This window comes from Gorilla gorilla, chromosome 2, assembly GCF_029281585.2.
Source record: "Gorilla gorilla gorilla isolate KB3781 chromosome 2, NHGRI_mGorGor1-v2.1_pri, whole genome shotgun sequence".
NCBI lineage: Eukaryota > Metazoa > Chordata > Mammalia > Primates > Hominidae > Gorilla > Gorilla gorilla.
Window position 1 is genome coordinate 33,634,128 of NC_086017.1, and position 125,640 is coordinate 33,759,767.

At 41.3% G+C, this 125,640-nt stretch overlaps 3 protein-coding genes and 1 pseudogene across 15 annotated transcripts; 2 read left to right on the plus strand and 2 right to left on the minus strand.

Annotated features, from left to right (window-relative positions):
- The first annotated feature begins 1,205 nt into the window (after positions 1-1,205).
- Positions 1,206-85,077, plus strand: UBE2E1 (ubiquitin conjugating enzyme E2 E1). Of its 4 annotated transcripts, none has more exons than XM_031009557.3 (6): positions 1,206-1,417; positions 2,564-2,748; positions 6,830-6,880; positions 81,241-81,373; positions 82,786-82,933; positions 84,280-85,077. In XM_031009557.3, exons 2-6 carry the CDS (start codon positions 2,597-2,599, stop codon positions 84,375-84,377), a joined length of 582 nt encoding a protein of 193 aa, XP_030865417.1. In that variant the 5' UTR covers positions 1,206-1,417; positions 2,564-2,596; the 3' UTR covers positions 84,378-85,077. The 4 variants fall into 4 exon arrangements, with proteins under 4 accessions (XP_030865417.1, XP_055239305.1, XP_004033791.1 ...); XM_055383330.1 differs by lacking the exon at positions 1,206-1,417 and adding an exon at positions 1,877-1,921; XM_004033743.4 differs by lacking the exons at positions 1,206-1,417; positions 2,564-2,748 and adding an exon at positions 5,753-5,877.
- On the minus strand, positions 70,791-76,268 carry LOC109026057 (ADP-ribosylation factor-like protein 4A; annotated as a pseudogene).
- Positions 83,719-110,773, minus strand: NKIRAS1 (NFKB inhibitor interacting Ras like 1). Of its 9 annotated transcripts, none has more exons than XM_055383336.2 (5): positions 110,625-110,773; positions 105,068-105,189; positions 104,550-104,660; positions 94,543-94,788; positions 83,719-87,090 (listed from the first exon to the last, which is right to left on the minus strand). In XM_055383336.2, the coding sequence occupies exons 3-5, from the start codon at positions 104,641-104,643 to the stop codon at positions 86,852-86,854; spliced, it is 579 nt and encodes a 192-aa protein (XP_055239311.1). In that variant the 5' UTR covers positions 104,644-104,660; positions 105,068-105,189; positions 110,625-110,773; the 3' UTR covers positions 83,719-86,851. The 9 variants fall into 9 exon arrangements, with proteins under 9 accessions (XP_055239311.1, XP_055239312.1, XP_018878711.1 ...); XM_055383337.2 differs by having other exon boundaries at positions 110,591-110,744; XM_019023166.4 differs by having other exon boundaries at positions 83,719-87,094; positions 94,547-94,788; positions 110,625-110,721.
- On the plus strand, positions 110,737-114,575 carry RPL15 (ribosomal protein L15). Of its 2 annotated transcripts, none has more exons than XM_004033729.5 (4): positions 110,737-110,896; positions 111,573-111,754; positions 112,161-112,297; positions 112,924-114,575. In XM_004033729.5, the coding sequence occupies exons 2-4, from the start codon at positions 111,583-111,585 to the stop codon at positions 113,227-113,229; spliced, it is 615 nt and encodes a 204-aa protein (XP_004033777.1). In that variant the 5' UTR covers positions 110,737-110,896; positions 111,573-111,582; the 3' UTR covers positions 113,230-114,575. The 2 variants fall into 2 exon arrangements, with proteins under 2 accessions (XP_004033777.1, XP_004033783.1); XM_004033735.5 differs by having other exon boundaries at positions 110,850-111,018.
- The last annotated feature ends 11,065 nt before the right edge of the window (positions 114,576-125,640 follow it).

The window sequence follows — 125,640 nt, forward strand, 5'->3', positions numbered from 1 at the left end:
TGTCCTGTGGTAACTGAAGCCACTGTTGCCGTGGAAAATGATGGCAGTTCGAATGAGATAATTTAGAGTGACCTATGGAAATCTGAGGCTGTCTCCTTAATGTACAAGACCTTGTATGTGTGGCACTGTTGTATTTGAATGGCACACATCTCTTTAGTTCCCTTCAACTGAAATGACAAAAGGTGAGAAACTGAATCGTAATTTGATGGCTTAATATTTAAAAAAATTGGCAAAAATGCTAAATACGGAACAATTCAGAAGAATTGCTGATCATTTCAAAAATATTATTTGCATAGCATTTATAGGTAGCTAAAGAAAGAGAAAAATGGCTTAATATTTAAAAAAAATTTGGTCAATTTAGCGATCTGGGGATTCTGCGATCCCCAGAACTTCGCATCCAATTTCCAAAAACCAAACCTTACATCTAATGTAAAATGACACAAAAAATTCTAAATCCAGTCTAATTCAGTAGTATATAGCTTATTCCCAGTGGTGTCTCACATTCGCAAGCCCATTACACGTTGGTTTTACCTGTCACCAAAACCTTTGTATCACTCTTATAAAACCACATCACTTTCTATAAAAAGTGACTGGAAGAATCTAATATTGTAAAACTGCACGTGCCTCGCGTGACCTGAGCAGAAAATTCCCAGTTTGGGATTTTCTCACAGGCGTGCCTAAACTGACCTCTGCTCCTAGCAGGTAAATTGCTAGAAGGAGAAGCAAGTGTCAGTCCAAAGAAAACCCTTGTTGTGTGATTTTTTTTTTCTCTTTAATCGCTTTTTAGGTGGAGTTCCCGCTGCATTCTCTAGTCTTTGCCACCACCAGATTACCATCGTTTTCACCAATTTGCCACCTCCCTACTCCTCTCCTTTCCAAAAGCCTTCATTGGAAAGAACTTTCTCTCGTGACCCCCCTATTCCATCTAGTTCCAATCACTCCCAGCGCCCCCCATCTCCATCGGCTTCCCCTCTCCCGCCCAGAATCCAGGTTCCCAAACCACTTAAGAGAAAATTCACAACCCTCGCCCCCTTCCCGGGCGTCCGGAGGAGGCGCTGGGGTGGGGGTGTGTGTGGGGGACAGGGTTTCCTGGGGTCTCCTGGGTCTTCCTCGCGCAACCCCAGGAGGTGTTGCAGGGGGAGGGGAGCGCGGGTGGGTGGGACCGGGCCGGGTGGGGGAGGGGTGAGGGCGAGGAGGAGGAGGAGGAGGAGGAGGAGGAGGAGGAGGAGGAGGCGGCGGCGGAGGAGTGGTGTGTGTGCGAGCGTGTGTGGCTGGGGGAAGCCATTGCCTGTTTAATAGTTGCTGTTGCTGCACTTCCGCTTCTCTCCCAGCGAGAGAGAGACACGAGTGGCCAGGCCCAGCCGCAGCCGCAGCAGCAGCCGCCGCGGCGGCACGGAGGAGCCAGACACAAAGAGAGGTACGGGGATCCCCCCAGCGGCCCGCCGCCCCCCGGCCGCGCCGCCGGGCCTCGGGGACACCCCTCGCCGCCTCCCCCGACTCGCGCCGCCGGGGCCGCCGGGCCGCAGGGCATGGGGCCGGCGGGGGGGGAGCGGAGAGGGGCTGGGGAGCCCCAGGGGTCCGGGGCCCGCCCGCGGGGGATGGGCAGGGACCCCGGGCCGCGTGGGGTGCGGGGGCCGCCCGCATCGGGGACGGGGGTCATTGTGGCTCGAACTGTCAGCGCTGCCCCAAGAGCCCCCCACTGGCCACCGAGGGGCCCGGGAGCGGGGGTGGGAGGGAGTTGGGGGAGCCCCATTTTCCCCAGGGGCGGGGGTTCGCGGGGATTAACCCCTCCGGGGCGGAAGGGCTCATTGTTATGTCTTCGCTGCGGAGGCCGACCCCCCCATTCCCCGCCGCAGCCCCTCTCCCCCTATAGGAGTGGCGATCGGGCGTGTGCTCCGGACCCCCGCCCGGCCGCGTAGCTGTGAGCAGGGCGGCCCAGAGGCAGGCAGGCCGGGAGGGGCGTCGGGGCGCGGCGCGGGGGGGCCTCGGGCCTCGTCGCCCCTGCCCCCCGCCGGCCTCTCCCTTCCCCCACCCGGGCACCCGCTCCCCGCCTCCGTCCCCCTGTTTCGGCTTCCTCTCTTACTCCTTCCCGCCCCTCCTCTCTTCCCGACCTCGCCAAACTCCGCTCGTGGCCCCACAGTCTCACCCGGGCCACCGGCCCCTCACGACCCCCGGAAAGCGGACAAAAACAGCCCCGAGGCCGGCCGGCCGCCGGGACCTTCCCTCCCTGCCCCTCCGTGGCGCCCCGCGCCCCCGCCCTGCCCTCCTTCGCCTCCCGGGCTACTCCCTCCCTGCCCAGCGGAGAGCCCCGGGGGGCGAGGGAGGGGCCGCTCTCCTAGCTCCAGACCGTTTTCCCACAGCGTTCCCCACTTGGGGCCAAAAATAAACAAGCCGCGTCCGATTTGCAAAAGCCTTAATGGGCCTGCAGACTTTGAAAAGCGAGTGGAGGGCGGTGGGCGGCCGCGTGCGCCCCTGGTCAATGCCCTCCTGACAGCACCCGAGTTCCTTATTTACACTGGCTGCATGGTTTGTGTGTTTCTGTTTTGTTTCCCTCCCCCTGCAGGGGCTGTTTGCGGGGTGGGGTGGGGGGTTCGCTATGTCGGATGACGATTCGAGGGCCAGCACCAGCTCCTCCTCATCTTCGTCTTCCAACCAGCAAACCGAGAAAGAAACAAACACCCCCAAGAAGAAGGAGAGTAAAGTCAGCATGAGCAAAAACTCCAAACTCCTCTCCACCAGCGCCAAGAGGTACTGTGCTCTTTTTTTTTTTTTCCACAGGCTTCCTATTTTCCGAACTGCCTCTTGCTGCATTTGGTCTGCCTCCCAATGAGGATAGCTTAAACGCTCCTCATGGTTTATGTGTTCTTAAAAATGAAAGAAGGGCCTTGGAAGCCCTAATTATTTTCTCTATTGCTGCTTCTGTTTTTTTTTTAATCATTGCTCACTTGCAGCTGTTGCGGCTTGCCTCTCGCATTTCTTGCTGAAGTTTGTAAGATTCCTCGTTACTTTTATTAGTGACCCCCAAATCTGATTTCAGATTTCTTGTCCTACTAATGGTTAATCTGTGACCTTCCCCAAGGCCATGATCCCATTTCTTAATTACTAATACCAGCCCAGAGAACTGCATCAAAATGAATTCTGTGACCATTTTACCTTCTCCTCACCTGTTGCATGGATGATCTTTTCTAAATAGAGCTTTCTTCACAAATTGCATAAGGAATAAGAAACTCGTATTAGCAGATTAGCAGGTACAAAATTTAGTAGGTGAAGACAGATGTTTTCTGGTGGAATTTAAAGAGATTTTTCTGAGAGTTGAGGCAAATGAATGAATCAGTAAGTGATTATAAAATGGTTATTCTAGGTTATTTTTGTGGTTCTCTTTAAAAACTTCAGTTTACCAATTTCAGGGAGACTTGTCTTTTTTTCATGCTATTTGCTGTCCTCATGCTGTGAAAATGTTACTTTGCCTTATTTTTTCAATTTAAGTGGTCTCCCTTTTACTTTATTCTTTTCCTCTTAAGGCCCTGAAGGTAGCTACTTTTTATCCCTGCCATCCTAAGCGGTCTCCCTTTTTCTTTATTCTTTTCCTCTTAAGCCTCTGGAGGTAGCTACTTTTTACCCCTGCCATCCTTCAGTAATATCCTCTGATCGCCATGACCCTCAAAATCATCTTTAGTGGATTCCTAGGAGCTCTGAGACACCCTTTCATAAATCCTTCTGCTCTCAGAGTTAGGCAGTTGTTAAAAAGGTGGCAAACCAGGAAGACAGTAAGAACTCCAAATGATGGGATAGGGATACCCTTCTTAAAAATTTTTAAAATAAAGTAGAACATGAGACTTTAGATCTCTCCACTGAGTAGTGAGCCTGGAAGTCAGGGTTTGAGAGTTTGTTCTGTCATTCTGCCTGACTTGTAATTTGAAAACTTGGCAGTGTTTTGGTGACCTAACCATGGGCTGATGAAGGAGTGACTTTTAAAAAATAGTGTGGAGGTCTTAAGTGGCAAGGTGCCTCTGCAAGATTGTTCTCATTTTTATAGGTTTGGTTTGATTGTACAGCTTCTCAGGAGGCCTGACTGACCCTCACTGATTAGCCCTGTGCGGTTTTCCTGGAACCTGACATCTACTCTGCCCACTTGGAACGGGCCCTTCCTTAATACTGCGCCCCACCTCAATCCTCTAGGCTCTCTGATCCTCATTCACGTTTTGGCCTCACGTGCTCAAGCCAGGATACTTGCTTTTGGTAATTTGCATTTTTATATTTTGCTAGATATCCCTGGTGTACATGAATATATTTGGGGGTAAAGAGACAGGTATCAAATAGAAAATACTCTGCTTTTGTTGTGAGTGAATTACAGAGAGGGGGATTTTTTTCACTATACTTTGTCTGTTTATTTTAAACAAGTTAAGAATTTATTTGGAAGTTCTGGAAAAGAGATGATGGGTGTAGAAAAATGAAAGGTGGGAAGCTACAAATAGTAATTTTACCTATAAATTAACATCAGGGCTTTTGTTTTGTTTTTGCAATGAATTTAGCTCCCTGATAATCTTGCTGAAAGAGTAGCTATTAGTGTTAAAGCAGACCTAAAGTTAATAGAAAAAGGTAAAAAAATGGAGAGGGACAGTGTATCCAGGAAAGAGAATGGGGAAAATTGATGTTAGTGGGACCCTATAGAGGCTGTTCTGTGACGTATATTGATTTGGAAGGTAGGTGTTGCCCATAGAATTGGAAGGGGCACATTCACCAGGAGTAGGAGTGGAAAAGAAGCCTGAATTGGCAGACTAACAGGCTGCTAACTGCATGTTGGAAAGTGGTTTCTAAACCGTGGGTAGAGGAAAGCCCCCATTGCAAGTGGTCTGAACAAGAATGACTCTCTGGAAATATAGGTATGAGTTACTCCTGCAAATCTCTTGCCAGTTTTTTGGAAATGCAAATGCTGTCTGTCAAGATGAAGTTGATAAAGCTTTTTGGTATTAACGCTTCTTAGGTATTAAAGAAACAACTACCTTTTTTGTGACTATTTTATAGTGGGAGTTGGGTTGGCAAGGAGGACTGAAGTCAATATGTATTTTTATATGCGTTGTGCTCCGGGGAGGAAATTTTTGCCTACGTGTGTAGTTCTTGAAATACAGTTATTTGAAAAGATGCAGGTAAAGAATCAGGAAACCAGTTTTCCAAACTTTGAGTCTAATGTACAATCATGAGTCAAACAGCGGGAGTATGAATGTCTCAGAAATGAAACGCTTTTTGGTAGCAGTAGAATTTAGCAGGACACAAATACGTGTCAACTGAGATTGTGAACAAACCCCTTTCTAAAGTTGACAGATACGTAGGGACAGGAAATGTCCTCCAGTAGGAAGGTTTATAGAACCTCCCCCAGTCGTCGTCCTTAAAACCTGTTCCTCATTACATATAGCTCGTCCGTCCTCCTACCCGCAGAAAACCTTTGGAAAGGAAAACGTATCCTTTGTGAATTAGATTGCTCTGTGTGTGTGTTTAAAATTTTTTTAACTACAGTGCTGCCTTGGTGAGATTTTTAAGTTGTAACATAGCCCCATTGGGCTTTATATGATAGGAGGAGGAAAGGTTATAAAATTAGGCACCGTTTAGAAGGTGGAAGAAGCTTAGAGGCCCTAAACTTTGTCGTATTAATTGATGCTCTAAGTGCCTAGGTAAGCAAAAGACAAAGGCCAGGGCTTGGTGTGAACTGCCTGGTGGCTTCGGCCTATGAGTGGGGGATGGGGCCCTTTGTGAAGTCGAGGGTTGGTGCGGAGGGAGAAAACTGCAGGTCTCCAGTCTATGCCCAGTGTGAGCTAGAGAGCGGACCATGAAGGAAGTGGGCAGACCCCGGGAAGTTAGAGGACGCCCGGGGAAAAGCAGGTCCGGGGAGGTGGGCCGAGAGTCCCGGCCAGCGTGCGGGGCGGAGGCAGCGTGCCGGGAGGAGGCAGGGTCCGGTGCACCTGTGCGGCCGCGGGCCGGCCACTTGGGGTCTGTGGTGCCCGAGTGGCGGGCGGGGGTGTTCGCGCCCTGCTTTCGCCCGCGGTCTCGGGCCAAGGTTCTGGGCGCCGGGAGAGGAGAGCTGGGGCGGCGCGGAGCAGCCCCCGTGCGGGCACCCTGTTCCCCTCCCCCGCCCGCAACTTCACGGGCGCGGCGCGAGCCGTCGGGGGCGCGCGCGGGGTGGGGGCGGCGTGGCCGGGCGGTGGCAGCCCACCGCTGGGGAGCGACCTGCGGTCTGGGCCTCCCGGGCACCCCGCCACGGCTGGCAGGTCACTCGGGCCCGAGGGGCCTCGTGGGGAGCGGCCATGTTGGCTTCGTCACTGAGGAGTCCGGGCGGGTCGGGTGTTGGGCGAGGCCTCGGACCTTCGGCCTGTCGGGGGCGCCCTGCCGGGGTGGGCATGGGGGCATCTGAGGGGTGAAAGGGGCAAGGGAGGCTGGAGGCTGTCGTCCTTCCCACGCACCGATGGCTGTGATCTCTCCGTCCTGGGGAGAGGAGGTGCAGGGGAGGGACTGAGGAAACCGGTCCGCAAGTGAGAAACTTTAAAATTAGGTCCTACATGGAAAACACCGAGGAATAGAACTGCCCTGGTGTGCGAGGCAAGGTTGGAAGCCAAACTTTGCAGATGAGAACAGGAGATTCCAGGCTGCCTCACTTCCTCCGTGAAAAGTTTTTTTCCTAAACTAGGGACCTGAAGTTCTTGATGTGTAGTTCCTCTTTGCCCAGTAGAATCCAGTGATCGCGCTTAGGTTTATCTGCGGACCTGCACGTTACAGGTGGGAGGCTTCCACGCCTTAATGCTTCTTGTGTTTGTCTTTCCCATTTCTCCCACTCCAGAATTCAGAAGGAGCTGGCGGACATCACTTTAGACCCTCCACCTAATTGCAGGTGAGTTGCTTTTCGGATTTTTTTCATTTTAAAAATTCTTCTAACCTTTGTCTTGGGTTTTTCTTTTTATTATATACTTTTTCTTTGATTCTTTGGCTAATGCTTGTTATGGCGCTAACATCACGTAACAGCTGAAATTTATTAACCTGAGTATAATGTTTTGATGAGCCTCTGACAAGCTCAGTACTGTTGAGGAGAAGTAATGGATTTATTTGGAGTGGATTTTTACATATATGAAACAAAACTAAAGTAAATTTAAAGGTGTCTCCTTGCCTAATCATGGGTCTTTGATATGCCATTAAAGATGATGTAAAACCTTTCAGATGCGAAGGACATTTTGGTTTGGAAAACTGCTTTGCTACAGTAATCTCTTATTCAATCTCTGCTAAGCTAAGAGAACATAGAGTTAAACACTGGATCTTCAAACTTACTCCATAGCATATAGATTTTTTATTAGACTTTTGGCAGAGCAATTCAGGAAACAATTTCTGGCTTTGATAAAGGCTTTCTTTTAAATTGTAGAGTTAAACTTTCATGGGGTGTTTTTTTCACTTGCTTTATTCAGACTGTATACATATGTGTGTTTCAGTTTCAAAACAAATTGAAACCAGCTTTCTAAGGGTTTGTTGATCACAACTTTATTTAGAGAAGCCATTTTGCTACTGTTGAGTCAAGGTGGAAGACTTGATGACTTTACTAGATCAACAATGAAGTGAGGGGTAACTTACAACTATGTATTAGAATAGAGCCGTTTATTTAAGGGAGGTCCTGTAACTCCCATACTTTAAAAATTAAGTATAACATTTAACCTAGTTCTCAAGATCGGCGTTGGAAAGGGATGTGAGATTTCAGAAATACTCTAAACTTATTGGTAGGAGTAGAAGTTACTGACAACAAAGTATTCAGTGGCTATACACAATTTTTAAGATGAGTGTGTGGGAATAGTCAGGTTGAAAAGCTAAATGAAGTATTTTGTTTATTAACAGTGAACTTTGGAAACTAATTAGTGGATTAAATACAAAACTATTGCCGTTTTGGTTACATTCATTCTTAATGTTGATTAGGTGTGGGATGCTCTTCCGTGAAACTTTGTACTGTTTTGTAAGGAAAGTCATTTTGAGTTTGAAATGCTCTTAAACTATAGTTTATAATTGGAGCACTTAATCATTCTGGGGAATTCTTTCCTGGCTAATAATCTCTCAAGATGGTTGAGAAGTGGAAAAACCATAAGACTTAGGCCTAACTCATTATTTTGATGGTGGTGGTTCACGTGGAAGCCTGTAGCTTCCTTTGGTTGTTTGTGTGGAATCCATGTACATTCCCCAAGGTGGTTCTGTGCTGTCTAGTTATTGCTTCTGCTTGGTATTGTGTGTCTCCTATGTGTGTGTTATTAATAACATTGATTAAAACATATAATGGCTTTCTTGTGAATAAGCACAGTCAAATCTAAAATTGTAAACCATTTGAAGATTTTCATGGGATTAAGCATTTAAAAAAAAAACAGCATAAGTACACTTCAGTTTCACATCATTTTAACTGAGTTTATGTGTGAAAGATTTATGCTCCTGAGGCATGTGGAACTTTTTTATCTTTGGGAAACCCTCCCAATTACCCCTTCAAGGTGAAACGTTTGGGAATTACCTGTGGTCAGGGGATGCTCCAAACTGGGTGGCTGTTGGGTGATTGGTGTTACGGAGTCAAAGCTCAAAATACTAAATTTTAACAAAAATCTCTGATTTGAGAGAAAATACGAGGCATCTTCATTTTGCAAGAGAATGTATGTTACATTGTCTTTTAACAATAAAGATGACTTTATTTTCTGAAGATATTTTCCAGTGGGGCCGTTTGAGTAATGTGAATTAAAATTTTTACTTTTGGTTGGCTAATGGTGCTTTCTTAATGTTATATAGTAGTCCCAATATTCAGCTCTCTTAAAAGAGTTTGGTTTTACGTTTTGTGCTGTTACCTTTTGGAATTTAATTATTTAGTATTTTAATGTACTTTATTGGAGATAAAGATGGATTATTTATTTATTTATTTATTTATTTTCTTTTTGAGACGGAGTCTTGCTCTGTAGCCCAGGCTGGAGTGCAGTGGCATGATCTCGGCTCATTGCAACCTCCACCTCCCGGGTCCTGGTTCAAGCAATTCTCCTGCCTCCTGAGTAGCTGGGATTATAGGCACGTGCCACCATGCCCAGCTAATTTTTGTATTTTGGGTAGAGATGGGGTTTCACCATGTTAGCCAGGCAGGTCTTGAACTCCTGACCTTGTGATCTGCCCGCCTTGGCCTCCCAAAGTGCTGGGATTACAGGCGTGAGCCACTGCACCTGGCCTTGGGGATACTTTTTGAAGTCAGCGTCCAATGAAAATCTATGAATTAAGTGATATATTAAGTGCGTACATGTTTAAAATTACCCTCAGCATGAAAGCATGAGATTTGAATGAGTTAAATAATTGGTTTTCAATTAGTCTGTCTTATATTTTTACCCTTTGCCATACTTCCTTTCTTCAGTCAGCATTCAGTGTGTAGTTTTAAACACGTTATTAAAATATGGCACTTGGCACATAGTTAACTTCTCAGTAAATACAAAAATTAGCCGGGCATGGTGATGCACTCCAGCCTGGGCGACAGAGTGAGACCCTGTCTCAAAAAAAAGAAGTTGATTATTGCAAATCAGTAGAATTGCTCCTCTTGAAGGAAGGTGCACTGTTTGTGTTCACTAATTTTGGCACTTGGCAAAAATATTTGAAGTTATTGAGCATCAAAACTTATGTGAAATGCAATTGCTCAATATGTTATAATGTATGAAAACATAAAATTAAATTCTTAATGTTGTATATTATGTTGGGTAGATATTTTTTAGAACACAGTACAGATTGTGTTCAATGACCTGGTCCAAAGTCATTTTAAGTAAGTATTTTCAAACTGCTTTATGTTGCCATAGAAATCAAATTCTTAATTTTAGTATCTCTGAATTATTTTTGTGTGTGTGTGTATATATACGCATACACACACACACACACAAAATAGTTTCCCAACTCACTCTTCATTTTGGTTAGGCTTTTATTCCCATATCATTTAGCTCTATTCTTTTAGGGGAAAAAATATGTTAACTTTGTAATGATTCCCTTAAGCGTGCCAGATCTTAGATTGTAAAATTATGCCTTTTAGATAGCTGATGAACTCTGGGCCACTAGAGTCAGTTTTGCAGCTGTTATTTATAGCCCAGGGCTCAAACTTTGCTAAATTGACGAGTTATAACTAGCCTGTAGACACGAATATCTGTAGACAGTATGTCTATACAGACTAAATGGCATATTTTGCCTAAGTCCTTTAAACTTCAGATTTTATTTAATGGATATATTTGTATCATGAGTAAATGTCTCAGTAGTGACTTAACCTAAAAATTCAGATGGGGTGCTATTTTAGGATAAAATGTCTGAAAAGTCATTAAACACTTCAAGCATGGGTGAGAATAATAAAAATACATTTCTTTCTTTCTCACTTTTTTTTTGAGACAGGGTCTCATTTTGTCACCCAGGCTGGAGTGCAGTGGTGCTCACTGCAGCCTTGACCTCCTGGGCTTAAGCTGTCCTCCTGCTTCAGGCCCCCAAGTAGCAGGAACTACAGGCGCTCGACACTACACTCGGTTAATTTTTTGTATTTTTTTGTAGAGACCAGGTTTTACCTATTGGCCAGGCTGATCTTAAACTCCTGGCCTCAAGCCGTCCACCCACTTTGCCCTTCCAAAGTGCTGGGATTACAGGCGTGAGCCGTGGTGCCTGGCCCTGATACTAGTTTTTCTGTATGTGACAGAATTTCCATTTAGCCTTCTTTTGATAGCTTTTTTTTTTTTCCTGACACTGCCTATATTTTAAATAGTTTTAAGCCATTATATTATACAAGAATGCATGTTTTTGAAAAATTCAAATGCAGAAGTTTGTGGAGTAAAAGGGAAAAGATAGTCTTGATGACCTCTTCTGATCCTGCTCCTTGCACACAGATGCTCCAAGTTAGCACTTTGTATACTTCCACATAGTTTCTATGAATTTACATTGTGTTTTTCTGGCATTCCAATGTCTCCTCGAATTGGTGGTAATGGTAATGAGATGTCAGTTCAGAAGTCCCAGGCTGCTCATCATGGTTCACAATGGAAAGAGATCCTTTGCTTGCAACAGTGGAGTGTTACATACCTCGTCCAGGTTCAGCATGTTTTAAATGGTTGCTTGGGTATAAGAAACAGGTTCAGCAGAAGTCATCCTTTATGAAACCCTGTATCTTATGTGCTGAAAAGTATTCTTTCCTTTTAGCATCTTTCATTTATCTGATGTTACTAAATGCGTTAAGGATAGAACTGTGACTTAAACATCTGAATGATGTTTAGTTTCACCATTGCAGTGTGTATACCTTTATGCATGTAAAGGCAGTGTTGAAAAATTGTGACAACCAGGAGACTGGGGTTTCAGCACGATCAAAACAGCACCCATACTAGGGTCAGGCTGTTGGGAATTAGATCATCACTGGGGCCTTTCCTATTAGAGAGGAAAGAAACCTATCTGGAGATGAATTGCCTTTCAGATGAGCAGGAAGTCTTGTGGCGGTTGTGTTTACCAAAAGACTATATCTGGATTGTAAAACTATACTATTGTTGTTCCTCAGAAAACTAAACAGAATTACCGTATGACCCAATAATTTTACTGCTAGCTATGTACCCTGAATAATTAAAAACAGAGGCTCAAACAGATAACCTGTATGTCAGTATTCATAGTATTATTCATAGTAGCCAAAAAGTGGAAAAAACCCAAGTGTCTGTCAACAGATGAGTAGATAAACAAAATTTGGTTAATCTATAAAATGGAATATTCATCTATAAAAAGGAATGAAGTTGTGATGCATGGATACAACATGGTTGAACCTTAATGTTATTACTAAGTGGGCCGGGCGCAGTGGCTTACGCTTGTAATCCCAGCACTTTGGGAGGCTGAGGCAGGTGGATCACGAGGTCAGGAGATCGACACCATCCTGGCGAACACAGTGAAACCCCGTCTCTACTAAAAATACAAAAAAATTAGCCGGGCATGGTGGCGGGCACCTGTAGTCCCAGCTACTCAGGAAGCTGAGGCAGGAGAATGGTGTGAACCCAGGAGGCGGAGCTTGCTGTGAGCAGAGATTGCGCCACTGCACTCCAGCCTGGGCGACAAAGCGAGGCTCCATCTCAAAAAAAAAGGTTATACTAAGTGAAATAAACTAGAACCAAAAAGACAAATAGCGTATGATTCCACTTACATGAAATACCTAGAATAGGCAAACTCATAAGGACAGACAGTAGATTAGAGGTTTTCAGGGACTGAGGGGAGGGGAGAATGGGGAGTTATTTCTTAATGAATACAGTTTCTTTTTGAGGTGGTGAAAATTTTGGAAATAATGGTGATGGTTGCGCAATATTGTGAATGTAATTAATGCCACTAAATTTTACACTTAAAATGGTTAAAATGGCAAATTTCATCTTATATATATTTTATCACAATAAACAGTTATACCACTGTTAAAATATTAATCAGTATTTTGAGAAAAATGCTTATAGCTTAGAAGGCAATACTCACAGTTTTTAGGGATTCTTGTTAAATTCCTGTCACAAACTTTGAGGGCCTGTTATAAATGAAAAGGCACAAGCTGGGCGTGGTGGCTCATGCCTGTAATCCCAGCACTTTGGGAGGCCAAGGCGGGTAGATCACCTGAGGTCAGCAGTTTGAGACCATACTGGCCAACTAAAAATACAAAAATTAGCCGGGCGTGGTGACGCGCTGCCGTAATCTCAGCTACTTGGGAGGCTGAGGCAGGAGAATCGCTTGATCCCTGGAGGCGGAGGTTGCAGTGAGCCAAGATTACGCCACTGCACTCCAGCCTGGGTGACAGAGTGAGACCCTGTCTCAAAAAAAAAAAGAAAAGAAAAGAAAAGAAAAGGCACTAGGAGTTCATAATCTAGTCAAGATGTTAAGACATGCACACACATATTTTGAATGGTACTTGGAAATATAAATATTATTTGGAAAATAATAAAATGCAGATATCGTGTTATAAAGTTTCAGAGGAGTGAGAGATTACTTTGACTTGGGTTTGAGAGATTGTGGCTGGAGTACTTAGTGATCTGGGAAGGCTTCATGGAAGAGGTGAGAAGTGGGGTGGGGAAGAATAAGGGATATTCCTGATGGAACAGTGTAAGCCAAGACAGCAGAGGGAAGACAGAAAAAGGGCACTATTGGGCAGAAGTGAGTAAAAGCTGTGTCTAGAGAGGAAGAAACATTAGTGGGAGAATAAATAGTAATAGATAAAGGTTGTGTTCTTCAGTGTCAGGCTAAGTCTTTAAATTTTATTATGTAGATGCTGGAGAGTCATTAAAAACCTTTTGAGTAGGGGCTGTCATTCAGATAGAGTTGGCTATCTGGATAGAGACAGAGTAAGGATTGAGTGGAGCTTGGTAGGAACCAGGAGACTTGGAGATTGCTACAGTAGTTAAGGGGGAAGGTCAAGAGGGTCTGGGGTGTAAGTGGTGGCCTTCCAAGTGGAGAGGAAAGAGAGGTAGAAGACAGTAGAATCCATAGAACTTAGCCACTGAATTCGGTATGGAGGACTTGAAAAGGAGTCAGGTTCTTCTGGGTGTTGGGGAAGTTGGTGGTGCATTAACAGAAATAAATAAGGCAGGAGGATGAACTGGCTTGAGGGAGGCAGAGATGTATAGACCCTGTCCCCAGGGTTAAAAAAAGGTTTTGTTACTTGCTTCGTTGATCACATGCAATGCTTAGCATGTTGCTGCCACTTAGTAGGTCCTCAGTAAATATTTGCAGTTTGACTATATATTTGAGTTTATTATTAAATCAGTCATTGAATTCCCAGATCTACATGGCCTACTTTTAGATTAGATTAGACAAATTAAATAGATTATAAACTTCCTAAAAGGGAAGGACAATGATTTCTGTCTTTGATTCTGACCCTACATGTTCTTCCCAACTGCTTTAGTTTGACGATTTTCACAGCTACAGGAGAAGTTAAAAGAATGATACAGCAAGCGCCCACCCTTCACCCTGATTCCTCAGCAAAATTACACCATGTTTGCTCTGTCTCTCTCTTATCTCTATATGTTAATTTTGTGGAGTCATTTGAAAGTGAGCATTTTGATGCTTCCGTGTGTTTAGCTTTGCATACATTGAATCTGAGGTGGCCTGACAGTGGAGCTGAGGCTGCAACTGGTTTTGGTAGTCCACATTAGATTTGAAAGTTTGGGTGATGGTAAAGTGCACAAGATTGCTGAGATTGGAGGAGGAAAGAATTGTGCTCTGAAGGATGTCTACGGATGGAGGATGGGAAATGAAGAGGACTTGGAGAAAGGAGCAGGAGGAAAGCCACAAGGTTGCAAAAGTCCCTAGAGGGAGATCAAGGCAATTTTCTCTTGGGGCTCTAAAGTATAAGAACTTAGGTGTATGTTTTGTAGGCTGAGAGGAAGAAGCAAATATAGAGAGAAAAAGAGTAAAAATTGCTAGAGAGTCCGGGCACGGTGGCTTACGCCTGTAGTCCCAGCACTTTGGGAGGAAGAGGCGGGCGGATCACGAGGTCAGGAGATTGAGACCATCCTGGCTAACATGGTGAAACCCCATCTCTATTAAAAATCCAAAAAATTAGCCAGGCGTGGTGGCACGCACCTGTAGTCCCAGCTACTCAGGAGGCTGAGGCAGGAGAATCGCTTGAACCCGGGAGGCAGGGGTTGCAGTGAACCAAGATTGCGCCACTGCACTCCAGCCTGGGTGACAGAGCGAGACGCCATCTCAAAATAAATAAATAAATAAATAAATAAATAAATAAATAAATAAATAAATAAATTGCTAGAGAGGCAGATGTAATGTTTTATAACATAATTGTAGAGAAAGTGATGGCCCTAGAGAACTTAGGCCCTAAGTGGGAGAATGTATGTTTAGAAAGGCTGGTAGCCTGGAATTTTCTAGAGGATTAGAAGCATTTTTGGTGCTTGAGTAGCAACTCTAGGTACTTGTATAGAACTGAAAAGAAGCAGCATCTTTCTGGTGTTATTTGGTTTGTGTTCTTTCCCAGCAGACTTTAAGTTCCTCGAGAGTAGGGATTATTATGTCTTTATATCCCTACAGTGTCCAAGAAAGGGTAGGTAAACAATACATATTTGTTAAAACACAAAACACAAAAACCTAATTTGGTCGGATGGTTTAATAGAACATCTTCATTACCCTCTTCAGAAAATAGTGGAAATTGCTGGGGAAATTGCTGTCACATTTTACAGCTGTCCATTGCTGGCAGTCTTTCTAAGTTGGCACCCAAGCAGTTTTAGCAATTTTGACCTTCCTGCAATCACAGAGAAGCTCTGGACGTCAGTGTGGCAAAAAAGATGTGATCTCTGCTGCAGGCTCGATTGAGAAAAGATGTATTGGAGAAAATATAACACCTTTGAAATGCTTGTTTTGACTTCATGTAAGGTTTATCATCTATGTAATGTGGCATGGACTCTTAGTCTACAGAGTTACAAATGGTAACCTTATTATAAAGTTACCTTATGTTAACAAGTGAGCAAGGGTCTAGGGGTGCTAAATACAGTGGGTTCCTAGAGATGGTCCCCCAAGTCCTAAAGCTATTCCAGATAGTTGGTTATGTTAGAGATGCTGGCACCCGCCTGAGACATCTGACACATCCCCTGTCACCAGTGAAGTGAAACTGGGTTTCATAATAAGCCCATTCTTATTCAGCCTCTTTTATGCAGCCATGCTCTAAAGTGAAACAAAAGACCTAGTAACTGGTGTCAGAATATGCTTCTAATCCTCTGGGAAACCTCCTCCTTTATAGGCTAAAAGCTCATCAAAGTCCCTGCTTGAGAACCGTAATCCAGGAACTCTGCTGTATGCTAATGGCTCTTTTCTTGAAACATATACGCAGTGATTATGGATTGCTTTGTAGAGTCCATGCCACATTACATAGATGATCAACCTTTGGAAGGCCAAGTTGATGTCCCATCCCACTCAGGAAATCTTACAAAGCCAAAGGTTTTCACATACAGAACATATTTAAGTTGTCACTGGGTTTTGCTACAGTGACAGCAAACCATTGGGGCAGTGTATTGTTCACTAATACTTTTAACAGAGTAGTTAAAAACTGAATTCTGTCTGCTCTCCAAAGTACATGCTGACCCAAATATGACAAAGTGAATGCAAAGCCCTCTTATATAGCATTCAAAGGCAGATTTGCCACAGGTGCCACGTCTGACTTGTCTGTAGTGATCTGAGTCATTATTAAATTTTAAACAGTAATACAACGGAGTAGTCTTAGTAGAGTCTACTGGCATTGAAATGATGATCATTATCCATACTGCCAGTACATTGGCCATTTGTATTTATTAAAATTGATCGATGGAAAATTGGTGTGGGATGGACCTGTAGTAAATTCTACAGAAAAAGGCATTGAAGCACATTTCCAAACAGATGAGAGTAAATAGAGTAACTTGGGATGATCTTACTTGGAGAAAAGTTTTAGATGTGATGCAGCTCAAAAAGTCAGCATTATTATGAAGCAATGTTGTACATGTGACAGCAGCATGAGTAGATCAGATCGTAATCATTTAAAACATTAGAGTGTCTGCTGTGTGCTAGGCATTGTTCTGTAGGTGACTAAAACAGACCTGGCCTCTGGCTTGTGAAACCTGAATTTTAGTAGACAGTACAAACAGCAGCTAAGCAAAAGGATTAGTACAAGTTGTAATGGCTAGTAGGAAAGAAATTGACAGAGTGCAGTGATGGAGAATAATTGGGGAGGGTGTGAGGGTTACCTAGAGAAGCCTTACAAAGACATTTAGTCAAAGACCTAAAAGATAGGAAAGGAAATGGCCTTGTGAAAAGTACCAGAAGACATCTGGGACAGAGGGAAGGTAAAAAGAGGCCCTGAGGCGGGGACAAGTCAGGTGATGCTGATTATGTAAACTGTGCTAAGCAGAGAGTTTGGATTTTTCTTAACAATGCTTTAAAAGTCTTTTCCCACCCTCCCTGCTGCATGGAAAATAGCTGGGAGGAAGATGCTAGTGGACGAAGGGAGACCAGAAGGGAGGGTATTGCTCTGTTTCAAGCTGGCTGGTGCAGGTGGCTAGGATTAAGGCAGTGGCAGTGGAGATATGGTAGAACACTGGGACCTGTTGTTGGATTGCATGTGAGAGATGAGGGACAGGAACAAAAATGACTCCAAGTTTCTGTGTTTTTTTGCAATTGGCTAGATGATAGTGATGTTTTACTGATAGGTAGACTCCTAGGCCTAGAATAGGGCCGTAGGGCACGTGTGTGGTGGGTGGCGGGGGAGATGAGGGCAGGGTGGAAATGACTCCTTTTTGGACTTGATAGATTTGAAATCTATTCCCATGAGGCATCCAAATGAAGGTGTCAAAAATAAGTTAGACATAGGTGATTGGAGCTCTGAGGAATATTGTGAGCTTGAGATAAATACACATTTGTAAAGGAGACCTTACCAAATAGAGGCTCTTGAGTGTCTTGGGAATGCCTTTCTCTCTCCTAGAAAGGAAAGGCATCATGAGAAGAGTGCCCAGGATGAAGACTCAGGCATCTGGCATTTAGAAGTGTACACTAGGAAAAGCCAGCAAAGGAGACAGAAGGAAAACCAAGAGAGTGTGGTATTAGAAAGCAGTGAGCGGAAAGCTTTGAGGTAGAGTGATCAAGTGGGAAATGGTGCTGTGCAGTAGAAAAAGATGAAGACCAGCAAGTAACCACTAGATTTTACCTCAGGTTTGTTGGTGACCTTCACGTGTCAAACCTGGTTTAGAGGAGAGACAATGGAAAAGGAGGAATGATTTTCAAGAATGAAAATGTGTTTGTATTACTCTTCCTAGTTAAAATATTTCATTGTATTTATCCAGAAAAGTGATCTGGTGTTATCTACTTTCTACACTTTAGGGCAGAATTTCTTAACACAGTATATATAATTTTGTGGGGAGGATGGGGAAAGGGCCCACCATTTTCAGTGGATTCTCAAAGGAGTTTTTTTTTCTGATCTCCCCTCTTTCCTCACCAAAAAAAGTTAACTTCTACTTTACGAGATTCAAGTCCTTTGTGATCTTTAGGTTAACGTTGTACCATGCATGTTACAAGTAAATAGTGTCAGGTTCGTGTATTACATCTTGATGAATCTCTTTTTCAAGACTTGGTTTGAAATTACTGGATAAATTGGAAAATCAGTAAATTGCTGCTGCCATCCTTAAAAATATTTTACATGCTTTGATTTGCATCGACCTTTTGTATTCTGTTCAAGCTGGAGAATGCACTAGAATGAGTTGGATATATGTATTTACTTTTAACACAGCATAAGTTACTCATCATATTTAATGTTTTTCATCCCCTCCCCCATCCCCCCACCCCCAACCCCCACCACCGCCCTTCCACAGACGGGGCCTTGCTCTGTCGCCCAGGCTGGAGTGCAGTGGTGCCTTCTTGGCTCACTGTTACCTGTGCCTCCCGGGTTCTAGCGATTCTCCTGTCTCAGTCTCCTGAGTAGCTGGGGTTACAGGCATGTGCCACCACGCCTAGCTAATTTTTGTATTTTTAGTGGAGATGGGGTTTCACCATGTTGGCCAGGCTGGTCGAAAACTCCTGACCTTGTGATCCACCTGCCTTGGCCTCCCAAAGTGCTGGGATTACAGGCATGAGCCTCTGCGCCCATCCTGTTTTTCATCCTTTTGATATGGGCTGTTATGTTAATACTTTACATTGGATATACTTAGAACTCTTAAAGCAATCATATAAGCATTATCTTTTTTAATTGTCCACTGATCATGTCTTAATAATTTGTTTCAGATTATGCCAGATACTCTTGGTCCTGCTTACCTTGATAATTGAGGGTAGAATTAAGAAAGTTTTAGGATTAGGAATCATTCTTCTAATTCAGAGTAATTAGTTGGAATCACAAAAGCATTAGGTGCTGTACTGCCAGAGAAAAGCAACAAATAATATGTGGAACCACAAATGTTTTGGCTACATAGGAATTTTGCTCCAGAAGTAATTTAAATTGTTCCTACTACCACTTACAACCTTTCCGCCTCTATGGGAGTACATCTCAATTTTTAAGTTAATATATTAGAATTGGTGTTATAAAAATTTATTTCTTAGCAGACTTTGCTACAACACATTTATCCTAAATAAAAGGAGATTGTTGACTTTGCAGAGAAAAAGACCCTGAAAGAAAACATTTGTTTTATTACAAGCACCCAGGAGGATTTTTTATAAACATGAAAGATAACTTTCCTCTAACCTAAGTAAATATTTCAGAACAAACGTATGTTAAGTGATTATAGTAATGTGTGTGCAGAGACTGGCAGTAAAGTTAGCGGCATCATATACTACTTGCTAGTATATCACACTGCTTTGGCCTTTTTCTGAGTAACCCTCTCTCTGGAAGTCTTCAGAATGCCTAACTTCATCCTTCAGGGAGATTGGTAGCCCCCGAAAAGACATTTATTTTTTGTAGCTTGGTATTCTGAGATGTTCTCACATCCAAAGTAAACACTGTCAAGTGATTTGGACCAGTCCTAAAGTAAATCATATATTGAGGACACAGTTTTTGTTAAAACTGAAATTTGAAGTTGTTGCCATTTTCTGCATTCACACTACTAGATTCTTTGTAGATGCAGGGATTTCTGCTTCTACATTTTACTGTAACTATTTACATTTACCTGTATTGGGAGGAAATTCTATATTGTAGCAAGTTAAAACACATGATTTTGGTAAAAAAGTAAAAACTGTTAAGATCTTGGAGCCCAAACTTATTTGTTATGGAGATTTGGAGCTAGGAGGGTCCCGATGCTCCCTTCTCTGTCTCTGTGTCCTGTTTATTGTGAGGTGTATATTGATAATGAATTTGTGAAGAAAGGCATTCTTTGATGACTTAGCAGAGAAAAAAGTGATAGTAATTTTATCCATTCTGTCTCCAGATGACTGGTACTATGTTTTACTTTCTCCTCTTTTCTGCAGAGCCACTCTTAAAATCTTTCTGCAGTTAATGGTTTGTTATAGTCCAATTTTCATTGCTTTCCAAGATTTGAACTTTCTATCTGAATGTAAGTCCCCCTCCAAAAGCAGTCATCTTTCAGTTCTGAAGCTCCTCTGATACTCTTCAAGCCCCTCAAGGAGCATTAGGTTTGAGGATGGTAACATTTACTCGTTGTCCTTTGACCTGAGGATGCACAGAAAGAAATGCTATGTTGGATCTCAGTATACCTAATAACAGTCTTGCAGGCTGAATTTGCATTTTCCTTTCTGGTTGAAATCTTGTCAGTTTACTCATGCATTTCTGACTTTCTCCCATTCTGGTGTGCTTCCTCCCCTTCCTGCTCCCTTAAGAAAAAAAAAAAAGTGGTTAGCCAGTTCGGTGAAGTTTTCTCAGAAATTTCTTGTGGACAGTGCTAACTTAAGCCGGAAAACAGTTTGTGACACTTGACTTTTCAAGGAGGAGATAAGATTTTGTGTACCCAGACTGTATATATCAATTATTATGGGGCTAAACTTTGAAAGTATGACTAATTCCCCAACAAGTATATACCAAACCTTGTAGGATTAGTAATTATATTTCTTGAATTAATTTTAAAAATATGTAACATACTACACACACATCATTTGCATCATGAGAATTGTCCATACTAATAAGAGATTTTTGTTTGTTCCAGTTAAATCTTACTCCTAGTTTTGCAAGTGTATTCAGGCCTGCATGGTTGTCAGTGACTCAGCTGGGGTGGGCAGGGCAGTCTCCAACCTGCCCCACCTGTGTTTCTCTGCCTGTTTACTTGTGACCTTGGCTGAGCGGTACAAATCATTGACAACACTGGCAGTGCTTTGGTCTGTGCCTGCCCTGGCTTATTCCATTTTTTGGCCCTTTGATTGAAGATGCAGTTACAACCAGTGGCTCCTGACTATATTCAGTCATTGGTTCTGATATTTATCGGGCATTTATTGTTGTGCCAGGTACTGAAGATACAGCAGCAAAAAAGACACTGTCTCTGCGCTCATGGAGGTTTTATTCATATAGAGGGAGGTACAATAAAAGAAACAAATGTACAAAAGTAATTTCAGAAAACAGTACCAAGAAATTATGGCTTGGTGAGTGACTGCGCAGGTTGGGACATTGGTTGGTGCCACACTGGGGAAATGACCCTGAATGATGACAAGGACCCAACCATGAGAACGGCATTTTAGGCTGAAGGACAGCAGATAGAGAGGTGCTGAGTGGGGTAGGCCAGTGTGGCTGGACATAGTGAATGAGGGTGAGAGTGGTAGGAAATGAGGTAGGCAGGGGTCAGATTTTATTTGAATTTCAGTAGAAAGCCGTGGGAGAGCTTTAAATGGAGGAGTGAAATACGAGGTATTTGGAGAATACCTCGCATAAAATTTCCTACTCATGAAAAGAGAGAAGGCAGGTGCAGTGGAGCATGCCTATATTCCTAGCTGTTAGGAGACTGAGGCCGGAGGATCACTCAAGGCTGGGAGTTTGAAGCTGTGGTGTCTACTATGATTGCACCTGTGAGTGGCCACTGTGCTCCAGCCTGGGCAGCATAGTGAGATCCTCATTTAAAAGATAGTATTCTGTTCAGTGTTTTGAAAAAATTGTATTAAAAAATAGAGGTTATGCAGATACTCTGTAAAACCTTTTTGGCATTATATGCAGTTTTACTGACCTTTATGTAACAGTTCTATTATATCTAGATAGCTGTGTATCTAACAAATTTAGACATTTTGCAAAAACTGAAGACATGTTACCAAAAATTGGTGTCTCAACCAGTGAAAGGAAGTATAGCGTTACTCAGCTTGTCTTGACGTAAAGGTTGGATGAAGTGTGAATGTTTGTAATGCATACATAATATTTAAAGCTAACAGAAACAACTTCTTAGTTGTCTTTGTAGTGTGCTTGCCTTGGTTCCTGGCTGTTCACCTGAAGTGAAGACAGCCTAAGTCTGGCAGTAGGGAAGCATCAAGAGTTTGGCTTCCTCCTCCTTCAGAGCAACAACAGCAAATGACACAGCAGGGAAACTAGGAGAGTTGGGCAGCTTGGAAACAGGGAACCTCAGCAGTCTGGGAGGCAGCTTGCCAGAACTCCTCCCAGCCCTCACTTGATTATCTGTGATATCTAAAAGATTTATCTCTACAGTGTGAAGCCCCAAATCTGTGATATGACTATGGAGGGAGAATGCTTCCCAATTTTCTTGATTTGGTAGATACTTTTGTGGAGTTGTCATTTTTTCATAGTTTTTTGTTACGATAGCTGAAATATTTGTTCTGAAGGGGAGGTCTAAACACATGTAATAAGGCTAATGAAGAGATTGGAGTAGCCGTGTAATCATTCCTACATGTGTATTTTAAACTTTAGGTACTAAATCCCTTTTTGATATATATGCTATAAAAATGACTTATAAAATGAAATGTAATTCTAGCATATCTTAAACTGTTGCCAGGAGGTTTTAGGGTTGCACTGATAAGAAATTACATGATTTCTTGCAGAAGGGTCATTTGTCTTGCTAAAGGACCAGTTTCTCATGACTCCTCCCTCTCCCCACTAATAAACAGCTAAGAAAAGGGCCCTTAGGACATTTTTTTTCACCTATCCATTGTAAAAATTCTTAAAGGGACAAAATTTCAATGCAGACATAACATGGCTATTTGCTCAAAGGGAAAAACCACCAAATAATAAAAAAAATCAAAATACAAAAAAAAAATCCTGTATTTTATATTTCGCTTTGGGGTGAATTTTGGTAATTCTAAAATGATATGAACGCATGAATATATCCAGTATTCTGGGTGTTCATTCACTTTATACAGAATAATGAAGGAACAGTATAGAAAGCCTGATTTATGATATTCTGGACAGCTTTTTAGATTTACTATACAAATTTTAGCTTAGTTTCTTTTTGCTTCACACTGTGTGCGGTGGAGATTTTAAAAATAGGATAAAGCTTTAATAATAACAGCTAACTTTATTAAGTATGTCAATATGATTGTTATTCTCATTTTATAAATGAGGAAAGAGAACCTTAAAATGCTTAAGTACCTTGCCCAAGGTCACTAGGCTCTTAAGTGGAGAAGCTGGTATTTAGGCCCTGGCCTTCAAAGCCTAACCATTATACTCTACTGCCTCTTATAGTGGCTTTATGAATTATAGACCTTCTTTTGAGTTGTTGATGTTAAATTTTACTCATATGCAGAGCTGTATTTAAATTTAAAAAGAGGCTTATTTTATAACATAGCCACTAATATTTTTCACTGGAATTGCCATCTACCTCTACTTGTTCTCCAGTGTAGATTTAATTATTATATTCTTTTGTTTAAAAATCTAAGGTCCTAACTGCCCTTAGAATTAAGTGCCCAAAATCTTTATGTAGTATTCAGATCCCCTACAACCTGATCCCAGCTTTTATATTTCCAGCTTATTTCCTCTCTCTGTAACTTGCTGTTTTCAGTATGCCCCCTAGGATGTTCTCTCTCCCAGCTTCTTTCCTTTTTATTTTTCAAAGCTCTGATAAAAATGACTCACTCCACACAGCTCTCATCTGTGTCCCAGGGCACTTTAAATACATACCTCTTTAAAACATTTATCACATTGAGTTACGGTCATTTGTGTTTGTCTCTCTGTCAAGACCGAGTTTTAAAAAAATATGATTATTTTTATTTCTTGTACCTAACACCAGAAGATGCCTAAAAAGTATGAATGATTACTGAAACAAATTAAAATACAGCATTTAGTAGTAGCTGTATAAATGTTACCAGTTACTTCATTTAGATGTTACCATCAATCACAGAAACATGTAGGCTGAAGCAATGAAATCATAAATACAGTGTTTTAATCTTCCATTGTGTAAAAAGATCAATTTCTATATTGTATGTAAATGTAATATAACATTTTAAATATAGGTTTAATTTTTGAGAAGATACACAGTATATTTAGTGATTAAAAAGTTAGGTATTTAAATCTATGAGAAAATGGCATCATTATTTGGATATTTACCAGTGCTAATCGAAGCAGTTGCTCGTAAAGGCGTTGGAGTTGATGCATATAGATAGAAGTTACTTTTGCAATAAAACATAAGAGTCACCATCAGAACAGAAGACTTGAAAAATTTTATTTGACTCAAATTATAAACTGAGCATTTATGGGTGTCTGTGTGTGCATAGCACTGAATTAGATCATCTGGAGATACCAAAGTGTGATAGATGCTTTCAATATAAAATAAACATTACATAGCTACTGAACAAGACATTATATAAAGGTTCGTTAATGACCTAAGATGTAAATTTGTTTATAATTTTTATCATAATTCAATTTCATCTAAACCTTATGTGATTTCAGTGTTTTCCTTAGATTTGTCTCACACTCTAGTCTGGTGATTTCCAGGCTTGTGCCTGTCCCAGCACACCTAAGGAGGAGGGAAAATGTCCATCAATAAGTAACAGGGGTTTACTTTCAGTGGACAGGGTGGATGGAAGGAGAGATTAGCAAATTTGGGGTGAAAAATAAAAGCCCTCCAGTGGTTCTGACAAGCTGTAGCTAGAGGGGGGTGGCAGTTGCAGAAGGGGCAGTTTCTCCGTCTTGTATTTTTTATTTTTTTCTTTGATTCTTGAAAATAAGTTCTTATTTTTGATAAGATGGAGGATTACTATTATTATTATTTTTTTTTTGAGACAGGGCCTCAAAAAAAAAAAAAAAGAGGGCCTCGCTTTGTTGCCTAGGCTGGAATGCAATGGTGTGATCATAGCTCCCTGCAGCCTTGAACTCCTGGGGTCAAGCGATCCTCCCACCTCAGCCTCCTAAGTAGCTGGGACAACAGGTGCACTCCACAAAGTCCAGCTTTTTTTTTTTTTTAATAGAGACAGGATCTCACTGTGTTGCCCAGGCTGGTCTGGAACTCCTAAGCTCAGATGATCCTCCTGCCTCAGCCTCTCAAAGTGCTGGGATTACAGGTGTGAATCACCACACCCAGCCCCAGCTGTTTTCTAAATTTTTTTGGAGAGGTGGGGTCTTGCTGTGTTGCCTGGGCTAGTCTCAAACTCCTGGTCTCAAGCAGTCCTTCTGCCTCAACCTCCCAAAGCACAGGGTTTACCAGTAGCCTGAGCCCCCATACCTGCCCCTCTCCCGGAAAAGTGCTGAAGTGGGAAAGTTTACAGATTTAGGGAGTCCAAGGAAAAGGTTGAGGTCGAGCTAATAAGAGAAGGAGAAAGGAAAGAGGAACTGAGAAAGGAAAGGGGTCTAGAAGAGCGGTTAGAAATGGGGACTTTGGTTTTCCCCTCAGGCTTAGCTCACTACTTTCTATAAATAAGAGATGTCTGAAAGAGAAGCAGATAAAAGGAGAAAGCCTTCAGCAAATTTGTGAGCTGATAAGCATGGATTGATTGGCTCTGTTGGCCTGGGTTCTTGAGGAGTTTGCTGCTATTTCAGAATTTCTGTAGAGAAATCCTGGCATTGTCAGGATATGGGTATGCCACATGTTTCCCTTCCTCCCCCTTCCCTCCACTCCTTCTTATTACCTAGCTAGCTACACCTGGAATTTTGGCTCTAGAATAATTTAAAAGATACTTTGTCAAGAAAATATCTTTGGAAAAATCATGCATATATTATTTTTCCTTTTTTCTTTTTAACTACTTCCTGGTTCTTTAGGATCCTCTAATTCTTACATGCATGTGCTTGATCTCTGGGCCATGCTTGCTTCTAGTTAAGTAGCCTTTCAGGATGGTGTTTCATTTATTCTGAGCCCTTTATAATATCCCCTGACAAGAGCATGGAGTGGATAGAGGGAGTCTTAGTCATTATGTATTATAAATAGATTTAGGGTTCACAAAGGTCAGCGGCCTTCATCTCTTGCCCTACCCCCATCACACACAAAAATAAAAATCACAAATAATAAAGGATTTTAAAAGTTATACCAGTCGGGAGTGGGTTCGTTTTTTTGTTTTTGTTTTTGTTTGTTTTTGGCAAGCTGAAGTCATCTGTTGGATCCAAAAATGCATAAAAATCTTCAGGCTTATAGAACCAACAGCATCAAAGGAAGAGCAGTGTGACTCAATATTGGGGTGGGGGCAGGTTTGGGGTTTTGGTTGTGTAGAAGCTCCTTATGAGAGAACAGTGTGATGCTTGGAGCTGTGGAGAATCCAGCCACTGCTTTTTCTCTCTTCCTTACCTTATTACTCTTCTTGATTCACCTGGATGTGGAACCTGTCCCTGTTTAAGAGTGGCCTTGTCAATGCTCTCTATGTATCATGTGTACAGTAGGGAATGTGTCAAGCCAGATGAGTGGTCTCATTGAAACATCAGCAAATCAGTATATCGTAGAATTTAGATCCCCCTTGGAGGTGGTGGTGATAGCTAACTTCTGTTGCGCTCTTAACTGTGGGTCAAGTTTTGTTCTAAGGACTTTGAACATTAGAAACTCATTTAAAACTTAAACCATTCCTGTTGGTGGTCATGTATTCCCATTTTACAGATTATGAAATCAACATTAAGGTTATGTGCAGCTTAGTAAGTGAAGAAGCCAGAAGAACCCACGTGATCTGGCTTCAGGGCCGATACTCAACCACTGTACTTTGGAGAGAATTAGTCATTCTGATACCACTTTTGTTATTAGCTAAGACTCTTTATGTTGCAGGTAACAGCAGTCTAATTAATTCATTTAAATAAAAAGATAATATTATAGGGATATTTGAGTGTGTGTCTGATAACCCAGGAACTGAAATGTTCTGGATATCAGAAACAACAGAAACCAGGAATTCCTTCCAACTCTCATCTATGCTCTCGCTCCAAGTGCGCTTTATTTTTTCTCACATTGCAGATTGCTGCTGGCTGCCCACAGCCCGCCTGAAGAACATGACCACAGGCACCCAGAGAGAAACTTACTTTTGGCCCGTTGTAAAACTCTTGGGTGAGGGACCAGTTAGTCTAACTTGATTGAGTTTTGGATCAGTCAGCTATTTTGGTAATTAAAGTGAAAGGGTCCAGATGACACTAATATTGGGAGCTAGTTTAACAAAATATTTAACAAAATGAATACTTTTTTTTTTTTTTTTTTTTGAGACATGGTCTCACTCTGTTGCCCAGGCTGGAGTGCAGTGGTGTGATCACAGCTCACTGCAGCCTTGATGTCCCAGGCTCAGGTGATCCCCTCCCACCTTAGCCTCCTAAGTAGCTAGGACTACAGGCGCGTGCTACCACACCCAGCTAAGTTTTGTATTTCTTTTTTTTTTTTTTTCTGTGAGACAGAGTCTCACTCTATTGCCCAGGCTGGAATGCAGTGGTGTGATCTCAGCTCAGTGCAACCTCTGCCTTCCAGCTTCAAGCCATTCTCCTGCCTCAGCCTCCCAAATGCTGGAATTACAGGTGCCCGCCACTATGCCTGGATAATTTTTGTGTTTTTTGTAGAGGCAGGGTTTCACCATGTTGGCCAGACTGGTCTTGAATGCCTGAGCTCAGGTGATTCGCCTGCCTCCGCCTCCGCCTCCCAAAGTGCTGAGGTTACAGACATGAGCTACCATGCGCAGCCAAATACTTTTTTCTAAAGGAAGAAAACTTAGTCATTTATTTAGCTTTAATAATTGGCTTTTTGAGTTTGTTCAATACTCTAAGCTCTGTGAGCATATGGATCATGTCAGCCACCTAGCACAGGGTTTAGAAAACAGTAACTGCTCAAACTTTTGCTGTGAATGAATGAAGGAGCAAATGAATGATTTTCCTGAAAGAGAAATAAAAGCAGAATTCAGTTTCTGATCATTGTCCAGGGAATGGCTTGGATACAAATAGTTGACCTGTTGGAAGAGAATATACATTTTTAATAAAGGAGAAGGGACTGTGTTTTTCATGGAGGGAAGAGACCTGTAAAGAAAAATATACAGGTGTGGGGGGCTGGGCGCAGTGGCTCACGCCTGTAATCCCAGCACTTTGGGAGGCCGAGGTGGGCAGATCACCTGAGCTCAGGAGTTCGAGACCAGCCTGGTCACCATGGCAAAACCCCATCTCTACTAGAAGTACAAAAATTAGCCAAGCGTGGTGGCAGGCACCTGTAATCCCAGCTACTCAGGAGGCTGAGGCAGGAGAATCGCTTGAACCCGGGAGGTGGAGGTTGCAGTCAGCCGAGAGAGAATCGCTTGAACTCAGTGGGTAGAGGTTGCAGTGAGCCGAGAGAGAATCGCTTGAAGCCAGGAGGCGAAGGTTACAGTGAGCCAAGATCTTGCCACTGCGCTCCAGCCTGGACGACAGAGCGAGACTTTGTCTCAAAAAAAGAAAAATATAGGGATGTGGTGACTCACACCTGTAATCTCAGCACTTTGGTTAGCTAAGGCGGGTGGATTGCTTGAGCCCAGGAGTTTGAGACCAGTCTGAGCAACATGGTGAAACCCCCATCTCTACAAAACAAATTTTAAAAAATAATCCAGGTGTGGTGGTGTGCCTATCATCCCATGTACTTGGGAGGCTGAGGCAGGAAGATTGCTTGAGCCCAGATTGATGCTGTAGTGAGCTGTGTTTGTGCCATTGTACTCCAGCCTGGGCGACAAAGTGAGACCCTGTCTCAAAAAGTGGGAGAAAAAGAAAAATATAAAGTATTCAAGTTAATTTTAACTATATAACACCATACCTTTTGGTCAATTTTTCAATTTTTGTCCCTTTTCTCCCATTTTTCCTCAGTCTCCATATATTTGTCTCTTAGCACCTCCTTTTATTTTCCATAACGTACCTCTCAGTAGAGTATAAAATGGAGATATTTTTTATTTTTTATTTTTAAAATATGAGTTTTGTGTTGCTTGTTCCTAACCTTAAAAAATGATTGGTATATGGTATGTGCCTTTCTTGACAGTGAACTATTTGATAGTCATATATTTAAAAGTAAGAATTTAATAGGCTTTCCCACTAGGGAAGCATTTGTTTCCTAGGCACCTTTGGAAGCTGCTACATTAATGAATTTGTTTTATTATTTTAGATAAATCGTTTTTCCCTGTTTTTAGAATATTAATAGAGTCAGGTTGGAAGATACAAATAAACACTGATTCAGAACGCCACATGAGAGTCTGAAAGCCATGTCATAGCAGTAGTTAAATAGAGTATTAAATGCAGATGAACAAGATGTCGGAAAGCAATGGTAATGTTAGCAAAGCTAGAGAGAAGATAATTTCTTATATTTTACAGCAAATGTTGTTGTCTATGTAAAGAAAATTATAGGCATGACTGTGAAGAAATCAGGTTTATTTAAATTGCCAAAAGTGTCTGGGCGTGATGGCTTATGCCTGTAATCCCAGCGCTTTGGGAGGCCAAGGCAGGAGGATTTCTTGGGGCTAGAAGTTCAAGACAAACCTGAGCAACACAGCGAGACCCTATCTCTACAGAAAATTTAGAAAATTAGCTGGGCGTGGTGGCATGTGCCTGTAGTCCCAGCTACTTGAGAGGCTGAGGTGGGAGGATCACTTGAGCCTGACAGGTTGACGCTGCAGTCAGCCGTGTTTGTACCACTGCACTCCAGCCCTGTCTCAAAAAAAAAAAATAAAAATAAAAAGATGCCAGAAGTTTTGTATCAGAAAATTTCAACAGTGCAAAAAAGCCTTATGGTAAAAAATAAATAAAAAGAAATAAAATAAAACTTCAAGAGGTTAACTCTTGGTCCATTATTTAAAACATTTTTTGAAGTGTCTTTAGACAAGGCCTTTTACAGCTCATTTGTGATAGTCATACAGTTTTCTTTGCTGTAATAAAAGCTTGGTTTTGAGTCTCACCAGTGAGTTCAAATCTTAACTCTGCCCCTTGATGGCACTATAATCTTGGGCAGATCATTTAACCTCTAGCAGCTTTATTTTCTCATCTATAAATCAGAGCTAATAACCCCCATCAAATTCTCCTTCAGAGGACAAATGTTTGTCACCATTTAGGGCGATTTTTCTAAAATATGTCTAATTGTTCTACTTGCCCACTTAAAATTCCCCCATCTTTCTCACATACCTCTGTAGCATGTCCCATTACTCTGTAGCTTTTCTGTGTTTGCCTCTAACCTCCCTTCCTCCTGTGCTTTTTCCAAGTTCTGTTCCCTGAACAGCACTGCTAGCTGCTCCTGGCAGCTTTTTATTTAAAAAATGAAAAAAAGGCCAGGTGCCATGGTTCAAGCCTGTAATCTTAGTGCTTTGGGGAGCTGAGATGGGAGGATTTCTTGACCCCAGGAGTTTGAGGCTGCAGTGGGCTGTGATTGCATCACTGCACTCCTTCCTGGATGACAGAGCGAGACCCCGTCTCTAAAAATAAAAAAGGAAAAAAAAACTTATACTGCTCTTTTTAATACTAGGAAAGCTCTTTGAGATTAGAAATTGGCTGATGTTTTTTCTTACAGTTTTGTTTTGTAAATTTTTTAACTTAAAATATTAATGTAATGAAAGAAATCACTTTGGAGGAAATTTAAAACTAAAATGAATTCATACTGAATTTTGTTTTAAGACTTGTGGTATTCCCTGTAATGCATAAAAAGCAATGTGAGGAATCACTGCTCAAATTGATAATGTTTACAATGGAGAATAAGAGCATAGAAAAAAAAATACGGGATTAATTGTACAATATTTTAACATTTTTAGGTTTTTACATATTGAGTTAACCTGATCACGTACTTGAAGCAGTCTAGCATTAACTGTTAAATGTTTAATGAAGTAGTTCTCAACCTTGGCTGCTATCTGAGTTACATGTAATGTTTTAAAAAAATGCAGGCCAGGTTGGGTAGCTCATGCTTGTAATCTCAGCACTTTGGGAGGTTGAGGCAGGAGGATTGCTTGAGCCCAGGAGTTTAAGAGCAGCCTGGGCAATATAGCAAGATCCTGTCTACAAAAAATTTAAAAATTAGCTAGATGTGCTGGTGCGCACCTGTGGTCCTAGCTACTCAGGAGGCTGAGGTGGGAAGATCACTTGAGCCCAGCAGGTCGAGGCTAAGTGAGCTAGGATCATGCCAGTACACTCCAGCCTGAGCCACAGAACAAGTCCTGCCTCAAAACAAAAACCAGAACAAAAAACAGTCACACCAGGGCCCCATCCTATTGGAATCATCTCTAGGGGGAGGTTCCCACGCCTGCATTAAAACAAAACTCAGAAGCCAAGGGTAAGAACCAAGGAAGTAATGTATACTTTTAAAGTAATGTATACGTTTTAAAATTTGCATACAGTGTACCTCTGGTAATTTCCAGGCTTTTATGACATATAATCATCAATTATTCAAAATAAAAAGTGAATCAATTTTAGAAACTCCCCTCCTCCCCCTTTTTTTTAGACATTAGAAGTTAAATCTCAGGGGTTACCTGTATCAATTTGCAGATTATTGTTTGAAAAATTCTGGTGAATTGAGACTGCATTAAATTTCTCTGGATAATCTACATAAATAATCCTCAAAATAAAAGGTTCATTTCAACACGTAATAGCTTTATATTTAAAGGCATTAGGAAAGGGGGAGGCAGGGAGGGAAAGTTAGCATCTGTTTCCTGTGAGTTTTAAGCTATTTCTAATAACTTCTTTTCAGCTGCTGCTTTTATGATCTAGTTTATGGCACAGATAAGATATATATTTCGGAAAAAATGTTTTGAGCTTTTGCTGTTGATGTTAAGATTACGATTTTTCTGTTAAATAGGACATTTGGAACAAGAACTGTTTAGGATATAGATGAAATACATTGAAACAGCAAGAAGTTAAAGCATTTTAAAAAGCCTTGTGAATAAATCTTTAGAAGAGAGTTTTTATAACTAAAGTTAATAGGAATATCTAAAATGAATATCCAGCTAGTAAAATTAGCCATCCATTCATGAATTTAGGAAATAACTGATTTAGAATGCTATATAAAAAAAGAGTTTCTCTTTTCACTTAGTCCTCACAAGTTTTCACCTATAATGTATTTACTCATTAAACATCAGATGTCTTCCACATGCCATGTGCTGTACTGGGGAAGACATAAACAGGAGAGACTAGGTCCAGACTCTCTTGGAGCCCTTAGTCTAGGGGAGTAAGGGATTTTAAGTAAGCAATAGAAGAGATGTGTGTGTTCCTCTGAAAACTGCAAGGTATTTCAGTGAGGCAGCTCTTTTGTTCTTTTTCCAAAAGAGGACATTGGCTTTTCTTGGAAGTTTTAGAGCTGAAAGGGAACTTAGATCTAGTTCAGTTCCTCATTTTACAAATGAACACACTCAGATCTAGGGAAGTGAGGTGACTTTCCTAAAATGGCTCAGCTGAGGACTGGTATGGTTAGGATAGAACATCGGTCTTCTGATTCTTAACCATTGTACACTCTCTACCGTGTCCCTTAGGGGCATGTGAAAGTAAATGACATATGACAGACAGAATCATGCCCAGGAATCTATTCATTCTGCACACTATGATTGATCTATTTTATGTTCTCTTTGTGCTAGATAGTGGCATCACTCGTGATGAAGAAGATAAAGCTCTTGTTAAGTAGTTTATGGTCTATCATGAAAAGATGGGCAATTTGGGAAATCTGTGGCTTGTTACTTGTTTGGCATATTGAGTAATATGGCAGGTTCTGGAGCCAGACTGAGTTAAAATCCTAGCTCTCACGTAATAGCTGTGTAATTTGGGGAAGGAACATAAATCTCTACTCTGTTTCCTTATCTGTAAGATAGGGATAATAATGCCTACCTCATAGAGTTTTTAGGATTTAGAAATGTATATAAAGCACTTGGAACAGTGCCTGGCTCACAGTAAGCACTAACACTAACAAAAAAGTTATACTATTATTTTCCCCTCAGTTATACAGGTGAGGAAGTTGAAACATAAAGAAGTTAAGTAACTTGCCTGTGATCATAAAGCTAGAAAGTTTGGGAGCCAGAATTAAAATACAGGAGTCTGAGTGCTCTGTTTAGATTTAGGACCTGAGCCAGGGAGTGTGTTCCAAACCCAGCACTAATACTTGAGAAGCTCTCAAAACTGTAAGTATCCCCAGGATACTGGTGTCTCAAAAAGATAGTAATGTGTTAACTGTAAGCTATTTAGTGATACATTTGCTTCCTTCTGCAGAGAGGAGGGACTGAATTTTGGGACTGTTGCCTGCACCATCCCAGTCCAACTTGCTATGTGTTTTTATTTTTAGCCATTGGCTGATTCCAATTTGAAATTCAGAGGATTTGTGATATATTATGTGATATGTTTTAAAAATTACTAGCTCCTTGCTGCATTTTATAAAGCATTGGAGATAGTTTTTCTTTAGTTGGCTGATTGGTTTTGGTGTTTTGTTTTTTAGAGGACTAGCCTACACCTGGTTTGAGTAAGAAACTTTTGTTTGAGAAGCAGCGTTTTTACCACCTTCAATCTTTTGAGGAACTTTTGGCATGTGGAAAATTAAATACTACAAACTTTCAATAGAAGGTAGACAGGTAATATGGAGAACTGAGAATTAGAAATCTTGACCATGCTGTTGGGAATTTCCCTTTCTTTCTGCTTGTCCACTAATCTGCGTTGCTTATTAAAACAAGTTGATACTTTTAAGGCTCTGCAAAGAAGTTCTTTTCATTGGTTAGTATCTAATAAGTGATAGCTGGTACAGGACTTTAAAAATATATAATATTGGTTTATTTTCTTTATTTTTATTATTTATTTTATTTTTTTTTTGAGACAAGGTCTTGTTCTGTTGCCCAGGCTATAGTGCAGTGGCACAATTACAGCCTACTGCAGTCTCAGCCTCCTGGGCTCAAGTAATCCTCCTACCTCAGCCTCCTAAGTAGCTGGGACTATAAACGTGAGCCACCACACCTGGTTAATTTTTGAACTTCTTGGTAGAAAATGTTTTGCCATGTTGCCCAAGCTAGTCTTGAACTCCTGGGCTCAAGTGATCCTCCCTCCTTGGCCTTCCAAAGTGCTGGGATTACAGGCATGAACCACCATGCTTGGACTAGCGGTTTCTTTTAAACAGCATATAATTGGGACTTGCTTGTTTTTCCCATCTGACAATCTTTGCTTTTAAATTGGAATGGTTAGACCATTAACATTTAATGTTATTGTTGATATGATTGGATTGATTTATTTATTTTTATTTTTTGAAATGCAGTCTTACCCTGTCACCCAGGCCGGAGTGCAGTGGCCTGATCTCAGCTCACTGCAACCTCCGCCCTCCAGGGTTCAGGAGATTCTCCTGCCTCAGCCTCCTAAGTAGCTGGGATTACAGGCATGCACCAGCACTCCTGGCTAAATTTTGTATTTTTAGGAGAAATGGAGTTTCGCCATGTTGGCCAGGCTGTTCTCAAACTCCTGAGCTCAAGGGATCTGCCCGCCTCGGCCTCCCAGAGTGCCGGGATTATAGGTGTGAGCCACTTCCATGCCAGGCCTGATATAAATAGATTTAAATTAATTTTCAATTTGTCCTATTTGTATTTCCTTTTTTCATGCTTGCTTTTGGGTTGAGTTTTTTTTTTTAATGATACTATATTAATTAATTTCTCTTCTGGATTACTAGCTATAACTTTTTGTTTGTTTTTTAGTTGTTGCTTTAGAATACATCTTTATAGAATACATCTTCAGCTTATCACAGACTACCTTCACGTGATAATTATACCCCTTCACCCACAGCGACCCCTCAACAATCCCTCTCCCAGCATTAGTGTTGTTATTGTCATATATTTTATTCTGCATGTTATAAACCCCAAAATGTATTGTTACTATTTTTGCTTTAAACATTATCTTTTAAGAGATTTAAAAAATAATTTAGCCGGGTGCGGTGGCTCATGCCTGTAATCCCAGCACTTTGGGAGGCTGAGGCGGGTGGATCACGAGGTCAGGAGATCGAGACCATCCTGGCTAACACGGTGAAACCCTGTCTCTACTAAAAATACAAAAAAATTAGCCGGGCATGGTGACACGCGCCTGTAGTCTCAGCTACTTGGGAGGCTGAGGCAGGAGAATCACTTGAACCCAAGAGGCAGAGGTTGCAGGGAGCCAAGATCGCGCCACTGTACTCCAGCCTTGGCAACAGAGAGAGAGTCTGTCTCAAAAAAAGAAAATATAATAATAATAATAATAATAATAATTTAAAATTTTATATTTTCCACGCATTTATTACCATTTCTGGTGTTCCTTTTTTCTTTGTATAGTTTCAGATATTCACTCACTGTCATCTCCTTCTGCCTGAGAGACTTCCTTTAACATTTCTTGCAGTCAGGTCTGCTGGTGACAAATTCTTTGTTTTATTATGTCTGAAAAAAATCCTTGTCTTTTTGGAAATGTTCCTGTTGGATATAGGATTTTAGGCTGACAGTTTTGTTTTTTACTTAAAGATGCTATGTAACTGTCTTCTGACTTGCATTGTTTCCAGTGAGAACTCTGTAATCCTTAGTTTGTTTCTCCATATAATGTGTCATCTTTTTGTCTGGCTACTTTTAAGAATTACTCTTTATCACTGGTTTTACACAGTTAGATTATGATATACCTTTTGTTGTAATTTTTTTATTTTTTGTATTTCTTGTGCTTGGTGTTTGTTCAGTTTCTTGGCTCTATGAGCTTATAGTTTCATCATATTTGGAAAGAAAGTTTGTTTTCTGTGTTTCATTTGAGTAATTTTTATGGCTGACTTCAAGTTTATTATTTTTCCTTTGCATAGTCTAACATGCTGTTAATTTCAGTGTATGTTTAATCTCAGTTGTTGTATTTCTTCATATCTGGAAGTTTGATTTGGATCTTTTTATAATTTCTATGAGTCCACTTACCATGGTCAGGTATTTATCATTTTAAATTTATGGATACGGTTATAACAAGCATTTACTGTCTTTTTGTCCACTAATTTCATTATCTGGGTCATTTCTGGATAAATTTCTATTGATTGGTTTTTTACCTTATATTTTCAAGCTCCTGCACATGTGTGATAATTTTTTGTTGGATACCAAACATTGTGAATTTTGCCTTTTTGAGTGCTGCCTTTTTGTATTCTTAAAAATATTCTTGAGCTTTGTCCTAAGGTGCAGTTAAGTTGGAACTTAGTCTGATCCTTTTGAGGCCTGCTTTTAAGCTTTTAAGGCCTCCTTTTGAAGCCTGCTTTTGAGAGTGACCAGAACAGCTATTAAGGCTAATTTTTACCATTCACTGAGGCATCACCATTCTGAGTATTCTGCTGGATGGCCCATAAGTTACCAGGGTCTTTTTCTTTCTGACTAATGGCAATGCAAACTATTCTCAGCCCTGTGCGAGCTCTGGGGAGTGTTCTCTCTGTTCTCTGGGTGATTCTTTCCCTGGCATTGCGTAGTGTCCTCTCATGCATGTGCTAATTCATGCTTAGGTAAATACTTGACGGGACCCTCTACAGATCTCCGGAGTTCTCTCTCTGTGCAACTCTGGTACTTGTGAACTCTGACCACTTAGGTTATTCCTTCCTGCACCACAGGCGATTGTAGGTCTCAATATATTTAGTTTTCCTTTGTCAGAGATCACTGCCTTGCACTACCTGATGTCTGGTGTATGGAAACTGCTGTTTTATATATTTTGTCAGTTTTTTTGTTGTTTAAGTGGTAGGGCAGATTTAGTATCTGATATACCATCTTGGTTAGAAGCCGAAGTGACTTTACGGCCCATGATACTTTTTGTAAATAAAGATTAGTCGTTAGAAAACAATACTTTCATGCTGTTTCAGCTTTTATACATCTATAATGATATTATTTACTTTTAGAGATGCGGGTGAACTGTTTGAAAAGATTGAAAAGATATAAAGAGTTATTGGATTCTTTCCATAATGAGCGAGGAAAAAAATTAAGCTCGTCTTAAATGGCTATGTTTCAATTTTATCTGCTATAAATGGGTAAGAGTTAGATTTTATTTAAAATTCATCTTGGCATTTAGAGACTGATACTGTTTCTGGCCATATCAGCTGAACTGTGTTATTAGAATTTTTAATTGTTTTAGGGTTTTTTTTTTTTAAGAATAGATGATTGATTTTTTTCTGTCTCTACTCTTACTCACTTAGAATTAGATGTGCTTTGAGCACGTATTAATTCTAATACGATTAAAGGTCAAGCCATACCACAAGAATATTATATGTGTTGATTAGAATTGGACTTGTAATGGCCGCATTGTTAGAGATTACATTTCTACTTTCCATGAATTCTGTTGGATTTGCAGATAAAATGTTTTCTGTCTAATAGGGAGAAAATATAAATATCATGCGTTCATCTCTCATACTTTTTCATGTATCATGCCATTCACAGTTCTAGGATTCTGGAGCCACATTTGTAGCCACCATTAACCAAAACAAAAACAATCCCACATGACTATTACCTTTGAATTCAGTATTGTACTGTATTATTCTGACACAGAAATTTGAAATCCTATGGGTTGGTGAGTGAAAAAGTCACATGCAGCTGAGAGTCACAGTTTTTATATGACTGTCCTAGATCTTTTTGTTTTGTGGACGTATGTTTGGGGGTAGATGGTTTAGAGTTCTATTAGGAGACTGATGAAGGTATTCTAGGTGGGTGTTGACTGGCTGACTGCTGTTAGAGGGCAAAATGGGATAATCTTTTACAAAAAACTTGAGGTACATGATTTAGTACTTTGATTATCCTAGTGATTGTTTCACTGGATCAGAAAATGCCTTTACCTTAAAACCTTTATTGTAACTAGGTGAAAGTAAATGTGGTGTAACTTTTGGTTTGACTATAATGGGCAGTGGAATCTCAGATGTTAGGATCAGGTAAGAAGAAAGATTGAACTATGTCATGACCCAGTAAGTGAAGGGGTGTGTGTGTGTGTGTGTGTGTATGTGTGTGTGTGTTGTTGGCGACAGGGTCTCAATTCGTCGCCTAGGCTGGGATGCAGTGGTGCAGTCACGACTCACTGCAGCCTCAACCTCATGGGCTCAGGCAGTCCTCCCACCTCGCCTCCTGAGTAGCTGGGATGACAGGCACATGCCACGATTCCCAGCTAATTTTTCTATTTTTTTGTGGACACGGAGTCATGCCATGTTGCCCGGCCTGTTGTTCATTTTTCTTTGAAGAATATACCTTTTTATTTTATTATCATTTGCTATAAATATCACTAAACTTTGTCATCTTAAGTGAGATAATAAGGCAAGATATTTCAAGGCCTCCTTTTGTTATGTAAGCTGAATTCATAGCTTGAGGAAATAAGTCGGAGTCTCATACCTCTGTGTCAACACTGAACAGCATTTTTTGTGACGTAAAATCTCATTATCACAAATTACAAGTGCGCTGTTAGGTTTTTTTAAATTTTAATTTTGGTTTTTGAAGTCACACATAAGTTTTTATACTTTTTGAGGGAATAAAGATTTCTAATTGTACAACAGTAAATGGAATAAACAATTATAAATTTGAGTCTTCTGGAATAGATGTTCAAAAGATCAAATTTTCCATATCTCTGTAATCTAACTATAACCTCTGAGGGCAAGGGCTTGTTTTATTTGAATAAAGAACCCTATAGTAGCATGATTATGGTAGTTATGGTATAACTTTATACCATAAAATATCCCATGTGCTATTATACTATGGCATAGCATATACACTATATATGTTACAGTTACATATAAAAATATATATTATAGCAGTATATAGTATGATTATTTGGCTTAAAGCTGTTTTTTTTTAGCAGGAGCATAGTTCAAGGACAATTTTTTTCAGATTAAAATGGACTTTCTTTGGGAAGCCATCTGTCCCCCCAGACTAAGTTTTGTTGAGAGTAGTGACAGGGACAGAGGCAAGACCATTAGGTTACCATAATACCTGGACTTAGTTTGTATAATTATGAGGTTAATGCCAGTCTTGTTGACTGCAGGACATACAGTTCCTAACATATTGCTTAGCATATAATATGTGTTAAATATTTGTTGACATTCGGAACTGTGCACAATGTTTTATGAGTCAGGACCATTGAGTTGCACAAGTGTGGCACACCATTCACATAATGATAATATAGATTTTCTCCGTTCTGAGTTTGCTTGCTGCATAAATGTCTTAAGTCTTTGGCACCTACTGCTGTTAGAATATCATGGCATTTGAACACAAAATTAAGTATTTAGCTTATATTACACATAATCAACTTTCAATAAATGAGATCTATAATAATTTGCCTACTCCACTCTCACCTTCCACAGTCATTTCTCCCCTGCTTCCTATTGGTTGTTTTGTTTTGAACCAGCACCCTTTCAACTCCCCCAGAGCATCCACATCATTAGCTTCACAAGCGTCTTCCATACCAGTGTCATCTTTAACAACTGTGTCGCAGTTTGGACAATTGACAATCCAAATGACCCTCAGATGTATTCTAGCTATTCTTGACTGCCTTCTGGAGTCAGTATTTTCAGCCAAACAGTGAAACTTAACAACAAACTGTGTCCAAAACTTAAAACTTAATTCTTCTTTCACCCAAATGCTTTTCCTGTGTTTTTATATTTTTATCTCTTTAATGTATTTTTTTCTGGTTGCCCGAGTTACAGATATTGCCATCTTTATCCTGCAGTTGTACTGACTTACGGTATCTTCTTGATATTCCTTTCACCATGTGTAATTTTTTATGCTCTTAGGGCTCCTTTAATGAAGGCAACTCATATGTAAAATGGGAGTATGTAAAAATAATTTGTGGGAGAGCCATGTGGGTGGGGTTTGTGAGTAGTCTCTAAGGCGCAGGCTACAGCTAGCTAGCCTAGTGTTTGTGAGCCCTCCCCTTCCCCCAGTAAAGGTTGATTCCTTTTTCTCCTCTTTCCTGCTTGTTTATTTTATTCTATTTTATCCTCATTTTCTACTTCTGCCCCAAAAGCACCCATTCTAATGCCTTTCACTATATTGTTTGTGTTCTTGTAAAATGTATTTAGTGTTTGTATTTTTAACTTACATAAATGATGCCTAATTCTCTTTCTTACATTTTTCTAAGCACAATGTTTTAAGCTCTCTCCCTGTTGCTATGCAAGCATCTAATTCATTGCGTTGAACAGCCACATAGTATTCCAAGGGGTATACTCATTTTATCTTATAGAAGACCAGATTGTTTCCAGCTCTCCATCCCCACTAACAGTGAACATTCTGGTCCGTAATCTTTTTTGGACCTCTGTAAGAATTAAGCAGAACTGCAAGGGGATCATAGGGCTTACTTAAATTTGATTTGATTTAAGTTATACCAGATTGTTCCCCAGAATGGCTGTACTCATCTCCATGCCCACCAGTAGCAGAGCATGAGAATTCCTGTGTCCTCTTAGGTGCGTTCTGATTTTCTAATTTTTGCCAATCATACTCTACACTTACATATGGAGAATATATTCATGAACATGTAGGTCAGTCTTAGGTGTTATGCGTGGGAGATGGGTTGTTGCTCTCCCAGATATGAAGACGTGCTCCAATAATACTACACTGTATTTATTACCGTAGCCCTGTGGTAAGGTAAACAGACCAATGAAGCTGACTTGGAGCACCCAGAGATGGACACGTGTATATGTAGGATTTTAATATATAATATATAATTTATGGCGGCACCAAACATTGAGGACAAGATGGGATTGTTCATAGATGGTATAGGGAAATTGACTCACCACAAGGAGGTAAATAAAACCGGATTCCTACTCAATACCATATATGAAGGTAGACTAGGTAGATTAAAAGCTCATATGTGAAATTTTAAAACTATACAATGAAAAAAGAAAATGTGACCCACAGGCCAGGAAGGGTTTCCTAAGTGTAGCTTCAAAATCACAAATCTTGACAATAAACTAAAGCAAATTTTATGTGAAATTAAAATTTTCTTCTTAATGGACAGGATATTTTCTTCTTTTTACCTCAAGATCTGAGTGTCTGGCAGAATGCATTGCACACTCTTCAGGAGTGGGGAGGCTGAATTGGCTATGCACATGTATACTCTCTTGATAGAAGGAAGAAAGCCTCTGTTTACCAAGTTGCCCCCATTTTATTTAGCAATGAAATTGTAAGCCACATGACAATTCCCTTTTTCTAAGCATATGTAGGAGTAGAGTGTAGATCAGTGTTTTCTGAATATATTGTCTATATCAGAATTACTTGAGGCAGTTGTTAAAAATGGAAATTCCTCTTTTGTCCATCTCCCCACTGTTTTGGTTTCTCTCTCTCTCTCTCTCTCTCTCTCTCTCTCTCTCTGTGTGTGTGTGTGTGTGTGTGTGTGTGTGTGTATGTATATATACATATAATTTTTCTTTTTAAACAAAACCTCTCTAGAGTGGAGTTTGGCAAAGTTATTTAGCAGAAGTCCAAGTAGTAAATATTCTAGGCGTCATAGGCCATTTGATCTCTGTTAGAACCGTTCAACTCTACCCATAGTACAAAAGCAGCCATATACAATTCATAAATGAAAAAATGTGGTTGTGTTCCAATACAGCTTTATTACGGACACCGATTTCAATTTAATAATTCAATATAAAATTTATTAATAGTTTTCACGTGTCATAAAATACTAGTTTTCTTTAGTTTTTTTAATCACTTAAAAATGTGAAAACCTTTCTTAGCTAGTAGACCAAACAGAAACAGGTTGAGGGCCTGATTTGGCCCATGTGAGTCATAGTTTGCCAACTCTTGCTCCTTAGGCAACTAAGGTTTTCAAACCAGTGCCCTAGCTTATCTGATAGTTAACTGTCATTCTCTGTATTATTTGGGGAAAATTCTTATGTCAGTAACATGAATTTTCAGTACCTGTGAGAGAAAGTAGTTCTTAATGGTCAGGAAGGGATAATTAAATAAATGTCTTACATAAATCTAGTTTAAGGTAAATGTAATGTTGAAACATTTGGTTTTTTAAATTCCTTTTAAGCCTATTCAAGAGTGGGTAATAGAGCTGAGTGCAGTGGCCCATTCCTGTAGTCCTAGCTACTTGGGAGGCTTGAGGTAGGAGGATTGCTTGAGGCTAGGAGTTTGAGTTCAGCCTGGGCAACATGGCAAGGCCACAGTCTCTTAAAAAAAAGAATGGGGCCAGGTGCAGTGGCTTGCACCTGTAATCCCAGCACTTTGGGAGGCCGAGGTGGGCAGATCACCTGAGGTCAGGAGTTTGAAACCAGCTGGCCAACATGGTGAAACCCCGTCTTTACTAAAAATACAAAATTTATCCGGGTATGATGGCGCATGCCTGTGGTCCCAGCTGCTCGGGAGGCTGAGGCCCGGCAATCACTTGAACCCAGGAGGCGGAGGCTGCAGTGAGCTGAGATCGTGCCACTGCACTCCAGCCTGGGCGACAGAGCGAGACTCCATCTCATCAAAAAAAAAAAAAAAAAAAAAAAAAGGGAGTGGGTAATAGAGATGGAAAATGGAATGTTTAAGCTGTATTTAGTAAGTCTTGGAGTATACCATTTGAGATGGAATTGTTAAAGATGGGACATAGAGAAACAGTCTTTTTAACTGCCTATAGTAAAAATAGCTAGGTGTTTAGCTACTTTTTTTTTTCTTTTTAAATCGATTTATCAAGATGAATAAATAGCTGCTATCTTGAAATATTCTAAGGGCAGGGGCCAGGTAGGCTGTGCGAGGTCAATATGTTAATCATGTTATTACACGTTTTAAGAAGATAAGCTAATTCTTGAAACTCACAAAAGAGGAATTCATTGTACCAAAGAATATAGTTTATCCCTAAATTTGATGGAATGGTCTTTGATTGATGTTATAAGAAGAATAGACTTATTTTCCCTTTGGTTCATCAGTAGGGCGATCATATAATTACTAATAATTACATCAGGGCAGTAGGCATAAACCAAGATTGTCTTGGGCAAACCAGGACATGTAGTGATCTTATACACCAGTCACATATAGTACTTTTAATATAAAGGGTAGATAAGTCTTTTAACTTCCTAGATGAAAAGAAGACATCCATTAATGTCATGACATCAGTAGTACGTAGTGAAAAGAGCATTTTCAAAGAAAAAAGGTGATAAACATTAGTATGATAACTGTGACTGAAATGAAGCTTATTTTTACACCCTTAAGGGTAGAAATACCCTGTGGTATTAATATTTTTAAAAATATATTTCATATCTGTGTGTGCACATGTACTTTAAAATTTTTTTTTTTTTTTTTTTTGAGATGGAGTCTCGCTCTGTCACCCAGGCTGGAGTGCAGTGGCGCGATCTCAGCTCACTGCAAGCTCCATCTCCCAGGTTCATGCCATTCTCTTGCCTCAGCCTCCCGAGTAGCTGGGGCTACAGGTGCCCACCACCACAACCGGCTAATTTTTTCTATTTTTTATTAGAGACGGGGTTTCACCGTGTTAGCCAGGATGGTCTCGATCTTCTGACCTCGTGATCTACCCACCTCGGCCTCCCAAAGTGCTGGGATTACAGGCGTGAGCCACCATGCTCAGCCTTAAAATTGTTATTTGAAAATAGTGCACGTGATAGACAACTCAAAACAGTAGAAAGGGATATATAGAAAAAGTAAGTTTTCCCATTTCCAGCCCCAAAGGCAGTAGCTGTTATCAGTTTCTTGTGCATCCTGTGTGAGTTACTTTAGATATACTTAATCTATAATAATAGATTATACACCCCTTTCCCCTACCTCCTTTTTTAAATAAACACAAGTGGTAACTTGCTGTAAACACTGTTCTGTACCTTGGTTTTTTAACTTTAGATATCTTGGACTTTCCCCAGTGTTTTCACAATAAACCTGTGCAGTAATTTCCTTATTTACAAATGAAGAAAGTCAGGCTCAGAGTTTATAGTAACTTGCTTTAAGGAAAAACGTATATTAAATATCTAGGCTGGGCATAATAGCTGATGCCTGTAATCCCAGCACTTTGGGAGGCCAAGGCGGATGGATCACTTGAGGTCAGGAGTTTGAGACCAGCCTGGCCAACATGATGAAACCTTGTCTCTATTAAAAATACAAAAATTAGCTGGGTGTGGTGGCCACATGCTTGTAATTCCACCTTCTTGGGATGCTGAGGCAGGAGAATCACCTGAACTCGGAAGATGGAGGCTGCAGTGAGCTGAGATCGTGCCCCTGCACTCCAGCCTGCGTAGCAGAGTGAGACTCTGTCTCAAAAAACAAAAAACAAAAAACTTTAGCTAAGCAGGTACTTAGTAAATGTTAGTTTCCATCACGTTCTCTTACCCAAATATGTCCTTATGCTTAATAAGCTTGGAGGAAGATAATCACAACTTTAGAAAAAAAAAATACAATATACTTAAATGCCCACATAATGTGATATACTCAGTAACTACCTTGACAGTTCAGATATGGGAGAAATCAAGTGGTTTGGTTGGGGAAAACTTCATAGAAGAATATAGAGAGATTAGGAAAGAATTTAAACAGAAGGCCAAAAGGGAGGGCATCTAAGAAAGGAAGAGGGAATAGCATTAGCAAGAAAGTCCTAACTGGAACCAAAGAGGGAGAGGTGTTGGTAAGCCAAGGGGGCCTAATAAGCAGTGAAGACCATGAGTTCATGTGGTCTTTAGTGAGTGGCTTCTTTCACTCAGTACAGTGTTCTCAAGGTTCATCCATGTTGTGTCATGTATCAGTACTTGATTTCTTTTTGTGGCTGAATAATACATATTTCATTGTAGGGATATACCATGTTTATCCAAATGGTGGACATTTGGTTGTTTCCACCTTCAGCTGTTAAAATAATGTTGCCATGAACATTCATGTGCAAGTTTTTGCATGGCTATATTTTATTTTTTTAGGAACCTGGGAGTGGTTTTGCTGGGTCAGATGTTAATGATTGTGTTTAACATTTTGAGGAGCTGCAAAACTGTTTTCCTAAGTGCATTGTTTTACATTCCCATCTAGCCAGTTCCCATCTTGCTGTTATCCATGTTTTTTTATTGTAGTTAGCCTAGTGAGTGTGAAGTGTTGTTTCATTGTGTCTTTGATTTTCTTTCTTTTTAAAAAAATTTTTAAATTTCTTTTTGAATTTTACTTTAAGTTTTGGGATACATGTGCAGAACGTGCAGGTTTGTTACATAGGTATACATGTGCCATGGTGGTTTGCTGCACCTATCAACCTGTCATCTAGGTTTTAAGCCCCTCATGCATTAGGTGTTTGTTCTAATGCTCTCCCTCCCCTTACCCCTCACCCTCTGACAGGCCCTAGTGTGTGATGTTTCCCTCCCTGTGTCCATGTGTTTTCATTGCTCATCTCCCACTTATTTGTGAGAACATGCAGTGTTTGGTTTTCTGTTCCTGTGTTAATTTGCAGAGGATGATGGTTTCCAGCTTCATCCATGTTGCTGCAAAGAACATGAACTGATTCTTTTTTATGGCTGCATAGTATTCCATGGTGTATATGTGCCACGTTTTCTTTATCCAGTCTATCATTGATGGGAATTTGGGTTGGTTCCAAGCCTTTGGTATTGTAAATAGTGCTGCAATAAACATATGTGTGCAGTGTCTTTATAGTAGAATTATTTATAATCCTTTGGTTATATACCCAGTAATGGAATTGCTGGGTCAAATGGTATTTCTGGCTCTAGATCCTTGAGGAATCGCCACACTGTCTCCAACAATGGTGTGTCTTTGATTTTCATTTTTAAAAAATGACATTCAGAATTGTATTTTTCTAATAGCAATGATGTTGAACATCTTTTTCATGTGATTATTGGGTATCTTCATTGGATCAAAATTGACATATTCTCATTGGAAAAATGTCTATTTTAGATATTTTGCCTGTTTTATTAATAAAATTCAGGCTTTTTAATGGCTGAATTTTAAAAGTTCTTATTTATCTATCTAATATATCAATCTATTAAGACAAGGTTTCACTATATTGCCCAGGCTGGTATTGAACTCCTGGCCTCAAGTGATTCTCCTGCCTCAGCCTCCCAAAGTGCTGGGATTACACGTGTGAGCCACTGTGCCTGGCCATTAAAAATTATTTTTATTCCAGATAAAAGTACTTTATTAGATACATGATTTACAAGTGTTTTCTACCCTGTCTGTGGGTTGTCTTTTTATTTTCTTGATGGTATTGCTTGCAGTACAAAAGTTTGTGGTTTCAATGAAGTCCAGTTTACCTATTTCTCTTGTTGCATGTGTTTTGGAATTGTATTTAAGAAACCATTATCTACTCCTCTTTTTATTATTATTATTTTTTTTTTTTTTTTGAGATAGGGTCTTGTTCAGTCACCAGAGCAGTGGTGCAATCCTAGCTCACTGCAGCCTCAAACTCCTGAGCTCAGGTGATGCTCCTGCCTCAGCCAAGTAGCTGGGACTACATGCATGCACCACTGCATCCGGCACACCTGATTTTTTTTTTTTTTTTGAGATAGGGTCTCTTTCTGTCACCCGTGCCAGAGCTGTGGCGTGATCATGGCTTTCTGCAGCCTCAGGCTCAAGCAGTCCTCCCACCTCAGCCTCTCCAGTAGCAGGGACTACAGATGTGCGCCACCACACCCAGCTTTTTTTTTTTTTTTTTTTTTTTTTAAGAGACAGGGTTTTGCCATGTTGCCCAGATTGGTGTTGAATTCCTGGGCCCAAGCAGTTTACCTGCCTCAGCCTCCCAAAGTGCTGGGATTACAGGCATGAGCCACCATGCCCAGCCTATTCCTATATTTTCTTCTAAGAGTTTCATACTTTTAGTTTTTCGATTTGGATCAGTAATCCATTTTGAGTTAATTTTTGTGTGTGGTGTGAGGAAGGGTTCAGTTTCATTTTTTTGTTTGTGGCTATTCTTTTGTTCCCAACACCATTTGATAAAAAAGACTATTCTGTCTCCATTGAGCTGATTTGGCACTCTTGTCAAAAATCAATTTACCCGTAAATGTAAGAGTTTATTTCTGGGCTCTTAATTAGGTTCCATTGATCTTTGTATCTATCCTTTTGCTGGTACTACAATGTCTTAATTTCTGTGGCTTCATAGTAAGTTTTGAAATTGAGAAGGAAGTCCCCTAGCTTCGTTCTTTTTAAAGATTGTTTGGCTATTCTATGTTCCTTGCATTTCCATATGAATTTTAGGATCCGCTTGTCAATTTCTGTTTTTCATTTTGTTTTTTTTTTTAAACAGTCCAGCTGGGGTTTTTACAGGGTTTATGTTGAATCTGTACACCAGTTTGAGAAGTATTCCCATATTAATTTTAGGCTGGGTACAGTGGCTCATGCCTACTATATTCCCAGCACTTTGAGAGGCCAAGGTGGAAAGATCACTTGAGGCCAGGAGTTTGAGATGAGCCTGATTAACAAAGTGAGACCCTCTTCTCTATAAAGAATAAAATACGCCAGCCATGGTGGTGCACATCTGTAGTACCAGCTAGTCAAGAGGGTGAGGTGGGAAGATCATTTGAGCCCAGGAGTTCAAGGCTGCAGTGATTGCACCACTGCACTTCAGCCTGGGTGACAGAGACCCTGTCTCTAAAAAATAAAAAAAAAATTAAAATTCAGACCTGTACAGTTTGGATGTTTGTCCCCTCCAAATCCTGTGTTGAAATGTGATCCCCAGCATTGGAGGTGGGGCCTGGTGGGAGGTGTTTGGGTCACAGGGACAGACCCTTCATGTATGGCTTGGTGCTGCTCTCACGGTAATGAGTGAGTTTTCACTTGCTTTGTTCATGCAAGATCTCATTGTTTAAACAATGTCTGGGACCTCCCCACTCTCTCATGCTCCCTTTCCTGTCATGTCACATGCCTGCTCTCCCTTCATCTTCTGCCATGAGTGGAAGCTTCCTGAGGCCTCACCAGAAGCAGATGTTGGCACTATGCTTCTTGTACAACCTGGAGAACCATAAGCTAAATAAACCTTTTTTCTTTATAAATTACCTAGCCTTAGATACTCCTTTATAGCAACACAAAATGGACTAACACATGATTCATGAACATTAAATGTCTTTTCAGTTATTTATATTTCCCTTAATTTATTTCAATGATGGTTTTTAGTCTGCAGTGTACATATTTTATGCTTATGTTAAATTTATTCTTATGTATTTTACTCAGATACTATTGTAAATTGAATTTTTAAAAATTACATTTTCTGATTACTCACCGGTAGTATATAGAGATGGTTGGTTTTTGTATATTAATTTTGTATCCTACAGCTTTGTTCAGCTTGTTTATTGGTCCTAAGAGCTTTCTAGTGGATTTGAGTTTTCTCTCTACAAGATCATTCATCTGCAAATACAGATCATGTTACTTCTTTTCCAATCTGAATACTTTTTATTTCTCTTTTTTCTTTTTTTGAGACAGGGTCTCACTTTGTCATCCAGACTGGAGTGCAGTGGTGCAATCTCAACTCAGTGCAGCCATGACCTTCTGGGCTCAAGCGATCCTCCCGCCTCAGCCTCCCGAGTAGCTGGGACTTACAGGCACGTGCCACTGCACCCAGCACACCCAGCTAGTTTTTTGTATTTTTGTAGAGCAGGGGTCTCACCATGTTGCCCAGGCTGGTCATGAACTCCTGGGTTCAAGTGATCCTCCCACCTTGGCGTCCCAGAGTGCTAGGATTATAGGCATGAGCCACCATGCCCAGCCTTATTTTGTTTTTTTTTTTTGTTTTGAGATGGAGTTTCACTCTTGTTACCCAGGCTGGAATGCAATGGCATGATCTCGGCTCACCACAACCTCCGCCTCCTGAGTTCAAGTGATTCTCCTGCCTCTGCCTCCCCAGTAGCTGGGATTACAGGCATGCGGCACCACACCCGGCTAATTTTATTTTTTGTTGGTCAGGCTGGTCTTGAACTCCCAACCTCAGGTGATCTGCCCACCTTGGCCTCCCAGAGTGCTGGGATTACAGGCGTGAGCCACCGCGCCCGGCTGCCTTATTTCTTTTTCTTGCTGTAATTCACCCGGCTACAACTTCCAGTAAAATATTGAATAGAAGTAGTAAGGGTATCAAGTTCTTTTGCTCTGAAAAAAATGAAAAATAAAATAAGTAGTAGTGAGGGTGGACATGTTTGTCTTGTTCCTCATCTTAGTCCTCAGAAATCATTTTGTTGTCACCATTAAGTATGGTGTTGGCTGTGGGTTTATCATTAGTGTCTGTTTAAGAGCCAAGCATTTTAATTTTGATGAAGCCCAGTTTGTCAGTTTTTTCTTGTGTGATTCATGCTTTTGTCTCCTCAGAAATCTGCCTACCCAAAGATTACAAAGATTTTTCTTCTGTTTTTTTTTAATATAAGTTTTATGGTTTCAGCTGTTAAATTTAGGTCTCTTCATTTCTGTTCACAATTCAGTCTTTAAATGCATATAGGAGAGTTGGAGGGGAGAGGAGACACTTGTCCCTCTTAACTTGTTTCTTGGTAATGAGTGAATTGGTGAAAATAACTACATGTACACCTGTAGTCTTGCTTTGTACCAGTTTTGCATTTGGCAGTCTGCCAGTGCTCAAAAATTCCTGGTGGTGGTTTTTCAGGGATACCACCCAGTGACCATCTGTGGTGGTCATATGTTATTTGTTCACCCAACATCCCCCTGGGGTACCAACACTCCCCATTTTATAATAATTCGTTTTATCCACATGGTTCAAGTGGGTCTTCTTTTACCTTCCAGTGGTGATGGGCTGACCCAAGCCCAGCCCATCAGAATGCTTTATCTTGGTCAGGCATGGTGGCTCATGCCTGTAATCCCAGCACTTTGGGAGGCCGAGGTGCATGGATCACCTGAGGTCAGGAGTTTGAGACCAGTCTGGCCAACATGGCGAAACCCCACGTCTACTAAAAATAGAAAAATTAACCGAGTGTGGTAGTGCATGCCTATAGTCCCAGCTACTCGGGAGGCTGAGGCAGGAGAATCACTTGAACCTGAGAGGCAGAGGTTGCAGTGAGCCAAAATTGCGCCTGGGCAACAGAGAGACTCAGTCTCAAAAAAAAAAAAAGCTTTATGCTTCTACTCACAGTGATTGGTTCAGAGAGGGTATTTAACTTAATCTGAACTGATGAGAGATATACCAGAGTATTTGGGAGGGATGTTTTTAAAGCTTACCTCTTTTCCTGAGGTATATTATCTTTTCCAAGCTATCCTATGTGGAGAGCCAGTCTCAAAACGAAGTCAACCCAAAATTGAGGGGTTAGTGAGAAACTCTTAATGACACTGTCTATCCCTTCGGGTCCATGCTTGGCCTGAAGCCCTCTCGTGGCCTTTTTGATGATGTGGGCCGGTTTATCTTTTGGCCCAGGCTCTTTTGAGTCAGGTATCTACACTTGTAACAGAAAAAGCCCTAACTAATAAGCTATTAGTCTTCTTGAATAAATTTTTAATATGTAGGAGTTACAAATACATTAGGCTCTGTCTTATTAATGGACAGTAAAAGGACAATAACTTTTGTGTGTGCTCTTGGAAATAGCAGCTCCTTGTGGCTTTAACGAAATTCTGTTAAATACGTAGGATTATGATACTGTTTTGTGGAAGGCTGAATTTAAGTCCTAAGGTTACATGAGAATTCACTGAGAAGCATATCTTTAAATGTCTGCTTTTAATGAAGATATAGATGAATTATTCACTTGACAAACTTGTTGGTATTTTATGGGAGAATTCAGTGCATATAGAGGCTTCAAAAGGCAGATTGTCCACTGACAGGTTAGGATTCTCAAGTGTAATTTTTTATTACTTTAGAGCCGTAATTATTTTATGAGAGACAGTATCTTTGAATTAAAATGAGAAATGTTTTTCAACTTAGAGATTCAACTCATTTCAGGGATGTGTTTAATCCAAAAATATAGAGTTCATTATGTAGTGGTGAAATTAAAACATTTATTGAAAGCAGTCTTTGGGTTTAAATAGGTAGATCTCAAAAGTGTCTTTTTCCTTCTTATTGGTTAACTAAGGGACACAAATACACAACCTTCTCTAGGAAACACTTCTACCATTCTTACTAGTTTATGTTTTAATTTTTCAATTTTATTAAATTAATACATCTTGATACGTTAATTTTCATATTGTTTCATTTCATTATAATACCTTCATTAGTTATATGGGATTTTACTATGTTAATTTTAACCTTTAAAGTGAAAAGACTAACTGTTGATTATTGGAAAGCAAAAATATAGCTTTAGATTTTTGTGACAGCCGTTATTAATACATAGTTAAGCAGTCCTTATTTCTTTGGAAGAATTAGCACTTGTTCCTTAAAAATAATTGTATGCATAGAAATAGTGCTTTAGGCCGGGCGCAGTGGCTCACACCTGTAATCCCAGCACTTTGGGAGGCCGAGGTGGGCGGATCACGAGGTCAGGAGATCGAGACCATCCTGGCTAACATGATGAAACCCCGTCTCTACTAAAAATACAAAAAAATTAGCCAGGTGTGGTGGCGGGCGCCTGTAGTCCCAGCTACTCAGGAGGCTGAGGCAGGAGAATGGCGTGAACCCGGGAGGCGGAGCTTGCAGTGAGCCAAGATCACGCCACTGCACTCCAGCCTGGGCGACAGAGCGAGACTCCGTCTCAAAAAAATAAAAATAAAAAATAAAAAAAGAAGTAGTGCTTTAGGGTTTAAAGGCACTTACATAGCTTATTTCCTTCAAGGTTCAGTTCCGTGAGGTGTGGTATGTGGAATAGCATTAGCTATGTTTTCCAGATGAGGAAACTGAGGACTGAACTGGAATTTGCATGCTGTTCAGATTTTTTAAGTTCCCTGTGTGGTTTTTCTTTTCTTTTTTTGAGACAGAGTCTCGCTCTGTAGCCCAGAGTGCAGTGGCATGATCTCGGCTCACTGCAACCTCCACCTCCTGGGTTCAAGCAATTCTCCTGCCTCAGCCTCCTGAGTAACTGGGATTACAGGCGGGTACCACCATACCTTGCTAATTTTTTTTGTATTTTTAGTAGAGACAGGGTTTCACCATATTGGCCAGGCTGGTCTCAAACTCCTGACCTTGTGATCCACCCACCTTGGCCTCCCAAAATGCTGGGATTACAGGCATGAGCCCAGCTGTGGTTTCTTGTATCATACTGTTAAGTGTACTTTTAAAGCTTTAAAAAGCAGTGTTAACCCTTTCTTAAAACAGATTTCAGGGAAGACAGACGTTTAAAACATTAGCCTTCTCTCCCCATCTGGAGTATGGTTTGGAAGTCATTGCTTTGTAGTAAGGCATTATTTTCCTGGTACATTGCCAAGGACCAACAACTGTTAAATCAACAAACTAAGATTTTCTTCTAGATTTGTGTCGGATTGTGACTTTGCTTTCTCCCTTTCATCACCCATTAATGCTTAGTAAAGCCACTATGGACCTCACGGATCTAAACCCTTCCCTGAAATGCATCTCTTTTTTCATACCACTCCAATGGGAACTCCTGTTGATTTGTTTCTGGGCCCTGACAGATTAGCAGGAAAAGAAAGCGCTTTAGAAAAGTGAGAGGGGAGTTCAGAGGTTGGAGGGGAATCAGAAAATTAATGTCATGATTATCAAGAATGTTTCCAGAAGGCAGGGCTTATCAGTCCTTGACAAAAAGGCTGATGAAAAAAACGGAGTTGAGTGCAGCCGATCACCTCAATAATCCTAGCAGTTTGGCAAGCTGAGGCAGGAGATCACTTAAGTCCCGGATTTTGAGGTTGCAGTGTGCTGTGATCACAACACTGCACTCGGCCTGGGTGACAGAGCTAGACTGTCTCTTAAAAAAAAAAAAAAAAAAAAAAAAGAGAGAGAGAATGAGAAATGCCATTTAATTTTGAGCTTGGCAGGTCTTTGGTGACTTTTGAGACTAGTTTACTGTGGAATGTTGAGGTAAAGTAGGACTGAATCGCATGTAGAGGGATTTGTGTGTATTTAGGAGAAGCATCAGGAAATTGGCACTGAAGGGCAGGAGAAAGCCGGCCCAGCAGCCTGAAGGGGTAGAGGTGTTCAGGAGTATGTTTTAGAGTCTGGTGGTTTTTTTTTCGTTCTGCATAGGAAAGTTTGAACTTTTTGTAACCAAGTGTTCTATTCACTGTTAAAGTAAAAGAGGAATTAGGTAAAGACCACATGTTTATCTTAGAAAGAAGCACACATTTTTGTGAAATGAAAGAAGAGAGGAGTGAAAATAGAAATTTTCATGTGGGAAGAATTGAAGTTGAGGTAGCAAGGAATACCAAGACAACTGAGAAGTCCTTATAAAGAACACATTCAGTACTTTTAAGATGTTATTTTCCAAAACATACACTTTTGGGTTGCCTGTCAGACTGGAGATGTATGCCTGTCGAGTCACGTTACACTGAATTTATTTAGGAAATAGTCTGACATACAGAAGTTTCACTTCTCCTGCCACTTGTGAAGGATTTATCTCATTGGTGTGGTGTCAGCCTGGTGAGATAGGACTTGCTTGTGGTTTGGAAGCTGTCTGTGGGCAACTCCAAGAGCTGTTGTGTTCTGCCTCTTTATGAACCTTCTGTGCTTATGGAAATGGTTCCCATCGTGTGCTCCTCAGGAATGAGTCTGAGTGACAGAGGTGCCAGTAGGCTATAAGATGGTAGCAATGACCTTAGCTAGTCTTTTTTGTTTGGTTTGTTTTGAGACAGAGTCTCGCTCCGTTGCCCAGGCTAGAGTGCAGTGGTGCGATCTCGGCTCACTGCAACCTCTGTCACCCAGGTTCAACCTCTGTCACCCAGGTTCATGCCACCGTGCCTGGCTAATTTTTGTATTTTTATTGGAGATGGGGTTTCACCATATTGGCCTGGCTGACCTTAGCTAGTTTTTCTTAAGAGGCTGGGAGCCTGAGGACAGTTGAGAGGGACTGAGCTAGTTAAACCTCAGGCGCTTTCCCTGCGAAGGCTCTATGGCAGATACCACTTGGGGCTATAGAAGCTGTTACCTACAGTATAAATTCTGGATTTCAATGCAGAGGGCAGACATAGGGCTACTAATTTTATTTTGTTTTGCAAGGACATTGAAAAAAAGTCATTGTTTACTGTCGTCAGCATTTTATAAAAGGGAGGATACTTTTTAATCACAAAATATGAAGAAGTTTATTATTTGTTTTTTGAGATGGAGTCTAGCTCTGTCATCCAGGCTGGAGTGCAATGGCATGATCTCGGCTCACTGCAACCTCTGCCTCCTGGGTTCAAGCAATTCTCCTGCCTCAGCCTCCCGAGTAGCTGGGATTACAGGCATGCACCACCACGCCCAGCTGATTTTTGTATTTTTTGTAGAGACAGGATTTCGCCATGTTGGTCAGGCTGGTCTTGAACTCCTCACCTCAGATGATCCACCCACCTTGGCCTCCCAAAGTGGTAGGATTACAGGAGTGACCCACTGCGCCCGGCCAGGAACTTTATGAGAATGAAAGACAAACCTTTATATTGAGTAAATTAAAATTTATGAAAAAAATGTAGTGCTTTCTCTTATTATTACCACTCGTGTGTAAGAACAACTGACCTGCAGCACTGAAGCTATTCATTTTTGAGAAACTTGTCGTAAATACTTGTCCTCCCTCCTCCCCACTTTCTCACGAGTAAAAGAAAGGGAGCTTGAAAGCTGGCATGCTATCTGCTTACATGTGAGGGAGAGGAGGGTTGCCCATGGGAAATTTTTATATTGGGCCCATTTCTAAGCCACCCTCACTTGAGCTCGTCTTTAACAATTTACCTCATATCAAATACCTCGTATTTTAATCATTTATTGTTGGACAGTCCCCCACCCCCCAATTTGGCTGGTAGTTTTATGAGAAAAGGCATTAATTTTGACCATTTTTGTGTATCTTACTAGAATTTTGCCATATTCATTAAATGGAACTGATTGCTAGTCTAAACTTACTACCAGTTACCTCACTAAACACTCCTGGCCAAACAATATCTAGTGCCAGCTCTAGTTCAGCCTGCCTTTGCCTGAGGCCAGATCCTTCTGCTCTGCCCATGGAAGCTGGTTGAGAGGAAGTGATGTTTAATCCTTGACCTACTTTTCATCTTCCCAGAGAATAATGTGCCTGCAGCTGTTCTTTCACTCTCTTGTTAAATTCTTGCTTTCTTTTACTCCTTAAGGGAGGTATGAGGCACGGAAATTTTCCTCCATCTCCAACACTGCTACCTCCTCACTTCACCTGAGCACATGCCCCATGACTCTCCATATTACCTGCTCCCACCCTTGTGACTTTGATATCCATGTGGATGACCCATATCTATCTGCTTACCAGTGTCTGCTTACCAGGTTCTTCATCCAGAAACATTAGCCCAAATGAGGCTTCACTCACCTGAGCAACAGTTGGCCATGCCATAGCAAATGGAGTGGCCTTTGTAATACAGAGATTTGAGTCCAGTCTTTGCCAGTTAGCAGCTGAATGACCTTAAGTTAAGGTTAATTACTTAAAGTCTCTGGGCCTCAGTTTCCTCTAATGCAAAACAGAGATATTCTCTCCCAAATGGTGTTGAAGAACTTGCTGTGGCTTTGCCTTACCCAGTTCATTGAGGGTAAACTGTCTTCCCTGGTTTTTAAAGCCCTTAATGATTTGGCCTCAACCTGCCCATCCAGCAGGCAAAATTCTCTGGTACCTAGCATAATATTGAACAAATACTAAGTATGAATATGTATTTTTATTGGTTTATTATATTATTATAAAGCATATAAGGATTTATTTCGTACTCTCATTGTTTCATGCCTAACAGTCCCGACTGCTGGAGCCACTGAAATTTTCATTTACTTTGTTTTGAAGAAGCAGTTCAGAACCACGTCCTGTGTGCAGGTTTTGCACACAGCAGATGTGTAAGGATGTCTTGAAATAAGGGATGGTTCTTCTGACATTGCTGAAGGAGAAAATCATTTTGCTCTACCAGACTGAAATTCAGAGCTCAGCCCTTTGCTGCCAGCTTGCTCTCACAGCTGTCTGTCCTTGGCTTCTGGGTGCTTTCACCTTGGCTAGATGAAGATGAACGTTCTGACCCACTCAGGTTTCTGTAGGGTTGAGACTCTGCTGCCACTACTGCTCCTTTGATGCTGGTGACTGCACCTCACTAAGTTAGCTGTTCGGCTAGACAAATCTTTAGCGCTCTGGTTTTACCTTTTTAGCAATGTTTTAGCTGGTATGCTTCCTTGTGGCTTTTTGTGGGGCTCATTGTTAATGGAAGCGCACATTAACACAACACTAAAATGGCCAAACCTCAACAATGACTTTAGTTAACAAAATTCTGGGAGAGGTACAATTAGTAGTCAGAAATGGACTGTATTAAAGTGGCTATCCTATGAGTTTATCTTGATACCATCTTACCTCATGCTTACGTGGTGTTGAATGTGCCTTGTGTCTAAACCTGTGGGTCCTGCTCTTAACAACAAGCACAACCCAACCAAGGTATCAAGTGAACTGACTAAAAGTATTCATTTTGCTTAAATGTGTTTCTTTCCCATACACTTACCCCTTTATTTGCTATAAGCCATAAACATTGAAATGGTGTTTTTTAAAGAATATGAAGCCTTATTTTTTAACTTCTTGAAATAAAACTAGGTAGTACCTAAAATAGCATGTACACTATATTTAAACTATTGCATATAATAGTAAATGAATTCATTAGGCATGTAACTAATGGTGAACATTCTTTGAACTAAAATGAAGGTACATGATTTGATTGTTTTTCGAAATGTTAATATGTAAACAGACAAGGAGATATATATATATGTAAAGTCACATTTTATTTATTTAGTAAGTGATGACTCCACCAAATGCTACACAGCCATGCTTGGAGTGATGCTTGGGATGTCTATTTAACAATACCGCGGGGAGACTGCACAGGCCAGAAAGAGACAGTTTGCATTCCCTTCTGCTCCTTAAAGGTAGAATGTAGACATCTTATTTGTATATGTGTTGATGCCTTCAGAGGATCTGTGGTTTATTGATAACTCTTTAGTATTGTTACAATGAAGTAGTTATGATTTCCCCAGAGACACTTTTGTTTCCATTGCCAGTGCTCTTGTCCAGGTTGTTAGACCTCCTATAGCCTCTTTAATTAGGCTCTCTGCTTCACTTATCGAAGGCTCTAAGTAGCTTCTTGTTTCTGAATTGTTTGATGTCTTCAGTGTTTGGAGTTACCTATTTCTGAAGACAGTGACTAGTTTTCTGTTACCTCACTCCTGATACTGAAGGGAGACAGGGAAGTGCTGGGAGGAGAAGGGTGGGTCCCTGGCGAGGGCTCCACCCCCGGGCCTGTGCCCACAGACCTAGGTGAAGACAGGCACTCCTGCCTTCATGTCCAAATGGTGCATTTCCCAAGACCACTTTGACCCGCCATGCCCCCATTCTGTGCCTATAAAAACCCCAAGACCCTAGCAGGAAGACACACAAGCTGGATGCCGAGAGAAACACATTGGCGAAGGAATACACAGGTGGATGGACGTCGAGAGGAATGCACTGGTGTAGGAGCACACCGGGACGCCAGCAGGCCATCGACTGGCGGAATGACACAAAGTTTGGCTGGGGCAGTTGGAGAAGAGTTGGGCCACCAAGCGGCCAGACTCCAGGGGAAAACCATTTCCCTTCTGGCTGCCCCATCTGCTGAGAGCTGCTTCCACTCAATAAAACCTCGCACTCATTCTCCAAGCCCACATGTGATCCTATTCTTCTGGTATGCCAAAGCAAGAACCCCAGGATACAGAAAGCCCTCTGTCCTTGCCATAAGGCAGGGGTCTAATTGAGCTGGTTAACAGAAGCTGCCTATGGACGGCTAAACTAAAAGAGCATCCTGTAACATATGCCCACTGGGGCTTCAGCTGTAAACATTTACCCCTAGACGCTGCCGTGGGGTCAGCGCCTCACAGCCCGCCTGTCTGTATGCTCCCCTAGAGGTTTGAGCAGCGGGACACTGAAGAAGTGAGCCACACCTCCATCACACACCCGCAAGTGGGACAAGGGAACCTTTCCCATTTCACTGCTGTGACAGTGCAAAGCTATTAAAATCTGAATTGCTTAGCAGGCATGTAAGGTCCTCTCTGCTCTGGTCTCATTTAGTCTTTCAGGTTCCATCTTCACCTTCATTTCTGCAGGAGAAACACATCTCTGTACCAAGAGTTCTTCGGTTTGGTCACCCTTTCCCCTGAAAAAAACCTATTAAGCTCTGTAAGCATAACTTAGATACCATTACACTGTGAAACTTTCTCAGTTTTCCATAGAATACATTTCTGTGTTCTGTCTGTTCCTTTGAAAACATTTTTTTAGTTTGTATTGTACTATATATGGTGCAGTGTGCAATGAACCATATGTCCCTGGCATATAGTTATCCCTGAACTATATGTGGTGAACTATAATATTAAGCTAATATGTTATGCTTGATTTCTGGGGACCAAGTAGATGATCATTTGGAAAAATATACCACCATTGTGCATGGCAGAGGAACTTCATTTGGTAAAGAATTGTGTCACATGGTTATAGGTTGTAAGATACTATCTTTTTCCTTTCCGTCTTATCTTTCTTATTATTTATTTTTTGAGACAGAGTCTTGCTCTGTCACCCAGGTTGGCATGTAGTGGTGCCATCACGGCTTACTGCAGCCTCAAACTCCTGGGCTCAGGCATTTCTCCCACCTCAGCCTTCCAAGTAGCTGGGGCTACAGGCATGCACCACCACACTCAGCTAATTTTTTAATTTTTTGTAGAGACAGGGTTTCCCTGTGTTGCCTAGGCTGGTCTTGAACTTGCGACCTCAAGCAATCCTCCCACCTTGGCCTCCCAATAGTTTTCATTTTTGTTGAAATTATACACTAACATAATTGAAAGACTTTAATATTTCTTTGTTTGTTAAAAAAAATATTCCCAGCATTTTGCTCTCTAGTGGCAACTACTTGTACCTCGTTGAGCCGAGTACTTTGTTGTTTATATACTGTTTTTAGGTATATACTCATATTACTTTATATTTCAGTTTTTACCAATAACTCTTGATTCATGACAATGGATGATGACAACTTAGTTCTTTCCTACCCAGTCACACTCTTCCTTTATCCTGTTTTGCTTAGATCAATGTTGATAAAATATTCACTGTTTATATTATGTGAGCATTATTCACATGTAGCAAACTGTGGTTACTTTTCCTTCCTTGCATACTTCCCTCCCCAAGTTAATTATTCTCTCACCTTTTCTCCTCTCCCTTTCTCCCTTCTGTGCCCTTCCCTACCCACTACATATATATACTTGTCACAAATTCAACCCCAGATGCCTTCACAATTATCTAAAAGTCCTCAAAAGACATTCAGATGCATAGGTTTTATATAAATTTTATTTTATTTTATTTTATTTTGAGACGGAGTTTTGCTCTTATTGCCCAGGCTGGAGTGCAGTGGCGCGATCTCAACTCACTGCAACCTCTGCCTTCCGGGTTCAAGTGATTCTCCTGCCTCAGCCTCCCAAGTAGCTGAGATTACAGGCATGCGCCACCACGCCTGGCTAATTTTCTATTTTTAGTAGAGATGGGGTTTCTCCATGTTGGTCAGGCTGGTCTCAAACTCCTGACCTCAGGTCATCCACCCACCTCAGCCTCCCAAAGTGCTGGGATTACAGGCGTGAACCACCGCGCCCAGCCTGAATTTTATCTTTTTTGAAGAAATCTCTCCCCAGAGCCATCTGACCTCTTCTGGTTTTAACAGGCTATTCTGTTTATAGCTGTCACACCGGATTCTCTTGTCACTGTCTTTTGGGGAATTCTCTTTACTATTCTACATAGAAGTTTTGTTTCCTTTATCTTTTTCTTGTTTATGCCCTTATTTTGCAGAGTACATCCCTCAGTAACTTCCTGAAAAAGGATTCTTGGGAGATAATTTTTTAGAGACCTCAAGTATCTGAAAAGATCTCTATTCTTCCCTAGCACTTGATTGATAGTTTGTCTGGTGTGGAATTTGTATTGGAAATCATTTTGAAGACATTGCTTCAGTGCCAGCTTACTCCCACTATTGCTTTTGAAATCTGAAGCCTGCTGATTTGGGGTTTCTTACACATTACTTTTTTTTTTCTCCCTGGAAACTTGATGTGCCACCTTGTTTAGGTCAGTTTTCCTCCAATGTACTGTGCCTTTTCAATGTGGAAACTCATGGCCTGGTAAATTTTAAGTTATTTTGGACCTCCTCTCTGTTTACCCTTTCTGGATCACTCTCACTATTCAAATCTTTGTCCTTCCTATGGTCCTTTAATTGTTGTATCTTTTCTCTCCTATTTGCAGCCTTTCTTCTACTTTCTTGGGAGATTTCAACTTTATCTTTTATTGAGTTTTTGAAATCTTTTGTTTGTTTGCTTGCTTTTGTTTTTAATTTTCAAAAGCTACTTTTTCTCCTCTGATGTTATTTTGTTTTGGCTTTATTCTTTTTTCATAAGTGCAATGCATTCTGTCTCTCTGGATATTAATAAGTTTATTTTGAAATTCTCCCTATAATTTCTGTTTTCTGTAGTTGGCTATCTTCTAGTTTGTTTTGATTTTTGATTTTTATATTAGAAAAGAACCATGTTCCTCAGTTATCTGTTCCTTAGTTAGAAAGGTCTTTCCTCTGAGTCGCACATATTCCCCAGAAGAGACTGCCTGGAGGGCGAAGGCCAGCCTGTGTTCTGGGAGCTGAGTGGAGAAAGAAAACTGGGGTCTTACTGTCCTGCATGCATAAGCTCTTTTTCAGTACAGCACCTCTGCCCTCATCCATGTTAATGACCACTGGTGCAGAGACCCTCTGTTTCAACTTCTTCTGAAAATAAATTTCAGACTGTCAGGATTTCTCTTTCTGTGTAACAAATTACTGCAAATTTAGCAGCCCAAAACAATACACACATTTAGTATCTCACAGTTACTGTGGGTCAGGAATCCAGGCATAGCTTAGCTGAGCCCTCTGCTCAGGGTCTCTCTTGGCTGTAGTCAAGGAGTCAGCTGGCCTGTGTCCTCATCTGTAGCTCTTACAAGGTCACATAGTTGTTGACAGAATTCAGTTCCTTGCAGCTATGGGACTGAGGCCCAGGCAACTCCTAGAGGCCACTCATAGTTCTCTAGCCCTTTTCTTAGGTAGTTTATGTCATAGGAGCTTGCTTCTTCAAGGCTAGCAGGAGACTCTTCAGTCAGTTAAGACTTAGTCCTTTTTTTGAGATGGAGTCTCACTCTGTCACTCACCTAGGCCGGAGTGCAGTGGTGCAATCTCGGCTCACTGCAGCCTCAACTTCCTAGGGCTCAGGTGATCCTCCCTCCCGCCTTAGCCTCCCGAGTAACTGCGATGACAGGTGCATGCCACCATGCCCGGCTGTGTTTTGTATTTTTTTAGAGATGAGGTCTCACAATGTTGCCCATGCTGGTCCCTAACTCCTGGGCTCAAGCAATCTGCCTGCCTCGGACTTCCAAAGTGCTGGCTCACACCTGTGAGCACTTGGCTGGAATAGGACATGTTTGTAAGTCAGCACCCTTCTCTGTTTGGGGATAATGCTTTGGACTTCTTGGTATTAAATGACTGTTTGAATCATTTTAGAAATGAACTGATACCAACATGAAGTAGCATATGACTCTGCCGTCTGTTAACTTACAAGCCAGTTTCGTGCCTGACCAGTGGCCACCAGTATTTGCTTACCAGTCATTCTAGGCTTGTTACGTTTAGGTAGCTGTGAAATGTCCCACATCAGCCCTCCATCTGTGGGCCTCTTCAGCTGCTGCTGCTGCAGCATCTAACTTTTTGAAAGCTATTGTCTACTGCTCAGCTAGAAGGGTGTGTGTAGACAGCAGGACCAAGGATTCGCCTGGGTGAAAGAGTTGGCAATGAGAAAGCAACCAGACCCTCCCCTCCAAGCCCAGCCCTGTATCTGACATGCAGGGCATAACCTCACTCATTCAGTCTCTCAGCCCTATGCAAATATAAACAGCCTTCCTCTTGTCTCTCCAGGCCAGCTGGGGCCAAGAAAGAAGCCGGTGATTCCCCCAAGTGCAGTAAATAGCTCTCCTCACCTCCTGACCCTGTTATTTCCTGGTAGTTCTGAGTTGTGGATCCTGCAGTGGAGAGGGAGGGAACAAAGAAGTTGCAGAGGCCTCAGCTTCACAGAGCATTGAGCAGTGGGTGATATTGTATCCTCAGGCAGGGGTTGACCTCACATTTCAGTGCAGGTCATTCTAATGACTGCTGGACCTCCCAGTGCCACTGTGAACTAGAATGGAATAGAGTGAAGTGGATCTGAATTCCTGGACTGTGGGACCAACCTAACTTCTGAGCTGGAGAAAGTAGGTCTCATGTTCTATACCTGCTTTTTTTTAGCTCTAGGGGGAAAAAAGAATTGTGCATCTTTCTTGTTCTCTTTGCAGCTTAGGGGCATAACATTTGGACTGTAATTGAACTGATGCTTGTTTCCCCAAAATGTCTTTGGTTTTCATTAAGGTGGGGGATTCTCTGCATTTTTGGAGTCGTCACATTATTATCGAAATTCCTCTCCACACTAAGTACTGTGTGTGGTATGCTTTTATTTTCACTTAATTCATTTCTGCAAATAAAGTGATTTAATTTTTGGTATTAAGAAATTTTAATAACACCTTTTGGCAGATCACAAGATTTTCTTGTTCTTATTTAATCCTGGCTTCCATCCAAATGTGAAACAGAAATGAAATAATAAGGTAGGAAAGGCAGACCAGTAAATGCGATTAAACAACTTTTGTGTTGAGTCCAAAGACAGGTAACTTTCTTTTAAGCTTCATGGGTGTAGTAAAAATATATCACCTTAAGAAAACCTGGATTGCCATCAGCCAGAACTGACTTCCAGGCTTTCTGACTTTGTACAAACAAATCACTTAATCCTGAATCCTTCTCATCTTTTTTTTTTCCTCTTTGTTTGTTTTTAAATGTATTTCTTTATTTTGTATTACTTTCTTCTTGTCTTTTTTATATTTTGTGTATTTTATTTTCCTCATCTTTAAAATGGATAAATGTTACCTTTCCTGATTCAAAGATTCTAGGCAAAGATCAAAAGAAGTCAAAGTTTATGAAGGAACTTTGAAAATTATATATTTCTCTGCAAATGTGTTAGGGTACTTTTCTGTCTTTGATTTATGTTGGTTATTGGAGTGATACTTTAGATGTACAAATAGTAGGTCAGAACAAACCTGTATGTAATAAATTCTGGAGAATTGAGTTCAAACTTTGGTTTTGCTTATATTTGGATAAATTATCATCAACTTCGTTGAGGTGTAATTTACACACAATTAAATTCACCCATTTCAAATCTTCCATGTGTTTTGACTGTTTAGATAAATTGACAAATAATTATCTTAGATAACAGTTGGTATTTCTACATTAAAGAAGGGAGAAAGAGCACCCTCTTTTGGCAAAAGTTTCTCCTGTGTGGGCTCTCCGGTCCCCCTGTCTCATTTCAAAAGCAGATTTGCATCCTGCTGTTGGAGTAAACTTGAGCCCTTTCATTTATACTGGTGCAGGTTTTGTAGTCTCTTAGAGATTCAGTTATGTCAGTCCCATGTCTGAGAGCAAAGGAGAAGGAAGAGGGTAGGTAGGAAAGAGCACCTGAATTGAATAGAGAGGAGGGAGCAGAGAAGGCAAAACAGTGAGATAGTGTCCATTTAGTCTGAGTATTTCCAAATTTTCCAATAAAATGTCAGTGGAAGCTTTTATCATAAGGCCAAAATCTGTCCTTCAGTGTGACCACAGAGCCACAGGAGACCCAAACCCCTTGTAGTCACTGATGATTTTCATTGGGCTATAGATGGGAATGGCAGCATTCATAAATATTTCCTATGAATGAGTGTTCTAGATATTTTTTACCCAAAGATGTAGCATATCAGTGGGTCACTATTGAAAACATGTTTGGAATGAAGCAGGAAAATAAGTCAAAAGATCTCCCCTCAGTTCCTAAGCAACTTTGTTGTAAAAATAACTGTGAAAACTGGGCTTAAATGAAACACACGTTCGAATGGCTGGAGTAAGAATATTGATAGCCCAGACTCAGTATCCCCCCCACCTTTCCAAGTCCTTAAAGCATTGGCTTTCTACTCAGAAACGCTGCTTACCCTAGGGTGACCATAGTTACTTTTATTTTTTATTTTTATTTATTTATTTTTAGATGGAGTCTCCCTCTGTTGCCTAGGCTGGAGTGCAGTGACACGATCTCGCTCACTGCAACCCCCACCTCCTGGGTTCAAGCTATTCTCCTGCCTCAGCCTCCCGAGTAGCTGGGACTACAGGCGCCCACTAACACACCCGGCTAATTTTTGAATTTTTATTAGAGATGGGGTTTCACCATATTGGCCAGGCTGGTCTCGATCTCCTGACCTTGTGATCCGCCTGCCTCAGCCTCCCAAAGTGCTGGGATTATAGCCATAAGTCACCATGCCTGGCCACTTTTACTTTCTCTTATTACTTTACTTTCTACATTAATAGGTAGATTAGATTCCATCTCTTCTACCTTTATTTTGTCCTTCAGAATAGAAATTGGGAAGTAAACACAGTGGTTTTTTTTTTTTTAATCTCAATAATTGGAATCTGTTTGAAGGAGAAAATCCCCTGCATCTCATCCTGCAAGTATAACCACTATTAAGTTCGGGTATATTTATATCTTACAAAAATGTTTGTTTTGCATACTGTTGTGGAACTTGTTTCTTTCAATCCTGCTGGATTTCTTTCCTTGCTTAGTATGTATACCTCATTCTTATTTAAGAGCTGTACAGTATACCGTCATACGGTTGTACTCCAGTGAACCTATCTCCTGTCAGTAAGTTAGCTCATTCCAAATTTTTTTCATCATATATAAATAAGAGTCTCCAAAATATCCTTATACTATAGTCACATGCACGTGTCCAGTTATTTCCTTAGGGTAAGTTCCAAGAAGCAGAATTTCTATATCAAAGTGTTTACTGGAAATTTTTGCCATTCTGATAGGTAAAAGTACCAGAGTGTTTAACTTGTATTTCTTTGAGTCTAAGTAAGATTGTGCATCTGTTTATTTGCCATATGTTTATTTTCCACTTTTGAGAACTGCCTATGTACTTTATCCATTATTATTATTTAAATTAGTCAAGATATTAGCCCTTAATCATGAACTGAAAATACCCCCCCCCCAATCTTTTTATAAACTTTATGGTATCCTTTTTTTTTTTTTTTTTTTTAAGGATTTTCAATTTTTATGTAGTCAGATCTGTTGGTCTTTTCCTTTGTGTGTGTGTGTGTGTGTGTGTGTGTTAACTTCAGTGATGTCTCAGTTTTGGTCATTCCCGCACTCCTGCCTGCCCCCTCACCCCAAGGTGACTCGTGAGATGAGAGTTCAAATACAAGTAGTTTATTTCCAGGTACAAAGAACAAAGGGAAGCTAAGGAAGAAAAGACAGGCAATAAAAGATGTCTCATCTGGGCTTAGTGGCTCATGCCTATAATCCCAGCACTTTGGGAGGCTGAGGCAGTCGGGGATTGCTTGAGCTCAGGAGTTCGAGACCAGCCCAGGCAATATAGTGAGACCCTGTCTCAAAAAAAAAAAAAAAAAAAAAAAAGATGTCTTCTTAAGCCAACCCCCACAGGGAAAATTGCCTATGCGGAAACTGGGAAATTGGGCAGAACACTTGCCTCAGAATGATCCCGCCCAAATTATCAGTTATTCATTGAGGGCTGCTCTTGGGGGGAGTGTTCCAGTTATTTATTGCTACATAACAAAATACTCTAAACAAAAACCACCATTTTTTATTATGATTATAATCTTTTATAGATACAGAGTTTGGGGCTGGGCTCAGCTGGTTGGTTCCTACTGAAGCTTTCTAATGCAGTTACAGGGGCTAGGACTGGAGTCATGTGAAGCCTTCCTCACTTACATGTCTGGTTTTCCACCTGGGCTGGGAAGGCCCACAGCTGAGGGCTGGAACACCTTGGGCTTCTTGGCTAATTCTCATTCTTGATGTGATCTCTTCACACGGTCTCTGCAGTACTCGGCTTCTTATGTGATGTTTAGAGTTTCCAAGGCACATAGAAAGGGAGAGACAGACAGCTGCAGGATGGGATGGGGGGCCGGGGGGACCATAGCTCCTTTTTTTAAAAAAAGGAGCCAGTTGTGAAGTCACACTTACATCACTTTAGACTTAAATATCACCAGCCCATATTCAGAGGGAGGGGAATTAGACTCTGCCTCTTTGAGCAGTTTCAAACAATCTGTGGACGGTGTTGTAAAACTGCCACAGGGAGTTAATTTACCTGTATTTCTGCCTATTGCTATGGGCAGAGCAGCTTTAAGCACAGAGGAGCAGATAGGGGTAGCTAGAACTTGGCCATAGCACACCAGAATCCTAAGGGATGTGTTGGTGAGGCACTGACAGCTTCTGCTATAGTTTATCAGTGAGCTCAGGAGTTCAAGTGGCTTCTCTTATTTCCAAAACTATAAAACTGTTCACTTATATTTTCTTTACGTTCCTATTTAAAATTCTTAGTTTAACTTTTGTTTTTTAATGTCTGGGAGTAAGAATCAAGCACTTATTTTAATGGTTAACCAATTACACCAAAATACTTTAAAAATAATCTGCCCAGTGGTTCTCAAACTCTTTGGTTTAAGGACCCCATTACACTCTTAAAATTTATTTCAGGCCCCAGCAGCTTTTGATTATATGGTTAACAGTTATGGATTTTTACCATATTCAAAATTAAAACAGAATTATTTAAAACATCTATGATTGATTTTAAAATAACAAAAATCATATTAATATAAATAACATTTTAAATGAAAACTGTTTTTCAAAATTAAACAGCCTAGGCTGGGCGCAGTGGCTCGTGCCTGTAATTCCAGCACTTTGGGAGGCCAAGGCAGGTGGATCACGAGGTCAGGAGATCGAGACCATCCTGGCTAACATGGTGACACCCCGTCTCTACTAAAAATACAAAAATTAGTCGGGCGTGGTGGCGCATGCCTGTAGTCCCAGCTACTCAGGACGCTGAGGCAGGAGAATTGCTTGAACCTGGGAGGCAGAAGTTGTAGTGAGCCTAGATCACGCCACTGCACTCCAGCCTGGGCAACAGAGCGAGACTCCATCTCAAAAAAAAAAAAAAAATTAACCTAGAAGACTGGTACTGTTTCACATATTTGCAGATGACTTTAATGTCTGACTTCCTAGCAGACAGGTAGATTTTCATACCTGCTTCTGCATTCAGGCTGTGGCCCTCTCACACCTGGTGTAGATTCAGGAAAATCTCACAGTACAAATGTGAGAAAATGGGAGTAAAAATGGTAAGTCATGTTTTAGATTTATGAAAATAGTTTTGACTTTATGGGGCTCCCTTGAAAGGGTCTTGGGAGAACTGCCTAGTTTTTCCCTGATGATGTAAATGCTACCTTCAGCTGAAGGCATCTTTATCCTCCAAATTCACATGAGCTCTGTACTGAGGGAAGGTACAGGGAGCTGGACCTAGGATGAGAGACCCCATAGCCCTGGGAGGGTGCAGGTGGAGGTTGAAGCAGCAGCAAAATTGTCAGAATTAGGCAGTCGGGCGCGGTGGCTCATGCCTGTAATCCCAGCACTTTGGGGAGGCTGAGGCAGGCAGATCATGAGATCAGGAGTTCGAGACCAGCCTGACCAACATGGTGACACCCCGTCTCTACTAAAAATACAAAAATTAGGCAGGCATGGTGGCGTGTGCCTGTAATCCCAGCTACTCGGGAGACTGAGGCAGGAGAATCGCTTGAACCCGGGAGGCGGAGGTTGCAGTGAGCCAAGATGGCACCACTGCACTCCAGCCTGGGCGACAGAGTGAGACTCCGTCTCAAAAAAAAAAAAGAGACCGGCAGGAGAGTTTCAGGCTGATTGACCAGTGCAGGGAGGTGTTCTGATTCCTTCATAAATAGGGTAACCATATAACATGCAAGTTGGAACACTTTTGAAAGCAAAAGTGGGCAACAAAAAACTGAAAATTATTATTACCAGATAAAGGCTTTGCCAAACAATAAAATAATAGATTCATATCACACAGTGACCAAAAAAATCACTGTGCAAGACTGTTCACACAACTCTGCTTTGTAGCAAGTTATTGAAGTCTGTTTCTTGAACTCTATACTTGTGTCACTTCCCATACTTCCCACTGACCTAGCAGCCCCCTGACTGCCCCACCTGGAGTTTGAGATTGGCAGCAGTTGCAGTGTGGAAGCTGCATAAGGAGCTGAGTGTAATGGGAAACCCTTAGCTAAAATTAATTTCATAATCAAAGATGTGTGCCAGAATCTTTTCTTAGAATTGAGTAAAACCTGATAAGCTCCTTTAAGAGAATCTTGGTATCCTTTTAAAACTTTCTTTGTGACACTGTTGCTTTTGGGGATCAGCACTAAATGTGTGGAGCGTAGAGGTGTTAACAATACGTTCTCCCCTCAAAAAGTCTGAACAAGATGCTCTGCTTTTCCCCCAGCTGACTCTCACTTATCCACAATATAGTTAATCATCCCAATAGAAGAGTCAGTTGTGCCCTGTGAACCAAAGACCCAGGACTAATAACCCATTGGTATTTACTCATTCAAATAGCAGTTTTGTATATGGTAGCATAAGCATTGCAACTGAAGAATCTGGACTCGACCATAAGGCAGATACCAGATACCCAAGCTCTGGATTCTTTAGTGGGAGTAGAGGAGTCATCACCACACACACACAGCATTGGATTCTGTCCTGACTCGTTTTTTCTAACTTCTTGGGCGAAAGTGCAGATTAGAATTGTTCCAACTCAGGCTTGTATAATTCCTGCAGAAAAGACCCATTGTTGGATCCACCTTTATCCTGACTTACCTACATGTTTAATCTTACAGAGGAAAATGGCTTTCAAGACACAAGGGATACTGATCTTACTTTAATTCTAATCACTGCCGTACCCCCAACCCCTGCTTCTTTCAGGCACTTGGCATTGAACTGGTTTTGTCATTTTACTTGCTTGCCACCTACCCCCACGACTACCCTGACAGGCCAGAAGGGAAAGTGCGGTTCCTTAGCTCACTGTACTAATAACTCCTCATTCAGCCATCCCTAGTTAAGAGTGACCCCCTAATGTCCACATTTATTTAGGTCTGCTCTTCTTTTGTCATCCCTACCAGAGTAACTTAACCCTTTACTTACAAGTTACTTGGAAGTAGTTTTCTTTTAAAAATAGTGTCCTTACTCTATGTGCATCTAATTTTTTTCAATATTGGAATGTAAATTTCCAGATGTGCTGGACTGTCCCTAGAGCAGCAGCATATACAGTAAAACCTACGATTGAATGACTAACTGGGCAAGATTGAGCTTTTGTGATGTTTTAATTATTTTACCTAATTTGGAAACACTGTTGTATAATCCCAAACAGTAGTACATATTTGATCATCTAATTAAATATTGGTAACTGTTAGTGTGCCAAGCCCTGTAGTATGTGTGGGAAATTACTACTCCCTAGAGACTTAAATTCTGATGTACAAAAGATTGTATCCAAATGATTATAGCAGTCTGTGTAAATACCCAGACAAATCTATTCTCTTCTTGGTTTGGAACAAATTTTAAAAATGAACTCTATAGCTTCCATAGGCCACAAATCATCCTTGTGCGTCACAAAAAGTTATGTCAAAAATTCCTTCGGAAGTTTATCTACTTTATGCTAGAGGAAGACAGTAGGCACCATTTCCTCAGTGTTGTTGTTATAAGACTTTTGGAGGGCTTTGTTAGAAGGCCATTAAATGGCCACACTGTTGGAGATCTTAAGTGCCTGGGATAGTCTCCTTCCTATAGTTAGGAAGATATACCCCCTATTTAGCCCCACCGTGTTCCAGTATAACTTCCTTGATACAGTGGATACCACTAATGTGAATTTTTTTTTTTTTTTTTTTTTGAGACGGAGTCTCGCTCTGTCGCCCAGGCTGGAGTGCAGTGGCGTGATCTCATCTCACTGCAGCCTCCGCCTCCCAGGTTCAAGCGATTCTCCTGCCTCACCCTTCTGAGTAGCTGGGATTACAGGCGCTCGCCACCACGCCCAGCTAATTTTTGTGTTTTTAGTAGAGACGGGGTTTCACTGTGTTGGCCAGGATGGTCTCTATCTCTAGACCTCGTGATCTGCCCGCCTCGGCCTCCCAAAGTGCTGGGATTACAGGCGTGAGCCACTGTGCCCAGCCAAATATGTGAATTCTTGTGTGTGGATACTAGTTTTTCTGGGGAGCCCTTTAGGTTGGCTCTAGGTCTGCAAGTTCTTTCCAAGGGATAGTTAACCTGAATGGTACATTCCTCACAGTACCAGAGCCTCTTCCTTTCCTCTTCCCCTCACCTTAGGTGAGGAGGCCTTCTAACTTAGTTATTAGGACTGTGGCAGTGGTCGCCCTGCTTTTTAATAGCACTTACGAAATCGTGTCACTACCCTGTTAGTTTCTTTAGTAAGGTTTTCTCATTTTTCAGGTTCCTTCTGCCACTCGCTTCTAGGTTACAAAAGGTTACTGTTTTATGAAGGGATGATGAAGGTAAGAATGTACCAAGTAGATCTCATGGAGAAGGCAGCTTTCACCCAGTATCTCTGGTAGATTGCTACCTTCATAGCTTATCTTCTCTATGAATTTCTTAGCAATAGAAGAGTAAATCAGGAGTGGATTTTTAGTAGTGTGTTTGTCATAGGGAATGTAGATGTAATTGGATTTTTTTTCATATAAGCATTTTGTAAATTCAGTTTTGGGTTTTTTGTTGTTTCTTGTTTTTGTTTTTTGTCTTAATAGAGCTAGGCATTACCAGGGTTGATGCATATTTGTTACTGCAAAGAGTTGTAGACAAGGGAGGACGGAGCTAAATAATATTAATGGTAACTTAAATCTAGAAAATCAGAACTGTGGCTCACTACTGTAATGTCAGTGCTTTCAGAGGCCAAGCAGAAGTATCGCTTGAGCCCAGGAGTTCAAGACCAGTCTGGGTAACCTAGCAAGACCCTGTCTCTAAAAAAAATTAAAAAATTAGCCAGGTGTGGTGATGCACGCCTGTAATCCTAGCAACTCAGGAGGCTGAGATGGAAGGATCACTTGAGCCAGCTGTGATTGAGCCACTGCACTCCAGCTTGAGCAACAGAGTGAGATACTGTCTCAAAAAAAGAAACAGTTGGCATTCATTGCTCTTAATAATCCTCTGTAGCTGGCTTCTTAAACTTTAATGTGCATAAGAATCATTTGTTAACATGCACATTGATTGGGTCTGAGGTGGAGTCTGATGTCTGCATTTCTAACAGACTCCCAGGGGATGGATGCCGATGTTGCTTGTCCAGAGGCGGCACTTTGAATATCAGTCTACAGAACATTCAGGGTATATGCAAATTAACTTTTAATAATAACAACAGCAACCATATATATTGATCCTTTTTTGGTGTACCAGGCACAGAAAAATATTAAGACTGGGCATTGGAGTCTAACAGCTGGGATTCAGATTGAAGCTCTTCCCTTTACTAGCTTAACCCTGAGCAAATTTTCTCTAAGGCAGGGTTTCTCAGCCTTGGCACTGTTGACATTTTAGGCTGAGATCATTCTTTGTGGGGGCTGTCTGGTGCATTGTAGGATGTTTAGCAGCATCCCTGGCCTCTATCCACCAGATGCCATTAGCACCTTCCTCCCATTTGTGACATTCAGAATGACTGCAAGCATTGCCAAACATCAGGGGGCGGGGTAGGAGGCAAAATTACTTCCAGTTGAGAACCACTGCTCTAAGACTATTGTTGAAATATGGGTGTTTGGGGGGGTTTGTGATATGAATGATGTACTTTATATAAGTGACATAGAAGCTTATCATGAAGCTTCCACAGACAAAAGGAGAATAGGCATGCAGTAGCTAATAAGCAGTCCGTGCCACATCTGGCTTTCTGAGGATGATGATAAAGCTTATTCCAAGTGTCAGTTCTTTATTTTTACGAAACATTAGTCATTGTACTAAGAGATAATATGAGGAATTACTTGAGATTTTTAAATAGGTAGAACTGAGTTTCTAATTCAGTTGATCCCAGGCCTCTGCCCTTTTTTGAAATACGCTGGCACTGTTGCTACCCTGCCCCTGCCTCTGCCCCTTTCTTCATTCTTACTTCCTGCTGCTGTCCGCATGTCTCTTTTTTCCCCCCTACTCTTTAAAGTTTTATTTCACTAACTTGAGGTCAAATGTCACAACTGTGTTCTGGTCAATTTACTATCCTTGCTTGGCTTCCCCAAATGGTAGTACCAAAAGATTTGTGGGGTAGGGAGAAGAGACCACTTTAAGAAGCACTACATTTACTCATCTTCCACAAGGCAACAGAGTTGGGCATCTGATTATTCAACAAAACAAAGCTTCAGTAGCACCCAGGAGGGCAGACAGGCAAACCAGGCTGCAGACACACTGCATTTGTCAAAATCAGACCAGAGAAAACCTACTCCCCACAGATTAAAAGGTAGCGATAGTCATCATTTCATTTTCTGTTGCCACAACGTTTTTCTTCTTTTAATTATTATCATGTAGTTGTCTCAAGTCCTTCCTTTAGTCCAGGGTTCCCCAACACCTGGGCCACAGACCCCGTACTGGTCCCTGGCCCATTAGGAACCACGCACATAACAGATGAGCAGTGGGTGGGCAGGCCAGCCAGCTGAGCAAAGCTCCATCTGTATTTACAGCCACTGCCCGTGGCTTGCATTACTGCCTGAGCTCTGCCTCCTGTCAGATCAGATCAGCAATGGCATTAGGTTCTCATAGGCACGCACAAACCCTATTGTGAACTGCTCATGTGAGGGATCTAGGTTGCGTGCTCCTTATGAGAATCTAATGCCTGATGATCTGCTACTGTCACCCATCACCGCCACATGGGACTGTCTAGTTGCAGGAAAACAAGCTCGGGGGCTCCCCACTGATTCTACATTATGGTGAGTTGTATAATTATTTCTTTCTATATCACAATGTAATACTAATAGAAATAGACTGCACAATAAATGCAATGCACTTGAATCGTCCCAAACCATCCCACCCCCCATCTGTGGAAAAATTGTCTTCCACAAAAGCAGCCCCTGGTGCAGAAAAGGTTGTGGACTGCTGCTTTAGTCCATCTCCTATGATTGCACAGGTAAGCTGCAAATGCCAAGGACTTGATGAGCTCGGTTCACCCCTTGCCAACAATGTATCAGTTCCTGAGAGAATGAGTTCCTGAAGTCTTGTTGTTAGCAACTATAAGTAGAGGGACTGCTTGGTTTTCTATATCCTAGTTATTTTATGAAGTTAAGTTTTAGTTTCTTCCATCCTTCCACATCTAGAGTCCACAACAAATACAATGCCATCTGTGCATCTGGCATATGACTTCCACAGTGGCCTTACTTTGTCCTAAACACCTACATCCCAGAAGTGAAAAGGGACTGTTTTAAAATTTGCCAAGATTACCTTAATTTTCTCTGTGTTAAATCTTTTGGTAGGTACAGTATTTACAAATTCATGAGCTGCAGCCTGTATAAGACAGTTGTCTTTCTAGCACAGTACAAACCCAGAAAAACAGTGTGGAAAGACTGAAATGAAGGCCGACTGGACAGGATAGAAGTGTGTTCTGATAGTCCATTTCCCAGTTTCCCACTGCAAATAAATGTCCCAAATTGAAATGCTTTCTTCTTGCTTTAGAACTTCTCTTCGTAGGTGATCCAGCTATAAGACTAACCATCCTTCCCTTCTCTTCACTCAGCGTCTGTCCTAGCATCTGGGGAGGTGCTCTGATACCTGTCCATGGGCACCAGGGAGGCCTGGGCCGCGGCAGAGGACAGGGCACCAGGTGGGTGCTGTGTGCCTGGCTGCTCTAATAGTGCTCACCCAGCAGTCCGCAAGTCTGTTTCTAGCATGCTTATCTTCCTATCTTCCCAGCCTCTCATCCTTTCACTTTTTTTCTAGGGTATGACAGCAGATAACTAAGCCTTCTAAAATTATGCCTAGAATAATATCTGAACTATGGTTTATGTGTTTGTAGGCAAGGGTCCTGTCTCCCAATAAAAAATGTAAAAATTCATTTGATAGAAAGATACTTTTAAAAAATTGATTCTGGCCAGGCACAGTGGCTCACGCCTGTGAATCTCAGCACTTTGGGAGGCCCAGGTGGGAGGATCACTTGAGCCTAAGAATTTGAGACCAGCCTATGCAACCTGGTGAGAGCCTGTCTCTATGAAAAATGTAAAAATTAGGCTGGGCGCGGTGGCTCACGCCTGTAATCCCAGCACTTTGGGAGGCTGAGGCGGGCGGATCACCTGAGGTCAGGATTTCGAGACCAGCCTGGCCAACATGGTGAAACCCCATCTCTACTAAAAATACAAAAATGGTGGCGGATGCCTGTAATCCCAGCTACTCAGGAGGTTGAGGCAGGAGAATTGCTTGAACCTGGGAGGCAGAGGTTGCAGTGAGCCAAGATGGCACCACTGCACTCTAGCCTGGATGACAGGAGCAAAGCTCTGTCTTAAAAATAATAATAATGGATAAAATTTTTTAAAAATTAGCTGGGCATGGTGCCATGTGCCTTTAGTCCCAGCTACTAGGGAGGCTGAGGTGGGAGAATCACTTGAGCCCAGGAAGTCAAGGCTACTGTGAGCTGAGATCACATTGTGCTCCAGCCTGGGTGACACAGTGAGACTGTGACTCAAAAAATATCCTAAATTTCACTTTGCTTCAGGATGTTCTTTAAAAGAAATTAATAATGTCATTTGAAAATTGAAATGCAGATTTGGTTTCTGACCATTGAAATGGAAGAGCAGCAGAGTAGTCTGTAATAAGTTTGTACTGAGAATGGGAATGGGGAAAGACTCAGAAAAACATGATTTTAAAACAAAAAGAAAACATGAATGTTACTTTGTGGAGTTACCCTGGAAGATTTTAAGTCAGTCCAGGGAACACAACAGATTCTAGTAAGACTGTGCTAATGACAGTCTTTGACAGTTGGTTTGTTAATACCTCAAATGATTTGTAGTACAGTTTATACTGTGCAGATGCTGTTTAAGACTGTATATGTGTAAAGCAAAAGTTACTACCAGTTGATAGTTTTTTACTTTGTATACTTATCAATATAATATTGAGGCATAAGATATGTAGCCACGCTGTCCAGTGGTCATTAGGGAGAAAATGTCTCCAGGATTGTAGGAAAAGCTGTCAGAAGTGAGTCCTTGTTAATTGCGTTTATTCAATGGAGAGTTTCCTATCAGTTAACAGACACAGCTTCCTGTATGACAGAAGTGTCGTGGCTCATGGCCATCCCCACTCCTATTGTTTACATACCTGTGTGAAGTCAGAATCCTTTATAGAAAGAAGAAAATATTGTGTTAAAGTAGAAATGACTCATTTTTCTTAAAATCTGTATCAGAGTAATATTTATTTTGATTAGAAGAAAAAACTATGTTATCTTTTTCTTTTTGCCTTGTATGTATTCTGCTTATATTTTGAAAATTGCTTTTAGTTACAAATAAACCTTAAACCTCTGTGTAGGAAAATGTGAAAGGTATAGGCATGGTCTCTTCACTTTCTCAGTTACATCCTCTCATGCGGAGGTTCTAATCACAGTTAAATTTCAATGTCTTCAAACAGGGATAAGTGGGTTTTTTTAAAAAGGCACAGTCTTATACTTGTTTCTGTAACCCCAATGATACTTTGGTTGGCTGGTTTTAAAAAATCATATTACACAAAACTGAGATGACCCAGTTTAGAGAATCCCAATTAAAATAAGTGCTCAGGTGAAGACAGGGTAGACTTAATGCAAAATTATGAAATGTACTTTTCTGCTCCCATTGTGTCCGGAATTGGTGGGTTCTTGGTCTCACTGACTTCAAGAATGAAGCCGCGGACCCTCACGGTGAGTGTTAACAGTTCTTAAAGATGGTGTATCCGGAGTTTGTTCCTTCTGATGTTCGGATGTGTTCAGAGTTTCTTCCTTCTGGTGGGTTCGTGGTCTCGCTGGCTTCAGGAGTGAAGCTGCAGACCTTCGCGGTGAGTGTTACAGCTTTTAAGGCAGCACGTTTGGAGCTGTTCGTTCCTCCCGTCCGGAGTTGTTCATTCCTCCTGGTAGGTTCGTGGTCTCGCTGGCCTCAGGAGTGAAGCTGCAGTGGGTGGGTGTTACAGCTCGTAAAGGCAGTGCGGACCCAAAGAGTGAGCAGCAGCAAGATATATTGCAAGGAGTGAAAGAACAAAGCTTCCACAGTGTCAAAGGGGACCTGAGCAGGTTGCCACTGCTGGCTCTGGCAGCCTGCTTTTTATTCCTTTATCTGGCCCCACCCACATCTTACTGATTGATCCATTTTACAGAGAGATTGGTTTGTTTTACAGAGAGCTGATTGGTCTGCTTTGACAGGGTGCTGATTGGTGCGTTTACAATCCCTGAGCTAGACACAAAAGTTCTCCAAGTCCCCACTAGATTAGCTAGACACACAGCACTGATTGGTGCATTTACAAACCTTTAGCTAGACACAGAATGCTGATTGGTACATTTACAATCCTCCAGCTAGAGGTAAAAGTTCTCCAAGTCCCCACTCGACTCAGGAGCCCAGTTGGCTTTGCCTAGTGGATACTGTGCCAGGGCTGCGGGCGGAGCTGCCCGCCAGTCCCGCACTGTGTGCCCACACTCCTCAACCCTTGGGCAGGCAATGGGACCGGGAGCCACGGAGCAGGGGGTGGTCCCCATCGGGGAGGCTCAGGCCAAGTGGGAGCCCACCGCAGGGGTGGAGGGGAGGCTTGGGCCTGGCAGGCTGCAGGTCTCAAGCCCTGCCCCACGGGGAGGCAGCTGAGGCCTGGCGAGAATTCGAGCCTGGTGCTGGCAGGCTGGCACTGCTGGGGGACCAGGCGCACCCTCTGCAGCTGCTGGCTGGGGTGCTAAGCCCCTCACTGCCTGGGGCCAGTGGCGCCAGCCGGCTGCTCCGAGTGCGGGGCTGCCAAGTCCGCGCCCACCCGGAACTCCCGCTGGCGCATGAGCACTGCGCGCAGCCCCAGTTCCCACCCACGCCTCTCCCTCCACACGTCCCTGCAAACAGAGGGAGCCAGCTCCAGCCTCAGCCAGCACAGAGAGGGGCTCCCACAGTGCAGCAGGGGGCTGAAGGGCTCCTCAGGCGCGGCCAGAGTGGGCACCAAGGCTGAGGAGGCACCAAGAGCGAGTGAGGGCTGCCAGCATGCTGTCACCTCTCCCCATCTTTCTTTAGTATCTTAATTTCAACCCCCCTTTTCCCAATTCAGGATTTTCCATACTCTAATTATTTGGATTAACAATTTAAATTACATACCATTCTATGGTACACTTCAACCAGTATTTAAAATTAAAGTTGTATTTCTTGTTGTGGAACCAAAAGTATCTTCCGGAGGAGACAGGAGATTATTAAAGGGTGTACTTAGGTGACCTGAGGGAAAACCTGGTCAGTCATTTTATCGAGAAATAGGTGGGATGCTTGAACAGCCTCAAGTAAAGCTTCTCTTACTCCCTGTTCTTCTGACACTGGCCTTCTGAGAGTTGTTAATATTTCCTCCACCCCTGGGGATGGGACTGCCTGCCCACTTTGTAGACCAACAGATCCTAACTTTTCCAATGAGAACTTAGGAAACAAAATTGTAGGCCCCTGCATCAGAATTTTTCTGTTTTATTCTCTAATTAAGAAAGTACACATGATAAAAAGCTACCTGAATTCATCCAATAGCAGCTTTAAGTGACTATCTAAAGCTTGATATTCAGGGCCGAGCATGGTGGCTCACACCTGTAATCCCAGCACTTTGGCAGGCTGAGGCGGTTGGATCACAAGGTCAGGAGTTTGAGACCGGTCTAGCCAATATGGTGAAACCCCAGCTCTACTAAAAATACAAAAGTTAGCTGGGCATGGTGGTGCACACCTGTAGTCCCAGCTGCTCCGGAGGCTGAGGCAGGAGAATCGCTTGAACCCACGAGGGGGAGGTTGCAGTGAGCTGAGATCACGCCACTGCACTCCAACCTGGGTGACAGATCTCAAAAAAAAAAAAAAAAAGTTTGATATTCAGGTAACAATGCTTGGTCTTTTCCAGTGGATTCTCAAGACCATTCACAGTAATTCCTGAGGGCCCACAGGTTAGGGATCCCTCACTATTGAATTTTCTTCAGGGTCAACTACATTTGATATTATTTCACTTAGCATTTAATTATTTTCATATTATATTGCACCTTTATTCTCCAGTTTTGAAGTTTAATACAAGTGTAATACGTTTTTTGTCATTATGTAATTGTTTGTACTTGATTCCTTAACTTTTCTGTTTTGTCTACTTCTTTCTGAACTTTCAAAAAAATTAACACCTAAATTGCAAACAGATTACAGAGAGATAGCAATCTTAATTGGATTTCTGGTTATATCACAGGTGATAAGCTATCACAGGTGACAAACTGTAAAATGTTCAAACTTATGCTCCTAACTGGTTGTCCCACTAGTAACCTGTAGCAGTGGTTCCCAACTGCAAACTACCTGCTTAAAGGTCATGGTCGTGGGTGGGGCACTTAAATATATAGATTCTTGGGTCCCCCTCTAGATATTCTAAATCATCGGGCCTGGGGTGGGGTCTAGAAATCTTTAGTCTTTAAAGTTCCATCGATTATTTTGATGCAGTGAAATTTGGGAACCACCCAATTTTCTGTACAATCCATGAATCTGCATGTAGTGACATATTGGTAAACCTTTATCTTTTTTTGTATACTAAAGGACCAGCAGAATTGGGCCCATGCCAACAAGTCACTTCTAGGGCCTAGACTGCCCTCACTTTTGTTTTTTTTCTAGGTTGGTTTCTTAGCACTACCAAGTTGAACATGAACAGTACAACTCCTGCCTCTAGGAGGCAGCTTGGAATATTGTCAGTACTGGATTTTAGAGAGCCTGGCTTCTGTGAATGAACTCTTGGCCTTGGTTCCTCATCTGTAAGAAGATATTACAGTAGCCTTTTGCCTTTAAGTGTTTACCATAAACTAGATAAAAGAGCATTCCTCTTTATCTGCAACCCCTATATTAGTGTTATTTTCATATATAGTCCACTTTTCATTAACTGCACTCCAGGTGTCATAGCTGTATCAGCCAGTGTCTCTAGACTTTCTTCAGTTTGCTATAACAAAGTACCATGAATTGGATGGCTTATAAACAACAGAAGTTTATTTCTCACAGTTCTGGAGGCTAGAAATATGAGATCAAGGTGCTGGCAGCTTCAGGTCTGGTGAGGATGCATTTCTTGGTTTCCAGACAACTGTCTTCTTGCTGTATCCTCATATGGTAGAGAAAAGTTAGAGAGCTTTTGAGGTTCTCTTTAAGAACACTAATCCTTTTCATAAGGATTTCTACCCCCTAACCCAATACCTTCAAAGGCTCCACCTCCTAATACCGTCACATTGAGGGTTAGGATTTCAACATAAAAGTTTCGAGGGCATGCAAACATGTAGGCAGGTAGGCAAACTTATGATGACCAAGAACCGGTTCTAACCTCAGGAAATGAAGCAATAATGGTAATATCATTTCACTGGAGAAGTTACTGCCTGTTTCCAAAGGGAGAGGGCTGATTAAGAGCTCTCCCTACATTCCACCTTGTGAAAATTGCCATCAGATATCGTGTAAAACTATGAAGTCATCTTTTTTAAACACAAAGTATGACTTCATGGTATAGACAATGTTTAAAAAATCTCTGGCCGGGTGCGATGGCTCACGCCTATAATCCCAGCACTCTGGGAGGCCGAGGCGGGCGGATCACCTGAGGTCAGGAGTTCAAGACCAGCCTGACCAACATGGTGAAACCCCATCTCTACTAAAAATACAAAATTAGCCAGGCATAATGGCGCATGCCTGTAGTCCCAGTTACTCAGGAGGCTGAGGCAGGAGAATCGCTTGAACCCGGGAGGCGGAGGTTGCATTGAGCCGAGATCGTGCCATTGCACTCCAGCCTGGGGAACAAGAGCAAAACTCCGCCTTAAACAAAAACAAAAAACAAAACAAACAAAAAAACTCTCTCTGTATCTAAAACAGACTTTTTGGTGGCTTACACTTATAATCCCAGCACTCTGGGAGGCTGAGGTAGGAGGATTGCTTGAGCCCAGGAGTTCAAGACCAGCCTGGGCAACATAGTGAGACCCCCATCTACACAAATTAAATAGAAAACATTAGCCAGGTATGGTGGTGCATGCCTGTAGTCTCAGCTACTCAGGTGGCTAAGGTGGGAGGATCACTTGAGCCTAGAAATCAAGGCTACAGTGACCCGAGATCATGCCACTCACTGCATTCCAGCCTGGGTAGCAGATCAAGACTCTGTTTCAAAAATAAAAAATAAAACAAGTTTTTAATAGTTTTTGGTAATACCCATCACAAAGAGATATTAAAGAATTAATAATAATGGTGATCACTGCCGTTTAATGAGAGATACCCATGGGTGTGTTGCTCTACCGTTTCCTTCTTTCTCTCACTTAATTCTGAAAACATTCCTGTGAGGTGGACAGTGTCCGAGCTCTTTCTGCCTCTTGGCCAGTTTGGGCCCTATTGTTCCCATTGACCGCTATTCGGTTGCCCATATTTTCTCCCTCCTTTTTTGCCATGTCATGTTTTTTTCCCCAACTTGTATTCTCCTCTGCTTTTCCTTTGTAATAAGCTCATTCCCCTAACCTGTTGCATCTCTCACACCAAATTTCAGACCAAAAGAAAAACCTGTGATGGGTTTGGGGGAAAGTATAGGCCCATGGGTAGGCTTTTTATTCCCTCCCTCTTCATCTCTTCTGTCTCTTCAATGAAGGCATCAGACTTTGTAACCAGTTAGCAGAGGGCATCTTGAAGGAGTTTGTCTTGTTCAGTATCAAAACCCCTGACATTTAACCCTCTGCCTAGTACGTGGGCATTCAGTAAGTAAGTGAATAAATCCAATTCACATACATTTATTTAAAAGAGTAGTTTTGCTGGGTGCGGTGGCACTCTAGAAGCCAACACAATGCTTTAGAATGGTATTGTGGCCAAGTTATGGTGTACCCAAGTGTATGTAACAGTGATTTATGATAACAGCTAACAGGGTTGGAGGAATGTCTCAAGTATTAGTATTTAGAGAACCCAATTATAGAATACACATTGAAATGAAAATTGAATAACCTGTAACTGGATACTTACCATTCTCCTCCCACCTAACATGGACATACTTTTTACATTATAAACCATCTATTAGATTCTTTTAAAGGTGAGATTATGGAGATAGAAGAGCAAGGAAGAGCCAGTTAGTGGGTCAGAAAATGAAACTTCTGTGCTTAAAATGGTCATAAGTGACGTAGCTGTGAGCAAAAACTGCTCTCGTTTATCACTAATTTCGCTTCTAGGTGCTGAGATGTGTTTCCCATTTTAAGTACTGTTTACACTTTCCTACGTGTCAAGGAGAGTTTTGAGAATTGAGGAAAGTTTCCTGCTTATTCGTAGCTAGGTAGGCTTAGAATGGTTTTAACATTCTTTTATCATCCAGTTTACTTGACCAGTGGCTATGGGTTTGTTGCAGTTCTGCATCCGTTTCTGTACTTGTTTTGTAAAGAGAATCCACACAGTAAACAAAAGAGAGGAGAGAGGTAATCTTTCCATCTCTTTTAATACACTGTAAAAATTGAGATAGTGCCACCATCTGCTTATTTGTTGACGTGTTATTCACAGTGCTGGTCCCAAAGGCGATAACATCTATGAATGGAGATCAACCATTCTAGGGCCTCCAGGATCCGTGTATGAGGGTGGTGTATTCTTTCTCGATATCACTTTTACACCAGAATATCCCTTCAAGCCTCCAAAGGTAAGAAATCTCCCTGTATGCTCAAATTTACTAATTCCCACAAGAGAGCAACTGTTGAGGTTTTTCTAAATTTAATTTTTAATCACAGAAACTAGATTTATCTTATGTCCTAATAGATCTGAGTATTTTAACATATACAAAACACTTCTTTAGGTTGATTTTGCCTTATCTGGCAGAGACCATTCTAGGAGTAAGTGCTTTGTTTTGATGGTGCTTAAAATTGTGCTATTTATAGTAATATTGTCAGCAACGTAGAATTAATCCCGTTTTCCAGCCCATAGAGAAAGGTTTTTGAACCTTTCTCTAGGTTAAAAATGGTGTCAAGCCAGGTGCAGTGGTGTGCACCTGTAGTCCAGCTACTTGGGAGGATTGTTTGAGCCCAAGAGTTTGAGTCCAGTCTGGGCAACAAAGCGAGACCCCAAAAAAAGGCAGGGCAGGTCAGGGGGCCAAACAACTAGAGAATCAGAATCTCTTCCCAAAGCTTTGGATTCTGTTGTGCTCCCTGTCATGTTTTGGTCTTGTTCCTTACCTCCAGGCCTCAGTTTTCTTTCTAGGACAGGTGAGGATTGCCCAAGTCACCCATATCCTGTACTCAATCTATGATTCTCATTCAGTCAGAAAGAAAACCCCGTCTTGGGGATTAGGTAGACTGCCAGATAAAAGTACAACTGCAGCAACAAGAAGTAATCGAAAGTCACTTTTTTAAAAAATTGATAAAATTACAGGTAATTTTTACTTTGTGTTTTGGTATATTTCACAAATAAAAATTAAGAGACCCAAATAACACCTGCTCATGTGACTTGTGTTCTGCTGTGGTCCTTGCCCATTACTGGCTCTGCATCCATGGACACTCGATTATATAATAGTAAATTCTGTGATGTAGGTAGACAGGATGTCTATGGGACCTGATGTAACGGTCAGAAAAAAGCAGAAATAGACTTCTCTTCAAATTTTGTTCAGCCTTTTGGGTGTAGTCATTGTTTGCTAAGTATGTTGTTTAATTATCTTTATGTACCCATTATGTTGCACTTCAGCTTTTAAGAGGTATTTATGATTCTCAGTATTTTAAAGCTTACTTTGAGGCAGTGTAGTACTACCAGCTAACACAAGAGGTCAGCAAACAATTAGCTATTCAAACTTGGAAATGTTAATATTTAAAAGATTTAAAATTGCTAAAGATGAAATTAGGAAGTACTGAACTTACCATCAGTGGACATAACATTTTAAATGAAATTGACACAGTCCCTGAGATGGTATCAATGAACATTTTCTAATCAAATTTATTAAGTCTATCTTCTTGACAGCTTTATATTAAAACTGCTTTTAGTCACCTTCTTAAGGGTCATTCAGTTGAATATTTAGTAACAAGTTTGTTTGCTGTTTAAATATTGTCTGTCACTTGTTTTTTTTAGGTTACATTTCGGACAAGAATCTATCATTGTAATATTAACAGTCAAGGTGTTATTTGCTTGGACATATTGAAAGATAATTGGAGTCCAGCACTAACCATTTCTAAAGTCCTCCTTTCTATCTGCTCACTTCTTACAGACTGTAATCCTGGTAAGGTTCATAATTCTTTACCTTGTTTTATTCTTCCTTACCTGAAAAATACTTGTTTCCAAAAGCTTTCAAAGGACACAACTAATTTTTCTGCGCAAGTTTGTGAATACAAAAACTAATCGGCTTTTCAAAAGAAAGTTTTAATCAAGAGAAGTTCAGTCTACTAGTTGAGACACACAACTTCATTAATCAGTATATTCTAGCAACAAGGTATTTTAAACTGAAGACTGACATAAGTTTGCCTTGGGCTTTTAGTTTCAATTATTCTTCCTCCTCTTTTTTTTTTTTCCTGTTGCTTAATTTCCCATGGAGTTCTTATAAAACAAATCAAACACTTCTAAATGTCGAGTCATCTGCCTGGCAAGCCTCACCTGTGCCTCTGGGGTTCAGTGAGCATGTGCCCCATAGCTGGTCACTGAGATGGCACTCAAGCTGGTCACTGAGATGGCACTCAATTTTGAAAATGGTAGTTGTTAAATACTTAGTGACTATTGAATTGTGACTTTTTTGGGACTTCATTTCATTTAAAAAATATTTTTCTGTAGTCACAGCTACTAGGGTGGCTGAGGTGTCAGGATTGTTTGAACCCAGAAGGTCAAGGCTGCAGTGAGCCATGAGCATGCCACTGCACTGCATTCCAGCCTGGGTGGCAAAGTGAGACCCTGTCTCAAAATATATATATATACACACACACACATATGTGTGTGTATATATATACACACATGCATATATATATATATATACACACACACATATGTGTATATACACACACACACACACATATATTTATTTTCTAGGTAAACCAAATATAAACTTATTAAAGATCCTAAGATTCAGAGAAATACTATACTTAATTGGAGGTCCAGGTTTTGCCTGGCAACCTGGCTCTTTAACCAGCGTAAAGGTTAATAGTGTTGAACTGCAACAGCCCCGAAGACTTCACAGTATTCACAATGCCGTTAACTGGTGACGTTGAGCTAAGGGTCACATGAACACAGTTGGATGTTCATTGTAGTCTGGAGCCTTGACCGTTCCAGTCTCTACTGAACTCAGCCTAACACATAAGAGTAAAGAAACTCCAATCGAGTGTTGTTTGCTGGGAGAAAAATGGAATGAACTAAGATAAAGACAGACCAGTACACTAAAGCCTAAGCATTCCCTCTTCCCCCCACGTTATGTTTTTTGAAATTTTGATGGAAAAATATCCAGCATGGTGGAGTGGTGTTTCGAAGATGGGTTTGATCACATATACGTTGTTGTACGTATCTACCCAAGCTGTCACTATTCGCTAAAGTTTAAAATGTTCTTTTCCTTTCTCCAAAGTAATCTAAATTCTTTTTTTCCAGCCGACCCCTTGGTGGGAAGTATTGCCACTCAGTATATGACCAACAGAGCAGAACATGACAGAATGGCCAGACAGTGGACCAAGAGATACGCTACATAAATTGGGGTTTCACAATTCTTACATTATTTGTCACAGAAGAGAGCTGCTTATGATTTTGAAGGGGTCAGGGAGGGTGGGAGTTGGTAAAGAGTAGGGTATTTCTATAACAGATATTATTCAGTCTTATTTCCTAAGATTTTGTTGTAACTTAAGGTATCTTGCTACAGTAGACAGAATTGGTAATAGCAACTTTTAAAATTGTCATTAGTTCTGCAATATTAGCTGAAATATAGTACAGAAAAGAATGTACATTTAGACATTTGGGTTCAGTTGCTTGTAGTCTGTAAATTTAAAACAGCTTAATTTGGTACAGGTTACACACATGGCCATTTATGTAAAGTCCCTCTAAGACTACATACTTTTTGTTTAAAACAAAATTGGAATTTGTTTTCCCTTCTTGGAAGGGAACATTGATATTTAACAGAGTTTTTAGAGACTGTCATCTCATATATATAAAATGGACATGTGGCTATAAAACACCATATAAGAGATGAGTAATGCGTTTTATTTTATATGCCAGTCTACTTTGTTTAAAAAAGGTCTAAATCAGGACTTGTGAAAACCTGTAGTGAAATACCTTAAGCTGTTAACTGTAAGGCGTGGAATAGGAGTTGCTCAGTGGATTGGTTCTATGTTGTGGACTACTTAAGTCTGCATTTGTTACTGTGCTAATAAACAATATTAAAAACCACCTAATAAATACTGCTGTGTTCATTTACTTTTGCCTTTTGGTTGCCATTTGCAGATTCTTCTGAAATCGATAGGTATCTGCTTCTAAAACAAGCTAACAATAATGCATATTTAGTAGGTATTATTTACCTGTATTAGGATCTGTACTTTACACAGCTGTAGATGAGGTATCCTAGAAAAGGTTAAATAATCTACCCCATTTAGGCTTCAAAGACGAACCCTACTGCATCTTTTTAAAAGCATTTTCTAACTTGCAGATGCTCTAGTAGCAAGTACATGAGAAATGGGTTCCGTCATGGATAAACTGGTACACTGCCTTAGGGGGCATTTTGGCAGTACCTAAGTATACACGTCATGACCCAGCAGTTCTGTTTCTGTATGTCTCTTTCAGATAAACTTATCCAGAGACACATACATTCATTACAGAATTTAAAAAGAATTGGTAACTGTTTGTACTAATATAGACTAAGTTGCATTAGTAGGAAACAAAGCAAACTGGAAGGTACTTAATCATTATGAAAGCATTTGTCCATCTATGTAACATGCATGGGGGGGAAGCCAGATTAATATTCAATAACCGGGGGAAAAGGGTAAGGGGTGAGTAGTGTCTGAGTGGTAATTAATTTTTTAACCAAAAAATGAATTTATGATGAGAAATTTTGAAGAATTATACTGTAGCAGCAATAGCTGATTTGTAAGTATCATCTTTTATATGTAGTAGTTCTTCACTAGAGCTCATGAAAAAAGTATTCCATTTAAGATGTTACAAATTACTTGATGTTTTAATATGTTCTTTGTTGAATAGCTTATTTTACATTTCAGTCAAAATAGTTATTTCACAGGTGAAACCACTAAGTAGCTTACTTCCTACCTTTTAAATTAATAAAGTTACAGTCAGCCACATTGCTTGAGTCTTGCCAAAAATCTTTCGAGAAACAACACAAACTCAGACATCTAAGTTAGATCAAATTAGAGCTCAGTATTTTTGATACTTTTATTGTATATGACTAGTTTTCTAGAAAACTGTTCCAGAAGATACAGTCTTCCAGAAAATACAGCTTTACTGTCCTTAAGTGCCTAATCATTTTCAAGAGGAGGAGCAGTTTGCCCTCAAGTATCTGGTCTATCAACAGGGGTCTGGCTAAGGAAAAAACGGCCTTAGAGCGTGATGAACCTACTTACACTACCTGGTACCTCAACTCATGCTAAACATTCTAATTTGAGCAAAGCTAAATCATGGGTCTTAGTCTGTTTAGCAAAATCTCCACAAGATGAAATTTAGCTTACTGCCCCAAACTGTTCAATGTTTTGGGTCCAATTTAGACACAAAAAAAATGTTGTTTTGTAATCCTAGACATTAGATTAATGAACTTTTTAAAAACAAAGTCATGTTTGGGCTTAGAGGTTTGCATAATGTTACACAGAATGATTATGATATCTTCCGAAACAGCTTGGGGTTGGGGGGAAGTCATACATAGGTGCATTTGGATAACTATCCAAACTATTTTACTGTTTTCACAAGTACAACATAAATAACAAAGGTGCTAATTTCAAAGACAGGTTTCAAACAATGAGAATGAGAATATATTATTTCATATCAGGCAATAATAACCTTAGCCCAAATACTTTTAACATCTAAAGTGCATTAAATGACTTCCTTAGGAATTTTCCTAAGGACCAAAGGTAGACACAAATGGCCTATTTTAAATAGTAATATTACTCCATGTTCACAGACACTTAAAGGCAATCACTATTCAACATACAATTGTGGAAATTACTGATTTTTAGTTCTCAGAATTAGAGTTCCCTTTGTTTTTCCTCCCAGGCAAAGGAAAGCTTGATTTGCTCTGGGGTTGAGAAAGTTTACTGGCTAATAAAGTGAATGGTTCAATCAGAGTTTTCCGATCTGTAACAGTCACCTCCCACAGTCTTACTTTCTCACTTTTTGCCCACTGCTGTGCCACTTCAGCGTCCACTTGTCTCTGCTCAGAAAGGTCGATTTTGTTTCCTAATACAACAATTGCTACCTGAAAGAAAACGGATTGAAAAGATCATACTAGTACTTTGCCAACATCAGTTCCTGGGCAAAATGGAGACATAAGGAAAATTGTTCCACTTAACAAACCTGCTTCATTAAACTGATTCTCAAGTGTGACTGGATATTAGGATTTCACCTTACTCCTTAATGCATTTTTGTTAAAAATGGAGATGCTCGGCTGGGCGTGCTGGCTCATGCCTATATTCCCAGCACTTTGGGAGGCCGAGGCTCGTGGATCTCTTGAGGTCAGGAGTTCGAGACCACCCTGGCCAACACGGTGAAACCCCATCTCTACTGAAAATAAAAAAATTAGCCAGGCGTAGTGGCGTGCGCCTGTACTTGGGAGGCTGAGGCAGGAGAATCGCTGGAACCCGGGAGGCAGACGTTGCAGTAAGCCGAGATGGCGCCACTGCACTCCAGCCTGGGTGACTGCGCAAGACTCCATCTCAAAAAAAAAAAAAAAAAAAAAAAAAAATGCAGATGCTCTGTAGTTTGCTAACTGTAAAAAAAAAAAAAAAATTAGCTCAGGTATGAATGGAAGATGGACTTGGGAAACTGGCATCTAGGATACAGACTGGTTTCAATGAGTCTGCATTTCAGTTTGGCTACACTTGATGTATGAGAGATTTGCAACATAGTACTTCAAAATAAGACAGCTGGAGCTGTGGGAGTTCTCTATCCATGAGAACAGGAATTGTTGTGTTCACATTATTCATAATACTAAAAAGGTGACTGCTAAGTATCTGTTAAATGTATGGGCCAAAAACAAACAAACAAAAGTATGTGCCAACAGGAACATTTTACACGAATGCTTACTATACACCAGACACTGCGCATGACAGAATACAGCAGTCAAAGCTCAGGGGGAGGAGAAGAGACCCCAAACCAGATTTTCAGATAGTGCCCATAAAGATTACACAAGACGATGTGACAGTAGACAATGGGCAGCAAGAACTGTCAAAGGCCTCTCTGAGGAGCAGCAGTGAACTCATCAGATCTTGGAACCACTATTGTCTTCCTTCCTGTCTGTGCTCCAGTAAGGCCATGCCTTGCTGGCAGGATGAAAGTGGGCCCAGAGCTCCAGTTTTCTAGAGGAATCACATACTCTATCTCATCTTTCAAGCCCTCCTGTCATTCTTCATCACCCAGACTTTCATCTTCATGTATCTCTCCCCTACTGTGACCTCCATCTCCCTCTGCTCCCAACTGCAGAAACTCGTTTACTTTACCCCTTAGAATTCAGCAAGACTCACCCCCACTGCATCCTCCACCTCTGCGTCCTCCACCTCTGCTTTGAATGTTCCTTCACCTTTCCTAGTTGCCTTGCAGTCCTGCTTCCTCTATCACTCCCCTCCTACCACTACCACAAGGTTGGGGTAAGATGTCCTCCTTGTCCCTCAATGCTACCTCCAATGGTGTCCTTCTCTAAAACCCCTGCAGAAAGCTGATGCTATCAGTCTGTTGTACCTACTAATCCCAGGCCGGCCCCCCAACTGCTCCTCATCACAGAGCTGACTCATGGTCAACCTGCCCTCGCCGTTACTCCGGTCATAATTCTTAGTGATTTCACTGGCCACGTAGATGCTGCTTCCAGTAACCTGGTCTCTTATTCTTTGACTTCTCCAATGGTCTCATCATCCTTACCTCAGCCATTCACCACTCCCGTGGTCATATCCTAGACCTTGTTTTTTTTGTTTGTTTTTTTAAAGAGACAGGGTCTCTCTGTGTCACCCAGGATGGAGTGCAATGGCTTAATCATTGCTGGTTGCAGCCTTGAGCTTCTGGGCTCAAGCGATCCTGATCCTCCTCCTCAGCCTGCCCAGCTATTTTTTTAATTTTTAGAGATGGGGTCTTACTTTATTGCTGGAGCTGGTCTCAAACTCCTTGCTTCAAGCAATCCTCCTGCCTCAGCTCCGCAAAGTGCTGGGATTACAGACGTGAACTACCACACCCAGCCTAGACCTTGACATTGTAACTGCTCTCTATGATCTCAGTTCCAGGCATCCCACTCTGACTCCTGCCTTCCCAGTCATGCCTAATGCCCCCATTGCAAGAATTCCAAACACCACAAGGACATACAACCTACTGGCTCTACTACCTTTATCACTGTCCTTCCACCCTACTCATGTCCTTAAGTCCTCCCTACCCAGCTTAGATTATTTTTATTCACTCCCTTGCCCCCATTATCTTACCATATTCACCTGGCAAAACCCCTCCCTTGTTAAATTTAACTGTTAACCAGACTCTGTGCCTACACCATTTAGCTGAATATGGCTGGAGAAAAACATACAACCCTGCTGGCCCAGATCATACCACTGATCTCAAATGAACTGGTGTTCTCTGGCAAATGTATTACATTTTCTCCATTTACTCTGTAATGAGACATCTCATACCTTTGGCGCCCTTCTACAAGTTCCAGTATCTCCTCTTCCTTCCCCACTTTCCTTTCACCTGATGACCATATTGTTTCAGTAAGATACACAATTAGAAGAGAATTTCAGCCAGGCACGGTGACTCACACATGTAATCCCAGTACTTTGGGAGGTGGAGGTGGGTGGATCATGAGGTCAGGAGATTGAGACCATCCTGGCTAACACGGTGAAACCCCATCTCTACTAAAAATACAAAAAAATTAGCCGGGCGTGGTGGCGGGCGCCTGTAGTCCCAGCTACTTGGGAGGCTGAAGCAGGAGAATGGCATGAACCCAAGAGGCAGAGCTTGCAGTGAGCTGAGATCATGCCACTGCACTCCAGCCTGGGAGACGGAGCAAGATTCCGCCACCACATCTAACAACCTACCATCTTCCAAGCCCATTTGCTCTGCCCTAAAACCCATCCTCCTTTACCTGGACAAGGATGTCACTCCAGCACTTAGTCCCCTCATCATCAATTTTCTCCCATTAGCATACAAACACAATCTTATCTAAATAAAACAAACGGCCGGGCATGGTGGCTAATGCCTGTAATCCCAGCACTTTGGGAGGCCCAGGTGGGTGGATCACCTGAGGTCAGTAGTTTGAGACCAGCCTGTCCAACATGGTGAAACCCTGTCTACTAAGAATACAAAAATTAGCCAGGCGTGGTGGTGAACGCCTGTAATCCCAGCTACTCAGGAGGCTGAGGCAGGAAAATCGCTTGAACATGGGAGGCGGAGGTTGCTGTGGGCTGAGATCATGCCACTGCACTCTAGTGTGGGCAACAGCAAGACTCCATCTCAAAAAAAACAAGGATGATACATCTATAGCCACAGGATGAATATTATACATTAGTTACCAAGAAAAAAAACGGGGGTGGGTGGGTGGGTGTGGTGGCTCACACCTGTAATCCCAACAGTGTGGGAGGCTGAGGAAGGAGGACTGTTTGAGACCAGCAGTTCAAGACTAGCCTGAACAACATAACAAGACCTGTCTCTACAATTAAAAAAAAAAAAAATCTGGGTACTGATATGGAAACAACTCCAAGATATGTTACATGAAAAACAGAAGGTACAGGATAGTATGCTACCTGGTGTGAGAAAGGGAAAAAAGGCTAGGCACACGGTGGCTCACACTCCTAATCCCAGCACTTTGGGAGGCCAAGGCAGGAGGATCACTTGAAGCCAGGAGTTGGGAGACCAGCCTGGGCAACATAGCAAGACCTTGTCTTTGCAAAAAAATAAAAATAAAAATTAGGCAAGCATGGTGATGTACTCCTGTAGTCCCAGCTACTCAGGAGACTGAGGCAGGAGGTCACTGGAGCCCGGGAGTTTTAGGCTGCAATGAGCTATGATCATGCCATAGCTCTCAAGTCTGGGCAACAGAGCAAGACCCTGTCTGAAATAAGGAAAAAAAAAAAAAAAAAGGAGGAAAAATATTTTTAATGTATACTCCTATTTGCTTGTATTTATATAAAGAAACTCTGGACGACTGCCCCAAAACTAATAAAGGGGTAAAATATTTTAAAAAGCATGCTTAATGTACAGGATCTTGGTGGTTGAGGACAGCTGTGGGAACCAGACTGAACACAGTCCTTTTTACATATGATTGTCATTTTTGAACCATGTGCAAACATTACTTATTCAATTTTTTTAAAACCAAACATGAAAATAAATAAATGCAACTTAAGCCATATCATGTCATTCCTTTGCCCCAAACCAGTGCTTTCTGATCTCACTAAAAGTGAAAGGCAAAGTGCCCTCATCACCTACAACACACCTCCTAGCCCACTCTGGCTTCACTGCCGATTCCTGAACATGGCAAGCAAATTCCGACCTCAGATCCTTGGTACTAGCTATTCCCTCCACCTGGAGCACTCTTCCTTCCAGACATCAGCTTTGCTCCCTCCCTCCTTACCTCCTTCAAGTATCTGCTAAAGTCACCCTATAGAAAATAGCACCCTCATTCCCCATTCTGCTTTTCCACATAGCATCACTCATTGTAATGTATTAAATATATTTATTTACTGTCTCTCTCACTCCCAAAATAGAACCTTTATTGGGATATGGACTGTTTTGTTCTCTACCACATTCCCTGTACCTAGAACAATGCCTGGCACATAGTAGTTGCTAAATAAGCATTCACGGAATTAATACGATTATGGGGATTGAAGAAGCATATGAGGAAGGTACTATTATTCTCCTTTTACAGATAAGGAAACTGAAGCAGAAAAGCTGAGAAGCAAAGCCAAGATTTAAGTATCTAGTACGTAAGTGTTCATTGACCTTTCAACTTCTGTGGGGCAGAGAGGGGTCTCTGGAGGATACCCAAGTAAATAATTACAGCATTTGCCTGTTTCGGTAGGAAAGATGGGAAATACGGGGGAGAGGAGCTTTCATGCCTTCTTACATCTTTTCAAAACCTTGTGAATATGTTATCTATTCACAAAGTAAATTAGTATTCTAAATAAAATATCAATAACCCAGATGTCCTACAACAGATAAATGGTTAAAAAGAGTTTGGTACGTACCATGGAATACTACTCACCAAGAAAAAGAAATGAACTACTGATCCATGCAGTGACTTGGATGAATCTCCAGAGGATATGTGAGTAAAAAAAGCCAATCCCAAAAGATTACATACTGTATGATTTTTTTTTTTTTTTTTTTTTTTTTTCCGAGACAGAGTCTTGCTCTGTCACCCAGGCTGGAGTGCAGTGGCATGATCTCAGCTCACTGCAACCTCTGCCTCCCGGGTTTCAAGTGATTCTCCTGCCTCGGCCTCCTGAGTAGCTGGGATTACAGGCGTGTGCTACCACGCCAGGCTAATTTTTGTATTTTTTTAGTAGAGACGGGGTTTCACCATGTTGGTCAAGCTGCACTCGAACTCCTGACCTCGTGATCTGCCCACCTCGGCCTCCCAAAGTGCTGGGATTACAGGTGTGAATCACTGCACCCGGCCTGTATGATTTCTTTTATATCAGGGGTCCCCAACCCCTAGGTCATGCGCTGGTACCAGTCCAGGGCCTGTTAGGAACCGGGCCGCACAACAGGAGGTGAGCAGGGAGCGAGCAAGCATTACCACCTGAGCTCTGCCTCCTGTCACATCAGTGGCATGAGATTCTCACAGGAGCTCGAGAATCAAATTGTGAACTGCACATGTGAGGGATCTAGGTTGCATGCTCTTTTTGAGAATCTAATGCCTGATGATCTGAGGTGGAACAGCTTCATCCCCAAACCACCCCAACTCCATCTGTGGAAAAATTGTCATCCACAAAACCAGTCCCTGGTGCCAAAGACTGGGGACCACTGATTTATATAACAATCTTGAAATGATACAATTATAAAAATGGAGATCAGATGAGTGGTTACCAAGGGTTAAGGTGGGGGTGAAGATGGGAGGGAAGTGGGGCAGCTATAAAAGAGTAACATGAAGGATCTTTGTGGTGATGGAAACGTTCTGTGTCTTGACTGAATCAACACAAATATGGTGGTTATGATGTACTAGAGTTTTGAAGATGGTACCACTGGGGCAAACTGGGTAAGGGATCTCTCTCTGTTACTTCTTAAAACTGCATGTGACTCTATAATTGTCTCAAAATAAAAAGCTTAACAAAAAATATATAAAAATCTAAGTTAAGAACATCTAGCCAGTACTTTTTCTTGTTGCTGTTTGTTTTGTTTTGTTTTTTGTTTTTTTTCTACCATCTAGCCAGTACTGTTAATCAGTATATTATCTGGTTTCCTAGACAATGAAGAGTCTGCCACGTGAAGATCTGGAGAAAGATTTGAGATAAGAGAGTTCCAGGCAGGGAAACAAGCAATTGAGAAGGCTTAACAGGAAAACAAAACTATCATGTTGAAAAAACAGAAAGTAGACCGGTGTCACTGGAGTACAGTGAGAGACAGGCAGATAATAAAGATGACATGAAAAGGATAGGCATGGGCCAGGTAATCTAAATCTTTACAGACCACTGTAAGGCATATGAATCTTATGTTTAAGTGGTATATGGGTAGAATCCAATAATTATTAGGTTTCTTTTTTTGGTAAGCCTGAAGACAAGAATCCTATGTACCCAAGGAGATAATAAAAAGCCCAAGGAGGGCGTGCATGGTGGCTCATGCCTGTAATCTCAGCACTTTGGGATGCCGAAGCAGGCAGATCACAAAGTCAGGAGATCGAGACCATCCTGGCTAACACGGTGAAACCCTGTTTCTACTAAAAATACAAAAAATTACCGGGCCTGGTAGCACACGCCTGTAGTCCCAGCTACTAAGGAGGCTGAGGCAGGAGAATCCCTTGAACCTGGGAGATGGAGGTTGCAGTGAGCCAAGATCGTGCCACTGCACTCCAGCCTGGGTGAAAGACAGAGACTCAGTCTCAAAAAAAACAAAAACAAAAACCCAAGGAAACAGCAATACTAAACAACATAAAATGAATTATGTAGTACTTGAGATAAGAAGTCATTAAAATTCAACTTGTAGATGGTAACAAGCAAAAGGCAGAAAGTCAAATTCTGGTCCTAACTAAATTCAGTCAGACCTGTATTTCTTGGGTTAAGAAAAAAATTCTAGGCCAGGAAGAGTGGCTCACACGTGTAATCCCAGCACTTTGGGAGGCCAAGGCCGGCAAAGCACTTGAGGTTAGGAGTTCAAGACCAGCCTGGCCAACGTGGTAATACCCTGTCTCCAGTAAAAATATAAAAATTAGCCGGGCATAGTGGCACACTCCTGTATTCCCAGCTACTCGGGAGGCTGAGGCAGGAGAATCACTTGTACCCGGGAGGCGGAGGTTGCAGTGAGCCAAGATCGCATCATTGCACTTTGCACTCTTGCCTGGGAGACAGAGCGAGACTCCGTCTCAAAAAAAAAAAAAAAAGAAAAAGAAAAAGAAAAGAAAAAAATTGTAAAGGTTTTACAGATACTAAGAATAGATTGTAATGATCTGAAAATAAACTACCCAAAAGTCTGTGCTATAATTTAAATGGTATTATAATTCACATTTGGCATTTTTAACATATCCACTTGCCTCTTTTTTGTCTTTGAACTTATCAATTTCTTTCTTCAGAAGCTCCACTCTTTGAAAGGATTCAAGGTTATTCACACTGTACACAAGAACGAAGCCATCAGCAAATGAAAAATAATGCTTTGGCAGCTCCACGCCTTCCTGTAGACCTCTGGTGTCATAAAGATGTAACTGTTCTTTTACTCCTCGGTCTGTTTCTACTGAAGCCATGTATACATCTTCCATTGTTTCGCAATCTTCCATTCCTGGGATTAAGAAAAGAAATTACTCTTTTTGGCTAAGTCAGTGTCGACTGCTCCGTATTTTCTTGTCCTTTAGAAATTGGCTTTCTAGGTTTCCTATTTACCACATATAATAATCACATTTCTATTTTACTTTTTTTTTTGAAACAGGGTCCTGTTCTGTTGCCCAGGCTGAAGTGCAGTGGCTCAATCTCAGCTCGCTACAACCTCCGCCACCTGGGCTCAAGGGATCCTCCCACCTCAGCCTCCCAAGTAGTCCCTCCCAGCTGGGACTACAGGTGCCATCATGCCCAGTGAATTCTTGTACTTTTTGTAGAGACAGGGTTTCACCATGTGGCCCAGGCTGGTCTCGAACTCCTGGGCTCAAGCAATCTACCCACTTTGGCCTCTAAAGTGCTGGGATTATGGGTGTGAGGCACTGCACCTGGCGTAAACAAAATTCTTTTAAAAAATATTTCTTCTGCATAAAAATAAAAATCCCCTTCTTGTTTATGATCATTTACCACTTTGTTTCATTTGTGCAAGTTTTATCTCTTCAACTAGTCTTTAAGTTTATTAAGTAAAAGGAACCATTCTGTGTACACAGCAAATATTCAATAAGCCCTTACTGATAAAGGAATTAAAGGGAGAAGATTAACACTCTTAATTTTAATAAGTAGTGGAGAGACATGTGATAAGACAGGTAAGGTATAGTCCCAGTAACCACCTCCGTATTTAAATATGAGGCCAGGCACGGTGGCTCACGCCTATAATCCCAGCACTTTGGGAGGCCTAGGTGGGCAGATCACCTGAGGTCAGGAGTTCAAGATCAGCCTGGCCAACATGGCCAAACCCCATCTCCACTAAAAATACAAAAATTCGCTGGGTGTGGTGGCGGGCACCTGTTATCCCAGCTACTCAGGAGGTTGAGGCAGGGAGAATTGCTTGAACCTGGGAGGCAGAGGTTGCAGTGAGCCGAGATGATGCCACTGCACTCCAGCTTGGGTGACAGAGCAAGACTCCGTCTCAAAAAATAATAATAAAAAAATAAAAATAAATCAATGTGAGATACATCCAGAGGTAAAATCACATGGGTAACATCCTATACCTCCCCAATCATACTATGTTATAGTTTTTTTAAAACTAGTTACAGTTTTCCTAAACAACCTAAATACTGTAGAATGATTTGTTCCAGATGCCTTACATGAAATGTCCGTTAAGTATTAGATTACATAAAATCTCCACAAGTATTAGATTAAAAGGAATAATCACATGGTAATATATAGATTGGATCATTGAGAAACCAAAAATTTACTTTCATCAACATAACTCATAAGGAACGTATTCAGTGTTTAGAAAGGTAAAATTATTCATAAATCTGATTATGTATATACGTGTCTGTGTCATCCTGTCATAAATTAAGCCCTAAGGAAATTAAAGGTTATCTATTAAGACACAAACGTATTGGGCTTTGATTACAAATTAATTTAAAAGCAAAAACTACCAAGCATTTTGTCATGTGATTTTTTTATCCACCAAAAGCCAGTCCGGTTAGCCCGCCTCCACCTGCCTCTCCAAAAGGGGGTCTAAAGTTTAGACCTTTGCATATTTTGGTACTCTGAAGATCAAATGAAGTCAAGAGTCTTCCACTAGTTCTCTAGATTTCCTCTCCCACTCCACGCTGCTGGGCAACTACCCATCTCACACACCAGGGGAAGGCTTAAGGGTGCAATCTCTGGGGAGTATAAAATAGAGGCTGTCTAGACTGTGGGATAAAGGGAATGAGTTCCACCATGAAAACGGGGCAATTAAGTGACATGGCCTGCGCACACACACATACTGAATGTTGAAGTCCTCTGGCTTTCCCTTTCTGCTCCCAAAACACTGGCAGCCAGCTCTTTATCCCCATCCAGAGGAATCTGGAGAATCTGGCCAACGGAAAAGGAAAAAATCCTAAATATACTGACATCTAGGCTTCCCCAATAGATGCCCCTGCCAGATCACTTTAGTGAAGCTCTAAGTCATGAACCCTATCCATATGCTTAGAGCTTCCAATTGGCTTTTTAAGTTGTATTTATTTATTTTTGAGACAGGGTCTCACTTTGTCATCTAGGCTGAAGTTCAGTGGGACAATCTCAGCTCATTGCAGCCTCAACCTCCTGGGCTCAAGCGATCCTCCCACCTCAGCCCTTCAAGTAGCTGGGACTACAGGTACATACCACCAAGCCCCACTAATTCTTGTATTTTTTTGTATAGATGGGGTTTCACCATGTTGCCCAGGCTGGTCTTGAACCCCTGAGCTCAAGCTATCTGCCTGCTTCTGCCTCCCAAAGTGCTAGGATTACAGGCATGAGTCACTGCACTGGGCCTAGGGGTCCATTTTTAATTATGAACAGATAACCAAGGTTTAGCATACACCTGAAGAAAATAGAGACCAACAAGAAGAGACCGCTACAGAGAAACCAACTATACAAAGAAAAACAAAAACAAACAAACAAAAAACTACCTAATCTATCAAAAAAATAAGATAGTACATCCATGAAATAAGAACAGGATACTAACAAAAACTCAATAGAAGGGCTGGAAAATAAAGATAAGAATATCTACCAAAAAGTGGTACAAAAATATTGAGAGATGATAAACAGGAAAGGAGCAATAAGAAAATTCAAGGACTAGTCCAGAAGGTCCAGCATCCAAAAAGAGAGTTCCAGAAAAAAAGAACAGAGAACACAGAGGAAAGAAAGCAATAACAAAATAATTCAAAACTGAAGAACATGCATTTCCATATAGAAGGAGCCCTCTAAGTGTCCACTACAGTAAATGAAAACAGACTGGCCAGGCGCAGGGGCTCACACCTGTAATACCAGCACTTTGGGAGGCCAAGGTGGGCAGATCACCTGAGGTCAGGAGTTCAAGACCAGCGTAGCCAACATGGTGAAACCCCATCTCTACTAAAAATACAAAAATTAGCTGGGCACGGTGGTGCGCACCTGTAATTGCAGCTACTAGGGAGGCTGAAGTGGGAGAATTGCCTGAACTCAGGACGCGGAGGTTGCAGTGAGCTGAGATCGTGCCACTGCACTCCAACCCGAGCAAAAAAAGAAAAAGAAAGAAAAGAAAAGATCAATTTTATGACGCATCACTGAAATTTCAGAACACTGGTGTCTTAGTCCATTTGTGCTTCTATAACAAAATACCACAGACTGGGTAACTTATAAATAGAAAATTTATCTCTCACAGTTCTGGAGGATGGGAAGTCCAAGATCAAGGTGCCAGTAGGTCTGGTGTGTTGTTATGGCCCAGTCCCTACTGCAAGATGGAGCCTTGTTGCTGCATCCTTGGGAGGGGTCAAATGCTGTGTCCTCACATGGTGGGAGAGACAGAAGAGCAAGAGAGCACTCCCTTCAACCTCAAGCCCTTTTATAAGGATGCTAATCTTTCATGAGGGATTAGTCCTCATGAAGGTGAAGGGTGGAGCCCTCATGACTTAATCACCTCTTATATGCCACAGTGCTTAATACTGTTACATTGGAGATTAAGTTTCAACATGAATTTTGGAGGAGACACTATCCTTCAAACCACGGCAACTAAGAACAAAGAAGAGAGCCTAAAAAAGTTTCCACAGACAAAGCATCAAGAATCATAATGGTTCCCAGATTCTCAAAAGTAGCACTAGAAGCAAGAAGACAACAGAAGCTGGTAAAGTTAAAGAGACACACCTTCTATGAATCAGCAATTTCATTCCTAGATATGTATACCAGAATTTATCACATAATAGCCAGGATACATGTACAATAATGTTCCAGAGTAGCATTATTTCCAATAGCTCCAAACTGGAAATAACCCAAATGTTCATGAAGACCTAACAGACAGAGGTAGTTTCATGCAATAGAATGTTACATCAATGAAAAGTAAACAACCACAGCTACGGCAAAATGGATGAATCTTTTATTTTTTTTTCTAAATAGAGATGGGGTCTCCCGATGTTGCCCAGGCTTATCTCAAACTCTGGGGCTCAAGTGATCTTCCCACCTCGGCCTCCCAAAGTGCTGGGATTCCAGTGGTGAGCCACCATGCCTGGCCTGATGTGTCTTACAAATATAATGTTGAGTAAAAGAAGCCAGACATGGATTAATTTAATTCATAGAAAATCCATAGGGCAAAAAATAAACTAGACCATTTAGTGACACACATATGTGGCAATTAAAAATAAAAAGAATGATTAACCGAAAGTCAAGGGAAGGAATGAGTTGCAACTGGACAGAGGAACACAGGGAGCCACTGGCCTGTCCTCAATGTTGTACTTTTTGATCCATGTGGAGATTATGTGAAGGTTTGTCTTATAATTATTGATTAAACCATATATGCAATGCTTTCAAAATTCCGAAAGTATATTATTTTTGACCTAGAGTTCTATACCCATCAAAATTACAATTCAAATGTTAGTGTAAAATAAAGACAGTTTCAAACATGCAAAGCCTCAGAAAATGTATCACGTATATTTTCTCAGAAAACTATTTGAGGAGACCCTCCATAAAAACTAATATGTAATCATAGAAACAGGAAGAAACAGAACCTAACACAGATATGAAGTAAAGGAAATCACAAGCACAATTAGTAAATATCTCAATTCGGAAGCCCCAGGGTCATGACTATGTGCCAGGTAGAGGGCATGTTGAAGGCCATCATCACTGGATGTTCTGTTCTACTGTACAACCTTTTCAACCCCAGAAAAGTACTGGAAAATGTGCTCCAAAAAAAAAAAAAAAAAAGGTATAAGCCAAAAGAAGATGACAAGAGATCTAGGAAACAGGAAATCAAAACCGGGGAGAGGCCGGGTGCAGTGGCTCACTCCTATAATCCCAACATTTTGGGAGGCTGAGGCAGGCAGATTGCTTGAGGCCAGGAGTTCAAGACCAGCCGGAGCAACATGGTGAAACCCTGTCTCTACTAAAAATACAAAAATTAGCTGGGCATGGTGGCACATGCCCGTAATCCCAGCTACTTGGGAGGCTGAAGCAGGAGAATCACTTGAACCTAGGAGGTGGAGGTTGCAGTGAGCCGAGATCGTGCCACTGCACTCCACACTGGGTGACAGAGCGAGACTCCGTCTCAAAAAAAAAAAAAAAAAAAAAAAAAAAACCAAAGGGAGAAACAAAGGGGAAGTTCCATGATGATGGTGGCACAGTAGATAAGAGAACACAGAGCTCCTGAAAGGACACAGCCAAGAAAAAATATAGATTATCTGATGGAGCTGACCTCATGCAGAACTGAGAAACATCTGGACTATGTGGAAAGAACTAGCAAAAGGTATAAACAAAACTAAAGAAATGACAAATAAATGTTGGCTTCCATGAAAACAAAACAAAAAAAAGAATCACAGTATACTATACTGCTCTGCTGAGAATACCACTGACCCTTAAACAACACAGATTTGAACTTCGTATGTCTTACATGTAGATTTTCTTTCTCCTCTGCCACCTGACACAGCAAGACCAATCCCTCTCCTCCTTCTCCTCAGTCTACTCCACATAAAAACAATGAGGATGAAGACCTTTACGATGAACCACTTCCAGTTAATAAATAGTAAATATATTTTTTCTTCCTTATGATTTTTTGTTTTTTTTGAGATGGAGAATCACTTGAACCCAGGAGGTGGAGGCTGCAGTAAGGTGAGATTGCATCACTATACTCCAGCCTGGGAGACATAGATTTTATTTTATAGGCATTATCATCAAAGAGAGTGTCTTATATCCTTTGCAGTGGCTATTTTTCACTTACATTCTTCTTTTCAAATTTAAATAATGGTAACCTCTTATACATTTTAAAATAACCTTTATTTTTTAAAGCAGGTTTTTTTTGTTTTGTTTTGTTTTGATACAGTCTCGCTCTGTTGCCCAGGCTGGAGTGCAGTGGCGTGATCTCAGCTCACGATAAACTCTGCCTCCCGGGTTCAAGAGATTCTCATGACTCAGCCTCCCAGATAGCTGAGATTACAGGCACGTGCCACCATGCCCAGCTAATTTTTATATTTTTAGTAGAGATGGGGTTTCGCCATGTTGGCCATGCTGGTCTTGAACTCCTGACTTCAAGTGATCCGCCTGCCTCGGCCTCCCAAAGTGCTGGGATTACAGGCGTGAGCCACCACACCTGGCTTCTTCCTTATGATTTTAATAACATTTTCTTATCTCTAGCTTACTTTATTGTAAGAGTACAGTATATAATACACACAACATATAAGACATAGCAATTAACTGTTTATGTTATCAGGTTTAAGGCTTCTGGTCAACAGTAAGCTATGAGTAGTTAAGTTTCTGGGGAGTCAAAAATTTGGTTGTCAACTGATGGGGGGGGGCGGTGTTGGCACCCCAACCCCTGCACTGTTGAAGGGTCAATTGTACTGTATTTATATATGCCAGCAGCTCTCCAACTGTGGTCTGCAGATCTCATGAGGTCTCCTTTCAGGGGACCCACATGGGCAAAACTATATTCATAATACTACTAAAGCCATTTGCATTTTCCACTGTGTTGATATTTGTACTGATGTTGCAAAAGCAATGGTGGGTAAAACTGCCGGTACCTTAGTGCAAATCGAGTCAGTGGCACTAAATGTATAGTTGCCATTAGATCCTCTCTTCACCATCCTGTGCTTGCAGTTAAAAAATTAAAAAGCCAGTTTTACTTAAGAATGTCCTTAATGAAGCAATAAAAATGACTAATTTTATTAAATCTCAAGCCTTGAGTATATATCTTTTCAATATTCTATGGAATTAAATGGAAACTATACATAAAGCATTTCTGCATGCAATTATGGTAACTGTCTTGAGAAAAATCTCTTGTGTGTTTTAAATTGCAAGCTGAACTAGCCATCATTTTTAAAAAGAAGAAATGACAGAAAAACTATGTATTTACAATATTTGACAAACATCTTCTCAAAAATTAATAAAGGAAGCCTATCATTTCAAGGAAAGTAACTATGGTAACAGTATTTGTTGTCAATAAAATTTGAGCTTTCAGGCAAAAATCAGAATTGTATCCATCATCATGAACTTGATAGATTCCCAATACTGATGAAATTGGTATTTCATCAGATATTAACAAAAGTGATATGGAAGACTTCCTTATCTCAGCGAACCAAAATTTCCAAAATGACCAATTCACGATGCTAAAAAACTCTGCTTGGGTAAAAAGATCCATTTAAAATGCAGGATCAATCAATGAGATTTTAATTTAGCAGAGTAAAAAAGTTCACGAATATGATTTCAGATTCTACACTGCAATAACCTTTAAGTAACCATCACTTGTTGAGTTTTAGTGAAATACCAAAGAAAAATACCCATAATTACCTGAAAAGGCTATTAAAGTATTCCTCCTACCTTTTCCAACTACATATCTGTGTGCGGCTGGATTTTCTTCATATATTTCAACTAAAACACCTCATCACAACAGATTACAAATGCAAGTGTTAATAGATATGATAATTGCCTTCTATTAAGCTGGACATCAGAAAAGATTTTCTAAAAAGTAAATCAATGCCACCTTTCTCACTATTTTGAAAATATAATTTTTTTCATAAAGTTATTTTAGGATATAATAAGTTTATTAGTGTCATTTAGAAAAAATAAGTAGTTTACAAATGTCTCCATTTTCCTTTTCTTTTTTTCTTTTTTGAGACAGGGTCTCCTAAGCTGGAACGCAGTGGTGTGATCATGGCTCACTGCAGCCTCAACTTCCCATGTGATTCTCCCACCCCAGCATCTCAAGTAACTGGAACCACAGGCGCATGCCACCATGCCCACCTGGATAATTTCTTTCTTTTTTTTTTTTTCTTTTTTTCATTTTGTTTTGTTTTTAGTGGAGATGAGGTCTCAGGCTAGTCTCAAACTCCTGAGCCCAGCTGATCTTCCCGCCTTGGCCTCCCAAAGTGCTGAGATTACCAAGCTGTGAGCCATCACACCTGGCCACGGTTTTAATTTCTAATACAGTAAATGTTGGAAGATACAACCCACATAAACAAAAGTTGTTTGGGGTCCTCAGTAAGTTTTCACAGGGCAAAAGGATTCTGAAACCAAAAAATTTGAGAACTACTGACATAGGTATTATAATAAACACTAAATATGAATTTAACCACAATTGTTAAACATTATTTTAGAAAGCTAGAAGAGAAGCAGAGCACACAGAAATGGTTAATGAAAAACAGAAATGTGGGCCAGGCGCAGTGGCTCACGCCTGTAATCCCAGCACTTTGGGAGGCTGAGGCGGGCGGATCACTTGAGGTCAGGAGTTCGAGACCAGCCTGGCCAACATGGTGAAACCCCGTCTCTACTAAAATAAAAATACAAAAATTAGCCAGACGTGGTGGCACGCGCCCGTAGTCCCAGTTACTCAGGAGGTTGAGACAGGAGAATTGGCTGAACCTGGGAGGCGGAAGTTGCAGTGAGCCGAGATTGCACCACTGCACTCAAGCCTGGGAGACAGGGTGAAACTCCATCTCAGAAAAACAGAAATGTGCTTTAAGTTACTTGCCAGAAAAAAATGCTTTGATGATCTCTGTTTACTTATCTAACACAAACGTCATTTCATTCTAACCTGTGATATCTATCTTCCTTACTAAGCCATGACCTCCAGAGATGCTATCTTCACCTCTGTAACCCAAGGCCTGATTACACGTATCATATACCAAATATTAATAAATAATTATTTGACTCAGTGAATGAATAAATGAATGAGGTAGCCCAATTCACAAAATTAAGTCATACTCACCAAACGACTGTTTCTTCCATTTTTAAAAATCTATATACAGCAGCTCTGCAAAGTTGTTTTTGTTTTTTTTGTTTTTTTTGTTTTTTGAGATGGAGTCTCACTCTGTCGCCAGGCTGGAGTGCAGTGGTGCAATCTCGGCTCACTGCAACCTCTGCCTCTCACATTCAAGCGATTCTCCTACCTCAACCTCCTGAGTAGCTGGGACTACAGGCGTGCACCGCCACACCCATCTAATTTTTGTATTTTTAGTAGAGACGGGGTTTCACCATGTTGTCCAGGATGGTCTTGATCTCTTGACCTCATGATCTGCCTGCCTCGGCCTCCCAAAGCGTTTGGATTACAGGTGTGAGCCACGGCGCTTGGCCTTTTTTTTTTTTTTTTTTTTTTTTTTGAGACAGAGTCTCGCTCTGTAGCCCAGGCTGGAGTGTAGTAACACCATCTTGGCTCACTGCAACCTCGGCCTCCCAGGTTCAAGAGATTCTCCTGCCTCAGCCCCTCAAGTAGCAGGATTACAGCCACCTGCTACTATGCCTGGCTAATGTTGTATTTTTAGTAGAGACGGGTTTCACCATGTTGGCCAGGCTGGTCTTGAACTCCTGACATCAGGTGATCCGCCTGCCTCGGCCTCCCAAAGTGCTGGAATTACAGGCCTGAGCCACCGTGCCCACTGGAAAGTTATGTTTTCTTAAATCAGTGATTCTATGATTCGTAATGTAATGAATTTACACCATTCATTATGTAAACACACAGAAAACCACATATATACAAAGGAATATGTATCCATATTGATCTATCTATATTGGCCATTTCTTTCCTTACCTGTGATAACTTACAGCAGGCACTCTTGAATTTCAATAACACTAAGACTTTTTTCCGTCCTCTTTTCTTACCTCTTAATCTCTTTTGGTCCCTCTGGATTATACCCCCCCTTTATGTACCATCAACCACCTTTAGTTTAGCATGACCAACAAAAGACCCCTAATAGCTCCCAGAACCTAGAGACAAACTAGAGAAAATCTTACCAATAGTATGATTTCCATAAAGGAGCTGCTCCAAAATTGCAGTTTTCCCCACAGATAACAATCCACAAACCACAACCTTGCAGCCCTTTCCCATCTTCTCTCAGGATATCACTGTGGAGAGAATAACAGGTCTTTTAAATTGTATAGTGTTGAAATTAACCATTTCTTTTTCTTTCAGTATTTCAATTTAATATGTAACACATGCACAGGGGAAATTTTCAAATACAGAAAAGGAGATACAGAATAAGGTATAGCCTTCCAAACCCCATTCCCCAGTCTCCCATTTCCTCCCTTAGAGCAATAAGCATCATCAGTTTCTTATATATCTCACAGAGACAATGTAGATAAATATAAGAATACAGGCCAGGCACAGTGGCTCATGCCTGCAATCCTACCACTTTGGGAGTCCAAGGCGGGTAGATCACCTGAGGTCAAGAGTTCGGCACCAGCCTGGTCAACATGGTGAAACCCCATCTCTACTAAAAATACAAAAATTAGCCAGGCATGGCGGCACTCACCTGTAATCCCAGCTACTGGGGAGGCTGAGGCAGGAGAATCACTTGAACTCAGGGGGCGGAGGTTGCACTGAGCTGAGATTGCGCCACTTCACTCCAGCCTGGGTGAAAGAGCTAGACTCCGTCTGAAAACAAACAAACAAACAAAAAAACACATGGATAGGTATGAATACATCTTTGTTTTCAAAAAGAATAAATACATTTTATATGAAGAATATTTCAATACTGATTAAGTCTATGGCAATCCAACAGACTCTTAAATCCTTGAAAGAGACTGCCTACTCATCAATATTTACCTGGAAAAATAAACATTTAAGTAAAAATTTAAGGAGCCATGAGGATAAAATTTTTAGAAAATGGACATGATTTTTCAAAGAAACATGAAAGTTTATGTCAGTCTTTTCTCGGGAAGGGAAGAAACTGGATTTTGGTAGTCACGTGGGCTTTTTTTTTTTTTTTTTTGAGACAGGGTCTAGCTCTGTCACTCAGGCTGGAGTGCAGTGATGAGATTTCGGTTCACTGCAACCTCTGCTTCCCAAGAGCAAGCGATTCTCCCGCCTCAATCTCCCAAGTAGCTGGGATTACAGGTGCCTGCCACCATGCCCGGTGAAATTTTTGTATTTTTAGTAGAGACGGGGTTTCACTATGTTGGCCAGGATGGTCTCAAACTCCTGACCTCAAGTGATCCGCCTGCCTTGGCCTCCCAAAGTGCTACGATTACAGGCGTGAGCTACTGCGCCTGGCTGTCACGTGGGCTTTCTTAATCATATTTCTTTTTGAGGAAGAATAGACAACTCTAGAAAAATTGCCCATGCACAGGACTTCATGACTAAAACACCAAAAGCAATGGCAACAAAAGCCAAAATAGACGAATGGTATCTAATTAAACTAAAGAGCTTCTGCACAGCAAAAGAAACTACCATCAGAGTCAACAGGCAACCTACAGAATGAGAGATTTTTGCAATCTACCCATCTGACAAAGGGCTAATATCCAGAATCCACAAAGAACTTAAACAAATTTATAAGAAAAAAACAACCCCATCAAAAAGTGGGCAAAGGATATGAACAGACACTTCTCAAAAGAAGACATTTATGCAGCCAAAAGACACATGAAAAAATGCTCATCATCACTGGCCATCAGAGAAATGCAAATCGAAACCACAATGAGATACCATCTCACGCCAATTAGAATGGTTATCATTAAAAAGTCAGGAAACAACAGGTGCTGGAGAGGATGTGGTGAAATAGGAACACTTTTACACTGTTGGTGGGACTGCAAACTAGCTCAGCCATTGTGGAAGACAGTGTGGCGATTTCTCAAAGATCTAGAACTAGAAATACCATTTGACCCAGTAATCCCAATACTGGGTATATACCCAAAGGATTATAAATCACGCTGCTATAAGGACACATGCACACGTATGTTTATTGGGGCACTATTCACAATAGCAAAGACTTGGAACCAACCCAAATGTCCATCAATGATAGACTGGATTGAGAAAATATGCCACATACGTCAGGCGCGGTGGCTCATGCCTGTAATCCCAACACTTTGGGAGGCCGAGGTGGGCGGATCACGAGGTCAGGAGATCGAGACCATCCTGGCTAACACGATGAAACCGTCTCTACTAAAAATACAAAAAATTAGGTGGGGCTTGCAGTGAGCCGAGATCATGCCACTGCCTCCAGCCTGGGTGACAGAGCAAGACTCCGTCTCAAAAAAAAAAAAAAAAAAAGTAATACACTACAAATGTACTTTGATCACTCACTGATAATATGATTATCAGGATAATATAATTATCGGGATAATAGGATTAACAGACAACGTTTGCTAAAAATTATACATTGTTTTGTATTGTGTGTATATATTAATAAATTGGGGAGTTCCTTTTGATATTACCAAAGAAGTCTTCATCATGGGCAAACAGTAAAAGTAACTGAATAAAAGTAGCTCAAAACACTAGCTAAGAATTTTAAGCATTTTTTGGAAGGAAAGCAAAGAGATGACAGAACAAACCTCATTAAATATTTTACACTATCAAAAAGAAAACAAAGATGAAAAGATAAGTGTGATTAATCAAAGCAGGCTGAAATATTCTAGGTTCCTGGTTGCCTTCCAAATAGGAAACAATACTACTACATAAAGCAGATGAGTGCCTTGCTACCATCAATTACAAAGTTAAGAATTCTTTAAAAAATAATTAACATTTTGAATAAATAACACATACACAAAAATACTTTATTTTCTATATATGATCGCTATGGCAGGAACTCACATTACAAATAAGTGGTTCTCATGCTTAGATATTTTCAGATTTACAAATAAAAACTACTAAAAGTTTGGTTCTTAAAGCACTTATAATTATTTAATAATTCCCAAACACAATAAATGTACACCTGTTCCTGCGAAATATACAAAGGTGGTCATCTGCAGTACCCTGAATGGGCACTGAATCACATGAACCGATCCTGGGGTAACCAAGCCTCTTACTTAAATCTAGGTTTCAAGAATTTGAAAGGCTCTGTAGTACATGGGTCACCTTTAGGTTCCTTTCAACACTGTGATGCCATGATATTAGAAGTTGCTTATCCAGAGAATACATCAACACTGAGGTGAACACAAAAAGCAGTAGTACAGCTACTTGTCACATCCCTACCCTAAGAAACTGGGCAATAAAATTCAATCTGTGACCTATTAAACCTCACCTGATGTAAATTACTAAAAGAACGTGCTTAATAGGCAAGATTCAGGGCAGTCTTAAATACTTATTGCTTTACTTTCCAGGCTAGTCAATAACATTGCTAGAGAATAAATACAACTTCCTCTCTCCAACTTGAAGCTAAAAAAAAAAAAACAGAGAATAAATATATGACCTGGTCCATTCCTGTGAAATGCTTTGTCAACATTCTCTTTGAAGAGCCATCAGAAACAGCTCCCCAAAACTGTTAGTGCTTCTGTTCTTCTATGTAAGTGGGTCATTCTATTTTTATAAGTAAAACACAACTTTCTGATGCAACCAGAAAAACAATACCAAAACACTGTTAACATCATAGGAGAGATGTTATAAATCTCTAAAAATACTGTCATGTGGGGAAACCACCTACACTGTGTATTTACTTATGTCAACATTATGTATAGTGTGGAATACTTTCACTTATCCATATATGAATATATTTACATATATAAAAATATATTCAACAGGTTTTGCACACAGTATTGCACAAAATAAAATGTACTAAAGCAGATTCTAGCTTACCATTCTTTTATTCGTTTACCAAACATTTACTGAGGGCCTACCATCATGCCAGCCATCAGGGACAAACTAGGGGGCAAAAACAGAAAATATCCCTTGTCCTCAGGAATCTCAAAATCAATTGGAAACACAAATCCAAATCTTGTAAAACTGTTAACTGAGAAACTACAAATTGAGAAACAAAACTGCAAATGTGATTGATAAATTAGCAGTGATTATTCACACTACTAGAATTGTTTTTCCAAATGATTCATCCAACTTTTTAAATTTTATTTTTACTGCTCCTTTAGGAACAGGACTACGCCCATAGGCAGCGTACCTACAGTAGCACATCCAACTTTTTAGTCATCCTCACCTTTGAAATACATACAGGGCTGCACTACTTACCATTTTCATCACTACTTAAGTGGTCTGGGTGAGGCACCATGTTCTCTCATCTGGTCTCTCAAAGACATCGTAATCCCCCAAACCTGTGAATATGTTACTTTACATACTCATACAAGAATTTTGCGGGGGTGATTAAATTAAGAACTTCCATATGAAGATATTATCCTGAATTATCTAGGTGGGCCCAATGTAATCACAAGTGTCTTTATAAGAGAGACACATGAGTGCTGGAGAGGACAGAAGGTGTAATTGGAAGATGCTCCTTTGCTGGCTGTGAAGACGAAGGAAGCAGTCAGGAGCCAAGGAATTCAGGCAGGCTTCATAAGGTGGAAAAGCCAAGGAAATAAATGTACTCTCCCCTAGTACCTCCAGAAGGAACACAGCCCTACTGACTTTGGTTTTAGCCTGGTGATATTTACAGATTTACAGACCTAGTCTGATGTACAAACTAAAAGACGGTAAATTTGTATTATTAACCAACAAAGTTGCTGAAATTTGTTACAGGAGCAATGGAAGACTAACACAATTTCCTAAGTAGTCTCTCTGCTTCCATTTTTTCTCTCCTTTTAGCCTCAAAAGGAGCAATCCGAGTGTCTTTTTAAAATGTACGCCATATGAAGTCATCCTTCTGTTCAAAATCTGCCAATGAAATCCAAAGTCCATGTGAAAACCTTCACCTCTCCGACGTCATTTCCCACTTTCCCCTACTGTGAATTTCAGCCACACTGCTTCCCTGCTGTTCCTCTATTAATCTTGCATGCTCCAGTCATGGCTCTTTTCTCTCTGCCTGAATCAGACCCTTACTCTTACTCCCAGACTCCTATCCTTGAAGTCCTTTCTTAAATGTTACCTTCTCTCAAAGACTTAACCTGGACACTCCATTCCAAATTGCAACCCTCACCCGCTAACACTCCCTCATCACTTCCCTTCCCTTATCTTTTTTCCTTAGCATTTACCACCAAACCCAAAACACAGCTTACTTCTCCTTACTGCCCGTTTCCAAGAAGGCCAAAAATTCTGCGTTGTTTCCTGCTGCATCCCCAGCAACTATGCCTGGCACATATTAGACACTTAATAAATATTTGTTGAATCAATCAATGAACCAGATAGAGACTCTTAAAAACGTAAAGCTGTGATTTAAAAAGAAAGAAAGAAAAATACGATGTGGGAAAAAAGATAATCAAAACCGCTACGATTAAGAGATAATGATTCTCTTAAGCCTTTGCCACATCTGAACGCATAATCTGGAAGGAAATTAAAGCCACATGACTTAAATTAAAGCCAAGTGAAAATATTCTGGAGAAACAAAGTAAGCCAGTAACCTATTTCTCAATTAAAAAAAAAAAAACCCGCAACGCAAAATGCCAGCATTTTCTCGGCATTTCTTCTCTAAAACATTCACACCTGCCAAACAGGTCTTGGCAAATAAACATTCTGCTCTTCTGAAAAACTGTGGTTCTCATGTTAGCAAATTTGGGACGAAATCCGTATGCAGAAAAAGCGCCGAGCCGCCCGCAATCCACCCACCCCATGACCCTTTTTTAGGACAAAATCCCTGGGCGCTGGGGCCTGCTGGAGGAGCTTCACGCAGTCTGGAGCTGAAGGGACACAGCGAGCGCCCCGACCCGCGACGCCCCGACTCCGCGAAGGCCTCCCTGGGGGGCTGGAGAAGCGTCGGGGGATCTCTCAGCGCAGCTCTGGGGCCCAGATTTCTGCGCCCGTCGTGCGGTGGCCAGAGAGGGACAGCGCAGCGCGGAGACGCAGAGACTCCGCAGGGGTAGAGCCCGCCGTGCGTGAAACAAACCTGTTCACTCCTCAGACCTCAAAGACAGCGGCTCCACCGCGGTACGTGGCCACCGGCTTTGGAGCCTGGACCCCAACTTGCCTCCTCTCGCGGACAGTCGCCGACGCTCGCTTACCCGCCGAGACCTCGCCGCCAACTCTCTCACCCCTCGAGACGCCCAGGCCGCTCAGGCTCGAATCTTGCGGAGCAGGGGGCGGGACAATAGGGGCCGCTGCGCCCCACTCGGCAGAACTCCGCCCACCAGGCGCGATGCCGGAACTACATGTCCCATGACGCTCTGGGAGGCCGCAGCTTTCCACCGGAAAGAGGGTGGCTGAGGTGGGGGAGGAGCCCAAAAGGCATTGTGGGAGTACAGCTCTTTCCTTTCCGTCTGGCGGCAGCCATCAGGTAGGCTTCGTTGAGGATCTTTGCTGTTCCATCCACCTTTGATCGTCTTCCTCTTCAGCCATCCAGGCCCGGAGACCCTGCATCCTCGGAGATAGGTCTCCCTCCTGTGCGGCCAGAGTTTGGTTAGGATGCGGGACAGCAAAGGGGTGGAGAGGCGGCCACCGGGGCGGGTTGAGCGAAGATGTGATGGCGGCGCGAATTCGAGCTGGGCCCGGATCCTGGAGGAGGCGTGGGGCTGACGAATGGGGCGCCCGGGACAAGGCAGCCTAAAGTGAGGCTGCTGGTTGGGTGGGGTAGATGCATTTTCCTCGAGAGTTAATCCTCGGTGGCCGCCGCAGTACCTTGTCCTGTGGTGTCAGCGGCATCTCCTTTCAGGTCCTCCTGGGGGACGCCGCCTGCCGCAGCCACCCGCCCCCTTGGTGCTCAGTTCTGGTTCTGTTAATTCGCCCCACCAAAACGTGCCGAGCACCGCTCTGTGCTGGGGTTGCGGAAGTGACTGAACGCGGCTCCGTGGGCGCAGTGGTGGGGGTTGGGCTAGCTGTCCACGGCAGTTGGTGCAGAGCCATTTTCATTCCCGGCGGTTTCCTTGTGCTTGTTGGGGAACTAAGATGGACGGGTACAGTCGTCTTATTGTACTTAAAGTGGATGATATTTAATACACAGTTTGATTTCACAGGTAAGCCAAGATGGGTGCATACAAGTACATCCAGGAGCTATGGAGAAAGAAGCAGTCTGATGTCATGCGCTTTCTTCTGAGGGTCCGCTGCTGGCAGTACCGCCAGCTCTCTGCTCTCCACAGGGCTCCCCGCCCCACCCGGCCTGATAAAGCGCGCCGACTGGGCTACAAGGCCAAGCAAGGTACGTGATCGACTGCGTGGATGCTTGGATAAAATTATATTCGAGAAAAGTTGGAAACCAGCTGTTAGGAAGACACTGCTGCCTCAGTGTCTTTCTTCGCATAGGGCTTTGGCAGAATAGAGCTAGCAACACTGGTCAGTTACTGTATGCACTGTTGTCTAAAGTGGCAAGTGTGTCAAAGGTTACAAATCTGAATGAGTTCAGACTAAAGCAAAATAAACTGTGCCTCCCTGTGTGAGTAGCCTAAGGTACATTGAAAAAGACTGGGACGTGTTTTATTTTTTTCCATTAGATAGCGTTAACTTACTGTTGAAGTATTTTTGGTGGAGTATTAGTGACAAGCCATTGAGTCTTAAGCCTTACGGCTTCCTATAAAACCACTAATTTTGTGTGTGTTTGTGTGTAGGTTACGTTATATATAGGATTCGTGTTCGCCGTGGTGGCCGAAAACGCCCAGTTCCTAAGGGTGCAACTTATGGCAAGCCTGTCCATCATGGTGTTAACCAGCTAAAGTTTGCTCGAAGCCTTCAGTCCGTTGCAGAGGTAAATGGTTTTGAGTAGCAGTTATATTGAATACTGCCTGGGGATGGTGGGAGAGACAGATTTAAGCAACTTTTCTGATTGTACTTAGGTGAGCTGTCTCGTGTATAAAACAGGGTTTGTGATTTTTACTAATCTTGGTAAAGAGTAATTGCTTGAAAGACTTGTAAGTCTTTGCTACAAATGCGTGTGTATATACTGGAAGTACTTGTGGAACCTAAGCTTTAAAGAGGCAAGAATATGCAGAAGAGACCAAATGTGGCCTGCACAGCCTAAAATACATACTAAATATTTTTAAAGCTAAACGTTGCTGAGCTCTCAGTTGTATTGGAAAAAGATAAGGTCCCCAAACCCTAAATTTTGTTACCCAGATATTAACATATTCATGCCCTAGTCAGCAATGGAGTATTAAGAGGGAATGATGTGTTTCCGTCTATGTGTGTTGTTTTAGCAAGTCTACATTATCTCATTACACTTGTGATAGTCTAGGGAGAGATGCTTAGTAAATAACTTGTGTAGTAAAAGACTCTTGTCTGGTGGTGAACTAGAGTTGAGAATTAAAATTCTTATCTGACTTGCTGCTATAGGCAATGTGGGAGACTGACCTTGGGCCTTTTTTCCTATTCTAGGAGCGAGCTGGACGCCACTGTGGGGCTCTGAGAGTCCTGAATTCTTACTGGGTTGGTGAAGATTCCACATACAAATTTTTTGAGGTTATTCTCATTGATCCATTCCATAAAGCTATCAGAAGAAATCCTGACACCCAGTGGATCACCAAACCAGTCCACAAGCACAGGGAGATGCGTGGGCTGACATCTGCAGGCCGAAAGAGCCGTGGCCTTGGAAAGGGCCATAAGTTCCACCACACTATTGGTGGCTCTCGCCGGGCAGCTTGGAGAAGGCGCAATACTCTCCAGCTCCACCGTTACCGCTAATATAAGTAAAGTTTGTAAAATTCATACTTAATAAACAATTTAGGACAGTCATGTCTGCTTACAGGTGTTATTTGTCTGTTAAAACTAGTCTGCAGATGTTTCTTGAATGCTTTGTCAAATTAAGAAAGTTAAAGTGCAATAATGTTTGAAGACAATAAGTGGTGGTGTATCTTGTTTCTAATAAGATAAACTTTTTTGTCTTTGCTTTATCTTATTAGGGAGTTGTATGTCAGTGTATAAAACATACTGTGTGGTATAATAGGCTTAATAAATTCTTTAAAAGAAGAGAACTGAAACTAGCCCTGTAGATTTGTCTGGTGCATGTGATGAAACCTGCAGCTTTATTGGGGTGATGGCAATGCTCTGCTGGTTTATTTTCAAGTGGCTGTGTTTTTTTAGTTTGGCAGGTGTAGACTTTTTAAGTTGGGCTTTAGAAAATCTGGGTTAGCCTGAAGAAAATTGCCTCAGCCTCCACAGTACCATTTTTAATTCACATAAAAGGTGAAAGCTCCTGGTTCAGTGCCATGGCGTCATGGCATTCAGTGATTAGTGGTAATGGTCAACACTGGTGTGTTTTGAAGTTGAATGTGAGATAAAATTATTAGCCTTAAGATTGGTAAGCTAGCAGTGAATGTTAGGGTGGGAAGCTCGTGAGCCAGTGGCCATTAGATAAATACCTTTCAAGTGTGAGCTTAGACATCAACCCTAAAATACTTAACCGTGATGCTAATTGTGATCATTATGAATCCCTTTAGTCACATTAGGGGGAAAGTAGTTGGCTGTAAGTACGTTATTCTTAGTCCAGTCAGTCTTAAAAACATCTTGGGTTACCCACTCTGTCCACTCCCATAGGCTACAGAAAAAGTCACAAGCGCATGGTTTCCAACCGTATGTGTTTTCTGCAGTTATTTCTCTTGTTCTGGCCAAACAACCCTAAAAATCCTTACCATTCCACAAAGTTGGACCATCACTTGTGCACCCACTTTGACTATGAGTATACCACCACATTGCATTTTTGTTTGCACCGTGTCATCCAGGAGACTAGACTACTGTTGTCCAGGGTGAATTTGAGTGTAAAGAAAATGTAGACAAGAAATTGCCCAATTTTAAATTCTGACTTTGCTGACTTAATTTAAATGCTAGTTCTGAACCAATTTTCTCCTATCTTCTCTAGGGGTTTCAAAAGACTCAGTTAATTGATTTCCAGGAAGTACTCATAGCAAGTTTATAAAAGTTCTTGAGACCTAAATTTCTTCACAAAAAAAAGAAAAGATCTTAAGTCATACATTTTAATTGTGTAGAGGTTGTTCAACTAAAGGAATAAATGTCTATTAAACTAAAACAAATGGACCTTCTGTTATTTTTTGTCATCTTACAGTGCTAACGTACTTTAAAGCAAACCAAATACCCTAACCAGCAAAAAGGCATCAAAATGTGATTATAGAAATAAACTAATTTGAGATAGCATAAAATGTACTTATTCTCTCAGTTCTTTGATCATTGCATGAATTAGGTTTTTATCTAAAACTCTTCAGCTGGGTGTGGTGGCTCAGGCCTGTAATCCTGGCACTTTGGGAGACAAGCTGGAGGATTTGTTGAGGCCAGCCTGGGCAGCATAGTGAGACCTAAAAACAAAAAAAATCCTTACACATGGCTAATTTGGGAAGGAGAGAAAGGGTTCGGGCCAAAGGTCAGCATTGTCTCTCTACAAGAAAACCTTGTTCCCGTCCTTGGTACCCGACAGTTTTATCTCCACACGGTAGCCCAAGGGATCCTATTAAATTGATCATGGCACTCCTGTGCAAAAAAATCACAAGTCCTCATGATAGCTTTCATGATCTTCCCACTTGATGTGTGACCTCATGTCCTACTGCAGTCCTCACCCCAGGATCCTTGCTGTTCTTCAAATACACCAAACACTTCCTAATGCCTTTATGATGGGAAAGCTTTACTCCAATATTAAGGGTCACTTTATTAGCTATACCCTGACCGCCCCACAAGCTGTTCCCATTTGCTTTACTATTTCTATATTGGCATGTAATTCACACAGCAACATTGATTATTGAGTTTTTGTTTTTGTTTTTTTACAGATGGAGTCTCACTGTCACCCAGGCAGGAGTGCAGTGGGGCAATCATGGCTCACTGCAACCTCTGTCTCCCGGGTTTGAGCAATTCTTCTGCCTCAGCCTCCCAAATAGCCAGGACTACAGGCGCACACCGCCATGCCCAGCTAAGTTTTGTATTTTTAGTAGAGACCGAGTTTCAGTATGTTGGCCAGGCTGGTCTCGAACTCCTGACCTCAAGTGATCCACCTACCTTGGCCTCCCAAAGTGCTGGGATTACAGGCGTGAGCCACCACACCCAGCCCAATTTTTATTTTTTGTACAGACAGGATCTCACTATGTTGCCCAGGTTGGTCTCAAACTACTGGCCTCAAGCAATCCTGCCTTGGCCTCCCAAAGTGCTGGAATTACAGGAATGAGCCACCACACCGGGCCCAAATTTACTTTAGTAATAACAACAATTGGCTGGGTGCGGTGGCTCACGCCTGCAATCCCAACACTTTCGGGAACCAAGGTGGGCTTGAGCTCATGAGTTAGAGAGCAGCCTGAGCAACATGGTGAGAGCCCATCTCACAAAAACTAAATTAGCTGGGCATGGTGTTGCACGCCTGTAGTCTCCAAAATCACACCACTGCACTCCCATCTTGGGTGATAGAGCCAGAACTTGTCTCAAAAAAAAAAAATTGGTTTCTTACAATCCCAAAAAGTGCAGTTGCTAGTATTAATCCTTTTTTGCCAATGAGGAAACACAAAGATGAAGCAACTTGCTTAAAGTCATACAGTGACAGTCTGAATTCAATTCCTATACACTTAAAGTTTATTTGTTTTGTTTTGGTTTTTTTTGAGATGGAGTCTCACTGTGTCGCAAGGCTGGAGTGCAGTGGCACGATCTCAGCTCACTGCAACCCGGGTTCAAGCGATTCTCCTGCCTCAGCCTCCCGAGTAGCTGGGACTACAGGCACGCACCACCACGCCCAGCTAATTTTAGTATTTTTAGTAGAGACGGTTTCACCATGTTGGCCAGGATGGTCTCGAGCTCCTGACCTCAGGTGATCCTCCTGCCTTGGCCTCCCAAAGTGCCGGGATTACAGGTGTCAGCCACTGCACGCGGCCAACTTAAAGTTTTTGATAGATAATACATTAACGTTAAAAATTCAAAAGATAAGTATAGGCTCTACAGTACAAACCCTTCTGCCTCCTAGTTCCTCTCCCTGGAGGCAATGTGATCAGTTTAACAATATTTTTTTATTTTGAGACAGGGTCTCACTGTTGCCCAGGCTGGAGTGTAGTGGCGCATTCACAACTTACTGTAGCCTCAACCTCCTGGCTCAAGCAATCCTCCCACCTCAGCCTGTCGAGTAGCTGGAACCACAGGCGCACACCACCATGCCAGGCTAATTTTTGTATTTTTTGTAGAGACAGGGTTTCACCATGTTGTTCAGGCTGGTCTCAAAGTCCTGGGCTCAAGCAGTCTTCCTGTCCCTGCTTCCCAAAGTGCTGGGATTACAGATGTGAGCCACTGTGCCCGGCCTACATATGTATTTTTTCCTTTTCTTCCCCAGGTGGTAGGATATGATACACATTGTTGATTTTTTTGTTTATTTATGTATCTCAGAGCTTATTCTTTATCAGCTCATGAGGAACTTCATTTTTTTTTTTTTTTTTTTGAGATGTAGTTTTGTTCTTGTAGCCCAGGTTGGAGTACAGCAACACAATCTTGGCTCGCAGCAACTTCTGCCTCCCAGGTTCAAGCGATTCTCCTGCCTCAGCCTCCGAGTAGCTGGGATTACAGGTGCTTGCCACTACATCCAGCTATTTTTGTATTTTCAGTAGAGACGGGGTTTCACCATTTTGGCCAAGCTGGTTTCGAACTCCTGACCTCAGGTGATCCGCCCATCTCAGCCTCCCAAAGTACTGGGATTACAGGCATGAGTAACCTTGCCCGGCTGGAACTCCATTCTTTTGGTATAACTGCATGGTATCCCATCATGGGGATGTACCACGATTCATTGGATGTGGACCCTCCTGATGGACATTTACATTTCTTCCAATCTGTTGCTATTACAAAAAGAAAAATGTGTGCATACATCTTTATTCATCTGTAGAATAAATTCTTAGAAGTAGAATGGCAGAGTTAAAAATTGTATGTATATAATTTTTTATAGATATTGCCAAATTGTCTTCCATAAAAGTTGAACCAATTTTCACTACCACCAGCAAAGTAGGAGAGGACTTGTTTATCCACACCCTCTTCAATGTATGCAATCAAATTTTGGGATATCTGCCAGTCTGTTAGGGGGAAATGATACTCTTCTCTACTTTTATTTTGCATTCTGAGTGTGGCAGAGGCAAAGCTATGTGCATACCATAGCTTTTTCTCCCCCTGAAAACACAACTAAACTATGTTGTTTTCCTGGCCTCTCATGCATTTAGGTTGGGGTCATATTACTTCCCTCCAAGAAAAACAGCAGTTGGTATGCCTCCTCCACACTTCCCACAACTGTGGAAGACAGTGATCCAGATAGCATAGCTATTAATACAAGATGGGTGAAAGCTGCTCAACCGCATCAGACAGCATGAGTGGTAAGATTTTATTGTGTCAAACAACTGCATTAGTTGTGTTTTGTTATTATGGCAGCATAGCCTAGCTTAGCCCTAACTAATTCAGTAAATAAAGTTGAGCATTATTTGTACATTTAAAAGCGTTTTCTATGTTTGCTTTACAGTGGCTTTCCACTTTTCTATCAGAGAATCCCCCCTCCCTTATGTACCATGCTATATTAATAAATTGGAAGGAGCTGCTAGCTCATTTCTCCTATGCTTCATAATTTTTCTGCTCATGAGATTCTTATTTTTTGAGACGAGTCTCTGTCGCCCAGGCTGGAGTACAGTAGCATGATCTCAGCTCACTGCAACCTCCACCTTCCGGGTTCAAATGATTTTCATGCCTCAGCCTCCCAAGTAGCTGGGATTACAGGTGTGCGCCACTACTAATTTTTTTGTACTTTCAGTAGAGGCGGGTTTGCACCATGTTTGCCAGGCTGGTCTATTACCCCTGATCTCAGGTGATCTGCGCCCGTCTTGGCCTCCCAAAGTGCTGGGATTACAGGAATAAGCCACCAAGCCTGGCCCTGCTCATAAGATTCTTGAAGGTAACTTTATGTAGAATAAATTCTTCAGATTTCAAGTGTTCATTTTCGCCTTTCAATTCTAAGTTCTGATTTCATGTTTAAGTTCTGAAATTCCTAAACCAAATTAGTAGCTATATTGTATCAGGCAGACTAAATGAGGCAACAGTAATAGCCTCCAAATTTCAGTGGCTTAAAATAATAAAGATTTGTTTCTTGGTCATACTTCATGTATTTTAAAGATTGTTCTCACTCTAGAATCCAGACTGTTAGAACAGACACTATCTGGAACATTGCGAGGTGTCCATGGCAGAGGGCAAAGAGCATGGCGTAGAACACCCTAACCTGTAAAGCTTCTGCTCAGGTTGTCCCATGGCTATTCCTGGGTTCAAAGGGTGGGGAAGTGAAATCTTCCAGTGCTTGGAAGGAGAGAGAGAATCAAATATTTGTGAACAGCTCTAATGTCTACCACATACACTAATCTATTTCGTTTCTCTTTAGTCTTTGTACACATTTGAAGTATTATGGAAAACAGCTAGTATACCAAGGAGAAAGCAGGAACCAGCGCAGTCCACACTGGTAGAGAGAGTATTTTGTCACTGACATTGCTTAGCATTGCCAGAATATGATGATGTTGAAAAAGAACATACTGAGACTGGACTTGGTGGCTCACACCTGTAATCCTAGCACATCGGAAGGCCGAGGCAAGCGGATTGCTTGAGCTCAGGAGTTTGAGACCAGCCTGGGCAAGATGGCGAAACCCGTCTCTACTAAAAATACAAAAAATTAGCTGGGCATAGTGGCATGTGCCTGTGGTTCCAGCTACTCAGGAGGCTAAGGTGGGAGAATCACCTGAGCTTGGGAAGTTGAAGCTGCGGTGAGCCAAGATTGCGCCACTGCACTTCAGCCTGGTTGACAGAGTAAGACTCTGTCTCAAAAAAATAAATAAATAAATAAATAAATAAATAAATAAATAAATAAATAAATATACTTTTACTCAGTTTTTGTTGTTTTACAATTCTCCTACAGACAATGCATTCCCTTATTGAGTTGATTCATTTGGTAAAATATGGTTATCTGCATACAACTCTGCAACCAATTCATTTGACACTTTATTATGTGATAGCTACCTTGCTGTATACCCACAAATATTCACTGAAAAATACTTCAGCTGTATGCTGTTCAATATGATAGCCACTAGCCATCTGTGACTTTTAAAATTTAAATAGGATTTAAAAGTCAGTTCTCCAGTCATATTAGTTACATTTCAAATGCTCAATGGGCACATTGGCTACCATGTTGGACAGCACAGAAAATATTTTGACCATCACAGAAATTTCTGTTGTATAGTGCCAATTTATTTATTTTTATTTTTATTTTATTTTATTTTTTTTTGAGACAGCGTCTTGCTCTGTCGCCCAGGCTGGAGTGCAGTGGTGCAATCTTGGCTCACTGTAACCTCTGCCTCCCAGGTTCAAGCAATTCTCCCTGCCTCAGCCTCCCAAGTAGCTGGGATTACAGGCACCCGCCACCACGCCCGGCTAATTTTTGTGTTTTTAGTAGAGACAGGGTTTCGCCATGTTGGCCAGGCTGGTCTCAAACGCCTGACCTTAGGTGATCCACCTGCCTTGGACTCCCAAAGTGCTGGGATTATAGGTATGAGCCATGGCGCCCGGCCACAGTACTGACTTAGACCCTTGAAATTCTTCTTTATTTCTTCTTCTTTCTTCCTCCTCCTCCTCCTTCCTCCTCCTCCTTCCTCCTCCTTCCTCCTCCTCCTCTTGCTCCTCGTCCTCCTCTTCTTTCTCTTTTTTCTCTTCTTCCTTTTTCTCTCCTTCTCTTTCCTCTTCCTCTTCTTCCTCCTCTTTTTTTTTGTGTCATTCTCTAGTAGATGAAGACGAGGCATATGAAGTCTAGTTTTACCATAAAAACTTTGATGTATAGATTTCATATGAGAATAGTATTTGTTGCTATAGATATTTTAATTGTATAATTACCACTTCCTTTGTCAGGGCGATTTTAGGTTTTTAGAAGTTTTTGATAAGAGTTTTATCCCAATGGTACAAACTGTAGAAGAATGAACTGCTGCAACACCTTTTCTAAGAAAAAAGGTTTTGGTCGAAAAAGACCTTTAGTTTTCCATTGGCTGCAATTTGGCTGCATCTTTTGCCAAACTGTTGGACCTTTGAAATCAGTTTTATAAATATTCATCATTCAGAGAAGAAACAATTCTTTGGATTTGTCCTAGAAGGATCAGGCTGGCCTGAAATACCAATAGGGGGTGACATGCACCAACAAGCTACACTTTGACCATCAGCTGCCCCAAACAGGATGAAATCCATGTGGCAGTTTTTAACCAAGCCACACTCTCCACAGCTCCAACATCATTCCAGTTCAGCCTTGGGAAGGTTGGCTAGACATTTAGCTTCTCCATCGATTTTAGTTATTCTTATTAATGATGCAGTGAACATCATCACTATACATATAGTTTTCAACCTATTTTTATGTAAGAAAAATAAACTGAAAATAAAGCCTTTTAGTATAAAATGCTGCTCAAGTTTTCTTTAGAAAAAGAAGAATCTGCTGCAAGGCTGAGTGCAGTGGCTCACGTCTGTAATCCCAGCACTTTGGGAGGCCAAGGTGGGAGGATCCCTTGAGGCCAGGAGTTCGAGACCAGTCCAGTCAACACATTGAGGCCCCCATCTCTATATTTCTTAGTTGAGGAAAGAAAAAAAAACCTACTGCAAAGGTGCTATAGTTGGCTTGTGACATTAAACCTCATAATCAAAGCATTCAAACTTAACGAAATGCTGTAGCTGGAATGCACACTTCAGCTCACTCTGAAATCCTGGCAAACGGCAACTCACTCCTCCAAAACTGGTGAAAGCATTTGATTTAATTGGCATGCTGTGAACATCTGAACTCATTTATTGGCAATTCTCGTTGTCATTTGGAGAGAAGTTCATTATTTGGCAGTCCTAGTTAGTTAGAGACATTAACTGATGGATGATGTAATTATCAGTCATCAAATCACGAAACTTCTTTCTATGAGAGTGTAAACATACTATTTAGCTTCCCGAGGTTGATTATTAACTAAGCTAGGATGTTTTGCTTATCAAAAAGAAAGATTCAAAAAATGATCATCCAAGGCTGGGCATGGTGGCTCATACCTGTAATCCTAGAAATTTGGGAGGCCAAAGTGGGAGGACTGCTTGAGCCCAGGAGTTCCAGACCAGCCTGGGCAACATGGTGAGATCCTGTCTCTACAAAAGATTAAACAATTAGCCTGGTCTGGTGGTTCATGCCAGTAGTACCAGATATGCAGGAGGCTGTGGTGGAAGAATTGCTTGAGCCTGGGAGGTCGAAGCTACAGTGAGCCATGTTGGTGCCACTGCACTCCAGCCTAGGTAACAAAACAAGACACTCTCTCCTCTCTCTCTCTCTACACACCACACACACACACACACACACACACACACACACACACACACATACACACACACACAGATCATCTGAGCCAGGAATGGTAGCCCACACCTGTAGTCTCAGCTACTCAAGAGGCTGAGGCAGGAGAATCGCTTGAACCCAGGAGGCAGAGGTTGCAGTGAGGCAAGATTGCACCACTGCACTCCAGCCTGGGCAACAGAGCAAGACTCTGTCTCAAGAATAAATAAATAAATAAATAAATAAATAAATAAATAAATAAATAAATGTTATCATTTGAATACCATTAGTGCTCAGTAACTCTCCAATCCCCCATAACTTCTTGGTGAACTGACATTAAGTTTCTAAATATATAAAATGTAATTTACATTCTTAATTCTGATGTGTGTCATGTTTGGCTTGTACAGAAAAATAAAGATCCTGTTGCATCTTGAAGAAAATGTTTATACTAATTTTTTTCCTAGAAACACTGTAATTTGAGATAATGCCATATGTGGAAGCTGACTCCAAGTCAAGATTTGTTTGCTAGTTTTTCATTACTGAAGTGCTTTTAGGGGAAACTGACAAGGGCGTGAGGAAGTCAGACCAAAAAAACAGAAGCCTCAAAGTATGATTTAGGCTTAAAAAAAAAAAAAAAGGCCGGGCGCTGTGGCTCACACCTGTAATCCTAGCACTTTGGGAGGCCGAAAAGGGTGTATTGCCTGAGCTCAGGAGTACAAGACCTGCCTGGGCAACACAGTGAAGCCCCGTTTCTAATAAAATACAAAAAATTAGCCAGGTGTGGCGGTGTGCGCTGAGCCTGTAGTCCCAACCACTTGGGAGGCTGAAGCAGGAGAATTGCTAGAACCCAGGAGGCAGAGGTTGCAGTGAACCGAGATCGTGCCACTGCGCTCCAGCCTGGGCGACAGAGCGAGACTCCATCTCTTTAAAAAAAAAAAAAAGAAAAGAAAAGAAAATATATTTAAAACAAAAATTAAAATTAACTGTAAAAACCATGTTTTGTGCCAGGCGTGGTGGCTCATGCCTGTAATCCCAGCACTTTGGGAGGCTGAGAGGGGCAGACCACTTGAGGTCAGGAGTTCGAGACCAGCCTGGTGAACATGGTGAAACCTCGTCTCTGCTAAAAATACAAAAAAATTAGCAGGGCATGGTGGCAGGCGCCTGTAATCCCAGCTACTCCGGAGGCCGAGGTAGGAGAATGGCTTGAACCCAGGAGGCAGAGGTTGCAGTGAGCCGAGATTACACCATTGCATTCCAGCTTGGGCCACAGAGCAAGATTCCATCTCAAAAAAAAATAAAATAAAATGAAAACCATGTTTTGGACTACCTGAAAAAATTTGTTTGTTTATTTATTTATTTATTTTTGAGACAGGGTCTCGCTCTGTCACCCAGGCTGGAGAGCAGTGGCGTGATCTTAGCTCACTGCAACCTCTGCGTCTCGGGCTCAAGCGATTCTCCCACCTCAGCCTCCTGAGTAGCAGGGACTAGAGTTATGTGCCACCAGACCAGGCTAATTTTTTTTTGCACCAACAAAAAAAAATTGTTGTTGTTTTTTGTTTTTGTAGAGAAAGGGTCTCCCCATGTTGCCCACGCTGTTATCAAACTCCTGGGCTCAAGTGATCCTCCTGCCTCAGCCTCTCAAAGTGCTGGGATTACAGACATGAGCCCCTGCACCCAACCTCTATGTTTCAATGTACTTAAAATTTGTGGGATGCCTAGACTTCTTAAACATAATACTAGCACATAAGAGATATTTTATTTTTGAATTACAGGAAATTTGGAAAATCTAGACAATAAAAAATTACCTGAATCCCATTACTCAGAGAGAATCATGTTATCATTTTGGTTTATTTTCTTCCAGTCTTTTTTTTAATTGGAAAAAATGATAGGATTTCTAGTTTTCATAATGATGGAATAAGTAATTGGTGGAATGGATAATCTGGACAAACACTCCAGGGACAACTAGAAAGGCAGGTCAAATTATAAGTACATAGAATATGTCATATATATTGAGTCTACTTAAAGGCATTGGAGAGCTAATAAGCAATGAAGAATTACAGAACCCAGATCTGGAAGAACATGGGGAATCCAGAGAGAGTGTCACATTCAGAGCTGCTTCATCCTGGGGGGGGGTATTTGCTGATTCTAGAAGGGGTAGCTGAGTGTGTGAGAGGCTGAGCAACACCCTGACAGCCATGGTGGGCTAAAGGGATAAAAATGTAGTGGAATAAGCAGTGCAGGGGGAGGGTCCTGCTAAGCCCAACACTTTGGGTTGGATTCCCTGCAATTCGTTCTCCCAAATGCAGCAAGGATGATGTTTCTGAAGCTAGTTACATCATGGCAGTGTTTTGCTTGAAACCCTCCATTGATTTTGAACCTCAGAATAAAAGATAAATAAGACCCAAAAAAAAGGACAAAAAATCTACACTATACAAACAGTTTTCAATCTTATTTTGGGGTTGAAAGGACCCACCATTCCCTTTTTATAATAGGAATTTACAATGCCCTCTTTACTATTATGAAATTAAATTTACAGACAATAACTAATCTATATATATAATTTCATAATTATAATGATCATAAGAGTCAATAAAATGCCCAAATTGTAATATGAAGAAAAAAATAAAAGTAATCTCTTTAATTTTTTTATTTTTTGAGACAGGGTCTTAATCTGTCACCCAGGCACAATTGTGCAGTGACACAATCGTGGCTCATTGCAGCCTCCACCTCCTGGGCTTAGGTGATCCTCCCACCTTTGCCTCCTGAGTAGCTGGGACTATAGGTGCATGCCACCATATCCAGCTATTTTTTTTTTTTGTAGAGACAGAATTTTGCCATGTTGCCCAGCTGATCCTCCTGCCTTGGCCTTCCAAAGTGCTGGGATTATAGGCGTGAGCCACCACAGCCAGCCAAAATAAAGGTAACCTACAATAAAACAATATGTATTTCAATATGTAAATATCTGGATACAATGAGATCACAGGATATAATGAAGTTGTAAGATGGTGTTTATACCTGTATTCAGAATCTTTATGTATGCAGCCTGATACAGTTGTGTATGTTATCAGTGGCTCTAATACTGTAAACAGTGTTTCCATCATTGACCTGGTTTCTGAAGTGGTTTGAAACTCTTCGTAAAGTTTCAAACAAAAAACCAACCTTCCCTTCAATCACAAGATTATGTTTCTGATTTCATTTCCTACTATATTTCTCTTTACTTTTGCTTCTGCAGCCATCCTGGCCTCCGCTCTCTCAAATTTGATTAAGTATGTTCAGCTTTAGGCTCTTTCAATGCCTGTTCTGCCTGGACGTTCTTCTCCCAAGTATAGTCGTGGCTCACTCCCTCACTTACTTTGGGTCTTTCCTCAAACATCCATTTCTCAGTAAAACCTTCCTGGATTCTTTACTTAAATTTAAACATTCCTCGTCCTTGCCCCTGGCACCTCCTTGTCTCCCTTCCCTGCTTTGTTTGTCTCCTTAGCATCACCATCTGACATGCTCTTGTGTTTTACTTATTGTTTATCTAGCCACCTTCCAACCCCCAGAGGTTTTAAGTTTAATGCATTCATTTTCTGTTTGTTTTGTCCACCAATATGCCCAATAAGTATTAGTGGAAGGGAGGAAAAAGAAATGGAAAGGAAGGAGAGAGAGAGAGAGAGAGAAAAAAAAAAAAAGAAAGATAGAGAAGAAGGGCAGGTTTCAGGAAGTAGCAAAGGGTCATGAGACCCAAATTTGGTTTCTTGCCTTCAACCACCCAGTGACTTCAGAAACTCGGC

Coding starts and splice junctions, on each gene's coding strand:
- UBE2E1 (XM_031009557.3), top strand. CDS start 2,597: ATGTCGGATGACGATTCGAGGGCCAGCACCAGCTCCTCCTCATCTTCG. Junction 2,749..6,829: donor CTCTCCACCAGCGCCAAGAG/GTACTGTGCTCT, acceptor CTCCCACTCCAG/AATTCAGAAGGAGCTGGCGG. Junction 82,934..84,279: donor TCTTACAGACTGTAATCCTG/GTAAGGTTCATA, acceptor CTTTTTTTCCAG/CCGACCCCTTGGTGGGAAGT.
- NKIRAS1 (XM_055383336.2), bottom strand. CDS start 104,643: ATGGGAAAGGGCTGCAAGGTTGTGGTTTGTGGATTGTTATCTGTGGGG. Junction 94,789..104,549: donor TTATGGAAATCATACTATTG/GTAAGATTTTCT, acceptor TCTTAATCCCAG/GAATGGAAGATTGCGAAACA. Junction 87,091..94,542: donor CAAAGACAAAAAAGAGGCAA/GTGGATATGTTA, acceptor TCTTTCAGGTAG/CAATTGTTGTATTAGGAAAC.
- RPL15 (XM_004033729.5), top strand. CDS start 111,583: ATGGGTGCATACAAGTACATCCAGGAGCTATGGAGAAAGAAGCAGTCT. Junction 111,755..112,160: donor GGGCTACAAGGCCAAGCAAG/GTACGTGATCGA, acceptor GTTTGTGTGTAG/GTTACGTTATATATAGGATT. Junction 112,298..112,923: donor GCCTTCAGTCCGTTGCAGAG/GTAAATGGTTTT, acceptor TTCCTATTCTAG/GAGCGAGCTGGACGCCACTG.